At 39.7% G+C, this 109,032-nt stretch overlaps 4 protein-coding genes, 10 non-coding genes and 1 pseudogene across 40 annotated transcripts; 3 read left to right on the plus strand and 12 right to left on the minus strand.

Moving 5' to 3' along the window:
- Positions 1-2,378: 2,378 nt before the first annotated feature.
- Positions 2,379-22,480, minus strand: CENPL (centromere protein L). The gene is made up of 5 exons (XM_069546094.1): positions 21,764-22,480; positions 13,081-13,257; positions 8,291-8,542; positions 4,368-4,910; positions 2,379-3,037 (listed from the first exon to the last, which is right to left on the minus strand). Exons 2-5 carry the CDS (start codon positions 13,252-13,254, stop codon positions 2,966-2,968), a joined length of 1,041 nt encoding a protein of 346 aa, XP_069402195.1. The 5' UTR covers positions 13,255-13,257; positions 21,764-22,480; the 3' UTR covers positions 2,379-2,965.
- LOC138416610 (small ribosomal subunit protein uS10-like) lies at positions 10,778-11,137 on the plus strand (annotated as a pseudogene).
- Positions 22,324-50,020, plus strand: DARS2 (aspartyl-tRNA synthetase 2, mitochondrial). 3 transcript variants are annotated; one of them, XM_069546079.1, is made up of 17 exons: positions 22,494-23,228; positions 23,864-23,973; positions 25,212-25,278; positions 26,963-27,064; positions 27,450-27,545; positions 28,992-29,115; positions 29,866-29,912; positions 31,229-31,335; positions 32,118-32,187; positions 32,955-33,134; positions 34,418-34,525; positions 37,001-37,063; positions 40,471-40,623; positions 45,413-45,631; positions 45,825-45,935; positions 47,907-47,982; positions 48,891-50,020. In XM_069546079.1, the coding sequence occupies exons 4-17, from the start codon at positions 27,002-27,004 to the stop codon at positions 49,103-49,105; spliced, it is 1,632 nt and encodes a 543-aa protein (XP_069402180.1). In that variant the 5' UTR covers positions 22,494-23,228; positions 23,864-23,973; positions 25,212-25,278; positions 26,963-27,001; the 3' UTR covers positions 49,106-50,020. The 3 variants fall into 3 exon arrangements, with proteins under 3 accessions (XP_069402179.1, XP_069402180.1, XP_069402178.1); XM_069546077.1 differs by having other exon boundaries at positions 22,504-23,228; positions 23,864-23,963; XM_069546078.1 differs by lacking the exon at positions 47,907-47,982 and having other exon boundaries at positions 22,324-23,228; positions 23,864-23,963.
- A 2,445-nt stretch (positions 50,021-52,465) lies between these two features.
- On the minus strand, positions 52,466-52,542 carry LOC138416753 (small nucleolar RNA SNORD81). Its single transcript, XR_011247864.1, has one exon. It is a non-coding gene; the product is annotated as a small nucleolar RNA SNORD81 (small nucleolar RNA).
- A 131-nt stretch (positions 52,543-52,673) lies between these two features.
- LOC138416694 (small nucleolar RNA SNORD47) lies at positions 52,674-52,750 on the minus strand. Its single transcript, XR_011247814.1, has one exon. It is a non-coding gene; the product is annotated as a small nucleolar RNA SNORD47 (small nucleolar RNA).
- A 684-nt stretch (positions 52,751-53,434) lies between these two features.
- Positions 53,435-53,515, minus strand: LOC138416697 (small nucleolar RNA snR60/Z15/Z230/Z193/J17). Its single transcript, XR_011247817.1, has one exon. It is a non-coding gene; the product is annotated as a small nucleolar RNA snR60/Z15/Z230/Z193/J17 (small nucleolar RNA).
- A 165-nt stretch (positions 53,516-53,680) lies between these two features.
- LOC138416754 (small nucleolar RNA SNORD79) lies at positions 53,681-53,761 on the minus strand. The gene has a single exon (XR_011247865.1). It is a non-coding gene; the product is annotated as a small nucleolar RNA SNORD79 (small nucleolar RNA).
- A 243-nt stretch (positions 53,762-54,004) lies between these two features.
- LOC138416706 (small nucleolar RNA SNORD78) lies at positions 54,005-54,069 on the minus strand. Its single transcript, XR_011247826.1, has one exon. It is a non-coding gene; the product is annotated as a small nucleolar RNA SNORD78 (small nucleolar RNA).
- Positions 54,070-54,310: 241 nt separating this feature from the next.
- LOC138416696 (small nucleolar RNA SNORD44) lies at positions 54,311-54,372 on the minus strand. Its single transcript, XR_011247816.1, has one exon. It is a non-coding gene; the product is annotated as a small nucleolar RNA SNORD44 (small nucleolar RNA).
- A 277-nt stretch (positions 54,373-54,649) lies between these two features.
- On the minus strand, positions 54,650-54,718 carry LOC138416704 (small nucleolar RNA SNORD77). Its single transcript, XR_011247824.1, has one exon. It is a non-coding gene; the product is annotated as a small nucleolar RNA SNORD77 (small nucleolar RNA).
- Positions 54,719-55,006: 288 nt separating this feature from the next.
- Positions 55,007-55,088, minus strand: LOC138416751 (small nucleolar RNA SNORD24). The gene has a single exon (XR_011247862.1). It is a non-coding gene; the product is annotated as a small nucleolar RNA SNORD24 (small nucleolar RNA).
- Positions 55,089-55,248: 160 nt separating this feature from the next.
- On the minus strand, positions 55,249-55,311 carry LOC138416708 (small nucleolar RNA SNORD75). The gene has a single exon (XR_011247828.1). It is a non-coding gene; the product is annotated as a small nucleolar RNA SNORD75 (small nucleolar RNA).
- Positions 55,312-55,665: 354 nt separating this feature from the next.
- LOC138416695 (small nucleolar RNA SNORD74) lies at positions 55,666-55,745 on the minus strand. Its single transcript, XR_011247815.1, has one exon. It is a non-coding gene; the product is annotated as a small nucleolar RNA SNORD74 (small nucleolar RNA).
- A 483-nt stretch (positions 55,746-56,228) lies between these two features.
- On the plus strand, positions 56,229-89,415 carry ZBTB37 (zinc finger and BTB domain containing 37). Of its 21 annotated transcripts, none has more exons than XR_011247771.1 (7): positions 56,373-56,416; positions 56,948-57,145; positions 58,155-59,114; positions 61,668-61,767; positions 61,910-62,044; positions 66,444-66,683; positions 67,975-68,748. XR_011247771.1 is itself a non-coding variant. In XM_069546081.1 (6 exons), the coding sequence occupies exons 3-6, from the start codon at positions 58,192-58,194 to the stop codon at positions 68,461-68,463; spliced, it is 1,647 nt and encodes a 548-aa protein (XP_069402182.1). In that variant the 5' UTR covers positions 56,373-56,416; positions 56,948-57,145; positions 58,155-58,191; the 3' UTR covers positions 68,464-68,748. The 21 variants fall into 21 exon arrangements, 9 of the variants coding, with proteins under 9 accessions (XP_069402186.1, XP_069402183.1, XP_069402185.1 ...); XR_011247781.1 differs by having other exon boundaries at positions 61,917-62,044; XR_011247780.1 differs by having other exon boundaries at positions 56,386-56,416; positions 58,158-59,114; positions 61,917-62,044.
- On the minus strand, positions 85,458-107,005 carry SERPINC1 (serpin family C member 1). 5 transcript variants are annotated; one of them, XM_069546091.1, is made up of 10 exons: positions 106,044-107,005; positions 104,390-104,559; positions 101,968-102,171; positions 96,196-96,511; positions 93,933-94,302; positions 93,060-93,275; positions 92,015-92,152; positions 89,539-89,929; positions 88,338-88,402; positions 85,458-85,704 (listed from the first exon to the last, which is right to left on the minus strand). In XM_069546091.1, the coding sequence occupies exons 4-10, from the start codon at positions 96,234-96,236 to the stop codon at positions 85,528-85,530; spliced, it is 1,398 nt and encodes a 465-aa protein (XP_069402192.1). In that variant the 5' UTR covers positions 96,237-96,511; positions 101,968-102,171; positions 104,390-104,559; positions 106,044-107,005; the 3' UTR covers positions 85,458-85,527. The 5 variants fall into 5 exon arrangements, with proteins under 5 accessions (XP_069402192.1, XP_069402193.1, XP_069402190.1 ...); XM_069546092.1 differs by lacking the exon at positions 101,968-102,171 and having other exon boundaries at positions 106,044-106,419; XM_069546089.1 differs by lacking the exon at positions 106,044-107,005 and having other exon boundaries at positions 104,390-105,765.
- Positions 107,006-109,032: the final 2,027 nt, after the last annotated feature.

A 109,032-nucleotide genomic window follows, 5' to 3' on the forward strand; every position in this document is an offset into this window, starting at 1 on the left:
AGCAGCAGCAGAGATAACTCCATGGCAATATTAGCTATCTTCCTCAAATCCTTTTATAACTACATAGTAGTAATTCACTATGCAGACATATTATTATTCAATAAATCCCTTTCTGATGAGCATTTGGATTTTTTTTGTCTTGCTATTACATATACTGTTGTAATATAAATAGCCTCATTCCCACTTCAATTTGTATTTTTGCTAGTGTATTTTGGGGACAGAATCCCACAAGTGGGATTGCTAGCCAAAGGGTAAATCACACATAATTTTGCTAGATATTGCTAACTTCCCCATGAGGCAGCACCATTTCTAGTAAACGTTTTTCCCTTTTCCACTCTTGCATACCTACAACTCTTTATCCATTATATCTTATAAAATCTTGTAAGATACAAATTGGGTCACATTAACTCTTCTGCTTAAAACATCAGTGGCTCTCCATTGCATTTAGAATAAAATCCAGTTTCTTCACACTACCAGTAAAACCTTAAATGATGTGGATCCCTCCTCTATCATTTAGAATTAGGTTTGGACTATGAGCAAGAGAAACCAAAGTAACAAGAGCTTAAACAAGATAGAAGTTTACATCTCTGATACGTAAGTCTGGATAAAGATCATCCAAGAATGGCACTGGGGTTCAGCTTCAAGAAGTTCTCAGGGGGACTTTCCTGGTGGTCCAGTGGATAAGAATCTGCCTTCCAGTGCAGGGGACTGGGATCCCTGGTTGGGAAACTAAGACCCTACACAGCTCAGGGAAACTAAGCCCGCATGCCACAACTAGAGAAGCCTTCACAACTAGAAAAGTTTGTGTGCTACAATGAAGAGCCCACAGACCTCCACCAAGACTCAGCATGTGTGTAGATGTGTGCTCAGTCATTTCTGACTCTTTGCAACCCCATGGAATACAGCCTGCTAGGCTCCTCTGTCCATGGAATTTTCCAGGCAAGAATACTGGAGTGGGTTGCCATTTTCTCCTTCAGGGGATCTTCTGGATCCAGAGATCAAACTCCTGTCTCCTGAATCTGACAGGCAGATTCTTTACATCTGAGCCATCTGGGAAGGCCCAAGACCAAGCACAGCCAAAAAAATTCCTCAGGGCACAAACTCCTTCCAGGCCATACTCTGCCATCCCTAGGACCTGACACTCACACTAATGACCTAAAAAAGCAGCTAGAGAACCAGTCATTATATGCATTCCAAACACCAAAATTGGAAGAAAAATAAGAAAAGGGCAAGGGGTGCATGCCTGTTTCTAAGCTCCTAGAAGATCTATATCACACTGGCATTTTTATGCCATAGGTGAGCACTCAGTCATTTGACTATACCTACCTGAGAAAAGCTAGAACATGTCATCTTTAACTGGGTAGCCACATGCCCAGGTGAAAATTGGGAGATACACCACCATGGCCTAAGTAAGTCTCTGCTGCACTCTTCAGTTTCATCTCATGCTACTCCACCCATACTCCCCATGCTCCGGCCACACAGACTTCATTTATTCCTCAAAGAAGCCAAGCTCTTACCTTTCTCAAGGCCTTTGCTCTTGCAGTTTCACTTGTCTAGCACACACTTGCTCAGATCTTCATACAGCTGGTTCTCTCTCATCATTTAGGACTCAGCTCAAATGTCACCTCCTCAGAGAGCCACTGTTGTATATAAAATAGGCCCCATCCCAGTCACTCTTCTTATTGCACTGCTTTATTTACAGCATTTATCTGTACTTGAAATTATTTATTTTTTGCCTTCCTCTCCTTGAATATAATTTCCATAAGCCAGGGCTCCTTTTTATCCTCACTACTAAATCTCTTATAACCCAATACAACTCTAAGCACAGAGTAGGAGCTTAACATTAGTTGAATCAAGGAATGTCTGACTCCAAAGCCCATGCTTGTTTCACTACCTCTGCTGTTCCTAGTATATGTGAAACAATAACCCATTCCAGAAGTTAGTCTTTGCTTTTTAATCACAGCCTATTAAAGTTATTTTCTTTCCGAGAAGATTTTAAAACACATTTTTTCTTAAGTTAAACAAACTGTTCCTCTGCTCAGTGAGTAAAAAGAAGTTTTAGACATAACGTCTTATGCAAGTCTATGTTGCACTATTTTGCAGTTTTCATCTGTAAAATGGAAGAGTAGGTTAAAATTAATTCACTTAATCTACAGATATTTAGTAAGCACTGTGTTAAAACAAAACTAAGGACATGAAAGTTACATGAAATAATCCCTGCCCTCAAAAGAGACTCACAGCTGTCTTTCAACTCTCTGATTTGTATGATTCCACAACAGCCATTGTGTAACCTTTATAGAGAAAAAGCCTATAACTTCCCATTCCTGTGACATTAAATAAAAGTTTGTCATCAAGACACTGATAAACAAACACAAGAGTTCATTTTAAAATTGAATATTTAATTAACATTGCAATAAGAATTAAACAGTTAAAAACAGAAGCATATTAGTGGCTTAAAAAGGACAGCAACTTTAGTTTCCTTTGGAGAGGATTTTGATTGCCTGTTGTCTACAGCAAAACGATGCTAGGAAAATGTCTGTAGAAGACAGAAAATCTCTCTGAATGCAAGTCTAAAATGCTTAAAAATAGGGATTAAAGGTTTTAAAGATGCAAACCAGAAATATTCAGTATTAGAGGTATTTGATTTGAATCCTAAAAAGTTTGACATAATAAACATATATTTGTGAGGAAGATGGCCAACAAATTAACAACTCCACATAGTCTAGAGACTAGAATCCCAGACGATCATGACTATTACACAGGCACCTGGCTGTGGTTCATCCACTACCACCTTCTTTGTTCTTCTAGATGCTTCTTGGCTTTCATCTGGGTAACTCCAAGGCACTGTGAGGAAAACAGATGGATAGATGCCCATTTCTCCTGTAGTCCCTCTCAGTTTGGCAATTAAGCAGTCAGTCAGTGAGAAAAAGGTATTTAATCCATAACTTATAGTCCCCATAAGACCTCACTCAATTTGAAAAACTGCCAGTTCTGTCAAATACGCCAGCACTCCAATAAGGTATTTAGGACACAAAATCTGGGGGAAAAAAGACATTTAAATTAAAATACAATTAATTATAATAATATAGTTTGATATCTGATAAATATTCCAGACTTATTTTAAATTCTGTATCTATAACCTAAACTATGAATAGGAACCTAAACTATTGTTATTCTAAGATCCCTGACTTTAACAAATTTGCAACTATTAGTCAATGGTGCTTAGAAGGAATTAGATTAAGGTTCTTATTTATCCTGGCTTCCACTGATTAGCTTAAAGAAAGGGGGGTAGGGGAAGGGCATCTATGAACCGCTTAGACTTATATATCTCCACTTTCTAGAAAGAGTTTCATAGCTTCCTTCTCAAAGGTATGTACGTGCGTGCTAAGACGCTTCAGCTGTGTCCAACTCTTTGTAACCCAATGGACCGTAGTCCACCAGGTTCCTCTGTCCATGGGGTTTTCCAGGCAAGAATACTAGAGTGGGTTGCCATGTCCTCCTCCAGGGGATATTCCTGACCCCATGGGAAGACTGAACCCATGTCTCTTATGTCTCCTACATTGGCAGTCGTGTCCGACTTTTTACAACCCCATGGACTGTAGCCCGCCAGGCTCCTCTGTCCATGGGATTCTCTAGGCAAAAATACTGGAGTGGGTTGCCATTTCCTCCTCCAGAGGACCTTCCCAACTGTACATAAAGGAGACTTCACTAATGTGCATTAGAGGATACCCCAGGTTAACTACACAACACCAAAAATGTTTTATAGAAACAAACCAGAGACAGAAACTTAGTTAACACATTAATTTCAAACTTCTGAGAGGCAGTACAGTGTTGCAGTTAAAAGTATATAAGCCTTTGAGTCAGATGCCTGGGTTTAAATTTCAACTCCACTTATTAGCTGTGTGATCCTTAGGGAGCATACTTATCCTCTGTGCCACAATTTCTCTTTACCACCTATGCAAGCAGGTTGTTGTGAAAACTAAATAGGACAATATGTATAAAAATGCTTAATAATGCTTGGCACAGTTAGTGCTTAACAAATGTTAGCTATCATCTGGCATTATTTGAACCTAGGAACCACAATTACTGTCTTACATCATTAAGAGAGGTTCTTAGAATAGTCCAGATAAAACAGGGCCACCCTCATATTCACAGATGGATACGAACACACTATATAAAATAGTTTGAAAATATACTTATTAATAGAACATGAGCATATGGAAGTAAAATTTAAAAAAATATAAGGACTTCATGGAATTGAATTCTGAGTATTCCAAAGTATTTCTTCAATGTGGAAAATATAATTGCCATGCATTCTAAAAACTATGCAAGAATAAGAAAAAATAACTAGATTTTTTCAAACTAACCTTTATTTTTCCATCAGTATGTGCTGAAGCTACAGATGTTGAAACACGAACCAATCTTGTGGCTGATAAATGAATTTTGAAATGCCTATGGAAATGTGAATACAGGCAGTCCATGAACAAGTCAACTTCCTCCTGGGTAACTTCCCCAAGTGTTTTGTGAACATTGTCCCATAAAGCTTTTGCATCTTCTGGATGTATGGCATAAGAAATGTCCAGACTATGAGGGCTACAGGGTACAGACCAAAGAAATTCAGTGGTGGCCATATAATGGTCCATTTTGCATGCAGTCCACATAGCAGCCATCCAGGAAAGATTAAATGAACTGATTGCTAAGGGACGGAAGTAACAGTCAAAAGTTTTCTGAAACCAGGTTCCAATTATAGCTGTATTAGTCTCTGCACCATTTGCAAGGAATAAGGGTAGACAGGTGAAATCTTCTGAAACAGTCTCCAGAAGACTGTCTCCAAATACACAGCAGAACCAACCAGTCCACAACACTTTCCCTTCTTTGTGCTCAGATGGCAATTGAGATTTTGACAGAATCTATGAAGGAAAATCAAACAGGTTCATTAAATTCAAAAGTACATTTATTCTGGACTTCACTGTGTGGTCCAGTGGTTAAGAATCCACCTGCCAATGCACAAGACAGGGGTTGGATCCCTGGCCAGGGTGGATTTCACATGCCTTGGGGCAACTAATCCCACTAGCCACAACCACTGGACCTGTGCCCTAGAGCCCATGCTCTGCAACAAGAGAAGCCACAAAATAAAAGCCCTCACACTGCCAACTAGAGAATAACCCCAACTCGCCAAACTAGAGAAAGCCCTCACATAGCAACAAAGATCCTCATACAGCAATGTAGCCAAAAATAAATAAATAAAATAAAAAACAGAAGTACATTTACTCCTAAATTACATCGTCTCAACATTAGTTAATATAGTACATTTAAAAATAAGAAGATATGTTGAATTAATATTACCTGCCAAAAACCACACAAAGAATTGTCTCCCTAATCATTATTAGGCTTTATTCAAGTTAACTGACCTTTCTCCTAATACTCTGCCTATACCTTGTCCTAACAAGGTATATGGCAAGATCTTGGTGCAATCAAATGCAAAATAAGGAATATCAATAAGGTATAATCAGGTATAGCATCCTGAAAAAAAAAAAATCACAACCTGAGAAGGGATTGTAAAGTAAAAGTTCACCAGATCCAATGTGCTTGAATTATTCCATTGGGAAAGATGTCACTATTTCCTAAGGCAGCTCTGTCTCCCCACTTAAAATGCTCTTTTGTCTGTTAGACCCCATAGTTTCCAACCACTGGTCCTGCTTTTTTCCTTACATGCATATAGATCAAATCTGATCTAATCTCTCTTCTACAGAAAAAGCCCTGCAAATATTTGATGGTCTCTATCATATGCTGCCAAGGTCAATATCTCCAGTTTCTTCAACCATTCTTCCTATGACACACGTTCACGTTCTCTCACTATTTGGACACACTTCTCTGAAAACCTTTGGCACAGGAGTCATTCGTAGGTGAACATAATGACTTCAAAAACGTCTGATTACAGGACTGTTACCACCTTTAACCTATATTATACTCCTACTAATCTAACCTTAGATTGCAGTAGTTTTCTGGTTTTTAGTTGAAAATGTTACATAAATTAGCCCTACACACTCATTTTCATCGTTATTAAGTGAATCCCCCAACCCCCACAACTTATACTAAGGCAATAAACGTATACCTATTAAAATTTTAATCTCTTTCAATTTGACCCACTGTGCCAATCCATTCCGATCTTCTAGATCTTGATTATATTTTCTAGTACATTGACTAACCCCTCAAATGTCAAATCTGCAAATTATACAACAAACATACCTTCCAGATAGTTATAGAAGTTTTAATTTAAGTTCAACCAGGACAAGGTGAAGATCACAGCCCTGTATTATATCCCTTTAGAGACAATCATGTAAACAATTACTTTGACCATTCTCCTCCTTGTTCAGAAAGTTGTAAGAGACTTTCAAATACTTTTAAAGCTCAGATATAGTATGTCTATCATATTTTCATAATCTAAAAGGCCTATAACTCTGTCAAGAAACAGATTTAATTTGAAAACTATTAGGATACTACACTAGGAATTCAAGAGGTCATTTCTATTTCTCACAAGAATATTTGCTTGCCTGATGACATGCAAACCATGTAACTTCTTAAGGCATCAACTGCTTTACTTGACAGAGACTGCTAAATATCTACCCAGTATCTGTTTTTCCTTCCACAATAATACAGAGATTTCACTTGGGCTGGCGAACTACCTACTAAAAAAAATTTCTAGTTTCCCTTCCAATTGGGATGTAAAGAGAAATTACTGTTGGCTCTCAGCAAGTCTCATTCAAAATTTACTCAGTGGCAGGCAACCTGTCTGCCCTTCCCATCCTCCTCCTCCTCCTCGCCTTGAACTTATATACAACATTTAGAACTCCAGGAGCCAATTTAGATTACAATGAGACCGTAAGCATGGAAGCCACATACCAAGGATGATAGAGTAGACAGAAGGAGCTTAGATTATTAATAATTTCATGAAGCATTTATCAGCCTTGAAAAGCTTACCTCTGGACACTTTTTTGCAAGATAACTAAACCTCTATCATTTTTAATTCACTGTTATTTAGACTTTCTGTTATATGTACCTGAACCTAATCCCAATAATCCTGAAATCCTTGCCAATACCATGATCTATACCAGGGGTCAGGAAACCTTTTCTGTAGAGGGTCAGATAGAAAGTAAATACTTTAGGCTTTGCAAGCCATATGGTCTCTGTAGCAACTACTCAACTCTGCTGCTGTAACACAAAAGCAGCCATAGACTAGGGAAACAAATGAAAGGGGATCTATTTCAAGAAAACATAACTTACAAAGCCAAGCAGCATGCTCTATCTGGGCTTCAGGTCATAGTTTGCTGACCCCTTATCGAATAAACAAAATTTCAACTGTTTCAGAACTTACCAATGACTAAAATGAGTTAACTAAGCAGAAACAGAAGTAGCAGGCATGAACAATAAAATAAATCTGGTTTCTTAATAAAACAAAGGATAGTCATACTACTTGTATACACTACATATAGGAAGGAATGTAAAATGTTACATTTCTAAGAGTAATTTGGTATGATATATCTACTCTAGGATTTTAATCCCAGTAAAAACCATAGAAATATACAGATAAATTTACAAAAATGCAAAATTTACATTTAGTTACTCAAAATGACATGAGTTAACTAGTTACAGTGCAGATTATTAGTTTTTAAAAAAGCCATAATCATATTACAAAAAGATGGACAATATGACCACGATTTTAATAGATACAAATAGCCAAACAGACATATCTAGGTTCATGATGGAGTCTGCAGTTTTCTTATAACGTCTTTGCCTAGTTTTGGTATTAGGGTAATACTGGCCTTTCCCTTAGGAAGTATTCCCTCTGCTTCTAGCCTCTGAAAAAGCTTGTAGGAAATGGGTATAACCTCGTCTCTAAATGTTGGGTGGAATTCACCAGTGAACCCATCCAGACCTGTTGCTTTCTGTTTTGGAAGGTTATTAATTATTGACTCCACTTCTTTACTAGGCCTAGGTCTATTCAGATTGTCTACTGCCAAATAGATGTGTACCAAAATGTTATCCTGTGGTTTTTAACTTTGTTTGTACTTAAATATTTAACTTTTCTTAAAAAAAAACAAAAACAAAAACAGGGTTATATTGTAAAAGGAAAAATCTAATTGCTATAATTTGATCAAACAAGATACAACACAGGTTATAAATCACACACTTGAGAATTTTAAAAACAGTAAGAATATAGTACAATTTCTAAACCAAAACAATGCACACTCCTTTCTCCTAGGAAGCAAGTACGGCTTTTATGATATACCTGGACAAGAAATGCTTCAGGATCTCTTTCTGTTCCTTTCACTCCCATAAGAGTAGAGAAAACCACTTTGATGTTGAAGTCGTCTCCCACTTCCACAGCAAGTCCTTTCTTCTTTTCAGCAGCAATAAATGCAGTCAGAAGTTTAGAGTACTCTTTGAAATCAGTATAGGAGAATTTATATAAGGGAGTTAAACTATATAAAGTCCACTGTTTATGCAGAAGGACTGCAAACTTTTGAGGATCAACATCTTCCTAAAAAAAATCAAGACAAAAGAAGTCAGAGAATAAGGAAACATTAGGGGCTTCCCTGGTGGCCCAGTGGCTGAGAATCTGTCTTGCCATACAGTGGACACCAGTTCAGTGCAGGAAGATTCCACATGCCACAGAGCAACTAAGCCCCTGTGCTTGTGCAGTCATAAATAAATAAATAAATTTTTTTAAAAAATTTGGAAACTAAGAACTTAATCATAGTATTTTAAGTATTTAACAGATCTATTACTGGATACCTGATCTTCGCATTCCAGTCAAACTGAGTATGTAGGACTCTTTGAAGATCTTTGAACAGACTTTTGCATATGCTGTGCCTTCCCTTTTTGATGTTCTTCCCAGAGTGTTTACAGGACATGGTCCTTTCCTTTCTCTGCCCAAATGTCAAGAGGGCACCCTATCTAAAGCAGCACCTGCATCCATTCCAACTTTGTCACTCTGTATTTCCTTAACATGTTTTTTTTTTCCCCCACAGCATTTATTATCTGACGTTACGTACTTGTCTATATTTCTGGAATCACAGGTACCATCAAAAACAAAATAGTTCATTTGTACTGGCCCTAGGGCATTGTTGAGGGTGTTCACATACACCCCCATATAAGCTCCTAGTTTTATCCTGAATTGAAGTTTTCTATAGAATCCATACTTCCTGATATAGTCTCACAGTTCCACCTCTTTTAGAACTTTCAACACAGTTGCCCACTTGACAAAAATATTTGTCCTGACTGAAGTACTCACGGAAAAGTTATAAAATGTTTTTCTTATTACTATCCAAAGATTTGGAGCAAAAAAAGGTTGCAGGGAGATTCCCTGGCAGTCCAGTGGGTAGGACTTGGTGCTCTTATTGCAGGGGCCCAGGTTCAACCTCTGGTTAGGGAACTACGATCCCACAAACCCATCTGGTACAACCAAAAAAAGATTTGGCAAAATTATTTGTATCACATAGAGAAAAGGAAACACTGAACCAGACATACTATTCTTGAATTTATATTCAATCTCTGTTTTCTGGTTAAAAGCTATCACTTTCATTACCAGGACTAGGAATTTTTATGGAAGTTTTCATAAAGAAGCAAAAATTTTCCCATATCCCAAAAGGTCCTAGACCTAAAACAGAGAAAAGAAAACAAAGTTATAAGGAAGGTGCGGGTGACTGATTGGTCAGACTTCTTGCTAAGTGACTCAGAAGCATCCATTAAACTTGTATTCACTAGGGCTTTATTTCATGCTTCAATAAAATTATAAATTATGAATGTTATATACAAGGTTTAGGGTTTTTTAATGAATGATCAAAACAGCATATTGCCACTAGACAAATCTGGGACAACATAAACACCAAAATAATTTAGTAAGGAATTAGAAGAATTAAAAAAACAAACAAACAGGAATTCATAAGAATGAAATCAGAATACTCCCTAACACCATACACAAAAATAAACTCAAAATAGATTAAAGACCTAAATGTAAGACCAATCACAAAGGGGCAAAAACAGCAAGAACTCTCTGACATAAATCACATCAAGATCTTTTTTGATCCACTAAAGACCTAAATGTAAGACCAATCACAAAGGGGCAAAAACAGCAAGAACTCTCTGACATAAATCACATCAAGATCTTTTTTGATCCACTAAAGACCTAAATGTAAGACCAATCACAAAGGGGCAAAAACAGCAAGAACTCTCTGACATAAATCACAACAAGATCTTTTTTGATCCACCTCCTGGAATAATTAAAATGAAAACAAAAATAAATGGGACCTAATTAAACTTAAAAAGCTTTTGCATAGCAAAGATAACCATAAATGAGACGAAAAGACAACCCTCAGAACAGGAGAAAATATTTTCAAACAAAGCAACTGACATGGGATTAATCTCCAAAATATACAAACAGTTCATAAAGCTCAATATTAAAATAAAAAACCCAATCAAAAATGGGCAGAAGACCTAAATAGACATTTCTCCAAAGAAGATATACAGACGGCCAAAAGACACAGGAAAAGATGCCCAGTATCACTAATTATTAGAGAAATGCAGAACAAAACTACGATGAGGTATCACCCCACACTGGTCAGAATAGTCGTCATCAAAAAAATCTCACATGCTGACTCTTTGAGGAAGACACGGCTGCCACTGCAGCAGAGGCCTTGCCATCCGCCCCTGATCATGATTCACCACTGTTTGCTCTTGGGGACAAACAAGTCGATCAGGAAGCCACATCACAGCCATGGCCTTTAAAGGCACCAGCAAGATTCCTGTGGAGCCAGAGGTGGCCATTCACCGGATTAGGATTACCCTCACCAGTCACAGCCTGAAATCTCTAGAGAAGGAATGTGCCTACCTGATCAGAGGCGTGAAGGAAAAGACTCTCTAAGTGAAAGGACCTCTTCGGATGCCTACCGAGACTCTGAGAATTACTGCAAGGAAAACTCCTTGTGGTGAAGGTTCTAAGACTTGGGATCAATTCCACATGAGGATCCAAAAGTGACTCACTGACCTGCACAGTCCCTGTGAGATTGTCAAGCAGATCACTTCTGTCAGTACTGAGCCAAGAGTTGAGGTGGAAGTCACCACTGCTGATGCTTAAATCAAACTTTTTAATAAACTGATAATCAGTTGTTATAAATAAATAAATGCTGGAGAGGGTGTGGAGAAAAGGGAACCCTCTTGCACTATTGGTGGGAATGTAAACTGATACAACCACTATGCAGAACAGTATGGAGATTCTCTAAAAAAAACTAAAAACCGAACTACCATATGACCCAGCAATCCCATTTCTGGGCATATATCCTGAGAAAAACCTAATTCAAAAAGACCCTATGTTCATTGCAGCACAGTTTACAATAGTCAGGACATGGAAGCAACCTAAATGTCCACTGACAAATGAATAAAGATATTGTACATATATGCAATGGAATATTATTCAGCCATAAAAAAGAACGAAATCAGGTCATCTGTAGAGACATGGATGGACCTAGCGTCTGTCATACAGACTAAAGTAAATCAGAAGGGGAAAAAAATATATCGTATATTAACGAATGTGTGTGGAATCTAGAAAAATGGTACAGATGCTATACGCAGGGCAGGAATAGAGATGCAGATGTAGGGAAAGGACATGGGGACATGGCGGGGAGGGGGAGCTGGGATGAACTGGGAGACTGGGACTGACATGTGTGCACTGCCATGTATAAAAGAGACGCCTAGTGGGCACCTACTGTGTAGCACAGGGAGCTCGCTCAGTGCTCCGTGGTGACCTAGATGGGTGGGGAGAGGTCCAAGAGGGAGTGGAGATACACATATATACACACACATATAGCTGATTCACTTTGTGGTACAGCAGAAACTAACAACATTATAAAGCAATTATACCCCAATAAAAAAATAAAACAAATTTAAAATAATAAACAAGATTTAATGAATCCATACAGATAAATGGATAAACAAATGGAATAGAAATGAGAAGGGCCTAAAATATAATACCAAAAGCTAGCTGGAAAATACAGAGCAAATAGAGATGGAAAACCATTATTTTGCAAACATCATGATAAAGATGGAATTAGGCAACTCTACTCAATGCTCTGTAGAGACCTAAATGGGAAGGAAATCCAAAAAAGAGGGGACATATGTATATATATATAGCTGATTCACTTTGCTATACAACAGAAACTAACACAATGTTGTAAAGCAACTTTACACTCCAATTTATACTCCAATAAATACTAATTTTAAAAAGAAAACCAATAAGACTGAAAAATTAAAACATAAATACAAACTAAATAATTTTTAAAAATAGGATCAGGAAAAAAACATCAATGGATAAGGGATGTTAAGTTTAAGGTGAAATTTTGACAAGGCACCAGATATATGTATTATCTTAAAGTGTCTCCCCCCCAGACTGCTTATTAGTTGCAGGGGAAATAAAACAATAATTTTGGGGCAACTTTCTAACAGTGTGATCAAAATTAACATCACCCATGTGCTATCACGTGTTATTCCCCCCAAAAGGACACAACAGCACCTATACGATATTCCAGTTAGCAATACATAACTTCAGTCTAATCTTGAGAAAACATCAGACAAATACAATATTCCTCATTTTGTATTGCTTCGCTGGTGGCACAGACGATAAAGAATCTACCTACAATGCGGGAGACCTGGGTTCCATCCCTGGACTGGGAAGATCCCCTGGCGGAGGGCCTGGCAACCCACTCCAGTACAAAATGAGGGACATTCTATTTAAAAAAGAAGAGGAGGAAACATATTCTTCAAAACTGTCAGTGTCATAAGAGAGAAATATTGTGGAAACATTCCAAATTCAAGGCAGTTAAAAAAACATACAGCACTGATAGTACAAATAATTGTTTTAACCATTTCTCATTCATTACTTGAGGGAGTAAGAAGATACTAAAAGTGTCTTTTAGTAACAAATATTTATAATATATATGTATAATAAATAGTAACAAAAATTTATATGTTTTTTTCACAGACATTCTCAGTTACTGGTAACACCAAGGAATACAAATAACACACCTGCAGTTGTGAGCCTTGGGGAATTTTCCTTCGCGGTGGAGTTGGGATAAATGAAGTCTGCTTCCTGACTGATTCTAATCGTTTCTGCAGAGGGGTGGCACCTATAAAGAAATCTTTAAGCCTTGAGGAAGCATCTTGTCTAGGAGTCAATTCCGGTGCATCATAAGAATCCATGGTCTGCATAAAAAAAAATAAAACCAGAATTCCAAACACTAAAAAGTTAATTCCTGCTTGTAGTTTCACTGATTCTTCTCCCTACTGTAAAGGAATTCTTTCTCTCTCCCTCCCTCTCTCTGCCTCAAGTTTTTGCTTTTTAACCAAATCTTCTATTTCTCATTGGCTAACAGGCTATCTTCATGAACATCTTACTAATACCTCAAACACAGTATGTTCAAAACTAAATTCAACTCCTTCCATTCTCCTTCTAAAAGCTACCTGGTCCATTTTAAAATTCCTGTCAACTTTCTAAGTTAATTTAAATTTGTTTAAGTAGTCTCCCACTTCTACTTTTTAACATACAGTCATTAAGCATATTCTTTTGCGTTTTTCCTTCCTCAGTTTCCCCATTCATTCCCAAAGCTACTTCCTTAACCAGGTCTTATTACCACAACCGAGCATTCCGTATCTGAGGGCAATCCATTTTTCGGAAATGGCACTTTTAAAATAATGAAAAGCAAAAACAGAACAAACAAAAAGAAATGACACAATATTATTAGGCACCTGTACAAACACTTTACAGTGGTGAGATAAATTCTCTTCTGCTGGGTCCTCTTTATTTCATAATTCAGCTTGTTCTTACCCTTTTCCTAGACATAAATACATTCTCATCTTCATGTGTCTCCCTATCAACTATATTCCCTATCTCAAGTGTTCTTTTCCCATTCCATCTCCCTTAAGACTATGTTTGAATTTAATCTCCTTTCAAATAGCATGGTTTTATTAACCAATCCCCACCCCACCCCAGAAGACCTATGTTACACACTTCTGTCTATGTCTGTATCAGTGGCTCATTCCTGGAAGCAGTGTACCTGTGTGTATAGAATGAGGTCTCAGGGGCCAATATTTTGAAAAAGCCCCAAAGCCCTCTAGATGACTCTAGATGACTCTAACAAAATCCCTCAAGAATATTCTACAAAGTCTTTGGAGATTAATAATACACCAGCCCATCCCCAGTGGCTCAGTGGTCAAGAATCCATTTGCCAAGGCAGGAGACACAGGTTCGATCCCTGGATCAGGAAGACCCTCTGGACAAGGAAATGGCAACCCACTCCAGTACTCTTTCCTGGGAAATCCCATGGACAGAGAAGCCTGGTGGGCTACAGTCCTTAGGGTCTCAGTGAGTCAGATACAACTTAAGGACTAAACCAGCCGATATAGCTCTCTTTGATCACCTAGTCTATACCACTAATTTTGGCCCAAATTCATACTTCCTTGTATTATTTTTTTGGTGTGTATTTCCTCTTTTCTAGGTGAGACTAAACTACTTTGAAACTGTGCTCTTTATATTTCTCTTGTATAATTACCCTACTATAATGCTGAATACTCTTTGTTAAAGAAGTATTGGTTTAATTGAACAGAAGTATTTCATAGAACCCTGAAATTGAAAGGAGTTATGATTTAAAACACAAGAGAAGACTCTACACATGGACATCACCAGATGCTCAAAACCGACATCAGATTGATTATATTCTTTGCAGCCAAAGATGGAGAAGCTCTATAGAGTCAGCAAAAACAAGACCGGGAGCTGACTGTGGCTCAGATCATGAAACTCCTTATTGCCAAATTCAGACTGAAACTGAAGAAAGTAGGGAAAACCACTAAACCATTCAGGTATGACCTAAATCAAATTCCTTATGATTACACAGTGGAAGTGAGAAATAGATTTAAGGGACGAGATCTGATAGACAGAATGCCTGATGAACTATGGATGGAGGTTCGTGACATTGTACAGGAGACAGGGATCAAGACCATCCCCATGGAAAAGAAATGCAAAAAAGCAAAATGGCTGTCTGAGGAGGGCTTACAAATAGCTGTGAAAAGAAGAGAAGCAAAAAGCAAAGGAGAAAAGGAAAGATACAAGCATCTGAATGCAGAGTTCCAAAGAATAGCAAGGAGAGATAAGATAGCCTTCCTCAGCCATCAATGCAAAGAAATACAGGGAAACAACAGAATGGGAAAGACTAGAGATCTCTTCAAGAAAATTAGAGATACCACAGGAACACTTCATGTAAAGATGGGCTCGATAAAGGACAGAAATGGTATGGACCTAACTGAAGCAGAAGATATTAAGAAGAGGTGGCAAGAATACACAGAAGAACTGTACAAAAAAGATCTTCACAACCAAGATAATCACGATGGCGTGATCACACACCTGGAGCCAGACATCCTGGAATGTGAAGTCAAGTGGGCCTTAGAAAGCATCACTACGAACAAAGCTAGTGGAGGTGATGGAATTCCAGTTGAGCTATTTCAAATCCTAAAAGATGATGCTGTGAAAGTGCTGCACTCAACATGTCAGCAAATTTGGAAAACTCAGCAGTGGCCACAGGACTAGAAAAGGTCAGTTTTCATTTCAATCCCAAAGGAAGGCAATGCCAAACAATGCTCAAACTACCGCACAACTGCACTCATCTCACCCACTAGTAAAGTAATGCTCAAAATTCTCCAAGCCAGGCTTCAGCAATACATGAACCGTGAACTTCCAGATGTTCAAGCTGGTTTTAGAAAAGGCAGAGGAACCAGAGATCAAATTGCCAACATCCGCTGGATCATGGAAAAAGCAAGAGAGTTCCAGAAAAACATCTATTTCTGCTTGATTGACTATGCCAAAGCCTTTGACTGTGTGGATCACAATAAGTTGTGGAAAATTCTTCAAGAGATGGGAAAACCAGACCACCTGACCTGCGTATTGAGAAACCTGTATGCAGGTCAGGAAGCAACAGTTAGAACTGGACATGGAACAACAGACTGGTTCCAAGTAGGAAAAGGAGTACGTCAAGGGTGTATATTGTCACCCTGCTTATTTAACTTATATGCAGAGTACATCATGAGAATTGCTGGGCTGGATGAAGCACAAGCTGGAATCAAGATTGCTGGGAGAAATATCAATCACCTCAGATTTGCAGATGATACTACCCTCTGGCAGAAAGTGAAGAGGAACTAAAAAGCCTCTTGATGAAAGTGAAAGAGGAGAGTGAAAAAGTTGGCTTAAAGCTCAACATTCAGAAAACGAAGATCATGGCATCTGGTCCCATCACTTCATGGGAAATAGATGGGGAAACAGTGGAAATAGTGACAGACTTTATTGTTTTGGGTTCCAAAATCACTGCAGATGGTGATTGCAGCCATGAAATTAAAAGATGCTTATTCCTTGGAAGAAAAGTTATGACCAACCTACATTGCATATTCAAAGGCAGAGACATTACTTTGCCAACAAAGGTCCGTCTAGTCAAGGCTATGGTTTTTCCAGTGGTCACGTATGGATGAGAGCTGGACTGTGAAGAAAGCTGAGCGCAGAAGAATTGATGCTTTTGAACTGTGGTGTTGGAGAAGACTCTTGAGAGTCCCTTGGACTGCAAGGAGATCCAACCAGTCCATTCTGAAGGAGATCAGTCCTGGGTGTTCTTTGGAAAGAATGATGCTAAAGCTGAAACTCCAATACTTCGGCCACCTCGTCCGAAGAGTTGACTCATTGGAAAAGACTCTGATGCTGGGAGGGATTGTGGGCAGGAGGAGAAGGGGACGACAGAGGATGAGATGGCTGGATGGCATCACCAACTCGATGGACATGAGTCTGAGTGAACTCCGGGTGTTGGTGATGGACCGGGAGGCCTGGTGTGCTGCAATTCATGGGGTAGCAAAGAGTCGGACACGACTGAGCGACTGAACTGAACTAAACTGATGCTTTAAAAGTTATAAAAATTATTCCCAAGTACTGGCAGAGTTGTGCTTCCCCGGTGGCTAGTGGTAAAGAATCCACCTACTAATGCAAGAGATGAGGGTCAGGAAAATCCCATGAAGGAGGGCACGGCACCCTACTCCAGTATTCTTGCCTGGTTAATCCCATAGAGCCTGGTGTCCTACAGTCCATGGGGCCACAAGAGTTGGACTCTTAGCAACTAAACTACAATTGGTATGGTTACCCTTTTAAAATTTTTTTCACAATAGTTTTATTACTATATTTAAATTTCATCACGTCAAAGTATGACACACTCTATTATCTTGCACAAAACTCCATACGTAAATTAAATACATAGTTCTCAAAGCTCAGATAATGCCCAGAGCAAGATCATGTACCAAAGAATTTAAATAGCAGCTACTGTAAAGCAGTCTAGCTTTAAATTCACAGACTTTTCTATTCAGAAAGGAATTTCAATCAATATCACTTACAGAGAATGTTTTCTTTTTCAAATTTGTTATTTGGAATAATTGCTAACATTTATTGAGTATTTTCATGTGCCAGGTACTTTTCTAAACCCTTTAACAGTCCTACGAGGTGAGTTATTATATTCCCAGCTGACAGATGGAAAGACAAAGAAATCAAGTAACTTGCCACAGTCATGCAGTTAAAGATGCAAAAGCTAGAATTTAAATGCAGACAGTCTTAACACCAGAGTAGGGGCTCTTACCTCTCTGTTTCACGCCACTTTTCAGCAGGCATCAATTTCAAGACAAAACAAGCCTGACTAAATTTGACTCCTCTTAAAAGAGAAATGCTATGAATTCCAAAAAAACATTAGTCTATCTAGGTGAGAGAAAACTGGAGATACCAAGAAAACATTTCACATAAGGATGGGCACGATAAAGGACAGAAACAGCAAGGACCTAACAGAAGCAGAAAAGATTAAGAGGTGGTGGCAAGAAAACACAGAAGAACTATACAAAAAAGGTCTTAATAATCCCGGATAACCACAATGGTGTGTTAACTCACCTAGAGCCTGACATCCTGGAGTGTGAAGTCATGTGGGCCTTAGGAAGCCCTAGGAAGCATTACTACAAACAAAGCTAGAGGAGGTGATGGAATTCCAGCTGAGCTATTTCAAATCCTTAAAAATGATGCTTTTAGAGTATTGCACTCAATATGTCAGCAAATTTGGAAAACTTAGCAGTGGCCACGGGACTGGAAAAGGTCAATTTTCATTCTAATCCTAAAGAAGGACAATGCCAAAGAATGTTCAAACTACCGTACAATTGCACTCATGTCACATGCTAGTAAGATGATGTCAAAATCCTTTGAGCTGAGCTTCAACAGTACATGAAGGGAGAGGAACAAGAGTTCAAGTTGCCAACATTCACTGGATCACAGAGAAAGCAAGGGAATTCCAGAAAAACATCTACTTCTGTTATCACTGACTACGCTAAAGCCTTTGCATGGATCACAACAAACTGTGGAAAATTCTTAAAAAGATGGGAACACGAGCCCACCTTACCTGTCTCCTGAAAAACTGTATGTGGGTCAAGAAGCATGTAAGAATTAAAGATTTTAAAATTATAAAAAAAAATAATAATTAATTTTTAAAAAATAAAATAAAATATATGCAGAAAAAAAAAGAAGCAACAATCAGAACAAGACATGGAACAAAGGACAGGTTCAAAATTGGGAAAGGAGTACAAGGCTGTATATTGTCACCCTGCTTATTTAAATTTTATGCAGTGTACATCATAGGAAATGCGAGGTTGGGTGAATACCAAGCTGGAATCAAGATTACCTGGAGAAATATCAACGATCTCAGATATGCAGGTACCACTCTAATGGCAAAAAGTGAAAGGGAACTAAAAATTCTCTTAATGAGGGTGAAAGAGCAGAGTGAAAAAAGCTGGCTTAAAATTCAACATTCAAAAAACTAAGATCATGGTATCTAGTCCCATCAATACATGGCAAATAGAAAGGTAAAAGTGAAAGCAGTGACAGATTTCTTGGACTCCAAAACCACTGCGGACGGTAACTACAAACATGAAATTAAAAGACACTTGCTCTTGAGACGAAGTGAAATAAACGTAGACAGTGTATTAAAAAGCAGAGACATCACTTGGCCAACAAAAGTCCATTTAGTGAAAGCCATGTTTTCAGTAGTAATGTATGGATGTGAGAGTCAGACCATAAAGAAGGCTGAGCGCCAAAGAATTGGTTTTCGAACTGTGGTGCTGGAGAAGACTTTGAGAGTCCCTTGGACTGCAGGGAGATCAAAAGGGTCAACCCTAAAGCAAATCAACGCTGAATATTCATTGGAAGAACTGATACTGAAACTGAAGCTCCAATATTTTGGCCACCTGATGCAAAGAGCCAACTCAACGGAAAAGACCCCAATGCTGGGAAAGATTGAAGGCTAAAAGAGAAGGGGGTGGCAGAAGATGAGATGGTTAGATAGCATCACTGACACAATCGACATGAATCTGAGCAAACTCCAGGAGACAGTGAAGGGCAGAGGAGCCTGGAATGCTGTAGTCCACAGGATGGCAGTCAGACACAGCTTAGCAAGTGAACAACAACAAAAGTGAGAGAAAGACTACTAGCTTAAAGGATTGGTTTTGAGAAAACATTTCCCTTAAGCATTTAATACTACAGTAATGTGAAATAGCCCAATCCATGCATTAAAGATCAGAAAATGATTTATATCTATTTTATTTTCTCACTCCATACTCAACAATGAGTATTTTTGCCCTGCCTCATAATTAAAGAGGTTAAATATATATCTTGATTCAATATTTTACTGTCCTAACATTCTTCCTTCCAACTATAAGGAAAGAGGTCCTTTCACTTGCTTTCTAAAGTCAATCCATCAACTGATTCTCAATCTCCATAGTCCTTCACATCCCCCTTAGGCACAATCTTCCACGTTTATTTCAAACCTCTATCATCTCTTATCTCTACTCCACAGAATACTTTTCTTCCACTGCTGAGCATATTCTCATATTCCTAACACTAAAAATTTTTTGTTTAAAACCTATTCATCTCATTCCTTTTGAGACCAATTTCCTGGAAATATGGTATCCAACTTTTGCCTCCATTTACTAATAAATATTTTACTAGATATCTTTAGCAATCTCTTATGTATCTATCACTATAAAGACACTGCAATTTGAAGATTACCACTGCCCTTTGAAGACTGTCAACACTGTTTCTGTGAAAATCATGGACAATTTTTGGGTCAAGTTTGCTCATCCTTATTCCTCTAAACTTTCTGCTATCTTGTTCTTTTCAAACACTCAACTATTTCTCCTCCTTGTTTGTTATAGTTTTTTCTGATTCATTTGCTGACTCCTTTGCTTCCTCCAGTTGCAACAGCTGGTGTCTCCCCAAACTCTGAAATCACCTGTTCTCCATAAGGAAACATTCATTCAATATACAACTCCTCTAGTCCCATACTTCTGCACTTGCATTTCCAATTTCCTGTAAGACACTGAACTTCTGTGTCCTCGAACTCATTAAGTTCAAAGCTAAACATTATTCCATGACCAATCTTTCCTCTCCAACTACCCTGTTTCTTGGTAACAATTCCAACTCTTCCTTCTCATTTTTCTCCCTGCCCATTAAAATACACCTTAGTCATCTTTTACTCTTCACTCGTTTTACATCCAAATTACCATCAAATTCTGATATATTCCTTAAAAATATATTTATTAGCCCTCTCAAGTCACCTTCATTTTAGCCACTTATTTCCAACCCAAGCCCCTTTCCCCAACCCAAGACTAGTTTTTCCATAGACACCTCTCTTACCTTATCATTACCTTGCTTGAGATCCCGTAGCAATTCCCACACATCTAAATAAATGGAGTCAGAACTCTTTCTGTGAGGGCTTCAAAGCACTACCTTATCTGATCATAGTATCTGACCCTATTTGGGTTCACTCTTTACTGCTTTAGTTCTTACCCCAAGATCCACAGACAAACGGTCTTTCCAAAATCTAACAGGCCTCTAAGGTTGGATGCAAAATGTTTTATGCATGTGTTAATTGGTAGGAGAAGCAGGTGAAGAAAGGTCTTCTTTTTCCTGTGGTTAAGTCTGTGAAGAAACGGACCCTTACTTAAATCACCTTTGTATCTTGCCACCAACACCTAAGTCCAATCGCCCCAACACCAATGTATTACCAAATCCAAGCTCACTCTGCTCACCACGAGACAGGTCAATGATTCAGAGATGAGGTGTTCAGGGAAGCCAATTATTTTCCAATAAAGAAAATTTCTTTATTTATTTTATGACTTTATTCGGAAAGCCAGTTGACCAAGAAGATGGTAGACTAACATCTCAAAATGACCATCTTATCTGGCGCTAGATGCCAGTTCTTTTATACATCAGAGAAGGGAGGAGGTGAGGAAACAAAGTAAAAAGGCCATTAATCTAGAAAGTATCTCCTAGAAGAACAAGCCTTAGGCAGAGGATGTGCTAATTTCTTCCCTCCTGTCATCTACAAACGGGCAGAGTTCTAAACCAATGCACTTTAATAACAGTCAGGCAGAGGTGCAGAATTCTGAGGCAGGCCACTATGTATTATAATAACAAAAGCAAGTCAAAGAAACAGTTTCAACACGGAGTCAGAATTGGCTTTACCCTGCAACAAATGCTTAGCCCAGAGCTAAGCAGGTCCTGTGAAACGCACTTGAGCAGCCAAGTATTGTAAAGGTAACGACCACACGACAGGGCAAAACACAAAGTTTACTGCTACGGCTGAACAAAGTATCTTACCAATAAAACGCCGTGATGACGCTGTCACCCATTCCCTTCACGAATCATTCTTCAAGACGGGATCCAAAGCTCCATCGAAACTGAAAATCCTCGAAGTAAAAAAGCCGCCAAAATGACAGCAAAGAGAAAGTCCAGAGGAACCCCTGGGCCTCCCAAATTCCTTCAAGCTCCATCCACCACAAGACGCTTCAAAACGGACGCAAACGAGCCCAGCAAGAAGACCTCCGCTCCCAAAGACGCCAGCCCAGCCTGGCACTTCAAGCCGGAAGGGATATATCCGCTGCCTCAACCACCAGCTCCGCGACCCTCGCTCATAAGGAGTCTGCTTCAACCCGCGGAGGGAAAGGGCAAGGGACAGTGTGTTCCACCTCGCCCCTCTCCACTTGAGCCCTCAGAGGCCAACGCCAACTCGGAAATCCCGCCTTTGAGAAGCGGCAAATTGGCGTTCAGCCGCCTCGTCCGTTTAAAATCGTTTCCCGACTCGCTCTGCGGCCGGACGCAGGACGTTTCCGCGGCGCCGATTCCAAGTCTGTGAAGCTAATGAAGCAACTATGGTCTCCATTTTAACTGAGGGCATGGGAACGACCTAACCGTTACCGTCTACTTCCCTACTCTCAATGTCTTCATTTTCCTCCCTTTTTTACCGGCGTTAAGCATTCCTTCAAATTTCCTCCCGTAGTAAAGATGGCTGCGATGACACCCTTCCTCCTCCCCCGCGCTCTGATTGGTCGACTCCTTCTACCGTAATTTTGGTTCGTCGCGGGGTGGGCTAAGTACATGGCGCCCAGCGGCGTGTGTGTGTGGGTTCGTGCCCTAGAAACATTGTGGATTTGCTTACCTACCTCCTTCTGAAGACTAGAGGTCGGCCGACAGGTTTGGGAGGTTTGAAATGCGGGGCTGATTTCTTCCCTGTTTTCCGGTTCTGCCCGCGGGAACCTTCAGGAAAGCGTGGAAAGACGGGAAGGGCGTGCGCCTGCTGACCGGCCCCTTGCTGCCTCTGCACGGTCGTGGTGTCCCGCCTTGCGCTGCTGTATGGAGTCATTCGCTGTCGCTTCTGGCCTACCTTTGTTAATAGAAGTGCAAACGGATGCATTGAGAAGGGGGAAAGGGTATTAAAAGATCTTTACCCTACTCACCTTCCCCAAAGGCCCCAAAGACTTTGCAGATTTATCTAGTTTACCTACATGAGCACTTGAATGTTCAGCGGACTAGGGCTTCAGTATTAAAGAGTGGGAACTCCTGGCGTTTTAAGGGATTTGTTACAGTTCCTAAACTGACTTTTGACCACCATCCAACACCTGCAGCGTGAGATTCCTGAGCGTCTTTCCATCCTACGGCTCCAACATGTTCTGTTGGTTAAGTCGACTGTGCAGGGGATTATCCACACCCACCAGAAGGACCACCCAGTTGATCTGGAGTTCTGCCTCCCGAAGTCTGGTACTGAGTTCACAGAGGAGAATTCCAGGTGAATGCAATATGGAACTTTGTCCTCTGAACAGCACTGCCTCTTGTTCTCTGCAGCCAGAGTGCTTCATTCCATTTCCCCGCAAGTCTTGACTGGCTAGCTTTATGTGTAGAAGCACATTATTCACCCTCTTCCTTTTTTATTTTTTCTCCTGGAGTTTAAAAAGACCAGTAGAGTAACCACATGAATAGTCTATTCATTTAGTTGATGCCTAAATAAGAAGCCTAAAATATTCTTGCATACTTGAGAATACTTTAAATAGGGTTTTCTAGTGTACAAGTGACTGTTTCACTCTAGATTCATACTAAAACCAGTTACTGCACCCACAAACTTCTGTAATTTCCAGGACTTTTACTTTATTTGAGGAAGAATGTGCACTATTAACAGATCAGTGCAAACGCTGAGTGATCAAAAATATTTATAGTCTTAAGAGGAGGCAAAATTTTACATTGACAGTTATTCACTTGGATTTTGACACATTTGCAGGCAATTTTAATAGTGATTGATTACATTCTTCAACTTTAGATTTTATCCATTGACATGAAATACCAAAGATAATATGATTTGAGTCTATTCTCAGAAATTTGCAAATGATATATTTTTAATCTTGCCTTTTTCCCTCTCCTTTTTAAAAGAACTCAGTAGCTTTGTTGCCCGGACCAACACTTGTGGAGAGTTGCGTTCTTCTCACTTAGGCCAAGAAGTCACCTTGTGTGGATGGATTCAGTTCCGAAGGTAGATAGAGGCAAGTGGTGTAAGAACACGTGATGATGGTTTTCCCAAGGCAGTTTCAAACCTTTATTAATTTTTAACCGTCAGAAGAATAAAAGCTTTGCAACTCTTGCAGGATTCTCAGAAGTCATTGAGTTTTCAGTTTTATTTTGTTTTGAAAGACTCAAATAGTGTCACTCAGTAAGTACCAGTAACATCTGTTGAAGGGTATAATAATGAAGTGTGATCCACCAGAGGACAGAGATGTCCCTAGATTTACTAAGATTGAAGAGTTCCTAGGACCAGTAATTGGGTAAGCTGATAAGCTTCAATAGCATAATAAAGCATATTTTATTCTAAATTTAGGTAGAGAAAAGCCTAAAAATATGAACAATGATTCCTTTATGTTGACTCCATTTTTTTGTTGTTTGGCTCTATATTTCTAAAACATATGTGAATAGCACATTAATTTACATTGAAGAGCTCCAAAATACATAGATTGTGTGACTTTCCTAAAAAATATGTCCCCATTGGGTAGATATTTGACCCATACCTTTGGTGACTTCTATCTCCTGAAATGAAAATCTGAGGAGGCTTTTCTGTACCTCTTCTTGGTACTAAATGTGAGAAGTGTAGGTTGAATGCTAAAATATTGGGATTTGGGACCTTTTGATGGTTTGTAGAGGTTTCAGTTAGTATTAGACCTCTTTTAGAAAATTTTAGATTGCATCTCATACTTGCTGGTGGTGTTCAGTTGCTAAGTCGACCCCATGGACTTCAACACGCCAGACTTCCTTATCTTTCACTGTCTCCCAGGGTTTGCTCAAACACATGTCCATTGAGTCTTATATTTAGAAAAAGGTAAGATTTTATATTGCTGCATCTTAAAAAATGACCAATCAGATGTCTCTAATATCATAAAATATTACTTTTGGATTTTAATATGTGGAAAATTTCCAAATTTAGTTAAATTTGCTTATAAAGACTTAAGCTAATTTCAAAAATCTGCCTTTTTATTAATAAGTCATCTGGATAGTATTAGTAAGCTGTATATATAGCTAATAAAAGTTGATGTTGCAAATGAAAAAAGTGTTTTTTCCTTAATAACCTATGTAGATAGTTGCATGAATATAGATAGCTATGAAGCACAGTATTTATTATAAAAAAAAGAACGTGAGAAATTGCATGGGTTTTTTGTCTAGTTTGTTTTGCCTGCTTAAATTTTGGTCTCAGAGATTTTGTCCTAATATGTTCATTTTCTTCATTAATCAGGCAAAATATCTTCCTGGTCCTAAGAGATTTCCATGGACTTGTTCAAGTTGTCATTCCCCAGGATGAGGTAATAGAAGGGTCCTCCTATTACCTGAAAGTTTCTTTGATGCTTTGAAACAAAGCATGTTGGATCAGTAAGCTTGAGGTTTTTGTTAAAACTACTGTAAACAGCATTAAGACTGATGACAAACTGGGAAAAAATATGTGCAATTCATGTTACAGACCAAGGACTAATACCTAAAGGCTACTACAAATCAATAAAAACATTTTTTTAAGACCAGCGATCCAGTAGAAATATGAATACAGAATATGAACATAAAATTTATAGAAAAGAAGATATAATATAAATGGCTGTTTTTTTATATGTCTGTAGACATATGAAAATGTGCCAGCTTCACCCATAGGCAGAAAAATGTGAATTGAATTGCACAGGGTTGGGGGATTCCCTGGTGGCCTAGTGGTTAGGATTCTCGGCTTTCACTGCCAGGGCCCAGGGTTGAAGAACTGAGACCTTGCAAGCCATGCAGCATAGCAAAAAAAAAAAAAATTATACAGAATTGTTATTTGTGATGCATTAGATTGACAACACACAGTGTTTGGGAAAATAAATGCTCATACATTCCTGGAGGAAGTACAAATTGGCACTAGCACTATGGAGGGCAATTGGCAATATCAAAATCATAAATACATATATTCTTTGAACCATTCATTCCAGTCCAATCAATTATCTTAAAGTTATCTTACAAACAGACTAACATAGATGCAAAATGACACAAATATAATACCAGATTATTCACCCGCTGAATTGTTTTTAATTGAAAGAAAGTTGGGAATAATTTAGATGTTCCCCAATAAGAGACCGGTATAAAAATTAACATACATCCTCACAGCAAGGAAAAGCTGGAAGAAGCTCTTTATATACTAATACGGGAAAAAATCCAAACTATTGTTAGATATGAAAACGATACAGAAGAGCATGTAGAGTGATATTATCTGTACTAAAAAGGGTGTGTGTGTGTGTGTGTGTGTGTGTGTGTGTGTGTGTGTTACGAAATATACCTGAAAGGACACATAACGTTGAGTATCACTCAGGAGGGGAATTAAGGGGTGGAGGGAAAAGATAGGAGAGAGACTTTTCACTGTAGATCTGTTTGTACCCTTTGAATTTGAGCCATGTGAAGTATTACCTGCTCCAGAAATAATTACCATTAAAATTAGATAAAGAATTCTCGCCATGCTTCTTGGCCAATTGGTTTCTAATGTGGTAATATTTACAAATTTTTATATGCCTGAGAAAAATAAGATTTACTCAGCTGTTAATGTTTGAATTAAGTAAAGAGTCATGGGTTATCTTTCAGGTATCAGAGATGAGCATAGGTAACCTAGAAGAAGTCTTTCATTGCTCCTGGATTTACTGTCCCTAAGTTTAACCCTGGAGACAGTTGCCTGTAAAGTATGTGGGGCTTGTTTGCATTAATCATTCTTCTTGCTTTCTCTTAAGGAAAAAAAAATTAATTCTTAACTAATAGTTTTATATGCTCGGTTATATGGCATCAAAATGGGGATTCAATTTACCAAATTCTTTTTCTTTTTTTTTTTAACCAAATTATTTAATAAAGTCATTAATGGCAGCCCTGGTGTTTATGGTAATTAAGCTATGAGTATTAACATTTTTCTAAGCCATAATCTAGTTGCTGCAGAGTTCTAAGTTCATTTGTTTGTTGGAACTGTTTTTCCCTCTTACTCTGTAGTCTGCTGCTTCGGTGAAGAAGATTTTATGTGAAGCCCCCATGGAGTCTGTGGTGCAGGTGTCTGGGACAGTAATTTCCCGACCTCCAGGACAGAAGAATCCAGTTAGTAATTTAGAAACTGTCTATTTAAATTTTACCTGTGTACATTTGCACTATCAACACATTAAAGCAACAGAGACTGTGTATCTATTTGATATCTAGCACTAAAGCTCTGCAGGTTCTACAGATGAACCTACAGATTTAAAAATCATCACTGCGAAATAAGCACCTAAATAAATGTGCACGTTAAGACATTTGTTAATGAGCTCATCAGCCACAAAGACACATAAGAACGTCAGAGTCATACACAGACATTTATGTTTTAGACTATGCACTATTAGCACCCCGTGCATGTTACATATGTAAATAAATGCTTGCGTTTCATAAATATTCATTGTGTACATGATTGAATGATTTTTAAAACAGGTCTTTTCTCTCTCTCTCTAAGAAAATGCCAACAGGAGAGATTGAAATCAAAGTTAAGACAGCTAAACTTCTGAATTCCTGCAAGAAGCTGCCCTTTGAAATTAAGGACTTTATGAAGGTGCCATCCTCTGTTACTAATAAAATAGAGTGTCTAGAAAATGTTGGTAACCAGCAAAGTGTTTTTGAAGTTTTAAGAAAAAGTTTTTCTATGAAATTAAGCATTCTATTTAGCTATGTCATGAATTATTCTTCTAGTTTTACAATTTCCTGGTAAACTGTTCTTAAATATCAACATTTCATTAAGCGAGAACGTTTTTTCAGACAGTTGGAAACATGGTTATCTTTAAGACTTCCGTGTCATTTTGTTCAAGTTTTTTTGTTGCTATGGTTTTATATTTTGAAAGGAAATTTATGTCTACCATTGGAATGGCCAAATGGCATATATTGAGTTTAAGCCTCTGACAATGCACATGTTAAGTTTAAGCCTCTAACAATGATAAAATGTTTATAAATCATACAAATATGATTACTTTAATTTAGAATATTCTTTGAGAAAGCTAGACAGCCCCGAATATGTAAGCCCAGCTAATTTTCAGCTTTGTGACAGTTATCTACAATTGTCACAAATAATCTATAGCTACCTGTTTAACACCTAATTTGTAAACTGACCTATAAAACATTTTTAAATTAATTGTATGGCCACTTTGTCTTACATTTGAATTCCCAGTACCTAATTTAATTAGAAAAAGCAATATAATTACAGAATTGACCTTGTTATGGGAGGGGAAGGAAATATACAGTTTCCCCCCAGCTATAAGCTTATGAAAAGAGAAGTGGCAGATAGTTCTTCTATTTCTATTTTAGTATCAAAGAAATAACCTATTCTGGGGAAAGGACTTTTTTTTTTTTTAAAGTTGTCAGCACAAGACGGAGGCAAAGATTTACCATCTTAAAAAATAAGCAGACCTCCTCCTCATCTTCCTACTAGTACAGTTGTAGCGTCGTCCTCTGTTCCCTTGAATTTCTTACACTTCTCCCATTCGGGTGATAAAGTCATGGCTGTTTTTGGCTCTGCTGTTTATTTTTTAATAATCTTTGAAATCTTTACTTTTTCTGTTTTTTCAAGATCAAACTCCAGGCTTAAAAATGAATGGATAAAGAGTTCCCGGTGACCTAGTGGTTAGGATTCCAGAATCCTTTCACTGCCATGGCCCAGGTTCAATCCCTGGTTGGGGAACTGAGATTTCAATAAGCCACATGGTGTGGTCAAAAAAGAAAAGAAGAGGAGGGGAAAAATGAATGGATACAAGTTTAGAAAAGTAGATAGACTTGTCAGTGAAGTGTGGTTCCGTGAAAAACATAAAATCTGTACTAGTAACAAGCCTAGAAATTGTAGGAATTAAGGATGCTGGTGTATATACAACTGGTAGAAGCTAAAGATAGAGTTAAAGTTTTTGAAAATTCAGTCTGTGTCTAAAGTTAATATCTTTTTAATGTTTGAAACATTTGAAATACTTTAACATTTGAAGCATATTTAAACATAAAAATCTTTAAATTTGTTTAGAAAACAGAGGCTCTTCGTTTGCAGTACCGCTACTTAGATTTGCGTAGTGTCCAAATGCAGTATAACCTGCGACTGAGATCTCAGATGGTCATGAAAATGCGGGAATATCTCTGTAATCTACATGGTAAGGAAAGAAACAGTAATTTCCTTGTGTCTTATCCTAGAGCATAATTTAATAACATAAGCACAATTTAGTTCCCTACTGGGTCATAAATATAGACTTTTCAAAGTGATAGTGCCTGTGTACATCGGCTATATATTCCCCATCACTGAAGGTGGACCAGCCCTTTGGTTGTTATCTGTAAGCTTTCTTAATTGTTTCTCATGCTTGTACATCATTTATTGGGAGCTCAGAAATGTCACATGAGGGACTTGCCTGATGATTCAGTGTTAAGACTGCACTCCCAAAGCAGGGGGCCTAGGTTTGATCCCTGGTCAGGAAACTAGATCCCACATGCCCAAACTAAGACCTGAGGCAGCCAATTAAATAAAATTTAAGAAAAAAAGAAAAGGAAGAAGAGATGTCATGTGAATGAAAGTAGACTCTTCAATCAGCCCTGGACTTTTTTCTACTATATTTGTGTTATATTTGCTGTGCTAGCGGAACAGGAAAACCAGAACAGTTTAATACACAAGAATCCATCAACAGAATTATTTCAGGACAAGAGTACAAACTTTATGAACAGAACAGAATTTTATTAAAATCTTCAGCTTCCCTCTTGAACTGGTAGAAACCAGCATTAATGTGCTTGGTAACTTATTACAGTCAAAATTACTAATTAAATGGTAGCCTCAGATTTGTTGGACGGTACTTGGTAAATTCATATTTGGTAGATTCCCATCTATTAAATTCTGACATTTCTCTCTTTTTTAGGTTTTGTAGATGTAGAAACACCAACATTATTCAAGAGGACTCCAGGGGTATGTATATTCCTTAGTCAACCTACTAATAATGTCCTGTTGTTATGAAACTAGACCACTTTGCTTTTATATTCCCTTAGTTCTGTTTCTTTTATTTTACTGCCTTAGGATGGTCACATTAACTAGGTATTTTTAGAGTTGAGAAAATAATATGGGTTAGTACTTTTAGTCAGAATCTTTTAATCCTATATCATTTTCTTTCCATTGAGGTTTATAGCTACCAATCAATAACAAATTGGTTCTTTAAAACTAAATCACTTGTTCATTAAGAACTGACATTTCCAAACACTGGTATTTATACAATCCATGGACTTATAAAATTATAGTTTAAATTTAGAGAAGCAGTTAAGAATTACTTGCATAGGAACTGATGCACAAAATCCTTTTAGTTGGACTTCCCTGCTGGTCCAGTGGTTAAGAATCAGCATGCCAGTGCTGGGACACAGATTCTATCGCTGGTCCAGAAAGATTCTACGTGCCACACAACATCTAAGCCCATGTGCTGCAACTACTGAGCCCACGCAACACACCTACTGAAGCCTATGCACCCTGAGCCCATGCTCTGCAATTTGAGAAGCCTGCACCCCACAGCTGGAGACTAGCTCCTGATTGCTGCAACTAGAGAAAACCACCGCATAGCAACAAAGACCCAGCACAGCCCAAAATAATAAATAAATAAACAGGATTCCAAATTAAAAAAAAAAACTTTCGACTAGTAACAGAATTGGGCATTCATCTCAACAAACATAATATTAAGTTGGGATCAAATTGCCAACATCCTCTGGGTCACCGAAAAAGCAAGAGAGTTCCAGAAAAACATCTATTTCTGCTTTACTGACTATGCCAAAGCATATCTGTTGTTATTGATATTTCTCCTGGCAGTCTTGATTCCAGCTTGTGCTTCTTCCAGCCCAGCATTTCTCATGATGTACTCTGCATATAAGTTAAATAAGCAGGGTGACAATATACAGCCTTGACATACTCCTTTTCCTATTTGGAACCAGTCTGTTGTTCCATGTCCAGTTCTAACTGTTGCTTCCTGACCTGCATACAGGTTTCTCAAGAGGCGGGTCAGGTGGTCTGGTATTCCCATCTCTTGAAGAATTTTCCACAGTATACTTAATATGTACAAGTATTATTTAAAACCTACTATGTGTAAACCTTTTGGGGACTGAAGGATGAGTAAGAAATGAACTGTCATTGTGGGAACTTTACTCTTTAGTTGATTTCATTGAGGAACTGAAGTATTGACTTCTACCATTTATTGGATATGTTTTTTTAATAATATTTCTGCACTCCCGCTCTCTCATTCAAAGGGTGCAAAAGAGTTTGTTATACCATCCAGGGAACCTGGGAAGTTTTATTCTCTCCCTCAGAGTCCTCAACAGTTTAAGCAGCTTCTGATGGTTGGTGGTCTAGACAGGTGAGCTTTCTTTATGCTAGCAGTGATCAGAAAAAAGAGGGAAAAGGAAACACAAAATTGTCTAATCTTTCAAAAGAAGGTTCGAAAATGTATGAGAGTTTGGAAAATACTTGTAAAATACCCTAAAAACATGTAGTTATTATGTAAAGATTTATTAGGTGTCCATCATGTACAAAGCTCTATGCTAATAGATGGGGCAAGGGGTTAAAAACAAAAAAGAATAAGTTTTGCTCTCGAGCTGATGAATCTATAAGACAAAACAGGATAATAAAACCAAGTGTGATGTAAACCAAAAATAAGTATGCTGAGACTTGCAAACTGGTTGCATTAAGTAGTTGGAAATTACATTGTTTGGGGGAATATCATTAAAAACTTTGTGATCTAGGCCTTCTGGGACAGAGCTGCATTTTAGCAGGTGAAAATGAATGTTGGAACAGCATAGCCCAGGAAGGCTCAAGTGTATTCATGGAGCAGTGGGTATTTCAGTTTGGCTGAAGCAAAAGAGTATGTATAAAGAAGCATGGACTGTCCTGTATGTCACTCTAATATATGAACATCCAAAGGTGCCATTGTATATTTTTAAGACAATATACAGAGTAGTTAACTTCTCATGGGTCAACCATATGTCTGATTAGGTTAGAGCATCATTAAGAACTTTACAGTTTCTTACGTTGTTTTAATATTATTATTATTTCATAGCCTACATTGCCAGGAACTATTAGGGGAAAGTGTGTGTGTGTTTCTAGAATCCTGACTGAATTAATGCTCTTTTCCAATTGTAGATATTTTCAGGTTGCCCGATGTTATCGAGATGAAGGTTCGAGACCAGACAGACAGCCCGAATTTACTCAGGTACTTATATTCATTTGTCTCTTATTGATTCAGCCTTGCTACACCCAAGAATGTGGACAGAAATTATACTTTCTTGTCATTGCATTTTATCTATCAGATATTTAATTAAACCAACCTGTAGTTAAGGCATTAATTATTTAATTTTTGATCCATTTACAAAGAATATGGTCTCATGTTGATATTTGACAGAAAACAACAAAATTCTGTAAAGCAATTATCCTTCAATTAAAAAATAAATTTAGAAAAAGGAATAAGATCATAAACTAAGGAAGGACAGATTCCTAAAGTGTTTCAATGATCATGATATGATAATGTTCTTTAAAAAAATCTCTTATGCACTAAAACCAACAATTTCTTGTGTTGATATTTAATCTGTAAACAGATCTAGTCAATGTGAACAAAGCTATTATGATTTAGTTTCTATGTGAGATCATATTAACCAGTGTAGGTGCAGCACAAAAACCGTAAGATTTAAAGATGGACAGACATTAAGATCAAATACAGTTTAACTGCACACACTCAGAAGTCACTTAGCCTCTCTGAGCCTTCAGCCATGAGATAGTTGTGGGAACTAACAGTTGGATGTATGTAGAGCATTAGCACGGTGCCTGGCACAAAACAGACATCCTACAATATTTAACCTGCTCCCCCACGTAGTAAGAACAGAGTCCAATGGTAATTTGAAACAAGAGGAATGCATAACTGTGTATGTCTATATTAATATGGTGGCTGTTCAAGTTAGTTTCCATATGTTGTTTCGGTTTCAGATTGACATAGAGATGTCCTTTGTAGACCAGACGGGTGTCCAGAGTCTAACTGAGGGCTTGCTCCAGTATTCGTGGCCCAGTGACAAAGATCCTGTGGTGGTCCCTTTTCCTTCTATGCCTTTTGCTGAGGCACTGGCCAGCTATGGAACTGATAAACCTGACACTCGCTTTGGGATGAAGGTACTTTTCTTCACTTTTCCCAGGACTCTGCCCCCAAATGGTCCTGTAGTCAGTTTTGAACCACTTTAACCTTTACAACCAGTTACACTGTTATATCATATTTTTTGCTGTTCCCTTAGCTTGTTACTTTTGTTGTTACGCAGCTACAGCAAGAGAGAATAATAGCATGTTAACATTACAATCGGAGAAGGCAATGGCAGTCCACTGCAGTACACTTGCCTAGAAAATCCCATGGGTGGAGGAGCCTGGTAGGCTGCAGTCCATGGGGTCACGAAGAGTCAGATACGACTAAGAGACTTCACTTTCACTTTTCACTTCAATGCACTGGAGAAGGAAATGGCAACCCACTCCAGTGTTCTTGCCTGGAGAATCCCAGGGATGGGGGAGCCTGGTGGGCTTCCGTCTGTGGGGTTGCAAAGAGTCGGACATGACTGAAGCAACTTAGCAGGAGCAGCAGCAGCAACATTACAATACCTTTTTTTAATCTACTGTGTTCCAAGATCCAATTTCAAGAGCAAGGTTCTTGCTATGTTTTTACTACTGACAAGTTATTAGTTATATGGATATGAATGGTAACTTGAAAGAAAAAAAATTTAATCCTTCCCCTTGAATTTTTCTTAAGCTAAAATGGACTTGGAAGGGTTATTTATTCTCTTTCCCTGGTCTGTAAAGAGCTCAAACATGGGAAATGTTTATTCGCAGAGCAGTTTCCCTTAGGAAGCCTCTTTATTTTCTCTTAGAGAGCAACAGTTCTTCATTGCTGTAATGCTGACGCTATTTATCTTGGTTCTCAGTGTAGATTCCTTAGAAACTGAATTCTGCCTGGTCCACAAATAGGCAGCACTTAATTCTTACAATGAAAAACATGTAACACAGAGAAAGTTTTACCTACCTACTTACAGCAGCCAGGTTAACTACTTCTTGTTTCTTTTGTAATGTGAAATGGTGGTTCTTCTTAAGTTAGGCTGCCTGAGTTAAATTCTGGCTCTGGTACTTCCTGGCTGTGTTATTTCGGGCAAGTCATTGCTTTGTGCCTTGGTTTTCTCTTTATTAAATGGGGATAATAAGAGGGCCTACCTCATACCCTTGTTGTACAGATAAATGAACTATTACTAATACATTAGTACCTTAACATTTTTATGGTGCCCAACCTGCAGTAAACATTGAATGAATGTGCTCTATAAATGTTAAGATCGACTCTCCTCTTTAAAATCTTGTTTGTAAAAGGTTTTGTGATAAAAATGACCTCACGTTGAGTTACCTTCTTTTCTTCTATTTTCCAGATTGTAGATATCAGTGACATGTTCAGAAACACAGAAATTGGATTTCTCCAAGATGCCCTTAGTAAACCCCAAGGAACTGTCAAAGCCATATGTATCCATAAAGGAGCAGTAAGTGGAGCCAATTCTTTATCTTCTCTAGAATGTGTATTTGGGAAGTAAATATGTTCAACATTGGCACATTTAAGCTTCAGAGAGAAACATTCTCTTTAAATAAAAATGTAATTTGTCATATAGAGTCTAATAGTGTCTCTAGAAGCAGAAGATATTAAGAAGAGATGGCAAGAATACACAAAACTGTAAAAAAAGATCTTCACGACCCAGATAATCAGGATAGTGTGATCACTCATGTAGAGCCAGACATCCTGGAATGTGAAGTCAAGTGGGCCTTAGAAAGCATCACTACGAACAAAGCTAGTGGAGGTGATGGAATTCCAGTTGAGCTATTTCAAATCCTAAAAGATGATGCTGTGAAAGTGCTGCACTCAATATGCCAGCAAATTTTGGAAAACTCAGCAGTGGCCACAGGACTGGAAAAGGTCTGTTTTCATTCCAATTCCAAAGAAAGGCAATGCCAAAGAATGCTCAAACTAATGTACAATTAAACTCATCTCACACGCTAGCAAAGTAATGCTCAAAATTCTCCAAGCCAAGCATCAGCAATATGTGAACCATGAACTTCCTGATGTTCAAGCTGGTTTTAGAAAAGGCAGAGGAACCAGAGATCAGATTGCCAATATCCACTGGATCCTTGAAAAAGTAAGAGAGTTTGAGAAAAACATCTATTTCTGCTTTATTGACTATGCCAAAGCCTTTGACTATGTGGATCACAATAAGTTGTGGAAAATTCTTCAAGAGATGGGAATACCAGACCACCTGACCTGCCTCTTGAGAAACCTGTATGCAGGTCAGAAAGCAATAGTTAGAACTGGACATGAAACAACAGACTGGTTTCAAATAGGAAAAGGAGTACATTAAGGCTGTATATTGTCACCCTGCTTATTTAACTTATATGCAGAGTACATCATGAGAAACGCTGGGCTGGATGAAGCACAAGCTGGAATCAAGATTGCCGGGAAAAATATCAATAACCTCAGATTTGCAGATGATACTACCCTCTGGCAGAAAGTGAAGAGGAACTAAAAAGCCTCTTGATGAAAGTGAAAGAGGAGAGTGAAAAAGTTGGCTTAAAGCTCAACATTCAGAAAACGAAGATCATGGCATCTGGTCCCATCACTTCAAGGCAAATAGATAGGGAAACAGTGGAAACAGTGTCAGACTTTATTTTGGGGGGCTCCAAAGTCACTGCAGATGGTGACTGCAGTCATGAAATTAAAAGACAGTTACTCCTTGGAAGGAAATTGGTGATGGACAGGGAGGCCTGGAGTGCTGCAGTCCGTGGGTTCGCAAAGAGTCGTACACGACTGAGCAACTGAACTGAACTGAGTGTCTCTAGAACTATAAGGAGAGAATGATAAAACCTTATGAATTTGAGTTTACACTCTCAAGATCTAGTGCTTTTATTTTTCTTTTTAATGCTGTGAAGTTCTCCTGTACTTCCTTTGGGATTATTTTTCTGCTTTCAGCCTGTTTGTCCAAAGGCTCCCAGTTCTGTATCAGTTTTAGCATAGCCATTGCTTGTTGGTTCGGGTTTTCTGAGGCTCTGGGCTCTATTGTATTAATAACAGGGGAAGAGAAAGGAGGTGGAGCTATGAAAACCAAAAGGAGTGGAGATGAGAGTAGGAGAATTGTTGGGTTGGGTAAGCATGGGCTCTTTAGTAACGGGACACGTCTTTTTTCTGTAGTTAGCACATCTGCTTTGGAAATAATTTAGGAAGAGGAATTCCAAATGTATTTTGAATACAATGACTATTTTGAAAGACTACTCAGTTGGATATATAAACATATTAGTATATTTAAAATGGGTATAAGAATTCAATACCATTAGTTTTTATTCACTTCATATGTTCAGTGGAAAGTAATTTGGTGCCCATACTCTAGTCCAGATATATTGAATGTGTTCAGGTAAGCTCAGTATAACATATATTGCTTGATATTATTTATCCCAATTTGAGTATATCCATTCTTTCCCAGGTAGATGAGAAGGGTCATGAACTCCATGTAGACTACAGGGTCATGAGCCATGTAAGCCTCTTTTTATCTCCCATACCTGAGCTCCATGAGTATTAGTGATGATGACAGCCATAGAGTCTCACTTAGAAACACACCGGGATAATTTAAAGAAATAAGATAAAAGAATTTTAAGTGAACTGAAATAATCAAATTCCAAGCCTTCTTATTGATTTTGTTGATCTTTCACAATTCAGTTGTAAAGATACATTTTTAACATATTATGTATGCACAGTCTTCTGTGGAGTACATTCACAGCTGTTTCCATTGAGACCTGCTGAATTAGAAAGAATACACCCTGAAGCAAGCCTTAAAATTTTGTCATTTGACAATAGAAATTAAATCTTTATTGAACCTTATTATTATAGTGGAAAGATACAAAATATATTTCTTTCCCATTTCATAGACATGTTTGTGAAGCTGTCATATTAATGAATTTACTTTTTCTCTCATCAGAAATACTTCAAAAGGAAGGATATTGAGTCCATTAGAAAATTTGCAGCTGACCATTTTAATGAGGTAAGGAACATGTTTTTTCCTTTCTTTTAGGGATTCAATATTTTTAACTATTAATTGCTTGTACTCTTATGCTATCATTAGTCTTGAGAGGTTTGTTATTTCAGATCAGTCTTCTACTTTTCTTCTTTTTCTTTTGAAAGTTAGTTTTACCCCTAGGTATAACTCCAAGACTCCAACTTAGTTGAATTTACCATTAATCAGAATGCAAATGTCAACTGTAGCCTTTTAAAATAAATAATAGTACTTTAATGCAGCTGGGAAGATTAAATAAAGCCCAAGGTTTAAATGAAGCATGGTTAGTGTGAAAGAAAGCCAATATTCATTATTCTTCCCATACCCTTCTTTTAAATTCTGAATATGCCTGTCCTTAGATGCACTTCGTGTGCTTGGCTTGGTGAACGGCCACACTAGAATCTGGAGGAAAAGGAGCCGGAAATGGGCATTCTTACACTGTCACTGGAAGTGTGGATTGCCTCGATCATTTTGGACTCAGTAACTTTAAAAATAGTCGTGCTCTTTGAGTCAGTAATTTTCTATACCTTAAAGGAAGGATCTTGGATATGAGGACACTTACAGACAGTACTGAAAGGTTGTTGTTGAATGAAAAGACGCCGGGATTCTTGGCCCCCAGAGGAAAAGAATTCAGTCCGGGGCCAGGGACGAGGCTTGATCGCTCAGAGCTTTTGTGTAATAAAGTTTTATTAAAGTATAAAGGAGATAGAGAAAGCTTCTGACATAGGCATCAGAAGGGGGCAGAAAAGAGTACTCCACTGCTAGTCTTCAGCTGGATGTTATATAGTCACTAGCAGTCTGTTAAGGAAAGAAAGGAATGTCTTAAAACTCAGAATGGTACCAGGCCTCTCACCCATAAGATGCATTTTGGGATAATTTTGGCACCAAGTGGTTCATCTTGGGCCATAAAATGATTAACTTGAATCTTGTAGAAGGACAGATTACCATACAAATAGTTTCGTTTACATAGATTAGGGGAACCATATCTGAGTATAACATATTGGTTTGTCAAGAAGGTCCTGAGCCATGAGGTGGGACCGACTTGAAGACAGAGTTTGGGGTAAATGCATAGCACATTAGCATAGCTTAAGACAAACATTTCCATAAGAAAAATGCATTGGTTATCTCAAGGTTTGAGAATAGTTAACTTCAGGTCTAACAGGTGTTATTATGGCAACACAGTATTTTATGAGAACCTTCTTTTAAATATCGCTAGTTTTTCTCCTCCTGCCGCTTGAGAGAGATAAAAATGTCTGACATTTGTTGGAGACCCCTGGACTTCCTGCCTGTTACCCTCTCAGTATTATTTATAGGAATAAAATGAAATCATATGGGAGTGGTTTAATTAAGGAAGAATTAAGGAAATAAATATTAAAGTTCCTTTTTGAAATTTGTAACGTAGGGGAAATGTTCAGGCTGTAATGATCTGTAAGGAAAGGAGATACAGAATTATATATTCACTGATCATAACTGTATAAACTCTGTAGTAGTCTATTGAAAATGGCCTACCCAGACAGTCTCTTCAGCAAGTGGTATTGGGAAAGCTCGACAGCCACATGTAAAAACACACTTCAAACATACTGTCACACCATAAACAAAAGTAAACTCAAAATGGCTTAAATGTTTAAAATATAAGACATGACACCTTTAAATGCCTAGAAGAGAACATAGGCAAAACTTTCTCTGACATAAACTGTAGCAGTTCTTTGTTGGATCAGCCTCCCAAGGCAAAAGAAATAAAAGTAAAAACAAGCAAATGGGACCTAGCCACATTTACAAGCTTTAGTTCAGTAAAGGAAATCATAAACAAAACAAAAAGGAAACCTATGGACTGGGAAAAAATATTTGCAAATGATGTGACCACAAAGAGCATATTTTCCAAATTTACAAACAGCTCATACAACTGAATATCAAAAAACCAAAGAACCCAATCAAAAACTGGGCAGAAGACTTAAGTAGACATTTCTCCAAAGAACACATACAGATGACCAATTATTAGAGAAATGCAGACCAAAACTACAATGAGATATCACCTCACACCAGTCAGAATGGCCATCATCAGAAAGTCTATGTAAATAATAAAAGCCAGAGAAGATGTGAAGAAAAGGGAACTTTCCTACACTGTTGGTGGGAATGTAAATTGATGCAGCCAATATGTAGAACAGTATGGAGTTTTTTTCCTTAAAAAACTAAAAATAGAGTTAACTATTTGCTCTAGCAATCACACTCCTAGCATATATCTAGAAAAGAGGAAAACTCTAGTTTGAAAAGATACATGCACCCCAGTGATCATAGCAGCACTATTTACAATAACCAAGACATGGAAGTAACATTCCATGTGTTGCACACTTGAGGGGCCTTTTAAATATGAAGCTTAATTTCTTTCTTCTTTACTTGTGTGTTGGACCTCTTTTTGTAACTTGCATGTCTCTTTTGTTTTCACGTCCTTTCCATCATTTTGTCTTTTTATTCTTTCAGGAAGATTTCTTCAGCTCTCCTGTTGAAATTTAAGTAGTCATATTTTTATATACTATTAGTTCTTGCTTGCTTCTTTGCATTTTATTCTGGTTTTATTGATAAAGTATCTTTTTTAATACCTTTGAAGATTCGAGTTTTTTTGGTCCCTAAATTATCTTTTTCCTCTAGGGGTCTTTTTTTTTTTAATGCTTTAGCTTATTCAGTGTGTAGTGATTATTAGTTATACATATTTAAGAATGAGCTATTTCAAAAGCTGTTTAAAGGGCCCTTTGTAAATGGTTAGGTTTACTTTTGAGTGAGCAGCAAGATGGTTGCCTGTTTTCCGGAGGCCCTGTGCCTCAGAATTTTGCAGGGTGAGATCAGTTCCTTCTTTAAAAAAAAAAAAAAATTCAGGCAAGTCTTTACTGTGGCCCCTGCTGCAATAGAGGGGAGCAAGAACAAACAACAGTTTCCCTTAATTGTTTGTTCACTGGAGGATGGGGATGGGGTGGGCAGGGGACAGAAATGAGCTTGTTCCTTGTATGGGATGAAGATAGGGGTGTATCCACGTGTTAGGCCCTATCAGTTCCTTCTTGTGCTGAAGCTGCTCCACTGTTCTCTAGGCTAGAGCTTCCTTCATCTTGCTTCTTTGGTCATTCCTATTGCACTCACATGCAACCTGCCAAAAATTTTCACAAATCTCTTATTTGTTAGCATCCCTTCCCACCCTTCTTTCCTTTTTTTTTTTTTTTTTTTTTTGTTGTTATTGTTGTTTTTCATTTTGGTGAGATTACTTTTTAGATTCCTTTAGTATCAGGGAGGAAATAGAGATAATCTCAAGATAATCTCTTTTTCTTTTGGAGACAATAAATCTTTGTACTAGAGGAAAAATAAATCACCCCTGCTTTTTAAAAACCGTAAGTCTTTTTCTTTATCAGGAAGTCTTACCTATATTCCTGAAAACCAATGAAACCTGGAATTCTCCAGTTGCTAAGTTCATAATGGAGGAGCAAGGCTTGGGACTCGTCAAACTGTTGGAGACCCAAGAAGAGGATGTGGTCCTGCTCACTGCCGGAGAGCACAAGAAAGCAGTAAGAAAAATTACCTCCAGGTTTCTGTGCTGTTGGTGTTGATGATGCCTCTCTTCTCCTGTGTGTATAGTACATATTTGAAATTGACTGTTAATTTCATAAAATGGAGCTGCTCTGCATGGTTTTATATATATATATATATTTTATAATTTTATTGATTTTTAGCTGCACTGGGTCTTCGTTGCTGCATGAGCTTTTCTCTAGTTGAGGCCAGCAGGGGCTTCTCATTGCACAGGGTTCTCTTTTTGCAGAGCACACAGTTGGGGCATGCAGTCTTCAGTAATGGCAGCACTCGGGCTTGGTTCTTGCTGCTCGCAGTCTGGAGAGCTCAGGCTCAGTAGTTGTTGTGCACAGGCTTAGTTGCTCCATGGCATGTGGAATCTTCCCAGACCAGGATTCTGGTCTTATTGATAAAGTTCCATGTGTCCCCTGCATTGGCAGGTGGATTCTTATCCAGTGCGCCAATAGAGAAGGCCAGTTTTTATATTAATAAATGTCTTTTTGCATTTTATAATGCATTATGTAAAAACTATAGTTTTTGCATCAGCTGCCAGCCTCCATTGGCATTGCTCTCACAGATTATATCTGGCTCCAATTAGGAAAGCCACTTAGGTGGAGAGAGGGCTATTAATACTCATTGTACAACTGTGAAAAAATTTTTCAGTTTTGAAGTTTAGCAGATTAAGAACAGTTGGTAGTCCCAAACTTTTGTATAGAATGCATTTCTGAAAATGTGGAGGGACGGATCAGACTGCTGAAGGGCTGCTGGGCTGGCAGACACCCCTGATCCTACTTAGCTGAAACAGAATCCTTTTTCCTCAGGAGCAGCAACTGGGAGGTGGTACACGCTACCACACACTGGCTAAATCACCTTTCTTCAGGAGATGTATGGAACAGTGGATTTAACTTTAGAGATCACTGTAAAATATACAAAATGTGGTTTGTGTGTGCATGCTAAGTTGCTTCAGTTGTGTCCAACTCTGTAACCCTATGGACTGTATTGTGCCTTCATTGTAAAATACACAAGTTCAATTCAGTTCAGTTGCTCAGTCGTGTCCGAATCTGCGACCCCATGAATCACAGCACACCAGGCCTCCTTGTCCATCACCAACTCCCAGAGTTCACTCAGACTCACATCCATCGAGTCAGTAATGCCATCCAGCCATCTCATCCTCTGTCGTCCCCTTCTCCTCTTGCCCCCAATCCCTCCCAGCATCAGAGTCTTTTCCAATGAGTCAACTCTTCACATGAGGTGGACAAAGTCCTGAAATTTCAGCTTTAGCATCATTCCTTCCAAAGAAATCCCAGGGCTGACCTCCTTCAGAAGGGGTTGGTTGGATCACCTTGCAGTCCAAGGGACTCTCAAGAGTCTTCTCCAACACCACAGTTCAAAAGCATCAATTCTTCAGCACTCAGCCTTCTTCACAGTCCAACTCTCAAATCCATACATGACCACAGGAAAAACCATAGCCTTGAGTAGACGGACCTTAGTCAGCAAAGTAATGTTTCTGCTTTTGAATATGCTATCTAGGTTGGTCATAGCTTTTCTTCCAAGGAGTACGCGTCTTTTAAGTTCATGGCTGCAGTCACCATCTGCAGTGATTTTGGAGCCCCCAAAAATAAAGTCTGACGCTGTTTCTACTGTTTCCCCATCTACTTCCCATGAAGTGATGGAACCAGATGCCATGATGTTCGTTTTCTGAATGTTGAGCTTTAAGCCAACTTTTTCACTCTCCGCTTTCACTTTCATCAAGAGGCTTTTTAGTTCCTCTTCACTTTCTGCCATAAGGGTGGTGTCATCTGCATATCTGAGGTTACTGATATTTCTCCTGACAATCTTGATTCCAGCTTGTGTTTCTTCCAGTCCAGCGTTTCTCATGATGTACTCTGCATATAAGTTAAATAAACAGGGTGACAATATACAGCCTTGACGTATACTCCTTTTCTTATTTGAAACCAGTCTGTCGATCCATGTCCAGTTCTAACTGTTGCTTCCTGACCTGCATACAGATTTCTCAAGAGGCTGGTCAGGTGGTCTGGTATTCCCATCTCTTTTGGTATTTTCCACAGTTTATTGTGATCCACATAGTCAAAGGCTTTGGCATAGTCAATAAAGCAGAAATAGATATTTTTCTGGAACTCTCTTGCTTTTTCCATGATCCAGCAGATGTTGGTAACTTGATCTCTGGTTCCTCTGCCTTTTCTAAAACCAGCTTGAACATCTGGAAGTTCACAGTTCACATATTGCTGAAGTCTGGCTTGGAGAATTTTGAGCATTACTTTACTAGCATGTGAGATGAGTGCAATTGTAAAGTATGGTATAAAACTCAAACATGAATATTGAAAATATACTGTGGATGGGGGGACTTCCATGATGGGCTAGTGGTTAAGACTCTATGCATGTAGTGGGTGTGGGTTCCGTCCCTCTTCAAAGAAATAATATCCCATGTCCCATGCAGCCAAAAAAGAAAAGAAATACTTAAAAAGAAAATATACTGTAGGGAATTCTCTGGTGGCCCCATGGTTAGGACTTTGTGCTTCCACCCGGTGGGAACCAGTTTCAGTTCCTGGTCAGAGAACTAAGATCCCAGATGACACATGGCACAGCCATGAAAAAGAAAGAAAACATACTAAATATACAGTAAATGTCAAGCATGATTAAAAAGTCATCCTTGCACTATCGTATATTTTTATAGTGCCTAATTTGTACTTTATCAAGTTTATTCTACTAATTTATATTTGTACTGTGCTTCTCTATCATTATTTCTTCCAAAGGAATAGTTTCCGGGTTCAGCTACAAGCCTAAGTTAATCTACTGCCCTTCCCTTTCCCTGCAATAAGAGTGAAGAAAGTTATTTAATTACAACTTTTTTTGAAACTACAGTCATTTTTTAAATTCATTCATTTATGAACATTATTTTTGACTACCAGCCATGAGCCAGTACTGTTAAATTTGCTAGGGGATTCACCAGTTAATTACAGATTTTATTGTCAGTGCCTTTTTTTTTAATACTTACTTTAGTTGATTGATGATTGTTTTTACAACGTTTCAATGCATTTCTTAAAAAAGAATTTGGAATTTTGTATTAAAAATCCTATCACCGATTCATTTGGCTATTAAATTTTTCCCTGGTAGGAACTGAAAACTGCTCATGTTCTCCTCTCAGGAACGGTATTGCTCTGATTCCTGCTGGGACTTCCTCGAGAGAACACTGGAAACCTGATGTATGTGGAATAACATTAGCATTCTGAATGTGTCACAGTGAAGGTGCCCTGTGTGGATATCTAAGTGTCAGATAGAATAGGCTACAGAGTGACACGTATGCATGCATGCAAGCGCGTCTCCTGTTCTAACTGCTCTTTCTCAGGAGTGCCCTGCCTGTCATAGTTAGCACTTATCACAGTTAGCTTGATCTGCTTGCCTAGCACTGTTCAAAGTACTTAGTGTATATATTAACTCAGTTAATCCTCATGCCAACCCTATTGAGAGAAATGCTGATACTGTTACCATTTTAAAGACAGAACACTTGGACTTCTCCAGTGGTCTAGGTGGTTAAGACTGTGCTTCCACTGCAGGGGCCATGGATTTGATTCCTAGCCAGGGAATTATACATGTTGTGTGGGGGAAAAAAAAGAAAGCTTTGAGTGGAGAAATAAATGGCAACCCACTCCAGTATTCTTTTTTTTTTTTTAATTGAAGGATAATTGCTTTACAGAATTTTGTTGTTTTCTGCCAAACATCAGCATGAATCAGTCATAGATATACACTACTCCAGTATTTTTGCCTGGAGAATCTCATGGACAGAGGAGCCGGCAGGCTACAGTCCATGGGGTTGCAAGAGTTGGACATGACTAAGCGACTACACAACAACAAGAAAATCGAGGCACAGAGGTTAAGAATTTGTTCACACTCACACAGCTAGGAGGTGGAGGACCCTGAGTTCTAACCCTCAAAGTCTGGTTCCAGAAGTCACACTCTTAATGTAACCTCTAACCCATACTGCCTCTCTAATAATGGCCAACATTTATTGAATGTTAAGTGTATACAGCCTCTCATCAGCTCCTCCCCACAATCCTTCAGTAAAGGAAATACTCATCATAATGGCTCGTTCACATTACAGAGCTTATCTGACTTGATCTTCACAACAGTCTTTAGAGTAGATATTTTATCTCCATTTTACTATGGGAAAAGGTGCACAGGAGTTAGTCAGTAGCCAAACTGAGATACAGACCCATGTTAATCAAGCTCTGGTACCTGTGTTCTGAAGTCACTGTGTTAGCAAATACTCACCAAATCTGCTGAGTGTGGCCATCATCCTCAGCAGTGTCGCAGATCATCCTCAGATCCTTCTCTCCTGAGAGGCAGAGAGTAAATTGTAAATTGTAAATCTGTAGATTGGATAGCTCAATTGGTAAAGAATCTGCCTGCAATGCGGGAGACGCCAGTTCGATTCCTGGGTCAGGAAGATGCCCTAGAGAAGGGAAAGGCTATGCACTCCAGTATTCTTAGGCTTCCCTTGTGGCTCAGCTGGTAAAGAATCTGCCTGCAATGCGGGAGACCTGGGTTTGATCCCTGGCTTGGCAAGATACCCTGGAGAAGGGAAGGGATACCCACTCCAGTATTCGGGCCTAGAGAATTTCATGGACTGAATAGGCCATGGGGTCACAAAGAGTCGGACACAACTGAGCGACTTTTACTTCTGAGAGAAAGGCCTGGCTTTAGAATCCACATGTGTCATTTGCTGCCTGTTCTGTCACAGCAGTTAACGTTTGTATCTTCTGTTTGCAGTGCTCTTTGATGGGAAAATTACGACTGGAGTGTGCTGACCTTCTAGAAGCAAGAGGAGTGGTGCTTCGTGACCCAGCTCTGTTCTCTTTCCTTTGGGTGGTGGATTTCCCCCTCTTCCTTCCCAAGGAGGAAAATCCCCAAGAGCTGGAGTCAGCCCACCACCCATTTACTGCTCCCCATCCAAATGACATTCACCTTCTTTACACTGAGCCCCACAAGGTATGATAGCTATACTTCCAAATTAAAAGGAAATACGGAAGCAAGGCAGAGAACTTCAGGTTTCATGGTCTGACCCAGTTCCAGAAGCCCCAGAAGAAATTGTCAGATTTGAGCCATTGTCCCTAAGTAGCTAACCTATGGAACAGAAAACCAGAGATTTTTCTCTAACACAAAGGCTCTTTGAATCTTCTAGGTCCGTAGCCAACACTATGACTTGGTTTTAAACGGCAATGAGATAGGAGGTGGTTCTATCCGAATTCATAATTCAGAGATTCAGCATTACATCCTGGCCACAGTACTAAAGGTAACATCATCTTCTCACCTGGCCTTTTTCTAAAACCCTAATATTTGTCTCTTTTGTTAAAATTTGTTATGAATGGAGGATTCGCTAGCTACAGAATAGTGTCAGCTTATTTCTCTACCTTTAGTGTTAGACTTTGAAAAATAAATGAAAATAATGGGTATTTTTTAGTGACCATATGCCCAGTGCCCATATGTCGGGCACTGTTTAAGTACCTTATATGCATGGACACATTTAATCCTCACAGTTATTTATTTCTTTTGTGTCAGACCTTAGTTGTGGACTCTATAGTTACGGCACAGGCTCTGAAACACATGGGCTTAGTAGTTGTGGTGCAAGGGCTTAGCTGCTCAGCAGCATGTGGGACCTTAATTCCCCAACCAGAGATTGAACCCACATGCTCTGTGTTACAAGGCAAATTCTTAACCACTGGACCACCAGGGTAGTTCCCTCACACTTACTTTTTAAATTAAGACCCTTATTCTACTTATTTTAAAGATAAACAGATTAATGAACCTAGCCTAAAGTCACATAGCACAGAAACAAGCAGCACCAGGATTCAGGACCAGGCAGGGTTGCTCTTGAACCCAAGCTCCCAACCTCCTAATCACTGCACTGCTCCAAAATGGATGTGGTCTGAAGTGGCTGAAAATTGTGTTGTTTGGGGGGGAGGGGGGGGTGCAGTTTTGGCCACACCACAGGGCATGCAAGATCTTAGTTCTGCAACTAGGGATTGAACCCATGCTCCCTACAGTGGAAGTACAGAATCTTAACCACTGGACCACCAGGGAAGTCCTGAAAATATTGATACTGCTAGAGAAAAGGAAAGCGATTTGAAAGAATTTTATGTCACTTAGTATTTGAGGTGGAGTAGATTTTAATGATAATGACGGAGAGTGGGTTAATCAGAAATTTCAGAAGAGTCTATGTAGATGCAAGCCTAAGACTCTGTGGTTTGTTGATGACTCTTCAGGAGGCTAGGATGGATTTCAGGAGGCCCAAGAAATCCTTGGAAATCTTTGGTCCAGGAGGTCCAAGAGAGTCTGATCCTAAAAGATCACTTTGTGGAGTGGGTTATTTGGGATTGAGGAACTTTATTTCTGAGAACAGCATTGGAGAACTCAGAACACTCTAGCTTTAAAAACGTTACAAACTCCCTTAACTTTTCTCCTCTTAAGTCAAAATCCCTAGCCACCAGTTTCCCAGCTTCTTTTTTGCTTTATTCCTTTCAAGCTTCTCAAAATGTCAGTGAGAATACATTGCTTGAACTTCTCTTCATACACACCAGTGTCTCTCAGCCCTTCTGCACATTAGAACAGAATCACTTCTAAAGCATTAAAAACAAAACAAGAAAACCACTCACTTTTCCTCAGCAGACCAATTAAGATAAAAAAGCTCTAGATGTGAGAGTTGGGCATTTGTTCCTTAAAGTCTCCCCGACTTGATTGTGATCTGTAGTCTGGTTGGGGAACCATTTCAGACACAGTTGCAACATTTCCACAGGCATTGCCCATAAAAGTTATCTTGCCCGTGGTCATCAGATCCAGCAGCCTGTTGTTAGCCCACAAGCTGTCTTATCTTCTGGCAGCATCTGCACTGTTGCCTTCCTGATAACCTTGCCTCTTAGCCCATGTGACAGGACCAGGTCCTCCTTTTCACCCTCTTTTTCTGAGGCCACATCCCACGTCTTTAATTGGTCTTACTCTGTCTGCATTATCAGCATAATAGCTGCATTTACTGAGCCCCAGGCATTTCTCTGCATGTTGTAGTACCCCTGACTTGTCATATTCTCTTGCTAAACTGTAGGCCTCTAAAAGTACTTTTTTAATTTAACTTTTATTTTCCCTTTAGCAACTAATTGTATTATTGTGGCACCTAGTGGGGTCACACAGAGTCAGACACGACTGAAGCGACTTAGCAGCAGCAGCAGCAGTGGGCCCTTAGTATGTATTTAAATTATCTTTTGAATTTCAGGAAGATGTGAAATTGCTCTCCCATCTGCTCCAGGCTTTAGATTATGGGGCGCCCCCTCATGGAGGAATTGCCTTAGGTAAACAATCTGTCCTTTTTTAATCCTTGTTTCAGTCCATTGCCGAAGTGTCAAATTTGGGCTCTCAGCTTATGAGGAAGGGTGGGGTTGGGGAAGTGGAGGAGTAAAGAGGGTATGAGGTGAGCCTAAGAGTTCTAAAAGAATTTGGTGTTTTTCATTTTGATATTTTTTTCCCCATTCTGTGTGGCTTGTGGGATCTTAGTTCCCAGACCAGGGATTGAACCTGGTCTGAGCAATGAAAGCATGGAGTCCTAACCACTAGACCACCAGGCGATTCCCTGATGATATATTTTTAAAAATATATTTAACCAGTTATAAAGATAAAACTTAACTGATAATTTGCATTTGAAAATGTCTTTTAATAGAATAAAACTAGACAGTCTTAAGTCAATATTGCTCACTTCCCTGGAGGCTCAGACACGTTCATAGGAGTATGAAAAGTACTGCTCCACAGTATTCAGCTTATGTGAAATTAGGAATATGCCAGTGCCTTTCTGATGGCCCTGGTTGCTTACATTGCTAGTTTTTTCAAACAAGAAAAGAATGTGAGAGGTTCTAGGAAGCTTACCTAGATTGTAGGCCCTCAACAACAGGGACATCCTTCTGTGTTTTTGGAGTCCCGTGCATAGTACCTAATTTTGTTCAGCCTTCAGTGAGCACTTGCTAAGGTCTCATTAATTGCTGTGACTGTTAATCCCAGTCGCATGTGAATATTAGTCCTGAGCACTTTTCTAGAATGAGATAGAAAAGCACCTCTCAAACAAAAGTTCCCTAAAAAGGCCAGGGAACTATGATTAGCTGCAACTTATTAAAGGCTCTTACTTAAAAGTTTTGTATAACCTTTAAGAAAAACTAAGTCACCCTCAACCTTAGATTATGTTCTCAGTTATCAACTTTATATTTTACAGGGTTAGACAGACTGATGTGCCTTGTCACTGGAGCACCAAGCATCAGAGATGTCATCGCCTTCCCCAAATCCTTCCGTGGGCACGACCTCATGAGCAATGCCCCAGATTTTATCCCTCCTGAGGAACTGAAGCCCTATCACATCCAGGTCTCCTGGCCAACAGATGCAGAAACAGGAAAGAGCTCATCAAATCATCCATGCCTTTCAGAAAGTTGAGCTATTTAATTTTGTCCTTTATTTCCCCAAGGCTAAAATCAGATCTGGAGTTCGGCCACAGATCTGACTTCAAGTTTTTAGATGGAAGAAATCCAGGCTACAGTCTTCACCTCAATGAAGAAACAGTATCCAGTTTTCATGATAACATGCATTACTAGGATTATTTATTTGGAACTTTTTTAAAATCACATTTTTTATACTCAGATAGTAGACTGTTCTCTTAGGACAGAGGTAGTCAAATCACATGTAAAAATGTGGAAAAATTCTTGCCCCATTGGACTGGTCAGTTGATGGAGAGGTCAGTGCAACCAGCTTCACCAAGAGAATCCTATAAAATAACCTGGATAATGACATTTATACTATCAATGTAATATAGTGAGAAGCAACATGACATAAAGCACAAAAAAAAAATCACTGAAATAAAGGTCACAAAGTGTTAAACAGTGCTTTACCCCGCAAGTTGTGTAAATCTCTCTTGGCCTCCCTTTCTGCATATATGAAATATAAACAGTACTTTCCCTGAATCCCTGCTCTTGTCAGAATCCTAGGAGATAAATATTATGTGGAAGATAAAGTGAGTAAATATGCTCTGAAAACCTTTCAGGCATTACTTAAATGAAATATTATCCACCTGGAAACAGAATACTGGTATTTTATACTAAAATACTATGTACTTTATAATTTTAGGTTAAACAAAACTGACATCTGTGGTAAAAAGGAAAACAGTAATATCACTAATCATTATTGTTTATATTTCTATTTTTTAAATAATCATGAATCCCTGAATAAATTTTCCTCAATTATAACTAAAAATATTAACCTTAAAGCAACCTCAAATGTAGAAAAGTGAACACTGGAATTTACTCATTTTTTTACACATTTTGTTGACACAAGTAAAGACTTATAAAATGGGAATGTCTTGATTGTTCTTTTCTACTTTATCTTCACTTTTGCTTTAACATTCTTTTGATTTACAATTTATAAATACAAATATTCTTACATTCCAGTCTATTTTTCTCACATTGCCATAAGCACATTGCAACCCTGTAGACTATACACACACCAGGCCATAAGACTGGAGTGGGTAGCCTTTCCCTTCTCCAGGGGATCTTCCCAACCCAGGGATCAAACCCAGGTCTCCCGCATTGCAGGCGGATTCTTTACCAGCTGAGCTATCAGGGAGGTGGAGCTTTTCCCTAGTTTGTCCCTTAACCCAATCTTTTCCCATTTGTGGATGTACTCTGGAGCCAGAAAAATCCTTGCTGGCACAGTTCTTATGAGAAAGGTGTCCAGCTCTGCCTGCCCTTTCTCAGTGTAACTTATAGATGCCCTTTGTTAGTTAAAAAAATACAACTTTACATTTATCCCACGTACAATACCTATTTTCTAAATGTAACTTACAATTCAGTTTAGAGCCTAATTCTGACCACAATAATGTCTTTCTGTCCTGAAAATGAGTTACAAATGACTCCCTAAGTCCAAAGAATTACTGTAGCCTAGACACCATACCCCGGGTCCCCAAAGGTTCATACAATGCCATGTTGCCTCAGTCATTGTCATATCAGGGCAAAAAAAGGCTTATGCTGAAACCCAGGGGATCTTAAGTCGGAAATAACACAACCAGGGTTTTGAAGCACACAAGCTATTTGTAAACTGTAAGCGAGGTTTCAGTAACTTGGCCAAAAATACCCTTTATATTTGCTTAGGGGTTTTTCTCTCCCCTGGAGAAGTAAATGACAACCCACTCCAGTATTCCTGCCTGGAGAATCCAACAGACAGAGGAGGCTGGCGGGCAGTCCATGGGATCACAAGAGTCGAACATGACTTATCGACTAAACCACCACCACCAGGGGTTTTTCTCAGTAGTATCTTAGAGCTAACAATGGCTAAGGAAACCCACTCCAGTGGAAAATCCCATGGATGGAGGAGCTTGGCATATTACAAGTCACAACACTTACACATTACAAGACACAACTGAGCGAGTTGAACGTAATTGTTATAACCATGCTTTACTTACTCCTTCAGGCATGTCTGTGACCCCATGGACTGTCAAGCATGATCTGCCAAGCTCCTGTCCATGGGTATTTTACAAGCAATACTGGAGTGGGTTGCTATTCCCTTCTCCAGGGGATCTTCCCAACCCAGGGATTGAACACTTATCTCCCAACTGCAAGAGCATTCTCTCCTGTCTCAGCCACAAGGAAGATCCTTCTGGACAATGAATTGCTTTACAATGTAGTTTCCTGCATCTTGAATATCTTTATGCCCAGATTTGAGCATAATTCAAACTATCATGGTTTAGAATGTTCCAAAAAATAAACATGTTCAAAACTGGGAGTTTCAAAATCCACATAGGGCCTACTGTAAAACTATATGCACTTAGTCCTATCCAACTTTGTGACCCCATGGACCATAGCCCACCTGGCAATACTGGAGTTGGTTGCCATTTCTTTCTCCAAGGTTATCTTCCCAACTTGGGGACTGAATCTGAGTGTCTATAGTCAACCCCTAACACTGCTAGGTAATGAGACTTGAGGGTTCCCTGGTGGCTCACACAGTAAAGAATCTGCATGTAATTAAGGATACTCAGGTTCACAGTCCTGGTCCAGGTTTGATCCCTGGGTGAACAATGATCAACCAGCGTGGCCAAAAAGAAATGTCAACCTTTTACAGGAATAAATCCCAAACTGCTAAGCTTTCTAGTATCAACTGAATTTTTGGCTATTTCAGCTATTGGTAACTTAAATGTTTTGGCAAGCAACCACGACTTAAAACCCCAACTTAATGTTGCTACAAACTTGAGTGCCAAATTATAAAGCTTAAATTTGATTAGCAGGTACTTACACTTTTGGATGTTGCCAGAGCTAATGGTTTCCTTGGTAATTTAGGAATTAGCAACTCACTGGCTAATTTTCTCATTAACTTGAACCACACTCACCCCCAAAATCTGCAAAACCAGTATCCATTTTCTAAAGAGAAGGATGTTACAACTGCAATATTTACCTTAAAGATCTCAAAAAACATGCCATGGGATTTCTTGATTCCAAGTGTCCCGTTTTCCTACCTACACCTTATGAAACTGAAATGAGCATACTTCAGAGTGATTTAGAAACATTTATTGAAATAGAAAGCTGGAGAATTAAATGGTAGTCCAATGGTTAGGGCTGAGCTTCCCCTGTAGCAGCCACAGGTTTGATCCCTTGTCAGGAAGCTAGGATCCCAACAGCTCTGCAGGGCAGCAGCCAATTAATAGTTGTTTGCTCTTCTATCCCATGTGCATCCATCTGGCTAACTGCAAGAACAGAGAAGCCATTTTTAGTCCCCTTTCCATGTTTCAATTCTAATGCCATTTGGGATACACAGAATATCAGATCTTTGAACATCATCAAGTCATCAGTGAGAGAGTTCAAGTTGGGCTGAGATCATCACATATTCTTAAACAAAACAGTACAGTTATTTTCAAGGCTTACCTGTTATGTCTGACTGGTATCATAAGTGCCCTGAAAAAGACACGATCATGTTAAATCACAGTAAATGAAAAAAAAAATGTGATACTTGTTGCTAAAGTAACCTCAGAATTAAAATGGAACGGTTTTTTGGTTGATATCATTCTATTCATTTGGCAGAATCATCACATCACTGGTTACCTTATAACTCATCAAAAATACCAGAAAATAACTTACCTCGAAATCTTCAGGACAAAACATCTGCCTGATTGAAAATGAACAATAAAGACTTTCATTTACAACATGGCCTTATATATATGATGCCATTAAAATCTTCATTTAAAAATTGCCCTTTCTCCCATTTTAACATCTTTCAAAAAAAAATTCTAGGTGAGTGAGTCTGTTCTGGACAAGGTGAATCTTTCTCATGATACATTTGGCCAAACCCAGAGTACACAATACCTTAACTCCAATGTAAGTCAATATGTGGTGTGCACGCTCAGTTGTGATCACATGGACACTGTGATCACATTAGACTGTAGCCCTAGCTTCAGAATTTGAAGTGCCAATCTCATGCTAGATGTTGATCGGGATGTGAGGATGCTACACAGGAAGTTACTGTTCCATTTTGCTGGGAACCTGAATTGCTCTAAAAAATTACTATCAAACACCAGCTGAGTAACTCATTCTGGTGGTGTCTACAGTTATGACATGGCAATTTCCTCAGTTTTAGCCTGTTCTTATCAAAATGTTAACTCCTAATCCTGAAAGTAACGTATAGAATATTTACATTATACTTATCCAAATCCTGAACATTTCAGTGAGACAAGGACTAATTTGACTAATTTCCACTTTCAATGGTATAAAACAGAATTATTGCAGCCAGATACATCAGATAGGAGCGAAAGACAGTATTTGCTCATCACTGTTAGTCTGCTGAACTATGTTTTCATCATTGTATCGGCTTTAAATCACAAAACACAAAAACCAAACTTGAGACTTCCATACCTTTGGTTAGAACTCCTGATTCCTTGCATTGTAGTCACTACCTCTCTTCACACCTGCAGAAATTAAGTTACTTTTAATAAGTAGCAATAGATTTCAAAATACTGTTGATAGTGATTCAAGATACTGTTTCAGTTTTTTAAAACTTCATTCTTTTTCAGAGAGATTCCCATCTGTTTTATTATAAAAATCATCACTAACAGTACCTTGCTTAGTAATTAGATAAGATTGATCTGTCCAACATCAGAAAACACTATCAAAGTCAACTACTTGGACCAGCACATTTCAGAAACAATATAAGCCCAAATGCCAGCAGTCGCTGTTTTCGTGTCTTACCCCAAAGAAGTCAGCCACGTAACAAAACATGTAGCCATCATCTGTAAGGAAAAAGACCTTTTCATTAAAATGTCAATCTTACTGTTAAATTCTTAAGTATTTTGTCAAAGGGTTCTTCAGAGTTAGACTTGTCAACACGCTAATTTCAGGTCAGACATTTGCTCAACATCATTACAAAAACCCTCTCCATCCTTTTCATAGCATGCTCAACATGCACTTACAAACCAGGCAGATTAGCTTGGTAGTTAAGCATTCAACTTCATCAGCAGTCTCTAACAATGTTTTTGACATTAATACTCACCAAAAAGTCAGGCCAACTGCTTTGGACAGGTCAAGGATTCAAGTTCACCTAAGAAATAAGAGTGGTTTTCTAATAGCCAAAGAAAAATTTTCTCCCCACAAATTTTAAAAATGCCTGACATCAGATAGAGCTAATTAAGACCTTCATATTCAGTCAGCATTTGCTTATCATCACACAGGCTGTTTTTAAGAAAGGACAAGGAACTGGCTTTTATTTAATGCTTTCCGTATACTTTTCAAGCATTTCAAGGTAGGATTGCTTCCTGTGCATTGGAAGGCAACCCTAAAAAGTCATTAGTGGCATTCTGTCCTGTTTGCCCAGTCACCAATGTTTAGTTCACTGGAAATTTTACTTACCTCTTCAACTTCCAGTCAAGACTGCTTAATGGCTACAAACAAAGAGAGACTAGATTAATAGTAGTAGTTTACATCTACTATCAGCAAGTTTTACTAACTCAGATACATCAGAAAAAATGGTTTCTCTTTCATGATTCATATCTGTTGAACTATGCAACCATCACAGTATCTGTTTCTTCAGATTCCTCTTAGTATTCACTATAATAAAAGAACGCAGAGATTAACATTTGAAAAGAAGGGAGAGAAGTCCCTAATATAAGCACCAGCATCTGCCTGGCACTCACTAGTCCCTTTTTGAAAAAAATTCATAGTAGTAAGTAAACGGATTATAATTTTAAAATGGTTTCTCACCTGTCTGATCATAGACACAGCACCAAGCTTGAGCTTTAAGACCTGGGAAGAAAGTTTCATGTCAAGGTAGGTGCAATTTCTGTGTTCTCTGAACAGCCATTTCGTGTGCCTCAGTTAGAATAATGGTGGTAAGAATTCTCGTCATCCTCACAGTCAAGAGTAGCAAATAAACTCTCATCATTGTGGCACGTTCAGTGGACTTTCAACCTAACTTTCCCTTGTGAGGGAATTTCAGTACCTCACCCCAGCAGTAGTTGTCATCCTTCTGGTACACAACTAGAAAACAGACAGAAGAGCATCCAATGAAATATCCTGTGGTGCTAAGCTAATCATTGTCTCAAGTATTTAAGCCTCAGAATAGAAATTTTCAGAAATCCCTTCTGTCCACTACTCTGTAAACCATCACAGGCTTAAAGACCACATCTAAAATTTCATGCTTCCCACTGTATTTAGCAGTTTCTTACCTGCCCAACAGAAGCCATCAAAATCCACATTGGAGTCATGCCTGCCGCGGTTCCTACGAAAGGGTAATTTTAAAAATGTATTTTGTTCTTCTAACTTTTCGTCACTTACATATCATATACACAAATCGTTTACACACCCGTAACTCCATGAGAACCCCACAAAATTAAGGTTAAGCGATGACAAAAATGGTGCAATGCGAAACGCCGCCATTTAAAGAACCACGTGGCCTTCCCTAAAACAGAAGACCGAGGAAGGTTCATTCCCAGGTCATTAACAAAGACCCACTCGGTGAGTGGGGTTACGCCGCCATCAGAGCCGTTGGCATTCATCAACACTCTCAGATGTCCCTACCAACACAGGCTTCATCAGAGGCAGAGCAAACGAGCTGCGGTTTTTTCCGCAGTTAGGCCCTATAACCAAGAGTATAAACTAGATCGTTCCCGCACTCAACTCGCAATCCACCACCATCTCATCTTAGGAGAGCCCTGCGATGGCCTGCAAGTGGCCTAGGCATACCAGCCAACTTAAGGATACCCCAACTGCCAAGGGCTGGAGGACCCAGGCTAACTACTTACTGAGCAGCAAAGAATAACTCACAGATACAGCCAGCTGGCAGCCACGAAAGACCGAGATGGCGGCCAGGCGCCTGTATATAAGTAGTCTGCTCCATGACGTCATGACGCACACTCTCCGCCAGAGACGGCTTCAGCTCCTCCCCCCTGTATCAGTCTCCTCCTCTTCTAGCCGCACCCCCGTCCCGTCCTCCAAGCCCGCCCCTCGGCCCCGCCTTCGGCCCCGCCTCATTCGGCCATTGTGGGCGGGGATACAGTTGCCCACGTGATGCAGGATTCCCGCCCTCCTACAGACTGAGGAGGAGGGGAAGAGAGGGGAGGGGGCGCGAGGGACGGAGAACGCTGGGGGAGGGGGAAGGGGGGCGGTATAAGGGTGAGTGATTTCCTTCCGGCACGTCGCCCGCTCCGGGGGAGGGGGTGGGGGGTTTCACTTCCGGGACGGTGTTCCGGCCCATTCCGGCCCATTTCCACCCCCGGAGGTAGGTGCTGCTCCTTGACTGGGCTCGGGCCCCACACGGTAGTCCCGCTGCCCTGCCCTGGGGCCGCCTCGCCCGGTCTCCGCCGCAGCCTGCCCCTGGGGCGCTCAGCCACTTCTCTCCACCCCGCCTCAAGGAACCCGGAGACCTTCCACCCTCTTGGCCCCGGGCCGCATCGAGCTGCGGGACCCGCCCCCTCGTGGGCCCCTCCCTCAGGACCCCGGGATGGGCGGCCCCCTCCCCCACGGCAGCCCGACACACCCAGATACACACACCCACCTCTGGGCAGCTCCCCGCCCGCTTACGCCTGCCGCCTGGACCGGGTCCCGGGGCGCCGCCCCCTTCCCGGTCCTCTACCCTCACCTGATTGCTCGCTCCGGATCCGCTCGCCTTCCTCTTCTCTCCGCCCCCGCACCTCAGTGACATTTCGCCCCTCTGCCTGTTCTCCGTTCCCCACGCTTCCCACCGCGGACTAAAGCCACTTGAGTACCGGAGTGGCCAACCCCATGCCGTTCCCGATTCTCCCTCTTGCAGCTCTCACCCCTCCAGTGCCGACGGTAGAAAAAGACCTTACTCCAGGGGCTTCCTCCTCACTGGGGAATTGCCGGAAAGAACAAACAAAAAAAGGCGCTGGTGTAGGCTCCAAAATAAACATCTGAATTCATGATGGCATCGACAGAGGCTCTTATTGGATTAAAAGTTTCAAAACAAACAAAAACGCTTTGGAAAAAGGTCAGATTGGCTAAAGTTGGTTCTTGAACGCAGTGTATACACTTCCCTATTTACTGATAAGTGTGTTGTAATTTCGGGCAATACTGTGAGCTTGTCAGGATAACTTTCAGATCTTAGGTAACTACGTGTGCTCAAGTCAGTGTCTTTCTAATGGGACTTATACAAACTGCTCTCAACCGGTGAAGATTATTGGATGCAGTTACAGACCTACTGGTTTAGATGTTTTTTAAAAAATCTTTTAAAGTAAAAATATTGGCCATACTTGGTAAATTCTGTTTTTCACTAGCTTTGGGCAACTAAACTTTAGAATCAAAGTATCATTGCCACCCTGAAAATTCCAACTTTGGATTTAGATAGAGGCAGCTTTATTTACCCTTTCCTAATCCTGAGGGTGAACTTCAAGTAATCTGAATTTTCGTGCTGACAAAACTTGAAGTTTTTCCTAACCTTGAGTTTGCCTCCAAGTGCTAAACCCAAAGTCTTTTTGTGTGGGCTCTTACTCTTCAACTTAGAAATAATGGCTTATCTGGGATATTGGTCACTTTGTAAAATAGTAAATGCTAATTCATGCAGCATGTAGTGAAATGTTCAGAGAGGTATTTGATCGCCCACCTGTGTATAATTAAATTTATTCAGAAAGCTGCTTTGTTATATTGTATGCAAATACATTATGATCAACATTTAGAAAATAAAAATTGTTGCACTGGTTTTCTTTTACCCCCTCTATTCTGTTGAACTTCAGTTTTGATGTTACATAGTTTGTTAATAAGGAAAGTATGGGCATAACTTGAATTTTTAGAAGTCTAACAGTCTTTTTGGTTGTAATGGTATCTTGCTTTGAAACCTAATCTACTAAACCTGTTGATGTTTCTTTTCCATATTTAAACATATGGAAGGTATCTTAATCTACTTGGAGATTTTGAAATTTCACTGAATACTATTTTAAAATAGGTTTGAATTGGAAAGGAGTGGTTATAATTACTGATGAGGGTTCGGTTTTCTCTCGCAGCAGGGTTGAATGCCTGCCTACACCCTCAGGCACGACCATGGAGAAAAGTGGGAACATACAACTGGAGATCCCTGACTTCAGCAACTCTGTCCTGAGCCATCTGAACCAGCTGCGCATGCAGGGCCGTCTCTGTGACATCGTGGTCAACGTGCAAGGACAGGCTTTTCGGGCTCACAAAGTGGTCCTGGCTGCCAGCTCCCCCTACTTCCGAGATCATATGTCCTTGAATGAGATGAGTACTGTCTCCATTTCAGTCATCAAGAATCCTTCTGTTTTTGAACAGCTCCTTTCTTTCTGTTACACGGGGCGGATATGCCTGCAACTGGCGGATATCATCAGCTACCTGACCGCTGCCAGTTTTCTGCAGATGCAGCACATTATAGACAAATGTACCCAGATCCTGGAGGGCATTCATTTCAAAATTAATGTGGCTGAGGTTGAAGCCGAATTAAGTCAAACAAGGACCAAGCATGCAGAGGGACCTCCGGAGTCTCACAGAGTTACACCAAATCTAAACCGCTCCCTCAGCCCCCGACATAATACCCCCAAGGGAAACCGGCGAGGTCAGGTGAGTGCTGTCCTGGATATCCGGGAGCTCAGTCCTCCCGAGGAGTCCACCAGCCCGCAGATAATTGAACAGAGTTCTGATGTAGAGAGCCGGGAACCCATTCTTCGGATCAACCGAGCAGGACAGTGGTACGTGGAGACAGGGGTAGCAGACCGAGGAGCCCGGAGTGACGATGAAGTTAGAGTCCTGGGAGCGGTACACATCAAAACGGAAAATCTAGAGGAGTGGCTTGGGCCTGAGAATCAGCCTTCCGGAGAAGATGGGAGTAGTGCAGAGGAAGTCACGGCCATGGTGATTGACACCACAGGCCATGGTTCTGTAGGACAGGAAAATTATACTTTAGGATCTTCAGGAGCCAAGGTGGCTAGGCCAACAAGCAGTGAGATTGACAGGTAAGTTGGTTTGTTTGCCCATCTAGTGGCTTACTGTGTAGACGTAGCTAAAGCAGGCCCTCTGTGTGACACAAAGAGCATCTTCCTTACTTGATGTTCTTCGTCAAAATAAGTTTATGTTGGGGAAACTGAAAGTGTGCCAAAAGACTTGCATTCTAATTTTTTTAAAGCAGGAAGCTCCTACTCCTGAAGTGTTCACAGTGTTGTGAGAACTATGTAAAGTTAGACACTTCATGAATCAGAATAGCATCTGCAGTCACACTAGGATCAGTAATTGCCAGGGCCTCTTCGGAATTCCAGGAAGAGAGCTGATCATCAGCTGTGAATCTGACAGCATTGCCCTTCCTTGGTATGGTCTCACACAGGTAGGTGGCCTCTGGGAGTTTCACTTTCCTTTGTAGCAGTTTACCTTTCTTTGCCTCCCCTTCTACCAAATTTGAGGAAGTATGGTACTAGCAGTGATGGTTCTTTTTAGTGTAATCACAGTAATTTCAAAGAAAAGCTTTTTGAGTGTTTTTCATTCCTTTTTTTCACTTGTCATTTGACTATATCGTTTCCGTTTTCTTTCATTGATGACAGCTGCTACCATAAACCTGAGAGTTTCATTTTTTCACCAGTGCTACTATGCGCTATGCCTTACTTTTCTCTTTCTAATACATTGCGATTGTTTCTTTTGGGGGAAATAACAATAATTTTAATCTAAGTTGAAAGAAAATCTTAAAGAGAAAAGTATTACCAACTTTCAGTTCAGTTCAGTTCAGTTGCTCAGTCGTGTCCGACTCTTTGCGACCCCATGAATCGCAGCACGCCAGGCCTCCCTGTCCATCACCATCTCCCGGAGTTCATTCAGACTCAGGTCCATCGAGTCCGTGATGCCATCCAGCCATCTCATCCTCGGTTGTCCCCTTCTCCTCCTGCCCCCAATCCCTCCCAGCATCAGAGTCTTTTCCAATGAGTCAACTCTTCGCATGAGGTAGCCAAAGTACTGGAGCTTCAGCTTTAGCATCATTCGTTCCAAAGAAATCCCAGGGTTGATCTTCAGAATGGACTGGTTGGATCTCCTTGCAGTCCAAGGGACTCTCAAGAGTCTTCTCCAACACCACAGTTCAAAAGCATCAATTCTTCGGCGCTCAGCCTTCTTCACAGTCCAACTCTCACATCCATACATGACCGCTGGAAAAACCATAGCCTTAACTAGATGGACCTTAGTCGGCAAAGTAATGTCTCTGCTTTTGAGTATGCTATCTAGGTTGGTCATAAATTTTCTTCCAAGGAGTAAGCGTCTTTTAATTTCATGGCTGCAATGATTTTGGAGCCCCCAAAAATAAAGTCTGACATTGTTTCCACTGTTTCCCCATCTATTTCCCATGAAGTGATGGGACCGGATGCCATGATCTTCATTTTCTGAATGTTGAGCTTTAAGCCAACTTTTTCATTCTCCTCTTTCACTTTCATCAAGAGGCTTTTTAGCTCCTCTTCATTTTCTGCCATTAGGGTGGTGTCATCTGCATATCTGAGGTTATTGATATTTCTCCTGGCAATCTTGATTCCAGCTTGTGTTTCTTCCAGTCCAGCATTTCTCATGATGTACTCTGCATATAAGTTAAATAAACAGGGTTAGATTGGTAATATTCTTTTCCTTTCTTAAAAGTTTAAAATTGAGTAAATGAACAATGGTAACTAAAGAAACTATTCCTTTGGTTTGCATCTGGTCTTGAGAGAGAATGTGTCATAAATTCAGAGTGTATATATTGTATCTACTTCACTTGGTCTTGGTTTGAGTATTTTCCTTCTTCTGTCCTTAATAGTTAACATATTCTTGAGCCTAATGCTTACTGTCACCTGTATGAGCATTGTTGTCCCCTTGTTAGAACTGTATCAGGAACTAAATAGCTCTAAAGACAGAGGTTTTTGATCTCCACGGTCTATATCAACAACCTGAAATATATAGCAAATTATGGGACTTTGGGAAAGGATTAACCAAAAACCTAAAATTTACGCAGAAGAAACAAAAGACCTAGTTTTAATTTATTCCTTTTTGGTTTTCTAGTACTTAACATAAGGATAGAAGCTTATATTTAGCCTTAGCTTCACCAGATCATATGGTCTCTCAGCTATGTAATTTTTTATTTCTTAAAAATTTAGTAGGGCAAACTTTTCTTATTTCATGTGGGCGTGCTAAGTCGCTTCAGTCATGTCCAACTCTGTATGACCCCCCATGGACTGTACCAGGCTCCTCTGTCAATGGGATTCTCCAGGCAAGAATAGTGGAGGGGGTTGCCAAGCAATCCTGGAGGGGTCCTCCTGACCTAGGGATCAAACCTGTGTATGCTGTGTGTCCTGCATTGGCAGTCAGGTTCTTATCATTGGCACCACCTGAGAAGCCTTCTTATTGCATATATGATTCTATATTGACTCCATGAAAGGACTTCTTAGAAATCTGTTGTTCGATTTGTTCCCCCTTCCTAGACTATAAAGGAGGCAGACATCAGCAGTTTTTAAGCTCCTTGACACTGCTTTCCTGTTAGTCCCCTTTTGCTCCTCTTCCAACAGATTTAGCCCCTCCGGCAGTGTTGTTCCCTTGACGGAGAGACACAGAGCCAGAAGTGAGTCGCCTGGGAGAATGGATGAACCTAAGCAACCTACTTCCCAGGTATGTAGTGGATTTGAGATTGCTGCGGTGGTTGAAGAAATTGCCACCATGTGTGAACATAGTATAATGAATAAGAAAGGAAAGATGTTTTGTTAAATAAATGCTGCATTTGATTACTTTTCTCTTTATTTTTGCTTGTGAGCATGCAGGAAATGCACTTTTGGTGTCAGCAGTTTGGGAAGTAGAAAAGGATAAGATTGTGGAACTCTTTCCTGATTATAAGAGCCAGTCTGTAGTCCTAAGAGTAATAAAAATAACCTCTGAAAACTTCATGCAGGTAATTTAGGACCTGGGATGGAGAAAGTTTGATTTTGTACATATGTGGTTATAAGACTGCATATTTACTAGTTTATATGTATTGTGTATTTGTAAACAAATTGCTTATGCATTTTTATCTCCTGCTTGCTTTTTAGTATGTTTATATCCTTTCATTTATTTTCTTCCTAAATGTCTTGTTAGACTAAAATGTTTTTAGAGAGGATAGAAATGATGTCTTTAATTTGTGACTTCTTAGCAAATAGTATAAGTATGTATGTATGATATTTTTGTTCATATTGAAGATTGGTTTTTAAAAAGTTAGTGAACTCACCAAGTAGAACACAATAAATTATAAACACTGTGGCCCTTTAAAAGGAAACACTGGTAGATTGAGATTGCATAGCTAATTTTTTATCTTCTGCACAATATTGATAGTATCTTTTAAAATTTTGTCTAAACCATTGGATGTTTATTATGTATATAGTGTAGTAACAGTAGGAAGACATTGTTATCAACTGTATCTATGTGTATATTATCGTGCTGTTTGGTACCAGAAAAGGAATTGTAACCATTAAAGAATTTTTCAGTTTTGGTAAGGTGTGAGAAAAAGTGTTTACAAACTTGAAGGAAAAGTAAATTTACTCGTATTATTAGGGCTGTTTTTCTCCTCATCTCTCCAATAAAATATGATGATTATGTGACCAAAACTATTGTAAAAATAAATACAGCAGTGAGACAGACCTTACAGTTTAAGGTGGGCATAAGACAGACTAACAAATACACAAAACACATACAGATAAGACTATATAGACTTAAGTAATGGTGTTGTGGAAATAGGAGTGCTTAAAATGCAGTTACAGGAATCAATATCCGCTTAAGGAAAGTGTTATTCAGGAGAGTTTAAGTGTGGTTTTTAAAGTAATTAGAAAGAGATAATTTATTCCATATGTGAATAGGATAGGAATAAAACTTGGAATTCACCAGGGTATTTACCAGACTGAAACAGAAGGTACAGGTTGTAAAGAAATAGAAGATAAGTAGTATTGTCTGGAATTGATATTAAGAGATGAGTTTAATATATGCCTTGACATGCATGAAAGTTTATTATGGTGAGTCTACTCACCAGTTATTGTTTTCTCACCACAGAGAACCAAAACAGGACATGTCTTATAGTAAGAATAAATTTTGATAGGCTTGAAGAGCTTCTTGATTATAAGAGTGATTTGACTGGAAAAGACTACTAAGGTCACTCCTTTATTCTAAACATTGTGTTTTTCCTTTTTCTTTCACAAGAAGGTTAAAATACTTGGTCTGATTTTCTAAGTGATTTATAATCTTCCAAACCTGGCTTTTCCTATCATTCATCAGCATTAACCATCCCAAACAGACAGATTCTGTGCCTCATCAAACTTCAGCCTCTGCCTCTTGAGTCAGGGATACTCACTCAGGCGTCTGGGTCCATGCAAGGCCCGACTCCTAGTTCCATCTGTCCTAACTATCCCCTTTGATCTCCCCTTCTTAAACCACTATAGCATTTACACGTGGCACCGTATAATTTCTTCCTAATTCTCTACTGACTCTTGTAAATGATTCTTTTCTGATTTACATTAATTTGTCTCCTAAACTGAAATCTCCTTGATAGCAAAGCCCACATTTTCTGATCTTCTTAGTATCTCATGTTGTCTTCTCAGGTGCCACTAAATGGGAGTCGTTTTACCTCTAAGTAGTTCTGAATAGCTAAAATTACTGAATAGGGACCTAATAAAGAGACAGCTACTAAATTAAGTCCTCAGCTTTAGAGATCATTAAATAAAATTAAGAACTAATCAGATGATTTTTGAATTCCCTTCAGTTCTTTGAGTCTCTGATTAGTAACTGAAGATTGGGATTGTGGACAGCTATGAAGCCCTTGTCAAGAATCTAGACGGGTATTTATTTTAGAAAATATGGAAAGCATCCATTTATATGGAATTTATTCATCGTATGGAATAATTCATTTAGAAAACAGTTCTTGAACACCAGCTACGTATCAAGGACTGTCAGGTTCTAGCATATTCAGCAATGTAGGATTGTCCCTGTGTGTAAACAGTTTACAGTCTACTAGGGAATTGCCAAGTGGGAAAAGTGAAATGATCCACTTTTTATTTATTCATTTATTTATGTCTGCACTGGGTCTTCATTATTGTGCGTGGGCTTTCTCTAGTTGCAACAAGCATAGCCTACCTGCTAGTTGCAGAGCTTGGGCCTCTCATTGCAATAGCTTCTCTTGTTGTGGAGCCTGGGCTCTAGGGCGCTCAGGCTTCAGTAGTTGCAGCCTGTGGGCTCAGTAGTTGTGGCATGAGGGCTTAGTTGCCCCAAGGCATGTGGAATCTTCCCAGACCAGGATCAAACCTGTGTCCCATGCATTGGCAGGCAGATTCTTAACCACTGGACCACCAGGGAAGCCTGATCCAGCTTTTTGTGATAGAGACAACCAGGTAGCAGCCGTTTTTGTCCTTGCTTCTTTTTAGAGTTCAAAGGAATAAAACTACCAAAGAGACATTGTTGCCCATGACAAGGACTGATCTACATTTTATGCTTATTTATTTGCTCTTTTATTGCAGCTTTATTGCAGTAATTTTTAGGCGAAATTGATCATAATGTGTGAGTTTTCTGATTATGGTTCATGATAGATAACTAGAATAAATTTGCATAGATAACTAGAATAAATTTACTTTCTTTTTGTGGATAGTACTGCCATGACACTATTTTCCTTAAAGTTAGGCCTTTTGTTTTTTTTAGGGAATTGGTAGCCTCAAGATTATGAATACTATTAGGAAACTTTGTAATGTTTAATAATAGCTAACATTGAGTTATGCTAAGTACTTTATTAATTCATTCAGTGCTCATAGCATCTGCTCAAGGTAGATGCTGTTATTATATTCATTCTACAAATGGAGAAGCTGATGCACAGAATAGTTAAATAACTTGTTTGAAATCAAATAATAAATAGGATGGAGATTTGCTGTTTGCTTGTTCCTTTTTTGGGCGATGAGGGTTGCGCTGGGTCTTCGTTGTGGTGCGTGGACTTCTCTCACTGTGGTGTGGTGGCTCTAGAGTGTGCAGGACCAGTAGCTGAAGCATGCAGGCTTAGTTGCAGGATGTGGGATCTTACTTCACTGACCAGGGATCAAACCCAGGTCCCCTGCACTGGAAGCATGGAGTCTTATCCACTGGACCACCAGGGAAGTTCCCAGATTTAAACCCAGGTTCCAGCATCCTTAAATTGCTGTAAAGTATAACCAGAGGCTTTCAGGGATATCTCAAGGTATACTGTTATCATATTTGATTCTCATAAGAATATAATAGAATTGGCAAAACATATACTAACTTTTTTATTTTATGGATGAGGAAACTAAGCCTCAGAGAAGTTGTTTTGTGCTTTGTCAGTGCTCATCCAGGACCTTTTATTGGGATAATCCCTCATTCTTTATGTGAGTTCAGTTTTGATTATCCAGTGAATTAGAGCAGAAATGTTAGATGAAATAAATCAGAATCTTCTAAAGCCTTACCAGTCCATGCTTTTCTTTACATACTGCTTCCTAAACCTGCTGAGAGCGACCTCTCTTCTTTTGGAAATACTGAAGAGCACTATTGGCTAACAAATGTGAAAGGAGATAAAATACATTTTTAGAAAAGGGTGTAAGATTAATTGCTAGATTCATCTTTCTCCAGTTAATCCAGAGTCAGCTTTTACATATTCTCCTCTTTGCATTGGTACTTTGCCTCTGCTAAATGTATGTTTTCCTCCTACATACTTTAAATGCTTATATATATTTGTGGATATGTATATAATTTTTGTTCAAAACATTATACATAAAACATATATGTGTTTTATATATATATACACACAATGACTTCAGAAGTCATCAGGATAAATAAATCAGAAACTTATGAATGGTGATATTTTAATACAGAATTTTGAATGCAAAGCATTTATAAATGCAAGATTTTTCAATTATTCATTCAAAAGAATATAGTATTCCCTCTCCCTTCTAACTTTCAGATAGGAGGAAGACTTATTTCATATATTAAATACTTTGACTATTTAGATTATGTTCAGATTAGGTAAAACAAAATTAAGATTTTACTTAATTGATATTAAGGAATTACTGGGAAGTTTTTAGGTGTGATAGTGGTATTTTAATTACATTAAGAAGAAAAGAATCCTTATCTCTTAAAAATGCATACTAGAATATTTATGTATGAAATTATGCCTGAGATTTTCTTCAAAAAATAATGTGAAAAAGACAAATAGGTGAAGGTAAAGGAAAAACAAAATTGTTCATTCGTTGACATTGTTGGATGATGAGGATTCAATATAGTATTGTATCTAAAACTTAATAAAAAGTTTTAAACTATATATATTTCCTCTTCAGTTAAAAAAAAAATTAAGGACTTCCCTAGTGGTCCATTAGTTAAGAGTCTGCCTGCCAATGCAGGGAACATGGGTTCAATTCCCGGTCCCTGAAGATCCCACATGCCTTGGAGAGACTAAGCCTGTGTGCCACAACTACTAAAGCCTATATGCCTAGAACCTGTACACCACAATGAAGAGTAGCCACTGCTCGCCACAACTTGAAAAAGCCTGCACACAGCAGTGAAGAGCCAGCACAGCCGTAAGTAAATAAGTGAGATTTAAAAATTAAATCAGAAAAGGAAAGCATTTATTTTTCAATAATTATCTAAGTAGCAGTAGCAGAGTTTTAATGCTTTTACAGTAATTGCTTTTTTTGAATGTCTTAAGTAATTCTATTTCACAATGCAAGAAATGTAACTTAGTAGGGAGACATTTTATAAATTAGGAGAGATTGGAGTGAATTAGCAACATCATTAGGAATATGTATTCCCCTTACTTCTCTTTGTTTCATCTGTTTTTTTCTTTTTAATTTTTTTTTTTTTTGTATTTTTTTGTTTTGTCTGTTTTTTGTTCAGTTTTGTCTTTCTGTTCAGAAGGCAAATCAGAAATCAGGTCTTGTACTTCTTTCTCTGTGATACCTGTCATTGTATTTGGTAGACAATAGCCAGTTGGTAAATACTTACTGGATATCAAATTGTGAAGAGGTTATAGGAAGGAATAACTAAGTTAGTAAATTCGTATCTCAACCTAGTTTCCCAGTTCTTTTGCTAATTTTCTCTGAGGTCACTTAAACGTTGATCAGTCTTTAGAATAAAGGAAATATGTTGATGTGGTACTAAGATATTTTGGGATAAAAAAGAATACTGTCATCTACAAGTTATATACATTTTTATAAAGCTAGTTACTGCTGGGTTAAATTTTGGTATTAATGATAATGCCAGAAATATGATTTATAATGTGCTTGCCATAGTGTATTCTGTACTGTCAGATATAATAGCCATTAGCCATGTCATATGGCTATTTAAATTTTAACTAATTGAAAGCAATTAAAATGAAAAATTCAGTTCCTCAGTCACGCTAGCATATTACACATGATAATAGCCACATGTGTTTGATGACAACTATATTAGATGGTGCAGATTATCAAATAGTTCCATCATCACAGAAAGTTCTATTGGACCAACACTGCCAAAGTATCTACCTGATTGTCTAGATTCTGATTGCAAATTAGAGTCCAAATGGATGGTAAGAGTGGGCTTAGATTCTCCTATCACTGTAAATTCAAAATTTAGCAGGAGGTTAATAAGCGTGAGGTTTTTCAGCCAGAAAGTAACTCATTTGTCCTGTTCTTTTATGGTAATAGAGTAGAGTAGCCTCAGTGTTCTAAAAATACCTATCTTAAAATCTTTACTTTTGGGGAGTAATTAATTCACTGTTTGGATCTCGGCTAAAAATCATTTAGCATAGAGACAGAAGTGAAAAATGATTTGATGTCTTTTACTGTATATACTTACATAGTTTCACTTGCCTGTTGTCCTCACCTGGTACAGGTAGAAGAGTCAGCAATGATGGGAGTAAGTGGCTATGTGGAGTATCTCCGAGAGCAGGAAGTATCTGAGCGGTGGTTCCGGTACAACCCCCGTCTCACCTGCATCTACTGTGCCAAATCTTTCAACCAGAAGGGGAGCCTGGACCGCCATATGCGCCTGCACATGGGGATCACACCATTCGTCTGCCGCATGTGTGGCAAGAAATATACCCGGAAAGATCAGCTGGAATACCACATTCGCAAACACACAGGCAACAAGCCTTTTCACTGTCATGTTTGTGGAAAAAGTTTCCCCTTTCAGGCCATCTTGAATCAGCACTTTCGCAAAAACCACCCTGGCTGTATACCCCTGGAGGGGCCTCATAGCATCTCCCCTGAAACAACTGTCACATCTCGGGGACAAGCCGAGGAAGAATCACCTTCACAAGAAGAGGCAGTTGCTTCTGGGGAAACTGCCCAGGGCTCTGTGTCCACTACTGGACCAGACTGAAACAGTGAGGGGAAGGGGGCAGACCCTCTTCCCCTTTGGGCCATAAGTTACCAGCGTCAGGGCCATGGACTGGTACTTAGATTCACGAAATGCCGCATCACCAGATCAGAAGATGCTCCCAAGATGTTGCCAAACTAGAGCATCAGCAACATACACAAAAGCACTAGAGGCTCTTCCCCTCTTTCTTCCCACCTCACACTTGGAAAATAATCAAGCAAATCAACTTTCTAATTCAGGGATCAACAGCCTTGGTTTGTTAACTTTATAAAAGTTTTTTTAACAAAACAGTGATAAATGATCATTTCTCTACCAGTCATGTTTGAACACTGTACTTTGATCCATATCACCCTGGTGGCTGTCTTTGCCCAGGTATAAAACACAAAGCAGGAGCCTTGGTCATCTGAACCAGCCAGCCACGAAAGAGATGGAAGTCATCATGATGGTGATGATAAGGGGGAGTTTCTCTTCTTCCTTCCCTGGCAGAACTTGCAGTTTCATATTTCAAGGAAAAAAAAAAAATACTGGTAGTTCTTTTTGTTTTGAAAGGTTAGACTTAATCTTTGCCCAGGCAGGGCACCGGATACTTTGCCTGATTGTTTCACAGAAGTGGCCATCTTGGAGCAGTATTCTAATGGGCAGCATCATCTGAAGCACTTTAGGCACCTGGAAGTGAAATGAGCAGCGAAGTGTTTACAATAGGTATTCCTGCATTTGGGGGCTTGAGTGTTGTGTCAAGGAAGAGGGGAGCAAGGGAAGGAAGTGTTTTTGTTTCGTAGTTACCGAATATCGAATAACACAGAGCCAGCTGTACTGCAGCTTCCTGATCAGTATTTGTAAGCCATAATGCTTGCATATCTTCGGGTGTTAAGAAATGGCTCTAGTCCAGATGGATAAACGTGTAAGGCTGACTACCAAAGTTTCATCTAGTCTCTTCGGCTCCTAGTTTCACATAACAGCAATATTATACATCAAAAATGTCACTTTACAGTGAAATGAGCCTGGATTCTATTTTTAAATTCACAGGTCTCCATATTTGATAACTTTTATATGACATTTTAAACATTTTTTCTGCAATATTGTGGTTGTAGAAATTCAACACTATGGTTCTTACTGCAACCACAATTCCATTTCCTCCTGCATATGAGATAGTTTATATTTTCAGTCCTATAGAAGAACCTCACTAATCCATGTCTTGCGTCTGCAAACCTAGTAATTCATAAACCAACCATTAGCAAATTGCTGGTGACTCCAAGAGCTTTGCTTTTTAATAATACACTACAGGGCATTTACCAGGAAACATCATGCACAATCATGTTGCAATAAATTGATCAAGGGGATCGATTTTGATCAAGTTTGGTTACTTAATCATTCCTAAGATTTTTGAAACTTCAAGGGACCTTTTTGGTAATTCTGGGTATTTCTGAGATTCTTAATCCAGCACCTAGAGTCAGTAAGAATTTACCAAACATAGAGCTTCAGATGCCCTGTCTTGCATGCAGAGGATGAAGGAGGATCATTAAGGGATGCAGGCAAGTAGATGCTTACAAGTCACAGTGCAAATAGAAAGGAGAAAACTCTCTGGCTTCTCATAATTGATCATTGATTTTTTAGAGAGTATTTAAATACATAGTGGTTTAAGAAATTGTTTTGGTACAGGGGCATAGATGATTGTAAAAGAGATTTGGGAGAGGGTTTGATCATGGTGGTGAGCCCTCATGAGAACATTAGTGGTGTTCCCCCATCCTGGGAATGCTTTGTTATGTGGAAAAGTGAATAGGAAAGAATGGCCTTGCTTTGATGATCAGAAGTTAGGATGCAGAGGATAACTTAAGCAATCTGAGACCTGTATATATACATACAGCTGTACCATATCACTAGTGAATGGTTATTTTTCTCTTCTGGAAAAACAGAATGTGTCTTTTAATAGGAATGTAATGATGTTACTACCATTTGATTAGCGCCTACCCTTAAAAGTCATATTGAAGCCATATTTTGTCTTCAGAAAACAGAGTGGCATTGTCTTTAGTTGCGCAACAGCATGATAGGGTGAAAACTGCTGCCTCAGGCCATCTTAGGGAGCAACTGTGCTCTGTGGCATAGAAAAAGTGGAGCTGAAATTAGACTGAAATCTTTAAAGAAGCATTTTAGCTGGCAATCGAGGTTTTCAGTGGACAGATTCTGCCATTACTAAATAGGCCAGGAGGTGAGAGGTACAGAATATGCTGCTTTAGAAGGACTGTTTAAGCCTACCAAAAAAATATAAGTCCATCCTACTTTTGAGAAGTATGCTGGAAAGTTCTGTATTGCTTTGTTAGTTTTTTAGATGTTATATGAGAAAATAGAGCTTTTAAAACTATTACCAAATTGTAAAAGGTGCAGTCATTTCTGTGAAGAGGAACTTCAGCATTTGTCAGTACTCCATCCAGGGTGAGCAACAGACATTTTAAGTGAACTAGGAACTGTTTGATAGATGTGGAAATGCTATGAGGGTTTGATGGTTCCCCCCTCCCTTTTTATTCACTGCTAACAGGTTTTTGCTGTGTCTATACTGTGAATAGAGTGCTTCTCGGTCATCTAGGACCACTTCAGCACAATCATGTTTGCTGGTTCTCTCCTCTTAATTGGCCTAGTGCAGAGCCATGAAATTCATGAAAACTCAAACCAGCTTAACTCCTGAACAGATTTAAGTTTCTGAAAACAATTTCTTCATTTTAGTTAGAAGAGATATTCTAAATAACTATCCAAGATTCTTATCCAGATTCACTGTGACATTGTCTTAGTTCTTAGCTAATATCCTTGTAGGGACATAGGAGTTAGTGTTCTGTCTACATTAATGAATAGCTCTATAGGTATGTGCACAGAGGATACCTCTCTTAAGGATGTACTGCATGGACTTTTAGCTAATGCTGAACACTCATTACCAAATTTTAACTTGCACGTGTCACCTTGTGAAGGGAACAGCATTAGCAATGAGAGCTAAATCATTGTTAAATACTCTAATGCCGTGAAATAGCAGACTGGAACTGTTCATTTGTTGAGTAGTCCTTAATAGCAAAGGAGCTACCTAATATTCTCAGCAAAAGAAGAGAGAGGACATTAATCTACTTTCATTCTAAAAGGTACCTTTTATTTTCTCTCTCAGAATTCTGATACCAGTTTAAAATATGGCATTGGCATAAACAGTAATACTGTACTTTAGGCAGAAGGCTCTTTCTAATGACTTGTTCTCTCTTTACTCAGAACCGTATTTACCTCTGAACAGAGTTGCGTTTTCTGTGAGTAGCAAACTACCCCCTAGTTATTGATTATACCAGAGGGTCAAAGCTAGTCTTGCCTATGTAAGCATAAATTAGTTCCTGAAGGACAAAGATTGGTAAACAAGGGAGATAGCAGTTAAAGGAAGTTTTGGGTTTTGTTTTTTTTTTTCAGTGTTTCCAATTCCCTCTATATTGTTGAAACAGGGTTTTCCAAAGATGGCATGACAATAGAAATAAACCATTTTCCTACTAACTTCATAGTTGAAATCTGACCTTGGTTGGAAGTGGTTTGATAGAAGAGTGAAATAGCAAACTTCATCCTTAATAGCTGAATAGTCTTTGGTCAGGAAATAACTTTCAAAAGTTAACTGTTTCTTAACATTAATTTTATTTTAACTGGTAGAAACAACATTTTGTTTGACTAAAAGATCTAATTTAAAGAAATGAAAGCAATGAGGAATAGAAAGGAAATTAAATTTGAACAAAGATGAAAAGTCTTAGTCATAGTGGAAAGGCATTTAATCAGGGAGGAATTGGAATCTTGGAAGTTTTTATTTTTTCAGCTGTAACAGGCATGCGGATTTTTTTTGTTTTGTTTTTTCTCTTCCTCAGATGTTCTCCTTATCTGTGTATTCATTCATTCATTATTTTGGTTGCTGAGATTTAGAAAAAGAACAAGTAGCAATTAAGCCAGATAAATCCCTCCATTTGAGAGGATGCCCTAAGGGGGCAAAGTGTATCTCTAGGATTTAGGAATTAGATCAAGATTCAGCAAACCACAGTCCCCAAGCCAAATCCTGAGGTCACCTTTATGTATAAAGAAAGTGGTAGTGGAAGAGAGCCACACCTATTCATTTAGGTATTATGGCTACTTTGTACAGTCATGGCAAAGTTGACAGAGACCACATGGCCTGCTGTCTGGCTCTTGACAGAAAAGGTTGCCAAGTCCAGAATTATTAATAGATTTGAAAGAATTATGCCATCCCACTCAATTTGTCACTCTTGCCATTTTGCCTTTTTAACAGATTGGTTGAGGTTTTAAGTTTGTATCAGTTTCTTGAAAGAAGTTGCCATCTTTTTCTAGATGCTTGTCTCATTTGTGCTCCTTCTTGAATCCCATTGCTTTAAAGCATTTAGAGCAGGCCTATGATTTGTCCTTGCCTTCAAGGTAGATTTAGTTGAGGATGGTAATTACAGATTTAAGAAAGTAATATTTAAAAATGACTCCCATGCATGATAACGTAAGGTTAAATGAATATCATGTTTACAGAAAATACTGGGGAAGAGAAGTAATGTTTTTATAAGTAAATTTTGCCATTTCTCTAAGTTAACAGATGATGATGGCAAGAATGGGTTTATTCTCTCTAGTATTAAAATTAATTTCTCTTAAGAATAAGTGGTTTGATTTCTATCCAAAGTCTGTTTTTCTAGATTAGAAACTATCCATTTCTTTACTATAAATCTTCATTTTAATTTACTCAAGTAAACTCACTCTGTTCCATGTGGAGTAGTAAAAAGCCAAAATATTCCTTTTTTAAAAAAAGAAAAAAATATTTTAAAACTTAAACATCTGAAGATTGAAAGTTCTTTTTAGAACTATCTTCCAATTTCTGTTATTGTTTGTAATTCTCAGTATATATTGGGACATTATATATTTGCTTTGTGAATGTTCATTCTTACTGTTCAATTAGTTTATTTATGCTAGATGTGGAAAAGTAAATGGAAAATGTTAGGATGAAAACATAATTCCTTACAAGAGGAAAATATAATGGCTCCCCATTTGTAAACAGTGCATGGACTTCTGAGTTAAATTTATCTGGGCAGAGTGTTCTAGACCATGCTCATACAATACAGTGAGTTTGATTCTTACTTTGTTGTGAGTTCTACCAACACATGCAAAGTTTGGATGAGTTGCCTAGCCGCATATATGGCACCTCTTCACTATACATTTTATTTTTAAAGTTGCCTTTTTCTAAGTTGGAAATTAGGTTTTATATGTTACACCCTCAGAGTAATAGATAATCTTCATCTAGAAGCTTCCAGTATATTTGCATAGGTCAGATCTGCTTTGTCTTGGAGCAATTATATTAGTAATGAGTTATTGAGATTTTAGAGTGCTGTTTTCCTGGTTAATTTGGGATTCCAGTTAATTTAGGGTATAGGACTTTGAAAGAAACTGTATTTAGGTAGTCCAGTGAATAATTTGCATACACCTCCATTTGAGGTCTTGGTAACAGATGTCATTTAAATAAGAATCTGTTGAAAATAATGGAGTTTGCCAAGCATTATGACTTCTTTGATAACTATCAGTCTTAATGTGGTTTTGCCTCCTTTGCTTTCTAGTGTCTTTCTGTTTTTCACTCTTCTTATTAAGTGGTGCTTTTCCCAGGACCAGTCTTTTTACTTTGCATTAAGTAACTTTTCTTGCTCAGGACAAGCCAAAGTTGGATAGTTTCATACTTTCAAACCTGACTTAATTACATTCCAAACCTGCAAGATATCTGTACAAACTATTTGGTTTTGTGTAGGCAGACTATCTTTTCCCTCAGTTGTGAAGAACAGCAGTGGCTTAGAAGCCAAGCATTGCCTGAAATATGCATTACATTCACAGAGGGTACACATATAAATAAATGTCTTATCTTACACCTTCCCCATTATCTGTATAATAATACCTCTCATTAAGAAAGGTCCATTAGCTCAAATAGTGGAAGCTTTAAACACAAAGCTTAGTTACAAAGGCAGAGCAGTTAAGGGGGGAAAACCACTTTTCTAATGCTTGCTTTTTTTTATGTCAACTCAGTAAGTCCTGTTAAGGAAACTAGAATTCACCACCCACTCAAGGTATTTGTTCAGCATCTCATATGACCAACAGCACAATTTAATATACTGTGAATCTTAGAATCTGAATTAATCCATAATGCCGGAAGTCAAAGTATGTATCTTATGGGGAAATGTTTCCTACCCTGTGAAATCACTTGTCTTATATAGTAGGTAGCAAGAGGAGAATCTGTTCTATTAAGTACATTTTTGTTCCATTAAGTAATTTTTGGTACCACACAGTGTGCTTGGAATTTGTATAGCAAAACTGATTTTATACATAGTTTAGATGTGGCTTCCTGTACTTGAGAGTCCTAAACCCACTTGGTTAGAGGCTGGTATATGCATTTAAAAGCCATGAGGGTCAAAAAGAAGGGGATGGAATTAACCATACTAAGTGCTTCAGAGACATAACTGCAGTATATTCTCAAAATAACTCTCTGAGGTAGTTAACAGAAGTAGCTAAAAATCTCTGACTTAAACTATGTGTTAACTATGTGTTAAGCACAGTTTAATGTTCCTCACATTAATTAACTCTGCTACTCCTTAGGACAAACCCATTAGAGTAGATGCTGTTACTGTCCTCATTTTAAAAAGAAACAGACTCAGAGAGGTTGACCTAGGCAGTCTTTCACTAGACTCGACACTCTTAATGACTATGTTGCCTTTAACAGGTATAATATACCATATTTTATAGATGAGGAAACTGTTGAGCCCAAGATGACACGATCGATAAATTGCAGAGCCAGTATTTACCAATCTGATTCCACAGCCCAGACTATCTCCAGTACATCATGTTAACTCTGTTTACTTAACAGAGTTGGAGTGAAGTAGACTATACCATAGCCAGTAACAGCACTGCTTTTAGTGAACTTTAAATTCAGGAGTAAGTGATCGGAAGGTTTCTCCAAGAGATAATGCAGTTGATTTCGAGCAGATATTGCATGGTGAACATTTTCTGTGGATATTGCCCACCAATTTAGAGGCGTCACCCATTTGGTGGTTCTAATTGTGAACAACTGCTTGAGTTACTGCTACCAAGGTGGAAATTGAAAGATCGCACTCCAGTTTCCTGTTGCTATGTGACGAACTCTCTAAACCTCAGTGGCTTAAAACAGCAACTACTTTATGTATTTCATGATGTTGCAAATCAGAAATTCAGGAAAGGTTTGTCTAGGCAGTTTCATGTTCCCTGTGGTGATGATTCTGGTCATCTGATAGTATTCAGCAGGTGGTTGGACTGGTCAGGGTGTCCAAGGTGAGCTCATGGTGCTGACACCTTGGATGACCAGAAAACTTGGCCCAGCAGGCCTCCTCCCCATCTCTGGAGCCTTGGGGACCCTCCATCTGATCTGTCAGAGTAGTCAAATTTAGGAGATGGCAGCTCAGGCCTCCAAGGCCTCTTCAAGGCCAGGCCCAGAGCTTTCATAAGAGTCATCACCATACACTATTATTGGTCAAAGAAGTCACTGGTCAGCCCAGATTCGAAGGGAGAAGAGATACCTTACCACTTGATGGAAGATGTGTCAAGGACTGAGACCATCTTTAATCTGTTACAGGCAGCAGTAGGTGTTTTGGATTTGTCTTAACTCTTGTGTGTTCATTTAGGTCAGTTTGTGCCGTAAGAAACCATTTCTTCTACTTACCATGGGTTAGAAGCTAGAAGGAGAATGAAACAAATACCTGGAACAAATTTCATTAGCTTCCCACCCCCAAGTTTCACTTACAGCAAAATTTCCATGTTTTCTTTTGTACAAGTTCCAAATTATTGCATTTGCTCTTTTTTTTTTTTTTTTTCCTGTGAAGCAACAGTAATTATCCATGCTAAACCAGAAATAATCTATAGAGGAAGTAAAAACCTTGCTGTTACAGACCTTGATTTATTAGAGATGTCAGCTGTAGTTTGTTTTCAAATAGGCAAAAACTCCTGTGGTATGGAAAATTCATACGGCTGTTAAATCTGTTTCAACAGGAGTTTCTATTAAGTGGCTAGATGGATTATATTTTTGACATAATTGAAAATTTTGCCTACATATACTACATATCTTTGTTCTGTGCTCAGTCTCTCAGTCATGTCCAACTTTTCACAAGTCTTTGGACTGTAGCCCACTAGGCTCCTCTGTCCATGGCAAGAATACTGGAGTGGGTTACCATTTCCTCCTCCCGGGGATCTTCCCGACCCAGGGACTGAACCCTCATCTCCTGTGTCTCCTGCATTGGGAGGCAGATTCTTTACCACTGAGCCGCTGGAGAAGCCCCCTACCTATCTTTACTGCCACCTCTGGCACAAATTTGTGCTGGAGAAGAGGTTCATTCCATTTATATTACCTTCCATTTTGGACACTGTTGCTCCATTTTATAGTTGTTAATCCTTTAAAAAATTATCAGTTGCTACTGGCTTTTGTTGTCTGAAATGATAGATCATTGAAATGTTATGATTTGGGGTTAGATTTGTCAAGTTTAGGATGCTTTAACTCCTGCTGGCTTATAAAAGGACTTTATTGCTTTCAGAAGAAATAAGGGCAAAGAATAAATTCTGTTGGAAAAATGATCATCCCCAGATCAACTTTCTAAGAGAAGAAAGGTTTGATGTTATCTGTCCATTCCATCTGCAGTGGTTTCTTAGAGATTTAGTTGTAAGGGCTTCTTGTTGGTCAATCCCAATTAGATCATATAGTTGAAGGGATCTCTGTTCTCTGGTCAGGCCTCAGGAATCACAAATACAGGAAATAAGAAGGGTACTCAGGGCTGAAAACTTAATTTAGGACTCTAGAAATCCTGGGACGGGAAAACAGGACTTTGGCATTTGTGGTTGAATAACCAGGTATGGTATGTTTGAGTCGTTTAGGCATCCGGATTAATTAGATTTTATCATATAATGATTGGGGCAAATTTTGATGAATAAGAATCAGTGAGCCTTAACATTTTCCACTCGGCTGTACCTCAAAGTCTGCCCATTGTGACAGAGAAAACCTTTGAAAATATATTCCCAGGGAATGCAAAATTGGTTCTAGGTACTTTTGCTCTAAGCATCTTCGCCATAGACATGTCTGCTGCAGGCATTTTCACCTTAATTACTAATTCACTGCAAGGCAATTTTCCCGTAAAAGATAAACTAGTAAAAAATAAAAGAGGGATATTAAAGGGGACAAAATGAAACATGATGAATGAATGACAGTGCTTTTAAAAAACTTGAAGGCAAATTACAAAGCATTTGAATACATCTAAAATGTGTGTGGTTCATGGCAGTCCTGCACAAATAACTTGATTTTCGTATTTTGTGTGTTGGACCTAAGTGCTTGTCTTCCAGGTCTTTCATTCTTAGTATTGAGTATTTTGATCATCTCCTCATCAGCATTGTGCATTTTCTTTTTTCTTTCATTGAGAGAGGTGTCAGTTTCCAAATAACCAGGATGCGTATTCGTAACCATGCTTTGTATTGCGTCATGAAAGCCTCTGCACTGTTGTTCTTGGCATCTTGTCATACGTCTGTTCATACTTTCCATAGTTGTATAGGAAATGTGGGTTCAGCTCTGCACCTTTGAGACTTTTGGCCTGTTTATCCTCCAGTGTAGTGTGTTTCAAAATAAGACACCAACTCATGGGGCCAATCGTCATCATCTGTCAGCTCAATAAAACCATCAGTAATGTCACTAACGGGGAGACATGCCTGTCAAAACCAAACTATCAAAGCAAAAACTGTCACCTAGTTATTTTATCTTTTGTGGCAAAATTGTCTTATGGCCAGTTAGTCATGGTGCAAAAATGTTTGCAGCAAAGAAGCTCATAGCAAAAATACTGGTTACTTGAAAAATCTTTGATAATCTATGAAGATGCCTCTCGTTCAGGATCTTATAGCCCTTTGGGCCCTCCTCTAGATTCTCTGACTCTTAAATTTGAAATCATCTGGTGGTTGCACAAAAACTTAAGTACAGTTGACTCTTGAACAATGTGAGAGTTAGGGTGCAACCCTCTGCAAGTGGAAAATCCACCTATATCTTAATAGTTGGGCCTCCGTTTCTGAGGTTCCTCTGTATCTAGGGATTCAGCCAACAGCTGGAGGTGTAGTAATGTAGCATTTACTATTGAAAAAAACATGGGTATAAGTGGACTCATGCAGTTCAAACCTATATTGGTCAAGGGTCAACTGTACTATGGTCTCAAATTGAAAAAGAGGACAAAGAAGAAAGGGAACCTGTAGACTGACAGAATACTTATTTTTTCTTTTCAGCCTCATAAGTCTAAGCCATTAAAGCTAATAACAACTACCTGAGAAATTACTATGGTTTAGATTTCTGCATTTAGCACATCTTAAAGCAGATGTTCTTGACATATTTGAAGATGATCTACTGAGTTTCCTGTAAATTAACAGAATCCTAACTCTGGTGGTTCTTAAAAGAGCTATTACAAAAACCAAATTACAACACAGGGAACAAAGCTTAAAATGTGTTTCCTCTGGAAGCCAACATGCTAAAGCAGGGGTCACTAAGAGTGTGGCTGAAATCCACTTCGAGAATGGCTATCAGTCAGATAGCAAAGATATGTAAAGTTTATATGGTATTTGCTATTTTTACAAAAATGATTTTAAATCATGTAACTTGAAAAGTGAGCCTGTTTTCTTTTTGGAAAAGTGGGCCAATAAAAATAACACTAATATAATTCAATTGTATATGCATGTGCATTGAACACAGAGTGGTATACTAAAGATAGTTCATGCCATTAACTTTTGTGGGAAGTTTGGCTATTTTCTTAATTAATATCTTTTTTTTTCATAAATGTATGTTTATAAATATATTTACTCATCCACTATAACCTTGGTAGCTTTAGAAGCATTTTGTTAGCTGTATCATTGATTATAAAAATCAATTTCTTGGCATAGTAGGCTATGAGAGCTTTTAGTTGCTTTGTATTTTGGCTAAGAAAATTATTTCTTGCACTTTGTATTTATAAAGATGTTATAACACTTTGCACCCACTTAGTGCAGCTGTTCTTTAGCGACAAAAGATGTAGGCGTTACAGTGAAATGTATGTTTAGAAGCCCAGCAAAAGGAGGGCTCTCAAAAGAACAAATTTGGCTTGCATCTACCAGAGAAAAGCTGGGGGTTAATATAAAATTTAGGTTGAAAATGTCTATTGGAATAGGTGTGCAGTCACTGCAAGTTGCAATATCATTATGAATTGCCCGCTATATGCATGTGATTGTATGTATGTGTGTGAGAAAAAAATGTCTGATGAAGGCAGATAAGTCAGTGTAGAAAATTCTACCTCCCATTAAAGACAGAATATTCCAAGTTTGCCCTGTAGCCCCTTATGCAGGAGGCTGGATTCCTCAGCCACTGTCCACCTCATTCTCTTTTGTACTCGCTTTAGCTCCTCTACCTCTGAGCACTAGGCTGAAGAAAGTATAGCTTTCTGTAGCAAGCAAAGGAAAGCCAGACCTGAATATAGAGGTTGCAGTATCTCATGTCTCCTTGTCATCTTCACATGTTAATGTTTGGTTTTGTTGCCCAAATCAGTGTCAGAACACTTGGGTTTAGTGCTTTTATCCACTGGCCTCTGTTTGGCAAGAGTAGCCCTTGGAAGTGGAGTCTTTCTGCTGTTTTTACAGATGCACTCAATTCCTTTTAATGATGTGAAAATTTTGTTTGAATCCTGAGCTTTTTTTATTTTTTAATTGCCATTTGCAGCCCATTTTGGGGACTGGAATATCAACCATATTTTCCTGATGTTGAGCCTTCTGCCAGTATCTTGACATGCAGTTTTGCATGACCTGGATTTTTGGATGACCTATTTTGCTTTTAGACACTCTGAAATTCTTCTCTTTATAATGCCAAGAATGTTATAATAGTTAGGATGGCCTGTTGTGGGTGTCAGGAAATATCAGTTTCGGTAGTAAATGCCACTAGGCAGACCACCTAATCTTTAAATGCAGTTGGAGCACTCAGCTGATTTGCTGTTGGGGGCACACTAGTCCACTGACCCAAATCAGGTTACCTACCTTTTGAACATTTGTTACAGCTGAGAAGGGACTTTGGGCCTTTCAGAAATATCCCAGAATGCTTTCCACCTTTTCATTCAAATCCACTGGTTAGAATAGCTGGTTGTAATGTCCAAACAGGGACTCACTAGTTAGGAGTGAAAACGAGAGTGATCCATTTGCAGACTTTGAGAGTTTCACATCTATGTTTTAGGTACTAACTGATAAGTGTTTACTTTTCCTGTTGACGGTGTAGGGCAAGTGACAGTACTGACAGTGTGAAATTCCAAATTCAATAAGCAGTACTCATTGGTGACGACTGATGTATTGGGTTGGCCAGCCCAGTAGTAACCTTCATCCGTGGAACAGTATGAATTCTGTCAGGAGATGAGATACTAAAATCATGTGAATCTATTCACCACAGCTATTTTTTTTCTAACTATAGAATAAGTGTCAGCCTATAAGCCATGCTACTGAAAGCTTCGACTCAGGAATTAACTCCTGCTTAGGAAGATTCTTCCTTCTGGCTTATCTTTTGTTTGTGCCCAGAGTCTTGGCCTAGACCTGTCCCCAGCTGTTTTGCTACAAACACATACTTAAGGTGCAATCTTACCTAAGTCAATAATACACTGTCAGCCATGCAGTCTGTTTTATAGCCAAAGTGATTTATTGAAATACAAAACAAACAAAAAAAGTGAGAGATGCCTAGATCATTTCTTGGAGGCATGTTGAAATCAACCTATGAATCTGGGAGGAAGCATAGAGTCTTATCTTCTATCTGGCTTGGGTGAACAGTGACTTTAACGCTTTCTATTAAAATACTACAGAGCTAGTTGACTTCAGCAAGTAGTTCTCAATTTTGGCTGCACATTAGAATCACCTGGGGCTTTTACAAAATGACTGCCACCTAGGGCCCCCTCCGGACATGCACGTTTAATTGGCTGGCTGTGCAGCCTGGGCTTTAAAAGCTCCTCAGGTGATTTTAATGGGCAGCCAAGGTTGAGAATCATTTTCTAGGTAGTCCTGAATGATCTGTGGCAGGATAACCTCTACCCAGTTGTCTTTTGTCATAGGTACCTTTATCAGTATCACAGGCATGGCTTGGCGGTTAAAACTTGGCACGGGCCACGGCTCAGGTGGTAAAATAGACCATCCGTTTGTCCTCAGAGTCGTTCGGCAGAGAGCTGTTGCCATGCATCCAGTTTTCTCTCTGTACCAAAGCCTGCACAAGTCAGCAAAAGACATTTTCTGAGTCTGCTCCCTAAAATCCTCTTTCCCTTTCATATGTGATTTAAGTGGAGATTTTTAAAACTCTGCTAGCTAAAATAGAGCACTTGAACTTATTAAAAGAGCCAGGCCCAAGCCACCTAGGGTGATTTTTATTTGTAAAATAATCAGGTAGCATTGTTAATGAAGAAATAGAAGGGTTCTTCCTGGTGTGATGGTGATGTAGTTGATTATTTGTCCCTTAGCCTATCTTCTAAGTGGGATTTCAATGTACGGTGACTTTCACTTTTCCATGTTCCTTTGTGAATTAAATGCACTAGCTAAGGCGTAAATATTTCTGAGTTTTACATGAAATGTGAAATGAATCCTTTTAGCAGCTTTGTTCCAGGATGTCAAAGACTTAACCTAGTAAGTCCCAAACAAGTTTTCATATTGTCAATTCATTCACCCACCCAGGTGTAAAATACCTGCCCATGGCAACCTCAGTGTGGTAATGAGGAGAGGAGGACTGTTTGATTATCCTTTAAAAAGTGAGAGCCACCATTCAAACTAATAAACTACCAAGTGATTTCTGATTCATGAAAGAGATTGTGTTCAAGAGCAAGGTCAAATGTGACGGTCTCATCTGAGAGACTGCTGGCACTGTGGAAACTTTCATTTCTATACTGCCTGCAAATAATCGATGATTTAAATTTCAAATAGGTGGTGTGTTTGAAAAGAAACAAGTGGGTGGAAGGAAAGATTGTAAGTGCAGAGGACTGAATTAGCATCAGACTCTGACATTTCATTAAAATAACATTTAGGCCTGACTTATTTGCTTAGCATGTATATGCTGCAATGTGAGAAATGCCTCCTATGCCTTAGAAGATCTGAGAAGGCTTCCTTTCGTTGGGTGGAATAGAAAAGCAGTAGTAGCCTTTGAGACTTGTCTGCATCCAGAGAAAGGCCCATTAGGGTTCTCATACTGAGAAACCTTGTAGAGTACTGTGAAATGTTGTTGAACTTTATGCAGATCACATCGCACTGGATTTTAAGATTTAGAGGAAGGAGAGTAGAGGAGGAGAAGGGGAAGTAATTAATGGTAAAGTGTATATATATGAACTTATACTATATTTTACACAAGTAATGAAACAAATTCCCTATCAGGAATTCTGTCAGGACTAAGCAGCCAAATTCTTCTGTCCTATTGATTGGCTTGCTGATTCCTCTTAAACCTCTAAGAAATCCTTTCTGAAAGAGCTAAACAGAAACTGGTCTGACTGCAGTTTCACCACCCTGCCCCATTCCCTTACTCACAACAAAAGAAAACATACCCAAACTATAGGCCAAAAAAAAAAAGTCTCAGCACGTTCACTTTTCATCCTTTATGGTCTGTGTTCACTGTTGTAGCCTATTGCATTGTTTTGCAATATAATGGCAGAACTTAAATAGATCTGCCACATGTCAGGAACCATTGGCTTCTCCTTTAAGAAACCTTAACATCAGAACTCTCCGTTTTTGGCTTGTCAGCGCAAGCGAGTAAAGGGAGACGCACTATGAAAGAACACTTGGGGAATGCCCTGGCCGACCCGTGGTCAGAACTTCATGCTTTCACCACTGAGGGCCGGGGTTCAGTCCCTGGTTGAGAAACTGATAGGATCCTGCAAGCCACTTAGACTTCCTGGCTTCTGGTAATTTCAGGTGGGATCCACTTATGCTCTGTGTCTGAGAAGAAAAGACAGAGGGTTCAAAGATAGAAAAGTCGATGTAGTCAAAATGTGGTTTCCTTCAGATGGACATAGTCTCAAAGAATCTGTCCAGCTGTTCTCAATGGTGCTTACACGATGGGTGACAGCTGTCTCCCATCTTCCCGTCCCTGGCACTGTGCCTTCCCACTGGTCACTGTGAAAAGCAGATCACACTGGACTCAGAGGCCAGAATCCAGGACGATTTCCCTCTTCTCATCACTTCTTCATACAGCTAATAATGTAGCATATACTTCTCTTTGGAAAATTCTTGGGTTTGACCCCCCAGGAAATAGTAAAGCATTTAAAGGAAAAGTAAGGTTCTGGTGGTAGCTATCAAAGAGATGATAGGAACATTTTAGCTTCCCCTTGGATGATATTTATTGATAGCAAGGACCAACTATGCCTCCTTATCCTCAGTTTCTAAGGATAGCATAATATTTCTAAGCAACAAAGTTATCTAACATTTTTTTTCACAACTTGTTAATCAAGGATTCATATTAAAACCGACAATCAGTTTCTAAAATATTGTTATCCCTGAAAGGGAATGAGATAGAGTTTTTAACTAGAAGAACCTGTTTTTTTTCCCCTTTGAAAAAACTAACACTTGAGGTTTGTGTCTTTCATCTGCAATGATTACTCCATAAAGATGTCTCAGAACAGTCAGTAAGCCAAGGCTAGCACTCTCACGCCCCGAGGGTGCTGGACTGGGTTTATACATCTTACTTCCTTAGAGAATATCTGTTTTTATTATGCCCTTAACTATAAATACCTATATATAGGAATAGGATTTTCACCCCAGCCTCTTGTAATCATTATCACTTAAGTGTAAACCACACCTCCCCCTACCCCAACTTTTACTGAAAAAAATGCACTTTAATTCCTAAGGAGAGTGGCTGTTCCTGGCCCCGAAGCCAGATTACTTCAGGAGGAGAGTTGAAGAGGGAGAACCCTAGGCAAACCCTGTGAAATTAACCAAATTCCTTAATGTAAACACAGAAGTCAACCATTTTTAAGCTGCCCCCGCCCCCAGCCAAAGGACAAAAGAAACAACCAAATGGAAAAGTTCAAAATGCCTACCTTAATTTGAGATGTTTCACTAGGGGATATACCCAATACTTTCTCAGCTAACCAAATGATCAGAAACTTGAAGGTGATTCTGTGGGAGGCTGAGACTTTTTTGTTTAAATGAAAAGGCCAAGTGAATCACACAGGCTATAAAATACGATCCTGATTTGTGTCATTTCTAAGTATCAGATTCGTTCTCTCCCTTAATTTGACAGGTGTTCTCACGTCTCTCCTCCTGTAGATTCTGTCCTTCCCCTGATGACAAGCCAATAGTTCTTGGTGGGGTTGCATGTCTCCTAGAGCCCCAGGAGCCCTGTTGTGTCGGGGGAGGGGGGAGGGCAGGAGGGTGGGCAGAGACTGGGGTTGGGGGAGGGAGATTCAGAGAAAGAGTGAAGATATATGGGTTTATATAAACATATTTAAAGCAGTTTAGCAAAAGCTTTCTCGTTGAACAGCTTTAAGAACAATGTGAATGAAATTTAGCAACTTGGTTAGTAATTTGAAAAGTCTATTAATGTATACTTGAAATTCTGTTTGTATAAAAATACATTTTCCTCTTTATTTTAACACTGTGTAAAAGAACATTATGCATGTGAGTGGTTTGAGAATTAAATGATTTAATATTCATATTTGCATCTCTTGTCTCTTCTGTGTAGAGATTCTTTTTAAATTTTTGGATTTTTTTTTTTTTAGTATTAAGGGATTATCTAGATTTCAAGCTCACCCTGCCCTCTCAAGATGCCTACTATCTTTCAAGATGAAGTAGTAACATAACTCCCTCCTTCACTTTCTTGACCCAGATGTGTTCACCAGTAGAGAAAAGCTGAAAGCCTCGTTATACCAAATGCCCAGCAGCATCTCTATCCATTTCTCCTTTCCTTGCCTTCATTTCAGATGGCAGAGTCCATTCATAATGGTCAGATATGGGAATAGTTGTATTTATTTTTACTTGTATTCACAAACCAAAATAGGAAGAAATACAAAGGATAACATTTTAATTAACACAAGGGTTGGCTACTCTGCCCATGAATATAATAGTGTTCAGAGCAACTTCCCTGATGAGAACCAGGAAGGGCCTGTTGGCCTGGAAGGTCACCCTGTTCAGGTTCAGCGAACGACCAGCGATGCTAATGACGGTACTTGCTGCAGCTTCACTGCCTTCCTCATTTACCTGCAGGTCAAATGGGAAACAAACTGCCACGTTAGCTACTCTGCAGCTCATTACAAGCAGGTACATCATCCATGGACGCAGCAATTCCTCAAAAAATGCCATTTATTTTTCAGTTGATACGAGTTAGGTCGGATCCCCTCTGGAACCTTACTTTTAGTCTTTCTTTCATCCACTGAATACTGATGTAAGACTTGTGTTCATCCAAGCCTTGTGCTAAAAGTGCGTGCCAGGGTCCATTCAGATACTCTCTGAACCAGAAATCTGGATGTACACAAAGTTGTCACATTTCTGGCTGGCAATGTTGTACATGATACTGAACTCTATACTAAAAGACTATTGACTCAAAATTAGAGCACGATAGTTGAGACAGTTCCACTCTGGATCATCAAGATCCTAGATAGAACTACTGTAAACAGCCACTCAGGAGCTAGGGCCTGTGAAAAGAGGATGGTCCTCTGGCTGGATGAGATGAATATTTCTTGGAGTAATAGATTGAAAGGATGATGTTGGAACTTACTGGTAAGTAGAACTGCCGCAGATCTGGAGGGAGATGGGAGATACCTTTAGAAATTTTTCTTGGGCACCTAGAATGTTACTAAAACTCTGTCCCTGCCTCTAAGGAAAGCATTTCAGACCCCTGAGCTTTGAGAGAACCTGGTTGATGATTTCCCCTTCTTCATTCCTTACCACCTCTCCCTTCTACACACGCTATCTAATTCATGATCATTTTAGCACTAAGAGCAGACAAGCTTTTGTAAGCCCAGGGCCCTTTTACTCAAATCAGATTCTGGTTTTCAGTCGCTTCTCAGGAGACAATCAATTAGGGTCCTTGTGTATAGGGTTCCCAAGAGCCATGGAGGAACCTTGCATCATTGTTTAGTGGGCTCAGGTGGACAAAATGAAACTGAACTTTTGCTACTTCTTGATTGTAACTCAAGACCCTCATGGAGGGCTGAGTTGACCACTTCCATTATGGGGTCCATGGAAGAAGATTCTCAGTCATAGTTAAAATCCTGAGGACTCATCTCTTGCAGTCTAAATGTTATTTCTTCCATAATTAATACGGCTTCAGTGTTGTTTTCACTTCCAAAATCATTAATCCAGTATTCATGTAAAATCCCCTTTTCTGACCTCAGTATCTTTTAAGATATATATCTTTCTACTCTTGCTTTGGTCCTACAGGTCTCTATTACTGTACAGAATATAGTCCCGCATTGAGGATTTTATTGCCTAGCCCATTGCCTTTCTAACCTAACTCCTGCTATTGTGTGACCTAAACAATTAAAATATCTTGGTAGGAGACCCATTCAATACTCTAAACTTCCATTTCTTTCATCTCATTGAACCCAATGAGCATTGCCTTCACTTCAGCAAACCAGTGCATGGCTGCACTTTGAACTTGCCATCTCTCAGAACATCTTGACCTTTGAAATTATAATTACATTATCCTCTCAGTCTATAACCTTCTGTTTTTTTTCAAACTATCACATTTCCTCACTCCCATTACAATTACGCTCGCTTTTTCCTGTCCCTTGATCCTTCCACTTTCCTCCTAATGACATATTTCCCACTGAGCTTGGACTTTGCAACTATATTTACTAGCACCATGCTCTGAAATCTTTCTTTTCGACCACAATCTCCTCTTTGAGATTCCTAAATTTTATGACCTCTAACATTGGCCTATCACATTTCCCTCATAGCCTGGGTCCCCCAAAGAATGGTCTACATAAGTGGTTCACAAACCTGGATGGTTTCCTTGAGGAGCTTTGTAAATATACAGATGCTCAGACCTTGAGTCAAGCTCTCTAGATAACTAATGCTATTGATCCATAGTTCAGTATTTGTTTGAGAGCCAGAAGTTCTGTAGGCTTTACACAGCTCTTACTCCATTAAAGGTTTCCATGGGCATCTTAGTTGGGGCAACACTGGGTTAAACAATATTGAACCATTTTCTTCACTGTGGAACTGCTCAGACATCAACACTCCAATGTGCATTGATTTTCTGTTAATTTCCCTAGAAGAGGATATACATTTATTTGACCACCTAACTTTTTATTATCTGCAGTGTAGTCTAGACTTCTAGTTTTCTGGAACACATTGTAGGACTCCTTTCTTACTTTCCATTTGCTCTTCAATCATTACAATTAGGATGTGCCCCCTCTACACTGTCCAGATGCCTCAGGGAAAAGTTACCTACGATCACTTTTCAGTCTTCTTACTAGATGCTTTCCATTTTCTTAAAACTCCTTCCTGGGTTTCCATGAGCTCATCCTCTCTTGTTTCTCCTTTGAATGCCTTTGCTGGCTGCTTTTCCAGTATCACCTTCACCTTAATGTCTGTGTTCCCAGGAGAGGGAGCAGATGGAGGGTGGAACAGTTAGACCACGAGGGCTTCAAGTTAGAGTTATGTTGTAGAGGAGGGCACTATAGACTTGGGGTTTGAGGGACCTGGAAACATGCCTTTTATCACAGTTGTCACCTGCTGTTCAAACATCTGCTGTCTACACGTAAGAGCCAATGAAGGAATGACTCCAGAGTTACTCATCATATGAGATACTGATGTATCGAATAATAAAGCAGCATGGTAACAAAAAAGCAAGCATAAGAAGAGAGAGCGGAGAGAGGTGTACTTACCTCAAGAAATGCCTTGTGGAATGCATCTGAGACATAGAGGTCGTTTCGACCTTCTGCAACAATACCTAGAAGGAAGACCAGAGAAACATCTGTGAAATGGGAGAAAGTTGGCTTCAATCCACAGAGAGAAATTCAGTTTGGATTAAGAGGTCCTTTGGGACTTTTAGAAAAACAGAAATCCTGGACCCTCACCTAATGATACCCTCAAAATAAATACACATTAAAAATAATAAAATACTTTGGGTTTATTCAGCCTGGTTCCTGTGAAGTTAATCTGGTGCTTTAGCTTATGGGGGGTTGGCGGTTGAGGCTGAGGACTCTGTTCTTAAAGAAATGCTCACTCTATCTAGTAGGATTGTCTTTCCTTCCAGGGTGACAACACCTTGAAGAAAGGGTGTGGTTCTGAGACCTAGTTTAAAGACAGCCCATTACACATGAATCCACTTAACTAATGTTGTAAACTTCTTTTTAAAAATGAGATATTTAAATGGCAACCCACTCCAGTAATCTTGCCTGGAAAATTCCATGGACTGAGGAGCCTGGTAGGCTACAGTCCATGGGTTGCAAAGAGTCAGACACGACTGAGCAACTTCACTTTCACTGAGACCTAGTTTAAAGACAGCCCATTACACATGAATCCACTTAACTAATGTTGTAAACTTCTTTTTAAAAATGAGAGATTTTAATGCATATTTTTCAAGGATGGTGTGTTGGAAGAACCAAACCAACTTAACAATATTATCAGAGAATCACAACTGGGAAGGCTTGACTGCCTCTGTCCATGTCACCTTAGAAAACACAGAAGCCCTTTAGAATATCAGGAAAGGCTGTTAAATGTCAGCTACACCTCTTTGGTGGGACTCGGATGTCCTTGGCTCTTAATCCTAGCTGTCTCTTTGCTCTGAACTCTGGTGGTTTTCAAGTTCCTCTCTACCTGGTCCCACCTCTTCTATGTGTTACAGATTCCAAAGGTTCCAGTGCCAGCTGGGCCCATGGAGATCCAAGAGCCAGCTTCCCCTGGTACACAGGGGAGAAATGACTGATCCCTTGAGAGGGAAGAGATTCCCCTGAGTTGGCAGTAGGACTTGGATTCGAATCCAGGTGTCTGGACTCCCTCTCGTCTACTCCGTCCCCATCTCTTCCACCTTTGGTCAGACAACTCTGAGGGCAGAGAGAAGAGGAAAGCCCTTTCTGCCCTCACCCGGGAGCCTGGACTTCTCAGGACTGAACAAGTCTTCGAGGCCCATGTCTTGCAGCTGCTCCTTCACGCTGAAGCTGTCCTCGATGCGGAAGTGGGGCATGTGGACCACCAGCAGTGTCTCTGTCAGCTCATCCAGCCACTCCTGCAGCATGTCTGGGGTGAGCTCCCGTTCCACCTTGGCCAGGGGCTTCTCCAGCTTGGGCAGGATGAGCACCATGGTGATGTCATCACCCTTGAAGGGCAACTCGAGCACCTGGGTGCCTTCTGCCACTCTCCGATAGCGGAACTTGCCTTCCTGGTACATCATGGGTACTGAACATGACTCCCCGTCAGCCTTGTAGAACAGCTCCTTCTTTGTGTTCTCGGGACTGAACTTTGACTTCCACAGGCCCTGGAGGAAGACACCAGGTGGGAGACTCACAAAGCAAGAAGACCAGAAACATCCGTAGGAGAATGCTGACATGAAAAACAGTCACAACGTTTTATTACATTATAAAAGTGAAGTCGCTCAGTCGTGAATGACTCTTTGTGACCCCATGGACTGTAGCCTACCAGACTCCTCCATCCATGGAATTTTTCAGGCCAAAGTACTGGAGTGGGTTGCCATTTCCTTCTCCAGGCTATCTTCCTGATTCAAGGATTGAACCCAGGTCTCCCTCACTGCAGACACTTTATCATCTGAGCCACCAGGGATGACCATGGAAGTGCAATTTTTAAGAACAAAGACCTGGAGGGATGTGCATAAAAAGGCTTTTTAATACTGACTGTGTCAGAGTGACAGAATCATGAGTGGGGTTTTTTTTCAATGAATTTTCTGTATTTTCTAGATTTTCAGCAATGACTATTTGCTTTTATAACAAGAAAAACATAAAAACAAAAATAACCTACTGGCCTCTTGGCAAATCTCTTCTGGAGTTTAAATCTAATTGCCTTTTGCCTTCTGCCTTCTGCCTCCCACCAGCCTCCTTCCCAAAGACCAGCCTCCAAAATGCTGGGCTTTCTCCCTGATAAATAAAGCCAGACAAAGGTAGTAACTCCAGGGGGTCATCTGGGAGTCCTGCCAGGCAAAGAGTGAGGCCTGGCCAACTTCCTGTTCAAAGAAGGAAGGGATACAAGATACTGCTTTTACTTTTCCAAGTTGTAGTTAGCATTCCTTGTCATCTTCTGGCTCTTTGATTTGGAGACAAGTCACTTAACTCTTTCAGTGGTGGTTCTTTGCTTGTAAAATTAGGAGCTGGTTATCCCTAATATTTGTAGGATGCTTATTGTGTGCCAGTCACCGCTCCAGGCATTTTGTATGCATTGACTTAATCCCCTCAGTAACCCTGCGAGGCAGATGTATCATTGTTACCACTTTATAGATGCAGAAACTGGGACACAGAAAGGTCTTAAGTAACTCGCTCAAGTTTGCAGTCAGAAGTGGAAGAGTCAGAATTTAAACTAAGTAATCTGTCTGAGCAGCTCAAGTTCTCATTTGTGATGTCATGAGAATCAGGACCAAAGTGTTTCATAAACGGCAAAGGGCAGTCAGTAAACATTGTAGAAATGCAACCTACTGCATTCTTGGCATGAGGGAACCCCCAAGCAACAAAGCAATTGGCAACAGTGGTGACGGGCTAACCCCCTGGCCCAGTCAGAGAGAAGGACACATCTAGAGCATGACCCATGAGGGCACAGTTCAACCTGCATTAAGCTGGTGGGCCTCCTGAGTGTCAGTGCTCTGTGTATTCCCACCACCCTCTCCCCTCATCCTTTTCCCTAAATGTAATCAAGTTGGAACAATCTTCAGAACTTGACTCTCTGAGAAAGACAAAGCCATCTGCATGATCATGTCATAAGGCCTCTGCAAAATTTGTGGTTAGTCTGGTACCAGGAGGTTCAGAAGCTTCAGGCAAGAGGAATTTTGAGATGCTACAGAAGCTGCTCTAGATGATGGAGAAAACCTCATCACTGAGGATTATCTATAGACTCTGTCATTTTGTTCCAGATTTCAAAATGAAGTTAATTGGACAGAATAAATCATCACATACTCATGAGAATTTATTACCATGCACACCTTGCTGTTGAGCATGCTGGTCTATGAATGTGTACACTCTGCCTTGGGCCCAGAGACATTACCAGGCCCTCTTTGAACCTCAGTTCAGCAACCACAGCCCTAGACATGACTCTAGACTCAGCAAATTTGTATTTATGCCCAGACCACGCATGTACTATTTCTCAAAATGATCTGCCTACACATGACCAATGGTATGAAGGAGAGTGAGCTGGAGGGAACTATGTCATCCCTGAGGTCTCTCCAGGGTCATTTTCTTTTATTTTTTCTGCATTTATTTTTTAAAAATATATTTATTTTTAATTGGAGAATAATTGCTTTACAATATTGTGTTAGTTTCTGCCATACATCAACACGCATCAGCCATAAGTATATATATGTCCCCTCCCTCTTGAGCCTCCCTCCAGCGCCATTTTTGAGTACCTTGAAGTAAATGGTGTTGACTAGCACCAGGACAGTGAACTCATCGATGGCTTGTGGGGGAATGACATCAGTGATACGCCCTTCAGTCTTATTGGATATCCATTGGTTGATAGTCAATCTGGACTGCTCTGCATTTCCCTGAGGAGAACAGGAAACAAACCTACCCAACTGTGCTATTCAATTGGCTTCTCTATCTCCCCGTGCAGAATTTTGTTTAGTCCATCATCCCTCCACTCTTTCCCACCATTTTGTTAAATCATCACTCTAATCCAGATTGGAGAAACCACACATATCTAGCATACTGTCATGGATCTTCCATAGAGTTAATAAAGATTAACAGAAGAAAGAGAAAGAAAGGAAAGAAAAAGAGGAAGAGATAAAGAAACAGAAGAAGAGAAAAATCGTCTGGAAAAAGAAAACAAAATATTATCTTCATGACTTTGGAAACCTGAACTCTTATGAGTATTCATGAGATGTGTTCTCTGGGAAGCCAAGGAGTGATGCAGGAGGTGCAGGGGGCATAGGAGAGATGCCCATGTGATCCAAAAAGTTTGAGAAATACCTTTTGAATAAAATCAGTAGACTTCTTTGTTGGAGGACTTTTTTTTTTTTTTAAGTAAGTCTGTTTATTGAAAGGATCTAAAAATAGTAATAACGCTTTCAACATTTAACAAACTTTCAAGATAGTAGTAAGATGAGACATTAAAAATTTACTTCAAAAACCCAAAGTTTCCTAGGTCATTCCCTGTCATGCTTTAGGAGAAACTGGTCTACAATTGCTCTGTTGTGTGAACGAGTGACCACGTTCTGAATGCCACACTGTTACAGGATTTTTATAACTTTTTCAGAGGAGCCTCTGCAATCCATAGATAGCACTGATTTCTCAGGTTTCAAATAAGAATACATATCCCAGGGGCTCTGACTTAAAACACCTCTTCCTGCCTTCAATTAGCATAGCAGTGTTCATTAGGATCCTGCTTCCTTGTCTCTAACTTCTGAGACGAGAGGAAGAACTCTGAGGTCTGGGATGACATCTGGAACTCACCTTGAAGTCCAGGGGCTGGAGCTTGGCCCCATATACCACCTCACTGATGTCCTGGTAGGTCTCATTGAAGGTAATGGATTTGTCTCCAAAAAGACGGTTGGCCGATACCAACTCAGAGGATTTATTGGCTTTTCGATAGAGTCGGCAATTCAGTTTAGCAAAGAAAAAGTGGATCTGATCAGAAGTTTTCTCAGAGATGGTATCAAACTTAAAAACCTGTAGAAGCCAAAAGAAAATAGTGGTGGGTCTGGTGGGACAGCCTGGCTCACATGGTCAGTGAGCATCATGCCAGTCAGCCCCTGACCAGCAGTCATCAAGCACAGTGCCTGGCACAGCATAAACATTCAACTCATGCTTTCTAAAGGAATAAATGGAAAAAAAGAAGAAGAAAGGGGGGGCTTCCCTGGTGGTCTAGTGGTTAAGAATCTGCCCACCAATGCAGGGGACATGTGTCTGATCCCCGGTCTAGGAAGATTCCTCAGGCTATGGGTTAGCTAAGCCCATGCGCCACAACTACTGAGCCTGTGTGCCGCAGCTACTGAGGCCGGTGAGCGCTAGAGCCCACACACTGCAACAAGAGAAGTGGCCACAATGAGAAGCCCGAGCCCCACACGGAAGAGTATCACCCTCTCTGGGCAACTAGAGAAAAACCCATGCAGCGACAAAGACACAGCACAGCCATAAATGAATAAATAGATAAATAAATAAAGGATTTGTTATAAAAAAAAAGGGGGGGTGGTTAGGAAGGAGAGAGAGAAAAAGAAACACAAAGAGCCAGGGATACTACCCAAAGCCTCTAAAGGGTGCTTAAGCACTTGGATGTTCTCTTGGGAGTTCCAGCAAGGAGGTGGGCGGAAGGGCTTTGAGTTGTACCTCCATCAACTGCTTGAGTGTGTTGTTACAGGCACCCAGCTTGGTCATAGCAAAAGCTGTGGAGATACTCAGGGGTGACAGGAAAATGTTGTCATTGTTATTCTTGGAGTCTGCCAAATGCTGATAGAAGGCAGTGGCAAAGTGGGAATTGGCCTTGGACAGTTCCCAGACACGCCGGTTGGTGGCCCCAGGGATCTTCTGCTCTGAGCCCTCTCCCTCAGTTGCCTTCTTCTCTGGGGAACGGTAAATACACATGGGATTCACAGGAATGTCCCGAGGTTTGGCTGTGCAGATGTCCTCCACAGGGCTCCGATGACAGGTCACACAGCCCCAGAGGCCAATGAGCAGCAAAGGGAGAAGACATATGCTCCTACAGGGGGACAGAAAGCTGAGTTAAGCTGGGCGGAGAAATCCCCTCCCACTGTCCACCACAGATTTACCCTAGTAGACCACTAGCCCACACTGTGTGGCCAGAAGGAGGGCTAACACCTTTGAAAAGTACAAGGGCCCAGGACAAGTTCAGTCCTGGACTCCTTACCCTGGACACAGTCCTGTTGAAATTAGAGTCAACTGTTGGAATAACGATGTTATTAGAAGTCTTGTGTGCTCAAGGCCTCATGCTGGAAGAAATAAAGAATGGGAAGTTTCGAACTGTGAACTGGACCATGCATACATGAAAAATGGCAGGGAATTTCAGTGCCCAGTGAAAACTTAGGTCAGTTGGAGGAGCCATTAACAGAAGCTATTTAGGGAAGGGATTTAACCTGGATCTTAAAGGACTGGGAAGACTTTGATTTACAGCAACACCAGAGGGCTAAGAAGGAATGCCTGGGGCAAAACTACAATGTCTGTGCTGAAAACTCAAATCTCTAGCTCCAGTCCTAATCTTTCCACCGAGTTCCAGACCACAGTTGTTTGCTGGACAATTCCACCTGGATGTCCTCTTGATCCCTTAGTGAAATACAAATAAACTGAACTTGTCTCTCTCTCACCCATACACCTGCTTCTCCTATGTCCCCCAGCTCAGCAAATGGGACCTTCAGGTACCCTGTCATCCAATCTAGGGACCTGAGAGCCATCAAGGATTTCTCCCTCTCTCCCTTCTCAATCGTCAGACCCTAGATTCTATGCATTCTGTTTTCTTGTTCTCTCGCTGCCTTAGAGCAGGTCTTCATCATTTTCTGTTGCCTGGAAATTTTAGTAACTTCCAAAGTGTGTTCACTAAAGCAAATAAAACCAGTCTTTCAAAAAAAAAAAAAAAGATATCATGAAATTGACAAACTAGGAAAATCAGGACACCCAATTAAGTAAACAAAGTGATAAACTCTATTATAGTGTTTCTACAGATAAGACATGAGGGGCCAGACATCTTCCCGCAGCAGAAAAAGACAGGACATGTAGGTAGTGTAGAAAGGACTCGCCAGAGTGGTCTTCCGGACAAGTGTGGGGCTGGCTGGAATCTGGGGGCAGCTGAGGGGTACTTGGTTTCTTGCATGATCTGAAGTCAACCCTGAAGTCTTTTTAAGAACAGAGGCACTGAGTGGGGAGCGGAGGTGCTGAGGGAGCTGTGGAAGACAGGGTGAGGAAGCAGGGAGAAACTTGCCATTCATCATCTCCCCAGCTGGCTTGCCTGTTTCCCATATTGTCCCTCAGCTACCTTTAGAAATACAAGCGGAGGCTGAGAGGGCCCTGGGAGCTCTGTTAAGTACAAAGAAAAACCAAGGTGATCAAGCCAGAGCTTCAGTTTTAGCTACCTGTTAAAAAAAAAAAAAGGAAGGAATGTGTATGATGTTAAGAGATATGATCCTTTGTCAAAGGTCACTGAGACCTTGGGAGGGAAGTGGGGGTTGTGACGGGAAAGGGGGGGGCAGGGCGGAATTGGGTGGAAGGAGGAGCACAAAGTGAGTTAGGAGGTCCTCAGGCATTACATTCTCCCTCTTTCCAGACATACGGCAGGCCCAGCGCCTCCCCTCGGAGTATCTCCTGGGCTGCTGTGAGGGCTGCTGCAGAGCAGCGTCTTCTGAGGGAACACATCCCCCGTTTCTTGGGTTGGGAATCCAAGGAGTGGCTTAGAGAAAGGCCTTATCCCAAGAACCAAGCGGGAGGGAGGGTACTCAGGATGACGTCTTCCAAACGAGTCTCATTATAACTACCAGGGAGAGAGGGCCCCGTCTTCTTGAAGGTGTCGAGGTCACCCCAGCGAGTCCCTCAGAGGTCAGGAAACCCAGTGAGGGAATGCGGAGGGAAAGCCCACCTCTCTTACCTTTTCCCAGTGGTGACGGTTCCTATCCCATTGGAAATCATGGTCACTAATCTTCCACAGGTCTGAGCGAGTGGAGATAGTGTGGTCTGAGGCAATCCCTCTGGACTGGTTCTTTCCTCTACATCTGACTGGGGTTCCAGAGGCTAGGGTGGGGGATGGCGCTGGTGAGGAGGGGAGGCCCGAGGTCAAAGGCTGATGACCAGCTCCCAGGGTTAAGCAAAGTGTGGAGCCCAGTGTTGGTTAATTAGTAGAGAAGTTTTAAAGTTCACTCAGGTCCAGAGAAAAAGGCCCACCTTTCTTATTCTTTTCATCTTTACTGAAAAGGAAAAGGACACATTCACAAAACTTCATCAGAAGAAATACCTGGCAGATGAGAATTCTGTCTGCAGGAATCTTTTTTTTCCTGGTTAACCAAACTGGGAAGTAGAAAATAGTACATATTCTATATAAAAAAAAATAGTATTACTGTATGAGCCACCAGAATACTGGTTGCCATTCCTGACCCAGAGAATGAACCTAGGTCTCTGGCATTGGAGGCAGATTCTTTACCATCTGAGCCACCAGGGAAGCCCAGTATATAACTAGCCAAGTTGAATGTCCAGAAACTTCTAGCTTTCTACCTCTCAATGCAATGCCCTCTTTCTCATAGCTTTTTAAGGAGACAATATAAGAGAGCTGATGTAATCTAATCAGAGGGGAAAGAAAAGAAATATTTTGAAACAGGCGCTACCTTCAGGCCTCTGAGAGACCTTGTGCCTGTGACCCAGACAGGCTACACCTTTGCATAAAATGGCCTCATTCCCCATTCAGCCTTAAAGTGCTTTGAGAGGGACACAATAGCAGGGGCCTCAGGGTGCCACCACAGACATTTCTTAAGGTAGAGGAGCTGGGTGAGGAATACTTAGAAACATTCTATCGGGGGATTGGGAGACAGTGTGGGGCAGGTGGAAAACAAGCTTGCAACTGCTGAAATACTTCTAAAAAGCAAACAGAATGAATTATATTTATGTATACTGTTAATTTTACTTATTTTAGTAATTAGGGAGATGAAGTCAAATTAGTGGAGGTAAAGGGCAAGGTTTGTGTTTATTTCCCTCTTCCTAAATAAACCAAAAACAGTATCACAAGGATTGCTACAACTGTATTCACAGGATATAAGCCACCTTCTGTGTGATTGAAGACAGGTATTAAGTTGGTATTGTCATAGGCATTCTAAAGAGTTCTTTATTCATTAGACAGGAGAAACCTCTACCTAGACTGCAGTTGTGTCTAATTTATTTTTAAACTTTTTTGGCCGCACCGTGTGGCATGTGGGATCTTAGTTCAGGACTCGGGATTGAAGTTGCACCCCTCGCATTGGAAGGCAGAGTCTATTCCCTAGACCACTGGGGAAGTCCCTATGTCTAAGCCTTGGCTGATTTAGACTCTGGACACTATGAGGGCCTCTGTGTATGGTATGAATGGTTACAAGGAACAGTCCTACAAAGTCCCAGAACGGTCAGAGTCTCTTGTCACTCCAGATTAAAGGCAATTGGAAAGTCTCCCGTTCAACCACTTGTCCTCAGCAAACATAGGAGCACTACCTAGACAGCAGGCACTGTTGTAGAGGCTGGGAGCTCCAGCCAGGAAGACATGCAGCAATCACATAAAGAACAAGTATATAAAAAATAAACGTGGGACTTTCCTTCCAGTGGCTAAGATTCCGTGCTCCCAATGCAGGGGGCCTGGGTTCAATCCCTGGTCAGGGAAATAGATCTCACATGCCGCAACTAAAGATTTAGCACGCTGCAGCAAAGACCCCACACTGCCAAATAAAATAAACTTAAAAAAATAAAATCTGTAACATATTGTGTGTGCTTAGTTGCTCAGTCATGTCCCACTCTTTGCAATCCCATTGACTGTAGCCTGCCTGGCTACTCTGTCCATGGGGATTCCCCAGGAAAGAATACTGGATTGGGTTGCCATGCCCTCCTCCAGGGGATCTTCCCAACCCAGGGATCAAACCCAGGTCTCCCACACTGCTGGCAGGTCTTCCACAGTGCTGGCAGATTCTTTACCATCTGAGCTACCAGGGTGTCTGACTCTTTTCAACCCCATGGACTATAGCCTACCAGGCTTCTCTGTCCATGGGATTTTCCAGGCAAGAATACTAGAGTGGGTTGCCATTTCCTTTTCCAGGAGATCTTCCCGACCCAGGAACTGAACCCAGGTCTCCCGCATTGTAGGCAGACGCTTTACCGTCTGAGCCACCGGGGAAGTCCATAATAAGGGTTACAGAGGAAAATACAACAGGGCAAGGGAGTAGAAAGTGAGGAGAGGAGATAGGGACCTTATTGTAGAATGGGTGGTAGGAAAGTCCTCCCTAATGAACTAACATTAAGGAAACAGAATGAAGTTGGGGTAGGGGGAGGAGGAACCACATAGTATTTTTAGGAAGAGCTTTCCACATAGAAGAAACAGGAGATAACAAACATCCTGATGTGGAATATGCAATTCAGACCTATTGTTCCAGCTTGTAGAAGTTGTGAGACTTATGCCTTGGAGGAAGGCAGATAAAGAGATGGAGCACAAGGAGTGAAGGGGGTCTGGTGAACATCTATGGGAACAGAGATGAGGATGCAGATACCACTTGACCAGGTAATGAAGAACTATACATCAGCAACTGGGTTTAATATGTTCATCCATTCATTGAGTCATATGCTCATTTAACTAACATGTGTTTAATAAATGGCTATAGGTACCAGGCATGGTTGGTGCTGGGCCTGGGGATATGAAGATGACTTTGCTCTCCAGGAGCTCCATGCTTCACAGTAGACCCCAGACATGAAGATAAACATGCCCATCAATGCTACTGGTCATCTGACTAAAGCTGGGGCAGGAGAGGGAAGATCAGGAGGTGATAATAGTGTAAGAAATTTCCAAGACTAACATACAAAGTCTTTTTATTTTAAAATAATTCTAAAGTAACAAAAAAGTTGCAAAAGTAATACAAAATATTCTTGTACATTCTTTACCCAGATTCCCCAAATATTCACACTGTTCTCATCTTACATTTGCTTTCTGTTGTTTCATACCCCTCTCTTCCTCACTCTCTCTGACTCCCCATCTCTATATTATATTTTCTATATTGTTTTAGAATAATTTGCAGATATAAATGCCCTTTTACCCTTTTATAGAGTGAGGTTCCTAAAAACAAGAACATCTCTTTTATGGTCACAGTATAAAAGACACAAGATTGACAGTAATATAGTATCATTTTCAAATCCATAAATCTTATTCTAAATTTGCCAAATGTCCCACTAATATTCTATATTCTTTATAGCAAGTGGTTCTCAAATTTTGGGGTCTTAGGATCTCTTTTCAGTCTTGCTAAATCACATTTAAACATAATTATTTAAATAATACATACATAAAATAATTTTAACTTCATGCATACACTGAAAGGTTTGCATGGGGAAACTCCTAGGATCATACTTTGGGAAACGTTATTTTTCAGGCGCTGAAAGTCTTTGCCCCACCACCACCACGTCCAGGTCCAGGGTCACACACTACATTTAACTGTCATGCTTCTTTGGGCTCCTCTAGTTTGAAACAGTTGCTCTCTTTTCTTTCTTTCATGACTATGGAAATTTTTAGAGTACAGGCCAGTTATTTTTGAAGAATGTCTTTCAATTTGAGTATATCTGAGGAAAAGGGGACGACAGACGATGAGATGGCTGGATGGCATCACCAACTCGATGGACGTGAGTCTGAGTGAACTCCGGGAGTTGGTGACGGACAGGGAGGCCTGGCGTGCTGCAATTCATGGGGTTGCAGAGTCAGACATGACTGAGCGACTGAACTGAACTGAGGTTTCTTCAGGATTTGATTCAAGTCACACTTGTTTTTTTTGGTAGGAATACTAAAGAAATAAGATCGTGTCATTCTCAGTGCATCATTTCAGGAGGCACGAGGTATCAATTTATCCCATTAATTGGGATAATTGATGTCAGTTTTGATCACTTAAATAAGACCAGGACTATAAAATTATAACATTTCCCTTTTGATTAAGTAAGTATCCTGTAAGAAGATACCTTGAGAACATGAGACATTATTTTTCATCAAACTGTCATGTGCTAATTTTAGCATTCCTCAGTAGTTCTTCTGTAAAACTTTTAAAGCACTTTTCCTAATTCCCATCTGATTCCCTAAAAAGAATTATCATTGAAACCATTAGAATTCAGGCATCAACTAAAGTCAGACAACACACTCTCTTGCTAGGGTGTGAGGAAAATGCCCTTTCATTCATTGCTGGTGGGAATGAAGACCGCTATAACCCTTTGAAGGAAAATTTGGCAATACTAACATTACAAATGAGTTTACCCTTTGAGCTGGAAATTCTACCTCAGGACGTGTATCCTACAGATATATCTGCATGGGTATAAGTAAGGTTACCAGTTATAACTTGATTTGCAATAGCAAAAGATTAGAAACAATTTCCACCTATAGCAAACTAGTTAAACCAACATACATCTCCACAATGGAAAACTATGCCACTGTCAAAAAGAATGAGGCTCTTTTCTATGTGCTGATATGCAAGGGTTTCTAGGACCACTAAGTAGAAAAAAGCAAGTACTGCAGAGCAGTGCTTAGAGTATGCTACATTTCATATCACAAACTGGGGTTGATAGGGGTAGGTGTCAACAGACAAGGGTGGTAGTGAGATTTGTCAATATGAATCTTAATTAATTTTCTAATTTTGAACATGTCAATGCATCATTTAGTCAAGACAGTATGGACTTTGTGAGCAACAGGGCGTCAGTGTTGTATTCCACAGAGACTTGGGGAGACAGGGGTATAAGGGCATGACATGAATGTGGTGGCAGCACCAAAGAGAAACTAGAAGCAGCTTGAGCCCCTGGCTGGTGACAGAGAAAAGAAGAATGAGAGTAGCCAAGGTCAGTGTCTGCAGGTGGAACTGTGGTGTTTAGGTGTGCTCTGCCTGGGAAGATTTCTAATGACTGTATCATATTTCATTGTCTAGAATTTTAACCATGGCTTCACAGTCGCTTAAGTCAAAATCTTTAAATCTTTGAATGAGATAATAATACTATGTGCCATTTACTACACACCAGGATCTATGCTGAGTGCTTTATAGGCATTTGCTTCTACAATTATCTTGTCAGCTCTACCAGGAATATATTACGCCCAGTTTACAGACAAAGCAACTACTTACAAGGCTTAAAGACTTGCCCCAAATTACAAAGCTAGCAAAGCAGATTCAAACCCTTATCTGCCTGTCTCACAGGTCTTGGGCTCCTACAGGACAGCTATCAAGAAAATGTCCAGGGACTTCCCTGGTGGCACAGTGGATAGGAATCCACCTGCCAATGTAGGAAACACAGGTTCTATCCCTGATCCTGCAGGATCCCACATGCCTTGGAGCAAGTGAGTCTGTGTGCCACAACTACTGAGCCTGTGCCATAGAGCCTGAGAAACACAACTACTGAAGCCCCACTGCCTACAGCCCATGCTTCACAACAGAAGAAGCCCCAGCAATGAGAAGCTTCTGCACCACAACTAGAAAGTAGCTCCCGCTCTCCACAACTAGAGAAAAGCCTCAGCAGCAATGAAGACCCAGCAAAGCCAATAAATATCTAAATTAAAAAAAATTTTAAAAGGTCCGTGTCAAAAAGACAAACAAACTCTGAACAAACCAAAGTTACCTAGAATCAAATAAAAATTCACACACACACAAAAAGAAAAAGTCTGTTTTCCCAGGTTAAAACTTACAGTGTCCAATTGTTTTCCTTGAGGCAGGGTTTAAGTCACTAGTTGCTCAGTCGCGTCTTGACTCTGCGACCCTATGGACTGCAGACCTTCAGGCTCCTCTGTCCGTGGAATTTCCCAGGCAAGAATACTGGAGTGGGATGCCATTCCCTTTTTCAGGGGATCTTCCTGACCCTTGGGATGAACAATACAATACAGGGATGGAACCTGTATTGCAGGCAGATTCTTTACTGTCTGAACCACAAAGGAAGCCCCTCCTCTGAGTAGTCTCTATCAAGTTTGTCCAGGAGTCCCTCAAAATCCAGGGCCCAGAAGCAAACTCAGGGGCTGCCACTATTTCCTTTGTCTACCCAAATTTTATGACAGAGCATTTGTCTTTGAGGCACATTCCAAATGTGATTTTTCCAGGCAGTCCTTTGGGGTCTTTAATACCAGCCCAGTCTTAATTCTCTTGTACACAACTCCGCTTGGCTTTCATTGTGAAGATTTTGATGACCCCAAGTCCCTTTCCTCTTGGTATATCTTAGATTGGTTTGATGAGCAAAGGAAAAAGCAGCTGGTATGTTGGGTGAACTAATTTGTGTCTCTATCTCTGTCTACACACACACACACACACACACACACAGAGTCATTAGTATTTTGTAAAGTGTTTTTTAAATAACTGTATTTACTTATTTTTGGCTGTGCTGGGTCTTCATTGCTGCATGCAGGCTTTCTCTACTTGTGATGAGCAGGGGCTACTCTCTAGTTGTAATGCGTGGGCTTCTCATTGTGGTGGCTTTATTGCGGTGGAGCTCGGGCTTTAAGGTATACCGGCTTCAGTGGGTACAGCATGTGGGCTCTAGAGCACAGGCTCAATAGTTGTGGAACATGGACTTAGTTGCTTTGTGGCATGTGAGATCTTCCCGTATCAGAGATCAATCCCTTGTCTCCTGCATTGGCAGGCCAATTATTTACCACTGAGCCACCAGGAAAGCCCTGTGAGGTATTTTAACAATTGCGCACCTTAAAACCAAATTCTTCATGGAAACGTCTAACCGTTTCTGGAAGTGGAGGTAGACTTTTGGAACTTATTATTAGATAAAAATTAGCACTACTTCTATGCTGAGCATAAACAAGGTTGGAAGGAGCTCAGAGGGCCTCTCTATGCTTTGTGCTATGTATAGGTTTGAGGAGCCATGGAGAGGAAAGAATGTAACATTCCATCATCCTCTCTTTAATGCTTCCTTCCAGGCCAGTAATCAAATATAAAACTCCTCTTTCCCTCGCCCTGCCTCTGGTCTCAGTAGTAACTCCTGTGAGCAGGAAATCGAGCTGGTCCTCACCATTACCCCATATCCTGGGCTTTTCTTTTTATTCTTGTCTTTGGATCCAAGAGTAAGACCTTGGCAGAGAACAAACAGTAGAACTGAGCTCCTGCTGTGGTTACTGAGTAACTCAAAGCTTAATTCTTCCACAGAAATTCGGCAAAACATCTAGCACACAAACACACAAAAACAGAGTTGTCTCCAACTCTCTTGGGTTTCTAGTTTACTAGATGGCTACAACCATCTAGTAATTAAGGTGAAAGAAAGTTTATCAAACTAAATCCTGCATTATCATTTGGCAGCTAATCTCAAAGCATCTCACTAGTATTTGTCCAAATTCTCACAAATGTGAGAAAGCTCAGTTTCAGTTTCATGGAAATCAAATAAAAACAAATACTTATTGAACATGTCCAATGCACATGACACTGGGTCTTGAACGTACCAGGTACTCAATAAATATTTGTGTTTGAAGAAACCCAGGTTCAGAGTAGTTTGGCTGACTTATTAAGAAGGAAGTACTTTAAATTTCTCCCAAATGGAAGGTTAAGATTATTAAGTAAAAAAGATTACTTATCCAGAGGAATTGAGACCTTGTATGAATAGAAACACCTCTTGCAAGGTTGAGCAAGAGAGGGCTGCACAGGGTCAAAGTTCATTGCTTAGTTTAGGAACTTGTAGGTGGTTAAGAGAGAAATTGAGAAGGCAGCAGAGGCAGAGGTTGGAGGTAGTGGGAGAAAGTTCCCTGGAGAAAGAGAGGATGGGTTAGACAGACCAAGAAGCAACAGGCAGAAACTCGCAGTAGAGCTGAAGTCAAGAGTGTATGTTTTGACAAGTACAGGTCAATTGTGTGACTGGTGTCTTTCACCTACTTCTGCCAAGGGCTGCTTTAGCAAATTTAAGTGCACTTGAGGGTGGAGGAGGAAATGAGGGGGTAGAAATGAATGTAGCTTGGCAGCTTTTATCTCATCAAGACACAGTTGGTTTCCGGTTCTTCCCAAACAGCCAGTGCTAAAAATCAACAGATACTGCACAGGTGCAGGCTTTTAACTTTGAACAGGAACAAGTTCTAAACAAGTTCTAGGAACCACATCTCATGTGGCTTCACAGGTTCAGCTTACCAGGGAATGGTGCTGGATACAAAACCCTCCAGCTGCTCAGAGAGAAATGGGCCAGTCCACTATGGAGAGACAGCTTGCATCATGCTCTAAGGCCAGGAGTTCATCCGGTTGTCTAGCTTGTTGTCAGGTTAACAAAATGTCCAGTTAGATGATAATGGTAAGCATAGGGACTGAGGAAAATTAGAGGGCATGCTTTAGATCCTAATAACCTGAACATTTTTGGACTTGAGAGGATAACATGATGACAAACTAAGGTCACTGTACGTTTTCCTTAAAACTGAATTTTTTAAGGGCTTTGATACTGTAATTTTTTCCCTTTAACCTGTAATATTGGATCAGGGTGTGCACTTGGTCAAGCGAATTACGGGAAGCTGACTTTGGTGGCACCCACTTGGCTATTAAGAAATGCCAGTCATACTCGTGCTATTCTCAAGTATGGGCTAAATACTGTCTCAGAAATTCCTCCCCTCCTTTTCATTTTCTTTGTCCTGCTGCAAGCCCTCATCACTTCCTCTAAGTCTGTTCAACAGATTTGTAACTGAGCTCTCTGCCTTAGGCCCTTTGTTGTTGTTTAGTCACTTAGCTGTGTCCTACTCTGCGACTCCAGGGACCGTAGCCCACTAGGCTCTTCTGTCCATGGGATTTCCCAGGCAAGAATACTGGAGTGAACTGTCATTCCACTCAGGGGATCTTCCTGATTCAGGGATCAAACCTGAGTCTCCTGCATTGCAGGCAAGATTCTTTTACCACTGATCCAAGGAAGTCATGCCTTAGACCCTGTTCCACTTCAAATCACAATCATCGCGTCACTGTCAGGTTGAAAATCTTTACTAGTGTTTAACTGCTAAGGGAAAAAATCACAACAATTCAGAAGGGGTACATAAAGCTTTCCAAGACCTGCCCTCAACCAAACTTTTCTATATCCCTAACTCCTTGAAGTTCTGTTCCAGGCCATATACTATGTACTCCCAGGCTTAGAACTTCTACTTCTGCTCTGTTCACCATACAAACACTTCTGTGCCTTTCAGGACCAACTCTTGAAATGTAAAAACTTTGCTGAGTCACCATGCTTCTCAAGCCTTACATTTGTCTTTAAGTGGTCTCCAAGTTGTCCTTGTTATGCCTCACATCTTATTCACTTCACTAAAATAGGCAGAAACTGGATCCCTCTGCTTCTAAAATTGCCTATCAAGAAAATCCCAGTACTCCAAAGTTTGGTCTTTGGACAGACAGCACCGGCATCATATGGGAGCCTGTTGGACAATCTCAGACCCACTACAGACCTGTTGAAACAGGAGCTGCACTTTAACCAGAGCCCCGGGTGAACTGTATTCACCTTAGGATTGAGAAGCACGCTGACACAGAGCCTATTCAATAAACATGACTAAAGAGGCACAAATCTGGTTGCTTTAGTTCCCCAACTTATGACCCTTCCTTGGACAGCTTTAACTTTCAGAATAAAACCCAGCTTTGTGATCTGGCTCTGCATCTGAAGCCATCTCACTCTCTTATCACTTCAATGACCTTCTTTCAGTTTCCCTAACAGTCTTTCTTTTTTTGTGGAGTTCACGAGTCTTTTTTTCTCCGACTAGCGGTCTCCTTAGCCCCGCCTCCCCACCCAGAACTCCCCACCCTGCCCCAAGCCATTTCTTACCTTCAAGGCCACTGTCTCAGGAAAGCCTTTGCTGCCCAGCCAGGCAAGGTAAAATCTTCCTTGAGTATAGTCTCACAGCTCCTTGCTCTTTTTCTACTGAAGATAATCGTGGATGAATAATCTTTTGGGTGGAGAAGGAAATGGCAACCCACCCCAGTATTCCTGCCTGGAGAATCCGCCTGATGCGCTACAGTCCATGGAGTCGCAGAATCGGGCATGACTGAGCCACTAACACAACAATGATCCTTTGGTAATTCTGTCTGTGGTGTTTTGTAGATGATTGTTACCTATCCTTAAATGTACACATCAAGTTCCATAACTGGAGTTTGAGCTCCTTGAGGGTAGAGAATATTCTTTGTTCTCTACAGTATTGTGCCATATGGGGTATACTCAGTAAGTTACTTTAGTAAATACTGTAGTAAGTATTCAGTGAGTAGTTGCAAGTTCTGATGTGCTGGCTGGTCCCAATAAAGGTGGCAAGTCATTCTAACTGAGCTACCATGTTGGAAAGCAGATACAAACTGATCATTCAGACTAGCTGGTTATTGGGAGTGAAATGTTAATATACACAAAGACACAAACTCTTATTAATCAATGATTCTCAGTGTAAAGGATCAGAAAGTAACCTGTTGCTTGTAAGCAGGGTGGGCCTGGGTAAGTGGTTAAGACGGTAGGTCTGGTTTTGAATTCCCATTCTCAATTTTATTTTAGGCAATAGTTACCATCCCTCACACCCCTGAGCTTTTTTTTTTGACTGTGGCCACTTCTCTTGAGGTCCAAAATGGTACCAATGGATCTAATGCTAACTGATGGTAGAAGGCGTGACGTTTGTTCACTGGTAATATACATCATTTTTCTTTTAAAAATATTTAGTTATTTTAAAGGAAACTATCCACTGTCAGTTACATGTCTTCTAAAAATATGGACATTTTATTCTATAACAATGTGCTATTATCACTCAGAACAAAATGTTATTCCTTTGTTTTTTCTAATATTCAATGTGTAAGTCAAATTCCCCTAACTATATACATATATATATATATATAAATCTTTGAATGTTTGGTTTGTTGCAATTAGGATCCAAAGTTCACATACTGCATGTGACTTTTATATCTCTTAAGTTCCTTTTAATCTAAAGTAGTCCCCTCCCCTCGCCTGCTTTTTTCTTTAAGCCACTGAGTTCTTGAAGAGGGTATATTTTACAGTAGTCTCTAAAAACTCTCTAAATGTCAGGACTGATTAATTGGTGGGGATTGCAGGACAATTAGGAAAAGTGAGTAAGAAAGACAAAAAATATTTGCATCAGGAAGGTATTCAGAGTAAGGCCCTGTTGCTTAAGCATAAAAAGGTCCTGCTTTTAAGAGAAGGCATAAAAACCAGAACTTTGCATGTTAACCATGGAGTCTCACTAAATCCTGACTCTAGGATCTGAGAACCATTACCTTTATTCCTAATGTGCAGTCACTGTATAACAAATGAAGGATTCTGGACTGTGATGTTGGATTAATTCCTGTGAAATCTATAAAACTGGCACTATGAGTACGTGTTTGTGTATATTATCTACTTCTCTATATTTCACCTAAAGAACAAACACAACTCCATAAAAAAGGTACAAACAAGTACACAATCCCAGGGGTTAGAATAAGATGGCACAGGTTCATTTACAAAAAAGACTACGCGTTTCTCCTCATTAATTTATCATTTAATATAAATGCTGACAGAAAGCAGATAAAGACCTTGCAGACACTTTCATATATTTACAAACCAAAAGGCGAATCACCTCCTTCTACTTGTTAAAATAATCCTTTTATCTGCAACTTATGGGAGCCTTAAACACTAATTTGGAGCAACATGAGGCTGAGTCAGTTTCCAAGATAATAAAGAAAATAACACCATTTTAACAAAAGTGACAATTTTGATATAAACAGCATGCACACAGGTTTAACAAGATGGCCTCATCCTCTCAAAACCCTGCAACAAGTAGACTATATACTTACTCAGACCCAGCATTTAGCTGTCCTAAACATCTATTACTACTTTTCCCCACCTCACTTTTTTAAAGGCCATTTAAAAATTGAACATATAAACAGATTTTTAAAGAGAGAAAAATGGTCTACTTCAAAAACAGGGTTCTTCTTTCCTATTCCCAAAGAATTTCCAGGAGATAACGTCTTCAAATAGTAAGATTTCACAGCTTGCCAGATGCTAATTTCACAGCTTGTGAAATTCCAACTCATTATCTGTCTTCACTTTTTAAAGAAAAGTTGGAAACACTTGGAAAAAGTACAATTTCACAAACTTTAGCAATTTAAAAATGAGCTGTCCCTTTAAGGCTCAATAGTTTTAATTCTTAACAGGTGGGTGAGGCAGGTGAGAAAGAACAGGGCGCTAAGGTAAGGGGAAAATAACAGATATGCACAAAAACTTTTAAAAATTATATTCTGTCTAGCACTAATTTAAGAATAGGAGACATAAATTTTCACTATTCAAACTGTAAATGATTTCATGGTCATTTATAACCTGACTCAAAATATCATGGGCTCCTTTATTAACCTACATTATTTTTGTCTTGTTAAATATACCTCTGCAGGGCACAATCACATACAATCAATACGATTGGTAAATTACACAAGCTCTATCCCAAGCAAATATGCATCAATATTAAAAAGTTATTAAAAAACAAACAAACAAAATAAAATCCACCCAAAAAGGTGATAATGACTGCAGAATGTCTCGGGGAGACTGGTATGAGCCTAAAGACCAAATTGACTGTAGTCAGGGGAAAAAGGGAAGAGAGGTAACAAGGGGAAGAGACCACACAAAAGAAGAGGAATCTCACAACTGGAAAATGTTTAAGTGGGTGAAAGGTTTTGTTCATTATCTTAATTCACTTCTTCCATTTCTGTTGTTCTAAAAAGTCATAGATTTATTATAAAGTAAAATAATGAAGCCTATGCATCAATGAGGGGAAAAAAAATCAACTTTTCTC

The sequence above is a fragment of the Ovis canadensis genome, chromosome 12 (assembly GCF_042477335.2).
Source record: "Ovis canadensis isolate MfBH-ARS-UI-01 breed Bighorn chromosome 12, ARS-UI_OviCan_v2, whole genome shotgun sequence".
NCBI lineage: Eukaryota > Metazoa > Chordata > Mammalia > Artiodactyla > Bovidae > Ovis > Ovis canadensis.

Coding starts and splice junctions, on each gene's coding strand:
- CENPL (XM_069546094.1), bottom strand. CDS start 13,254: ATGGATTCTTATGATGCACCGGAATTGACTCCTAGACAAGATGCTTCC. Junction 8,543..13,080: donor CCCAAGGCTCACAACTGCAG/GTGTGTTATTTG, acceptor GATTTTTTTTAG/GAAGATGTTGATCCTCAAAA. Junction 4,911..8,290: donor CTGAAGCATTTCTTGTCCAG/GTATATCATAAA, acceptor TTTCCTTCATAG/ATTCTGTCAAAATCTCAATT.
- DARS2 (XM_069546077.1), top strand. CDS start 23,108: ATGTTCTGTTGGTTAAGTCGACTGTGCAGGGGATTATCCACACCCACC. Junction 23,229..23,863: donor TTCACAGAGGAGAATTCCAG/GTGAATGCAATA, acceptor CCTTTTTAAAAG/AACTCAGTAGCTTTGTTGCC. Junction 29,913..31,228: donor TATTCAAGAGGACTCCAGGG/GTATGTATATTC, acceptor TCTCATTCAAAG/GGTGCAAAAGAGTTTGTTAT.
- ZBTB37 (XM_069546082.1), top strand. CDS start 58,192: ATGGAGAAAAGTGGGAACATACAACTGGAGATCCCTGACTTCAGCAAC. Junction 59,115..61,667: donor ACAAGCAGTGAGATTGACAG/GTAAGTTGGTTT, acceptor CTCTTCCAACAG/ATTTAGCCCCTCCGGCAGTG. Junction 62,045..67,974: donor CCTCTGAAAACTTCATGCAG/GTAATTTAGGAC, acceptor CACCTGGTACAG/GTAGAAGAGTCAGCAATGAT.
- SERPINC1 (XM_069546091.1), bottom strand. CDS start 96,236: ATGATTTCCAATGGGATAGGAACCGTCACCACTGGGAAAAG. Junction 92,153..93,059: donor TCCAGCCCCTGGACTTCAAG/GTGAGTTCCAGA, acceptor TGTTCTCCTCAG/GGAAATGCAGAGCAGTCCAG. Junction 89,930..92,014: donor TCAACACCATTTACTTCAAG/GTACTCAAAAAT, acceptor GTCTTCCTCCAG/GGCCTGTGGAAGTCAAAGTT.